Source organism: Narcine bancroftii, chromosome 14 (genome assembly GCF_036971445.1).
Source record: "Narcine bancroftii isolate sNarBan1 chromosome 14, sNarBan1.hap1, whole genome shotgun sequence".
NCBI classification, from domain to species: domain Eukaryota; kingdom Metazoa; phylum Chordata; class Chondrichthyes; order Torpediniformes; family Narcinidae; genus Narcine; species Narcine bancroftii.
In genome coordinates, this window is record NC_091482.1 from 34,280,263 (window position 1) to 34,400,773 (window position 120,511).

General features: G+C 46.1%; 2 protein-coding genes and 1 long non-coding RNA gene across 6 annotated transcripts; all 3 read right to left on the reverse strand.

The window, feature by feature from the left end:
• Positions 1 to 2,108: 2,108 nt before the first annotated feature.
• On the reverse strand, positions 2,109 to 89,535 carry dtx2 (deltex 2, E3 ubiquitin ligase). 3 transcript variants are annotated; one of them, XM_069910916.1, is made up of 9 exons: positions 87,439 to 89,535; positions 52,481 to 53,060; positions 43,819 to 43,877; positions 29,716 to 29,871; positions 17,563 to 17,630; positions 8,968 to 9,126; positions 7,124 to 7,285; positions 4,545 to 4,634; positions 2,109 to 3,204 (listed from the first exon to the last, which is right to left on the reverse strand). In XM_069910916.1, the coding sequence occupies exons 2-9, from the start codon at positions 53,053 to 53,055 to the stop codon at positions 2,980 to 2,982; spliced, it is 1,494 nt and encodes a 497-aa protein (XP_069767017.1). In that variant the 5' UTR covers positions 53,056 to 53,060; positions 87,439 to 89,535; the 3' UTR covers positions 2,109 to 2,979. The 3 variants fall into 3 exon arrangements, with proteins under 3 accessions (XP_069767017.1, XP_069767015.1, XP_069767016.1); XM_069910914.1 differs by lacking the exon at positions 87,439 to 89,535 and adding an exon at positions 76,590 to 77,034; XM_069910915.1 differs by lacking the exons at positions 29,716 to 29,871; positions 87,439 to 89,535 and adding an exon at positions 76,590 to 77,033.
• On the reverse strand, positions 71,460 to 74,732 carry LOC138749503 (uncharacterized). The gene is made up of 2 exons (XR_011348706.1): positions 74,360 to 74,732; positions 71,460 to 72,087 (listed from the first exon to the last, which is right to left on the reverse strand). It is a non-coding gene; the product is annotated as an uncharacterized lncRNA (long non-coding RNA).
• Positions 89,536 to 89,622: 87 nt separating the features above from the next.
• On the reverse strand, positions 89,623 to 104,544 carry alkbh4 (alkB homolog 4, lysine demthylase). 2 transcript variants are annotated; one of them, XM_069910918.1, is made up of 3 exons: positions 104,314 to 104,544; positions 92,455 to 92,652; positions 89,623 to 90,583 (listed from the first exon to the last, which is right to left on the reverse strand). In XM_069910918.1, exons 1-3 carry the CDS (start codon positions 104,407 to 104,409, stop codon positions 89,984 to 89,986), a joined length of 894 nt encoding a protein of 297 aa, XP_069767019.1. In that variant the 5' UTR covers positions 104,410 to 104,544; the 3' UTR covers positions 89,623 to 89,983. The 2 variants fall into 2 exon arrangements, with proteins under 2 accessions (XP_069767019.1, XP_069767018.1); XM_069910917.1 differs by having other exon boundaries at positions 104,232 to 104,403.
• Positions 104,545 to 120,511: the final 15,967 nt, after the last annotated feature.

Here is a 120,511-nt window from a genome sequence, read left to right on the forward strand (position 1 = left end):
TGTTTTTCCCAGAGAGAGGTGAATCTGTGGAATTCTCTGGTCAGGGAAGCGGTTGAGACTACTTCATTAAACATATTTAAGGTTGCGTTAGATAGATTTTTACACAAGAAAGGAATTTGTGGATATGGGGAAAAGGCAGGTAGGGGAGTCGAGTCAATGATCAGATCAGCCACGACCTTAATGAATGGTGGGGCAAGCTCGATGGGCCGGATGGCCGACTCCTGCTCCCATTTCTCATGTTCCTCTGGTTTCCTCCCACCGTTCAAACCATACTGGGGGTTGTAGGTCAATTGGATGTAATTGGGCGGCACGGACGTGCTGAATGTTCAAATTAAAATTAAATAAAACACAGGACTTACTTACTCTTAACAGAGGAAGAGACCAACTTGTTGACAAGTATTGTAATCATCTTTGTTAAATTTCAAGGAACACCTGCAGCTTATATGTTTGGATCCAAAGCAGATGGGGGAAATTATTTTTTATTCAAAGGATTAACTGTAAAACTAAAGAAATACAGGGATATCTTTCATGTCCATTATCTTCTGTTTTCCTTGGGGATATTTGATTAATGGCCAGGAGGAGGGCAAAGAAATTTGTATCCAAATGATCGATCAGGAAACTTGGGACTGCGGCTAACTTAAGGGTTGAGGTTATCTGAAATACCCAGTTACTGAAACAGTAACTAGCCTAAATATAAGATACAGGGAATCTTTGAAGATAATCTCTACCTCGAACTTAATTTTTCCAAATGCACAAGGGCTGATGATCACAATTTACCCTCATTACACCAAGAAAGCCCCATATTACAAACAGGGAGCTGGAACTAAACAAAAATGGTGGCGTTGCTGTGACAGCAGTGTTACCGCGGTCCTGGGAACTGAGACACGGCACTGCTCCACTGGACCAACTGCAGCGGACTGGTGAGGAGCTCAGCAGCTGATGGACTGACATAGGCTGTGGGAACCAGGTATTGAAACCAGGATTCAAGAGGGACTCTTGAAGCCCCTTGGGTGCCAAAGGCTTCCTGTTCATATGGGAGGTTTGGATCTGGAGCTTGAGTTTACCAATGGTGTGAGTCTGTGTGAAGGCAGAGGCTGCTGGAGCACTGGAGGCGAATCCACGGATTCTCAGCGTCTCCAAAGAGCTTTTCTTTTGCTTCCCTTTCTCCTATAGTTAGATACAATGAGCAATGCTCATGGCAACAGTTGAAATTTACATAACATTTTTAATGTAGTATTATGTGACAATAAAAGGAACTTATGAACATGGAACACTACAGCACAGAAGCCCTTCAGCCTTCAATGTGGTGCTGACCTATATATTCCTCCCAAAAAGAGCTACCTCATAACTCTATTTTCCTTTCATCCATGTGCCTGTCTCTGCCTCCATCACCACCTCTGGCAAGGCATTCCAGGCACCCACAACTTTGTGTAAAAAAAAACTTACCTCTGACGTCTCCCCTAAATTCTCCTCACTTCACTTTGCTACTCCTGGCCTGGGAAACAGGGACTGGCTGCCTACTCTATCAATGCCTCTCAGAGTCTCATAGACCTCTATGGTCACCTCTCACCCTTCTATGCTCCAAAGAGAAAAGTCCCAGCTCTGCTAACCTTGCCTCATAAGACTTATTTTCCAATCCAGGCAACATCCCGGTAAATCTCCTCTGCACCCTCTCCATAGCTTCCATATCCTTCCTACAATGAGGTGACCAGAACTGAACACAACATTCCAAGTGTGGTCTTTGTCGAGTTGCAACATGACCTCTCTACTGTTGGACTTAATCCCCCTATTAAATGAAGCTCAGCATCCCATAGGCCTTCTTCACTATCCTATTAACTTGCATGGCAACCTTGACAGATGTATGGATTTGGACGAGGTCCCTGTTCTTCCACACTGTTAAGTATTCAGCCAGTAGCCGTGTACTCTGCCTAAAGGTTTGACCTTCCAAAATGCATCACCTCGCACCTATCCAGATTGAATGTCACCTGCCCCTTTTCCACTAACTCTGCATCCCATCTATATCCTTTTGTAACCCACAATCTTCAACACTAACCACAATTCCTTTTTATGATACAAAATTTGTAAATAAGAGACAAATGGAATGCTAATTGATACTAATTATTTTATTAAAGATTTTATTACATGGAAATCATTGTTAATTTTAGACCTCCCTGAGCATAGTAGAAAAGTGATTATTATTAAGTCATAGTACCTTGCACAGGTATGAAACTGACTATAGAATTGGGCACAAAACTAAACAATTTATGCACACTAGGTCTTCACAGCTCCACGTAATGAAGATCAAAGAGAAATGCATGTTTAAGATTCTATTGTTTTAGCCTGCCAGGATCCAATACCAGTATATGAGCTATGAAGTCCATTGTCTCACCCTCCCAAGAATAAAATAACAGCCTACATGATGATGCTCCTCTATCAAGCCTGCAACCATTAACAATGGTAGTGCGCGAGCTACAAGATTTGACTGCCCACCTCTCTGTGAGCCACACACTATTATTTTTAAAAGGAGAATATATGCAAGAATTCCAAGATCTGTAGTTCTTAGCATTCCTGCTGCTGTTAAATATGACAACAGTGCCCATGAAACTATGTAATCAAACAAGATTAAATTATTTGAACTCCTTGCCAGTTAATGCTTTGCTGACGTAAACATAATACTGGAGGCGATCCCAAGTGCCAGGAAGGGGACAGGGGTGAAGGGACACATGCGAGTCCAGCTCAGCTAGTCCTGGGTTTGAATGGAACATCACCTCCTATTACCAGTGCTGCAATTACAAACATCCAGACTGGAAGATGCAGCCTGTGCACCCTCACTTCACTGTTCAAGCAGTGGTGGCTGATACTACGTTACAAAGTTGGATTAAGGAAAATAAAGCACAGCTAATACAAAAAGAGTGCAAAAGATGCGAGCATCTCAAGATGGAGCACTGAATCAAAAAGTTCTTTCCGACACACGTTCAGTTATTGCCGAAGACAGTCCTCTGTTACTCCCTGCGCAGCCAGCTCTCCCAGGACATTGTCCAGGTAGTTGGGGTCTGGGAACCCGTGGCCAGAGACGTTGGATCCCTTCTCCGTTTTATGATGAATTTCATTCCAAACTACTGTATCTGTTTCTCCAGTTGTGCTTGATGTTCCGACAGTAAATATCAACCTTCGGTTCCAAGCTACTTTCAGAAGCTCCAGAACCTAAAGTAAATTATTCAGATTAGTTTGCATTCATTCTTTGATGACAATGCATGCTAGACTATCACCTGAGAATACTATAAATGGAAGCCTTTGAACAGATTCATGTCTTAACGGGCTTCCACAACCAAGAATTAAGAAAATTCTGATCAGGCTTCCCACGAGGCCCAATACCCCAGGACCACCATTTCTGAAAGTCAAGTGACTGCTAGTCTATACAGTTTTTCTGCCTCATCACCACCTCAGTCATGGCGTAATGTCATATTCACTGATGAAAGCTTTATACTCTTAAACAGTGGTTCTCAACCTTTTTCTTTCCACCCACATACCACTGTAAGTATGCCATAAGCGCTCTGTGCATAGTAAGGGACTGCTTAAGGTGGAATGAGTGGGAAGGGAAGGTTGAGAACCACTGCTGTAGACCCAATTGTTACTGAAATATTTTGCTTGCGAAAAATTGTCGTTGACCCATTTCCTTTGGAGTTATGAAACCATGCACATAACGGGTCAATTAGGTTCGATTAAAATAGTGGTTTTCATACTTTTTATTACCCACCTTAAAGCAATCCCTGACTAATCACAGAGCACCAATGGCATAGGGAAAACTTAGTGGTACGTGAGTGGAAAGAAAAAGATCGAGAACCACTGCTCGAAAGGTTCAATGCCATCTGGGAGGATGGGTGTGGGGGAGGTGGAAGCAATTTAAAGGATAAAAAAAAGTGGAAGACTTTGCAAACATCATATATCTGAGCCTGACATTGATGCCCAGCCACATAGAACCACACTGCACCTAGCACTGGTAGAATGTCATTTCATGTGGCAATCAATTTACATTCTTTATTCACCTTACTGTGGGAAGTCTTTCATAATGGAGCAGTGAAGGGCTCTGCGTCTGAAGGACACACACAAGCAGAGAGCCGTTGGCGACGTGTGGTGCTTTTGACTCGAGGTCAAAGGACCCGCACAGACTGCAGGCGACTGGAGACTGGCTCCCGAGGACTCGAGAGGGTGCTGAGGGCAAGAGGGGCTCCCGAACAGCTTTGGAGCTGAAGGCTTCCTTGGTGTGGTGCAAGTTTGGACCTGGGCTTGGGCCACCAATTATTTGAACAGAACTGGACCCCTATGCAGCTGCAAAGACTGCAGGAGCGCTGGCATGGACACTTGGTGACTCTCTTGCTTCTCTCTCTCTGACTGAAAAGGGTGCCAGACAATGCTAATGGAGAATCTTTTGTCTGCCTTATGACAGACTAAAGGCAATTTTGTGTAATATTATGTTTGTTTTATTATGTGACAAATAGTTTCTGACTAATTCTTTAATTGTTAAAGCATTACAGATGTATTACCTGTCTTCCCTTTTCATTATAAGGCAGGTAGCAATGCCTGGGGAAGCCACGGGCAGTGTATGGTTTGCCTGGATTTGGATGCTCTGGACCCTGTGGAAAAAACATCAGAGACATCATTTTAACAAAGGGTATATTTTGGCTGTCGTTTCTTTGGCACCTCCACAGCTTATCACACTATTATTTCTTCCAAGGAGAACCATTCTGTAACAAAGGACGGTAGTGGGTTGTATAAAGGAAGGGGATGAGTTAGCACACAGGAGAATGGCTGGATGGTGCATCAACAACAACCTTGCACTCAATGTCATCAAAACTAAGGAGCTGATTGTTGACCAGGGAAGGAAAGCCAGAGATAATACAATGCAGTGATCATTGGGGGGAATCAGAGGTGGAGAGGGTGAGTAAATTTAAGTCCTTGCGAATCACTATCTCAGAGGATCTTTCCTGGGCCTAACACACCAATGGCATTGTGAAGAGTACCTCTACTTCCTCAGGAGTTTACGGAGGTTTGGTATGATATCAGAAATCCTGGCAAATTTCTACGGAGGCATGGTGAAAAGTGTGCTGAGCGGCTACATGACAGGAAACACCAATACCCCTGAGCGGAAAGCCCTCCAAAAGGTAGTGGTCACAGCCCAGGACATCACAGGTACAGCCCTCCCACTATTGACATCTACAAGGATCGCTGCCGTCAGAGAGCAGCAGCAATCATCAAGGATCTGTTCTCGCTGCTGCCATCAAGAGGTGTCAGTGCCACAAAACTTGCACCACCAGGTTCAGGAACAGCTGCTCCCCCTCCACCATCAGACTCCTCAACGACAAACTCAGAGATTCATTTAAGGACTCTTATTTGTCCACTTTATTGATTTTCTTTTTGTTCTCTTGTAGCAGCCTGCGCCTCGAGCTGACACAGAACACGGCGACCAGCGGTCTGAAAGCCTGTTTCCATAGGCTGCTGGCAGGGTGGTGAAACTGATCAATCACCGCTGGTGGATCGCAGGGGGCCCCAATGGAGGCCCAGGCATCCAAGGTAACCAATCAGCTCAAGCCACGCCCCGATGAGCTGACTATAAAAAGCAGAGCTTCCACTGAATAAACTCTGTTGAATACAGTGGGTGTGTCTTTCTTCTCCTGCGGATTCGGGCTATAACCTAGCTGTAGCTGTAGTGATCTCGCTACACTCTCAGTATTGAACAGTTTGTTTACATTTGTTATCAGTTTACAGTTCTTTATTTGTTTACATGTTTCACGCTGTGTACAGATTTATTTTTTGCACAACCAATTGGTGGTAATTCTGCTGTGCCTGCAGCATAAAGGAATCTCAAGGTTGTAATGTGATATCACGTATATACTCTTTCAAAAAATCTGAAATCTGGATAGCCTGAATTGTTCATCGTGTGTTGGTGAGTGGCAAGATTTGAGTTGATGGGAATATGGGGGAAAATAAAAAAAAATATTGGGACGAATGACTCCATTGTCAGCGTGGTCTTAGTTTCTTATTGCACTAGCTGCAACTGTGAAAATCTGTCTGTCTTATATTTACTAACTTTCAGTGTCTCATGATGTATTGTGATAATTTAATTTACACTATTGCTGTTCATGCATTTCACCTATCTGTGTGGCTCCAGGAAGTAGAATTTCCAGGCATCTGTACATAGCACTTATAGAATCTCTCATATTTAAAAAAAATGTTTAAATTAAATTTTTTTAAATTTAGACATACAGCATGGTAACAGGCTGTTTCAGTCCATGATCCTGTGCCACCCCATTTACACCCAATTAACCTACAACCCCAGGTATGTTTTGAACAGTAACTGGAGCCCCTGGGGAAAATCCACACAGACACAGGAGGACAATACAAACTCTTGGCCTGTTTCTTTGCTGCATTATTGTTATTATGTTTCTGAATTTCACGTCTCTACCTTCTTAAGGTAACCTTGCTTACGAACATTCGAATTTCTTCCCAAGAAATTCAAAAATCACTTTAGCTCAAAGCATCAAACAAATTTCCCTGGTCCTGATATTCTCATGAAAAATGTCAAAACCTTCCAGCCACATCCCAAAACTGGCGTTGGTACAATTTTTAAGCAAATTGTACCTGTCCTTGCTTGCTTTCACCCCACCCATTACAATGCCTTGCATAAAAGATGTGTGTGGAAGCAGAGGCAACAGAAAATGTGGACACGTCTTCACTGGAATAAAACTACTGCAGGGTAAACACTTTGATGATGAATCAGCTGATTATTTTGAAGATTGCATTTGAAATTTGACTGGAATTAGTTTCTGGTGATTAATGAAAATCCCTACTGCAGCCCTATTGCAGTAAAGTCAAAAAAGTATTCGAACTTCCCCAACACACAAACTGCAGATCCAGGAGATGATTTCTACTAATATAGATAACTAATTGTAATGTCCAATGTATGGACAAGTAGCATTTGATTGTTCTTGGATAAGTCTTGAGGAATTAATTTAAATAATTAATATATTACATCTTCTTGTAGTGCAAAAATATACAACCCACACCAGCTAAATCATCTTGAAGGTCATACATCTTCTACTTTAAGTGATTGAGGGATAGTTACCTGAATACCAGGAGGGATATTATACACGATTTGTATAGATCCAGTGTCTGGATATCCTGGGAGTGACTGTGGTAATAAATAAATATCCATCCTTCCTTTTGGCTGTGTTCCAGTTTTTTCACCATAGATTGTCTTGCATGATGGACACTGTAAACTGCCATCCTGAAAAATAAATTAATTCAGTTGTTCAGTAAGCATCTATTAGAAAGGATTACTATCTGTGAGATAACATAATTTTCCTTGTATTAGCTTCCGAGCCAGTGATTAGGTACTGAACACATCAGACAATCTTCATACAGCATTGTCAACTAAGCAAGGCAATTAATGTTTTGCAAGTCCATGGAGAACCACAAATCCTGGAATGTGGAGAAAGGACTTTGTGGGTGAAGTAGCAAATATGGAGGCAGAGATACAGTTAGTCTCTCAGATTGAGAACTTTCTCCTGTTGACGGCACTGAGTTAACAACTATTAGCTTAGTCACTGTTGAAAAACAATTTTTGACATAATTTTCTTTGGAATTTCTATTCAATAAAATAAGCACCGTAGGAAGGGAAAGCATGAAGGATACTTTAGAAAGCCGTCCTGAAGTTAGTCCCATTGCTCACAGCAGAACAAATGCTTATCATTTATCAAGTCCCTACCGGCACCACCTACGGCTCCTAGAACGCTTCCACCAGCGTTGTCTCCGCTCCATCCTCAACATCCATTGGAGCGCTCACACCCCTAACGTCGAGGTACTCGAGATGGCAGAGGTCGACAGCATCGAGTCCACGCTGCTGAAGATCCAGCTGCGCTGGATGGGTCACGTCTCCAGAATGGAGGACCATCGCCTTCCCAAGATCGTATTATATGGCGAGCTCTCCACTGGCCACCGTGACAGAGGTGCACCAAAGAAAAGGTACAAGGACTGCCTAAAGAAATCTCTTGGTGCCTGCCACATTGACCACCGCCAGTGGGCTGATAACGCCTCAAACCGTGCATCTTGGCGCCTCACAGTTTGGCGGGCAGCAGCCTCCTTTGAAGAAGACCGCAGAGCCCACCTCACTGACAAAAGGCAAAGGAGGAAAAATCCAACACCCAACCCCAACCAACCAATTTTCCCTTGCAACCGCTGCAATCGTGTCTGCCTGTCCCGCATCGGACTGGTCAGCCACAAACGAGCCTGCAGCTGACGTGGACTTTTTACCCCCTCCATAAATCTTCGTCCGCGAAGCCAAGCCAAAGAAAGAAAGAAGAATTCAAAAACATCCTTCTCCTTAGGGGAGTGGTTCTTAACTATTTTTCCCCACTCACATACCATTTCAAGTAATCCCTTAATCCAGAGGATGCCATAGGTCAGTGGTTCTCAACCTTTTTCTGTCCATTCACATCCCACTGTAAGAAATCCTTATGTCATTGATGCTCTGTGATTAGTAAGGGATTGCTTAAGGTGCTTAAGGGAAGGATGAGAAATATTTGTTACTGAAATATTTTCTTTGAGAAAAATTGCCATTGGCCCATTTCTTTTGGAGTTATGAAACCATGCATATAACAAGTCAATTAGGTTTGATTAAAGCAGTGGTTTTCAATTCTTTCCACCCACATACCATCTCAAGCAATCCCTTACTAACCACAGAACATCTAAGGCATAGGGAATATTTAAAGAGGTAGGTAAGTGGAAAGAAAAAGGTTGAGAATGACTGCCATAGGCACTCTGTGGTAAGTCAGCGATTACTTAAGGTGGTACATGAGTGGGGAAAAAAGGTTGCGAACAACTGCCTAAGGGGAAGGTTGCATGTTATTTAAAAAAACAGCAACATTATGTTTACTTTCAATCAATGAACAATTAGTCATTCCACTCTACCTTGTTCCCATTTTCATACATGGCCATCATACAGAGCAAGTGGAAGACATGGCCACACCTTGCGAGCTTCCCCACTGCATCTGACTGAATGATTCTGGTCCTGGACATCCCATCATATCCAGATAAGGCACTCAACTTCTCCATGCAAATTATACAGTCCTTAAGCAACACAAAACAAAAGCAACAGTTAGTTTTACTTTTGGAGCTGACATGCAATTTAGAGTCTTCACTGACTGAATTGCACCACCTCCCAGAAATCCATTTTGGCAAATCAGTGCTAAGAAATTGTAGTTTCTGCATTTAAACACCAACAACCTATTCCCTTTTGCTAATAATTTAATGACAGAAAACGTACTGAAGCAATTAACCTGCAATGACTATTTAGATAGGTACATATCATCATTTAATGAAATGACCATCAGCATTTCCTACTTGGACAAACTGGAAGAATTCTTACATCTTCAGGTCCAAGAACAAAATAAAGATTGATAATTCAGTAAATACACAACTAAGGGAGCATTATGTTGATATTCTTCTTGTGTTTTTGTCAACAAGTCACAGTCACACCATCAAATAATTCATGCACACGTTAATTTTCAGTTTGTGGATTTTTGCTGAGATAATAGGCAAGCACTTTGATCATATATAATAGAATACCATTGAAGAGTAGCTTGGCAGACTTCAGGAATAAGATATAAGGAGATTTTTTTCACAATAGCAAGATGCAACATGGCATTAGCCTGAAGTGTTGAAGAACATGGAAAGGCCATTAAAAGGCTTATTGATTTAAAGTGACATGCCAAACTTTATCCATTACAGACAATTTTTTCACTTTCATTTTCACAAAGGAAAAACATTACTATGCCAAAACAATTAAAAAAAAGCAATTGACAATTTATTACTAAGTCGAGTGAGAGGAGTTTAAATTTAATTGTATTTCATCTCTTATTTTATAGTTTTCGAATCACTAAGTAGGATCTAATAGATCCAACCTTTAGCACATCAGGATAGCAAAGACTTGTCTGAGACCCGGATCTTGTCTTATCCCCAAACCCACGTCTGGATACACAATCCCAATTTATCGGAACCATAGAGTTTGGATAATATGGTTATAATAAGGATGTTATGTATAACAGATGTATTAGAATAAATGTATTTCAAGAAAACAAGAGCAACCAAGTTTATTGTTACTTATTTACAACTGATCAAAATATTGATTTTAGCATTTCAATTAAAAAAATCTCACTGATGTTTCAGCTGTGGTCCATTGCAGACCATATTCATGAAGTACTTTGATCCCATTTTCTGGAATTTTTTGGACTTGAACAAGACATGGAATTCATTGTATTTTGCAGCAGCAATCATAGTGTAAATTCTTTCTTTGGCTTGGCTTCGCGGACGAAGATTTATGGAGGGGGTAAAAGTCCACGTCAGCTGCAGGCTCGTTTGTGGCTGACAAGTCCGATGCGGGACAGGCAGACACGGTTGCAGCGGCTGCAGGGGAAAATTGGTTGGTTGGGGTTGGGTGTTGGGTTCTTCCTCCTTTGCCTTTTGTCAGTGAGGTGGGCTCTGCGGTCTTCTTCAAAGGAGGCTGCTGCCCGCCAAACTGTGAGGTGCCAAGATGCACAGTTTGAGGCGTTATCAGCCCACTGGCGGTGGTCAATGTGGCAGGCACCAAGAGATTTCTTTAGGCAGTCCTTGTACCTTTTCTTTGGTGCACCTCCGTCACGGTGGCCAGTGGAGAGCTCGCCATATAACACGATCTTGGGAAGGCGATGGTCCTCCATTCTGGAGACGTGACCCACCCAGCGCAGCTGGATCTTCAACAGTGTGGACTCGATGCTGTCGACCTCTGCCATCTCGAGTACTTCGACGTTAGGGATGAAAGCGCTCCAATGGATGTTGAGGATGGAGCGGAGACAACGCTGGTGGAAGCGTTCTAGGAGCCGTAGGTGATGCCGGTAGAGGACCTATGATTCGGAGCCGAACAGGAGTGTGGGTATGACAACGGCTCTGTATACGCTTATCTTTGTGAGGTTTTTCAGTTGGTTGTTTTTCCAGACTCTTTTGTGTAGTCTTCCAAAGGCGCTATTTGCCTTGGCGAGTCTGTTGTCTATCTCATTGTCGATCCTTGCATCTGATGAAATGGTGCAGCCGAGATAGGTAAACTGGTTGCCCGATGGAGATGTGGGGGGGCTGGTAGTCATGGTGGGGAGCTGGCTGATGGAGGACCTCAGTTTTCTTCAGGCTGACTTCCAGGTCAAACATTTTGGCAGTTTCCGCAAAGCAGGACGTCAAGCGCTGAAGAGCTGGCTCTGAATGGGCAACTAAAGCGGCATCGTCTGCAAAGAGTAGTTCACGGACAAGTTTCACTTGTGTCTTGGTGTGAGCTTGCAGGCGCCTCAGATTGAAGAGACTGCCATCCGTGCGGTACCGGATGTAAACAGCGTCTTCATTGTTGAGGTCTTTCATGGCTTGGTTCAGCATCATGCTGAAGAAGATTGAAAAGAGGGTTGGTGCGAGAACACAGCCTTGCTTCACGCCATTGTTAATGGAGAAGGGTTCAGAGAGCTCATTGCTGTATCTGACCCGACCTTGTTGGTTTTCGTGCAGTTGGATAATCATGTTGAGGAACTTTGGGGGACATCCGATGCGCTCGAGTATTTGCCAAAGCCCTTTCCTGCTCACGGTGTCGAAGGCTTTGGTGAGGTCAACAAAGGTGATGTAGAGTCCTTTGTTTTGTTCTCTGCACTTTTCTTGGAGCTGTCTGAGGGCAAAGACCATGTCAGTAGTTCCTCTGTTTGCGCGAAAGCCGCACTGTGATTCTGGGAGAATATTCTCGGCGACACTAGGTATTATTCTATTTAGTAGAATCCTAGCGAAGATTTTGCCTGCAATGGAGAGCAGCGTGACTCCCCTGTAGCTTGAGCAGTCTGATTTCTCACCTTTGTTTTTGTACAGGGTGATGATGATGGCATCACGAAGATCCTGAGGCAGTTTTCCTTGGTCCAAACAAAGCTTGAAAAACTCATGCAGTTTGGCATGCAGAGTTTTGCCAGCCTTCCAGACCTCTGGGGGGATTCCATCCATACCTGCTGCTTTGCCACTTTTCAGTTGTTCGATTGCCTTATATGTCTCATCCAGGGTGAGGACCTCATCCAGCTCTAGCCTTAGGGGCTGTTGAGGGAGCTGGAGTAGGGCGGAATCTTGGACTGAGCGGTTGGCACTGAAAAGAGATTGGAAGTGTTCTGACCATCGATTGAGGATGGAGATCTTGTCGCTGAGGAGGACTTTGCCGTCTGAGCTGCGCAGCGGGCTTTGGACTTGGGGTGAGGGGCCGTACACAGCCTTTAGAGCCTCGTAGAAACCCCTGAAGTTGCCAATGTCCGCGCTGAGCTGGGTTCGTTTGGCGAGGCTAGTCCACCACTCATTTTGGATCTCCCGGAGTTTGCGCTGAAGATGGCTGCATGCGCGACGGAAGGCTTGTTTCTTCTCTGGACAGGACGGCTTTGTAAGGTGAGCCTGGTGGGCAGCTCGCTTCTTTGCCAGCAGCTCCTGGATTTCCTGGCTGTTTTCGTCAAACCAGTCCTTGTTTTTCCTGGAGGAGAAGCCCAGAACCTCTTCAGTGGATTGCAGTATGGTAGTCTTCAACTGATCCCAGAGGGTTTCAGGGGACGGGTCCGTGAGGCGGGTTGCATCGTCGAGCTTTGCTTTGAGGTTTGCCTGGAAGTTTCCTCTCGCTTCGTCTGACTGCAGGTTTCCAACATTGAACCTCTTTCTGGGGGCTTTACTGTTCCTGGGCTTTGGCTTGAAGTGAAGGTTGAGCTTGCAGCAAACCAGCCGGTGGTCAGTGTGGCATTCCGCGCTAGGCATGACCCTGGTGTGGAGCACATCTCGTTTGTCACTTTCTCGCACCAGGATGTAGTCCAGGAGGTGCCAGTGTTTGGATCGGGGATGCATCCAGTTGGTCTTTAGGCTGTCCCTCTGCTGAAAAAGGGTGTTTGTAATGACAAGCCGCTGTTCTGCGCAGAGCTCCAACAGGAGGCGCCCATTGTCGTTGCACTTGCCGACGCCATGCTTGCCCAGGAACCTGGCCAGGTTTATGAGTCTTTGCCGACACGAGCGTTGAAGTCGCCCAGGATGACAACCTTGTCGGCTGTAGGGGTGCGTTGGATGAGGTTGCGCAGGTCGGTGTAGAACTTGTCCTTTTCTGCTGGTTCCGCCTGGAGGGTTGGAGCATAGACACTGATGAGGGTGATGCGACGCTTGTTTTGAAGGGGGAGTCGCATGGACATGATTCGGTCCGAGAGGCCTGTCGGAAGGTTTTCGAGTTTGGAGGCAATGAAGCTCTTGACCATGAAGCCTACACCAGATAGGCGTCGTTCATCCGAAGGCTTGCCAGACCAGTAGAGTGTGTAGCCCGCGCCGCGTTCTTGGAGGCTGCCTACATCTGCCAGCCGGACTTCACTGAGAGCGGCTATGTCGATGTCAAGTCTGAGGAGTTGAAGGAGTCACGTGATGGAGTAGTGGCCGGACGGTGAACTCCAGCCCTCTCCAGAAAAGTCGGGAAAAACAAAGGAAAACACAAAGGCACAGAAATAAAAGTTACAGAAAAGTGAGTATAAAGGTGGAAAGAAGATGGCGACAAAAAAAGAAAAATCGAAAGCAACGGTAAGAAGAGAGGAAGAGAAGACAAAGGAGGAAAAAGGTGAAGGCCTTACCTGTCCGAAGAGACCCGCTGCGGAGAGAGAAACCCGCTCCCTCAGGTCGGTAAATAATGGACTACAAAAATGGCTCGCAGAGCCGAGTAAAAGTGCGCAACCGCGCATGAAAAAAAACACACCGACGGGAGGGGGGACCAGCTGGGGAGTCGATCTCCACAGCCGGCAACGACAGCTGCAGAACACCTGCAGCAAGAAGAGACCACAGAAGACAATAGAAACAAGAAAGAAGAGGAGGAAAGGGCACCAAAGAAACAACAGATGGTCAACCCAGAGGAAGAAGAAGAGGAAGAGGAAGAGTACAGTGAAATAGAAGAAGAAAAGAAAGGCAAGGTAAAGGATATACTTGCTCTTATTAAAGGATACATGGAGTCATTTAAAGAATGGCAAACACAGGAATTTAAGGATTTAAGAAAAAGAATAAACAACACAGAAGAGAAAATGAATAAAATAGATATGACCTTAACAGAAATGGGAAAGAAAATGGACAAGATGGAAGAGCGGGCAGTAGCAGCAGAAATGGAGGTAGAAGACTTAAAAAAGAAATTGGAGAAATCTAATAAAAAAACTAAAGATACACAAGAACTACTAGCTCAAAAAATAGATACAATGGAAAACCATAACAGAAGAAATAACATAAAGATAGTGGGCCTTAAGGAAGATGAAGAAGGCAAGAATATGAGGGAGTTTATAAAAGAGTGGATCCCTAAGACCCTAGGATGTCCAGAACTACAGCAAGAAATGGAAATAGAAAGGGCACATAGAGTATGGGCCTCTAAACCACAACCACAACAAAAACCAAGATCTATTGTAGTAAAATTCCTAAGATATACTACAAGAGAAAAGGTACTGGAGAAGACAATGGAAAAAGTAAGAGAGGGCAACAAACCACTGGAGTATAAAGGGCAAAAAATCTTCATTTATCCAGATATAAGTTTTGAACTCCTAAAGAAGAGAAAAGAGTTCAATACAGCAAAGGCGATTTTATGGAAGAAAGGGTATAAATTTATACTAAAGCATCCAGCGGTATTGAAAATATTTATTCCAGGACAACAAAACAGACTATTCTCGGATCCAGAAGAAGCACGAAAATTTGCAGAACAATTACAAAAATAGACTGAGGGAGGAAGACGGGTAATGAGAGTTAAAATGATCACGATTGATATGTATGTGGGTAAAGACAAAAATAGACTGAGGGATGAAGACGGGTAATGAGAGTAAAAATGATCACGATTGATATGTATGCGGGTAAAGAGGTATAAGAGTGAATAGAGACAATGAGCATACATGAATGTATCTGTACTTAGAGGAAAATATAGATAGTATAGACAAGAATTAATAAGGGAAGGTAATGGAATAGAGAGAATAAGGAGGGAATTAAAAGAGTGACCTTTGTGACATATGAAAAGTGAAATCTTTTCTGGGGGAGGCGGGGTGGGGGGAAATAGCGGTCACTGCAAAATCAGTTGACGCTTGCGAGTGGATTCGCAAATCCAAATGGAGAGGGGAGATGTGGTTGTCCGACAAGGGATAAAGGACAACTCAGGAGGTGAAGGGGAGATTGGGGATAAATAAGATAGAAATAGGAGAATAAGGAAAATGTTGGATGTTGTAGGAATGTTGTCTTATAAAGAGTTGAAAATAAGAAAACAGAAATGGAAAAGGAGGAAAGGTAATGATGGAAAAACGGAAAGAGAAGATAAACAAAATATAAAAGGGCTACGCTGAACTATATGTCTTTAAATATTAATGGAATACATAACCAAATTAAAAGGAAGAAACTACTAAATTTAAATGAATAAATGTATTCCATTAGAAAAAATAACAGATAGGTTAAGAAATAATATTGAAATATTCGAGCAAGTATAGGAGCCTTACATTAAATACAATAGCGAAAACCTACCGGGGACAAACATTACCTAAGTTTATGGAAGGAGAAGGAAAGAAAAGAATGGACTCAGTAGAATTTCTGGTGTAATTTTGTTGAATGACAACATTGTCTGACTGGCTTAATGCAACCTAGATTGTATACCTAAAATGGATGAGAGGGGGGGGTGGGGGGGTGGCTTGGGAGGAGGGGGGGGGGAGAAAAAGTCACTGTATATGTGTGAAAAAGAAATAGTGTATATCATGGCTAATGTGATTTATGGTGTGAAAAATAAAAAATTAAAATTAAAAAAAAAAGTCTGAGGAGTTCATGTGCAATGAGGGCAGACCGACGTTCAGGTCGGTGGCTGTCAGCCTTGTCTAGCATGGTTCTGATGTTCCAGCATGCTAGCTTGAGTTTGTGAGCATCTTTTGAGGGGGAGGACGTGGAGGGGGAGGATGTGGAGGGGGAGGACGTGGACCTGTCCTCGGGCCTGCGCAAAGGAGCTTTTAGGTGGAGTGCAGTGCGCGCAGTACTGGCCCCACCCTTTACACCCATGGTTCGTGTGCCGTGGCCGAGCAAGCTGGGACGTGGCAGCGAGGTCCTTGGGTCGTAGGTTTTATATCGGAGTGGCCTTCTCCTATGCAGGTTTCTTACCCAAAAAGTCAGGCAGTCTCTTTGGTTCATTGATCATTCAGGAATCTGATGGCAGTGGGGAAGAGGCTGTCCTTGTGCCGCTGAGTGCTCGTCTTTAAGCTCCTGAACCTTTTCCCCCGATGGTAGCACTGAAGGAGGCATGGCCTGGTGGTGGGGGTCTTTGAGGATAGAAGCTGCTTTTTTAAGACACCGCCTCATGTCGATGTCCTCGATGGAGTGAAGTCTGGTGCCTATGATGTCACAGGCTGAGTTAACAATCCTCTGGAATTTATTCTTGTCCTGAGAGCTAGCACCTCCATACCAGGCAATGATGCAACTCACCAGAATACTCCACAATGTACACCTGTAGAAGTTTACGAGAGTCTTTGGTGACATACAGAATCTCCTCAGACACCTCACAAAGTATAGTTGCTGGCGAGCCTTCTTCATGATTGCATCAACATGGAGGCTCAAGGGCAGATTGTTGGAGATGTTAACACCCATGAATTTTAAGTTCTTGACCCTCAATGAGGACTGGGTCACATTCCCCTGATGTCCTCCTGAAGTCCACAACCATCTCCTTGGTTTTCCTTTCGTTAAGTGCAAAGTTGTTTACGTACATCATACAAAGAGCTGATCTACGCTTCCTCATTGCTGTTTGTGATTCTGCCGACAACTGTGGTTTCATCGGCAAACTTATAGGCAGCATTGGAATTGTGCCTGGCCACACAGTCATGGGTGTGTAATGAGTAGAGCAATGGGCTAAGCACGCATCCTTGATATGCTCTGATTCCAGATCTCCAACTATTTTTTGCCAACTACCAACAGACACACGAATTGGGAGCATGAACAAGCCATTCATTTTGTAAGCCTGCTCCACCAGTTATCAAAATTAGACATGATTTTCCACAACAGCACCATCCTATTATACCTTTACTCCCTCAGTGTCTGGTATCCTATTGATCTCTAGCTTGGACAAAATGAAAAAATTGGGCCTCCAAAACCCACTTATTTTGAGAATTCCAAAGATTCACCACTGTCTATATGGAGAAATTTCACCTCATTTCAATAAATCCCCATCCACCAAAATCTTGACACAGCTGAAACTGGCGGACAGGATTTTTTAAAAAAAGTTTTACGAAAAATAATTGAACAAAAATATGGTTTCCATAGAAATGCACTCGATATATTGACCAGGACTAAGCTTATAGATAAAAAACCCAGAAAAATTGCAGGTGATAAAAAGAATGACTTTAGTAGTTGTCTTGCTGTGCCAGGCCATTAGGCCAAAGAGAAAAGGAAACAAGACTTTCTGCTTAAATGCCTTTGTTCAACAAAAATTAAGCTTCTCCAATAATTTTTTGATTTCACCTCATCCGGATGCTCCTCTATTCTTGCCATGTACTTCTTTACCACCTCCTCTGGATCTTTTATGATCTCTGTTATGGAAGAAAGGAAAAGATGATGATACAGCTATAGCCCAATCTGAGCAAAACCTTGTTCATACCCAACATTCATTCAAGACAAACTACCCCAATGGTAAGAGACGGGGAAAAACTGAAACCGAATAGTCAGCAAATGTTTTGCAGTCAGTAGGACAGGCAACATTTTAAAAGAAAGAGAAACTGATGGGAAAGGTTTCATAAAAACAAATAAACAGTACTTCACCAGCACCATTTTTCTTTCACCACGTTTATGGTTTTGTTATTCACCCCTCTTGCTCAATTTTATACAAAAAAAATTGATCTAATAATGTAACAAGAGATATGAGTATTTGAGTGCAACTATGAAATCACACAATATCAATCAAAGCTTAGGAATTTATAACCCAGATAGAGACAAATCAACCTACAGCACTGTTTTGTGAATGACCATTCCCTCTGATCTACATTAGGATACCAAGCAGAAAATGTCACCTTGATGCTGTCTACTTTGTGCCTTCACTGTTCCAGGCCACAAATATTATACTTGTATTATTCTCAGGATAAATTTATTTAGCATAACCACCCCCACCCCCCCCACCAAAGCCCTCAGTAAAGAATGTGAATATAGGGCTTTGGGAAACTGGCATAGAAAAGAAATTCAGGCCGAGGATAGATCAGCTATGACCACATTGAATGGTGGGTGGGGCATGCAATCCTTCCTCCTGTGTAATCTATTCAACTTGTATCCAAGACTCTTTGATAAAGAGCATAAAAAAATGATGTCAAGGGAAACATTTTTCCTGTTCAGCCTGATGTTCTTTCATTTTATACAATTTTAGTCTTTTATGTTTAACTCTAAATTAAATGAGCACAATTTTTCCTCTCTAACTACAATTCCCCATGTCAACATTCCAATAGATTTCTCTGCGTATTCTCTAATGCTTACAACACACAGTTTTCCTTTAATGTCACATACCAAGATGCAGTGATGGAGATTGTTTTGTAAGCAGACTGGTTAGACATCTCATACATGGTACAGTGCAAACGTGAAATTAGAGAGAGATCTCAGTTGGCAGAGGGCAGAGTACCCTTTTGGGGTTCCTTCAGGAGTCTGTCTGTAGCAGAAAAGAAACTGCCCATGAATCTGGTGATGTGTGATCTCATATTCGTGATTCTTCTTCCTAAATGAGGGAGGGGGGGTAGGTACAGGGCGTGGATGGGATGGGATGGGATATCTTTTAATACGTTGAATGCTCTTCCAAGGCAACAGGAGTTGTAGATGGGATCACGCTATACAGTACAACTCCAGTTATCCAAAATTGGATTCTTCAAAATCATAATTTATCTGAATTATTTTTAAAAATTTAATAAATGAGGATATTCGCAACAAATCAAAAATTGTAGCGGTGGCTACACTGCTCCTGCAATAACACACGCAACCAGACGGGTTGAGCTCAGTGAGCAGACTAGTTTATCGCAGGCTGCTGGGCTGCACTTAAAAGCCCGGCCCTGTCTGAGAACCACGCTGGAGGGCGCTGTCGTCACCCAGGCGTCACGTGGTCCCCAAGTGCGGATTTCTGAGCCCAGAACTGGAAGGAAGGGAAACCCCTGATGGCGCCATTTTGGCTGGCTGCCACACCATGTGGCTTACAAGCAGGTCCAGTTTGCCTGCCTTGTGGTGAGCCGCCACACAGCACCCCCCCCACCCAGAACCGGCGCCAATGTCCTTTTTGTCAGGCGGCCTTGCTTCCTGGGCTGGGCAACGACCACGGGCTCGGTGGGATCGAGGTGCGCTAGCTTCAGCCTGTTCATGGCAAAAAGCTCATGCCTGCCGCCCAAGTCCAGCGCGAACATCGAGCCGGAATGCTGTATAACCCTGTTGGCCCCTTGTATGGTCACTGCAGAGGTGCCACGATCGGGCCCTGCCGAATGAAAATGAATTCTGTGGAAAGCAGCTCGTCGGGAACGTGAGATGGGCGGGTGCCATGCCTGGGCGGCGGTGGGGGCTCAAAGGAGTCCAAGCGTGCCGAGGTGAGGAAGTAGCTTGTGCGGCGACCTCTGGGGATTGTGAGGTGTGTTGACGAGTTTATCAGGTAGTGCCAGCGGCGCACCGTAGACCAGCTCAGCTGATGACTCCTGAAGATCTTCCTTGGAAGTGGAGCGGACACCCAAGAGCACCCAAGGCAGTTTGTCCGTTCAGTTGGGACCAGTGAGGTGGGCCATGAGTGCCCACTTAAGATGGCGGTGCAGACGTTCAACAGTCCATTGGCCTGCGGGTGGTAGGCCATGGTGCAGTGTAGCTGTATCCCCAACCTGTTGGTGAGCTGTGCCCTGAGAACTGGGCACCCTGATCGCTGGTGAGATGAGCCGGGACGCCGAACCAGGTGACCCAGCCATGCAACAGGGCTCGGGAGCAGGAGTCGGTGGAGGCGCCTGGCATCAGGATTGCCTCAGGCCAGCAAGTGGTGCAGTCCACCACCATAAAGAGGTAACGGTTACCCCGGGAAACGGGTAAGGGCCCGACGATGTCCACTTTAATGTGGCTGAACCGCTCCCGGACTTGCTCGAACTCCTGTACGGGGGCTCTGGTGTGCCTGTGCACCTTGGACGTCTGGTAATGGGTGCATGTTCTGGCCCAGCCCATGCCATACGAACCGTTCTGCCACCATCCAGACCGTGAACCTGATGGACGGATGTGAAAGGTCGTGGATGTGATAAAAGACCTGCTTGCGCCACTGCTGTGGAACCACTGGCTGCCGAGTGCCCAAGGAGATATTGCACAGGATGGGCCTTTGCCGCTCGGAGTCGGGAGGTCTCGGAACCTCAGGTGGTCTTGAAGGCCCTCATCTCCTCATCAGCTTCCTGGTCCCGGACGATCTGGTCGAAGTCGAGGCCGGGGGTCAGTGCGCAGATGGTCGGTCGCGAGAGTGCATCGGCAACCACATTGTCCTTCCCCACCTTGTGCCAAATGTCGGTGGTAAACTCCGACACGAAGGAGAGGTGACGCTGCTGGCAGGCCGACCAGGGATCCTTTGCCATCACGAGCGCCTGGGTGAAGGGTTTGCCTGGGTGAAGGGTTTGTGGTCGGTGAAGATAGTAAAAGTCCTCCCCTCCAAAAAATAGCGGAAATAATGCACCGCCAGGTATATGCCCAGTAACTCATGGTTGAAGGCACTATATTGTGTTCTGGGGGCGGAGCAAGTGGCTGAAGAATGCCAGCAGCTTCCAATGCCCATTCATCTGCTGCTCCAGGATGGCACCGACGGCTGTGGCAGAGGCACCGACAGAGAGTGCCATATACAGGACAGTGTGCGGGTGGGTAAGCATGGAGGCCTTCGCGAGGGCGTCCTTGGTGGCTTCGAATGCAGTGCAGTCTTCTGGGTTTCAAGCAAGTGTCTTGTGCTTGGCTGCGATGAGGACGAACAGTGGTTGCATGATGCGCGCAGCTCCCAGGATGAAGTGGTTGTAAAAGTTGACCATACTTGAAAACTCCTGCAGCCCCTTGAGGCTGTTCGGGCGTGGGAACTCCCTGATGGTGGCAACCTTCACAGCGGCCGTGATGGTATGGCCCAGGAACTGCATGGACTATTTCCCGAACTGGCACTTGGCCAGGTTGATGGTAAGGCCAAAGTCAGCCAGCCAGGAGAAAAGGGCATGTAGGTAGCCCTTGTGTTGCACCCGATCCCTGCTGGCAACAAGGATGTCATCTAAGTAAATGAAGATGAAATCCAAGTCCCTGCCCACAGAGTCCGTTAGGTGCTGGAAGGTCTGAGTGGTGTTCTTAAGCCTGAAGGGCACGCACAGGAATTTGAACAAGCCAAAGGAGGTGATAATGGCCGTCTTGGGCATGTCCACAGGGTCCACCGGGAACTGGTGATATCCGCGCACCAGGTCAACCTTGGAGAAGACCCTCGTGCCGTGCAAGTTGGCTGTAGAGACCTGGATGTGAGGGATGGGGTAACAGTCAGGAACGGTTGCCTCGTTGAGCCATTGATAGTCTCCGCAGGGACGTCAGCAACCGGAGGCTTTCAGGACCAGGTGGAGCGGCGAGGCCCACGGGCTGTCGGACTGTCAAATGATCCCCAGCTTCAACGGGTGCGAAAACTCCTCATTCGCTACCTGGAGCTTGTCAGGCGGGAGCTGGAGTGCCTTGGCGTGAACCAGCGGGCCCTAGGTGGGGATGTGGTGAACACCCCAAGGCGTAGTCTCATGCCTATAGCGTTGATCCCAGGCTCGCTCATGATGGATTCAAAGACGTTTAAACCAGTCAGGGTCACCAATTGTAGCGGCGGCTACACTGCTCCTGCAATAACACATGAAACCAGATGGGTTGAGCTCAGTGAGCAGACTAGTTTATTGCAGGCTGCCACTTATAATCCCAGCCCGGACCTGGCTGAGAACCATGCTGCAGGATGCTGACGTCACACGGGCGTCATGTGGTCCTCAAGCACGGGTTTCTGAGCCCCAAGCTGAAACCCCTGACAGCGCCATTTTGGCTGGCTGCCCCGCCGCATGGCTTACAAGTGGGGCTGGTTCGCCTGCCTTGTGATGAGCCGCCACAAAATCATCATTTATCCAAAATTTTTCGGAGCGGAACTGACCTCACAGGTTGAAAAACAATTTACTCTACAGATTAGAATGATTGTCCTTGTTTCAAGTAACTACCCTCCCCCCAACCTTCCATTTCTTCTTTACCTTCCCCTATTTACTTTTCTCTCCAACTCTACCTCTCAAACTACATGCCACTGTCTCCCAGCTGCAAGCTTGGTCAGACGAATCCCTTGTCCTGGTGTGTTGTGAGTAAGGAAATGGGTTTGGGAGGTCTCAAAGGCAAGGACTCTGAACACAGATTTGATGTAGGGAAGGATTTTATTTTCAGAAAGCAACTGATGCAGAGCACACACACACACAACACACAATGAACTGGTACATAAAATGATCAGGGAAAAATCACTACGATGCCCCACCCCCCCTTGATTCAGGGCAGACATGGCTCCGTGCTACAAGGGACACTAATTAAACACTCCCAACCCTTTTAACAGTGCACATCTTACCAACAGTTTCTCCAGCACCCTTCCACATTTCTTGGCCTGGAGTGAAGTAGGGTGGTCCCAAGCTGGCAAAGGGAGAGAACAAAGAGCACATGGCACCTTTATAAATGCTGGAGGGACAAGCCCATATCACTTACTCAGTGGCAGGAGGGTTAATCTAATTACAACAGCCAATGGCCCAAGTACAGATAGGCCAAGTCCAAGTAATTTACATGTGGCCAACAGCAAGGTGTGCACTAATGGGTGGGGCAGAACCAAACCTTGATTGGCAACTGGTGTGTCCTCTGACTAAGTAGGGACCAGTGCTGTCTCATGACACCCACAACTCTTCCCAATACATGGCGTCATCAAGGAGAGTGGCTCCCTGGGCAGGAGAGGGACCTCGGGCTCAGTGGCTTTCTCTCCTTGGCACAGTGGGGCTCCCAACGCCAACACTGAACCCTCCCCTCGGCCTACTGTCACACATGCACACTGGACTCCCCTCGGCCGAGGGGAGAATTTGAAGTCGGGACTCAGGCGGCGCCATTGGGAGCTCTGGTGACTAGGGAGACAGGAGTGCATCAACTTGCCATTGAATGTTCCACCAGCCCGGGAAGCCTCCGTGGGGATCAGCGGCAGTGGTGGGGGTGTGTCAGGGATTGGCGGCCGGGAGGGGGGGGGAGGGGGGGGCGCACCGGGGAAGTGTCGGGGATCAGCAGCGGCGGTGGGGCCAGCATTTTTTTTTTAGTGAGAATTAAACATTATTTTAATGCTTAAAATGGCTTCCCTTATTGTTTGTTGTTGTATAAACACTGTTACAAGGTATTTGCTGTTGCTACTGGGCTGCTTTTAAAAAAAATGACCAATTCTCAAAAAAAAATTATTTGACATAGGCCCAGTCCCAACCATTCTGGATAATCAGAGTTGTAACTGCACTTGAGGGCCGTGTGAGATAGTGACATTCACAACTCTCTGCAGTTTCCTTTAGCTATGATTCCACAAGTATTTTATAGATTTTTACAATACATCCCCAACTCTTGCATTCCATACTTAGTGCACGAGGAAATATGTGGATACCCCCTTTTGATTGACCTGATGATAGCATTCCTCAACATCCATCTGATCTATCTATTTCCTATTTTTATCCTAACCCACCATAACAAATTACCTCAGACATCTTCCGAGTAAATTTGCCATTTTCTACTTGCAAGACCAATCCATTCATAGCTTTCTATAGTTTGTATCTTTCCTCCTCACAACAGATCATCATACCTCAAACACTTTTTAAATTTGGCTCTGACATCCAAGCTCAAATCAATGTTATATACCATGAAAATTGACCATGCAGGACCCAATGTTCAACAGCTTTCTGGTCACTAAACTACACAAATTCAGAGCTGAATGTAAAATTTGGAAATTGTAATCCTCATTAAATCAACCTTTTGTTTCCAGGTTCAAGGATTTCTCAGAACAAAGCCCATCATTGTTACATGTGTACGGTTTAACTGGATTAGAGCAGAGCAGTCAGTGTGGGATACATTTCTTCCCCATACGGTCCCATTCCAATCATTGCCTTGAATTCCTTTCAAAAAACACTCCAAACACAGCTTTTGTTGATGGGATAGTCTGGTGACAATGAAGATGACAGTGAAGCTTTGGTTGTGACAGTTATTTCTCCCAGATTGTGTTCTACTGTCAAGTTACATAAACTACCTCTTTCTTGTAATTCAGTTACTTAGTTAGATAGAATAATTCAAATTGAGATCATGTTAAAACACCTACCAAACCTTTATTATAATTTCAATTAATTCCATTGAATAAACCAACTTCACCTTGTGGCAAGAATACATTAGAATGAGCTGAGCTCATTCACGGGTAAGATACATCAATTCAGTGAAGGCTAATGTTCACTTTTAGCAACGTTCCCAAAAGTAAATCTTGTACAAAAAGGCAATTTACACATAATCAGCTAATATTTTGGCTATGTTATATGTCAGAGGAGAAAAAAAACCTAGAAAGGCAAATAAGGTCTGGGATTTCGGGGGTGGGGGGGCGGTGAAATTAAAAGTCAGAAGCCCTGAAGCAAATGTCTGTGATAAAAAGCAGTTCGCTGTTTTTGAGCAATATAGCAATATTAGTTATTTGGTTGATTTCTGGGCCATTCTGCGACAATTAATTTGGTTTAATTTGAAGTATCTTAACAACATTAATTCAATATTTAATCTTTCAGGGGACCGTTCATTGTCAATCCATATCCCTTCTTCCACTGGGTTTATCTAAGTTTGAAAAAAATAATCAAAAATTATTCATCTGCTTTTCGAATGTTCTGAATATTCATTTATACAACAGTCGCTGGCATTCCAGCCTCACTGCTAACGGCTGATAAATATTTTCACTTATTACACTTCATTTTCCTCATACCATTTCTCCACATTGAAATAACAAGCTGCACAAATATATGCCTTTGTCTCTAGTCTGTTCCCAAAATTCAACTCCTTTGCTCCATGCATTATAAAGAGATTCCTCTGGACAATACTCTTGGTTACATATTTTAACAGCTCGACACATAGTTACAAAACAACTTGGTTTTGAACAGTTTAATGCAGTAGTTATTTTAATAACTTTCAAAATCATGGTTCAAACTTGCCATCTGATCATAAAGAGATTCTGTGCAGTGTCATGTAGTTGTTATTGCAGTTGGTACAATTGTACCATTTGAAAGCTATTTAGAAATGTTCATGAATGTAACATTTTAAAGGGACAATTCTTAGGTGGACAATTATGTGAGCATGGATAAGTTTGGACAAGAGCCTGTTTTGATGCTGTAAGACTCCAGGACTCTGTCAACATCTACACAGGGCATCACTATGAACCAACAACCAGCTAAGCACAAGCCTCAGACTTTCCCAGCTGTTAAGCCTGTCAAGGAATTTTAATACTTTTCAATGCCCCCAACATTCAGAAATTTTCACAATTTAATTTACACCTTTACCTGGCCAAAATATTGAAACTACCCCAAGCGGTCATGTAAATCTTTGAAAAATTCAACATAGCAGCCAATCTCTGTTTTCCTGGAGCAACTCAGGATGGGTCATAAATGCCAGCCTGGGTCAACACCAACATCAATAGGTCTTCTCTTCTACAACTAAATAATCCAGTTATATATTCATGCAATGGGCCACAGAGATTATTCTGAAAGGAATTAAAATGTTAAAACGTGAATATATGAACAAACATCAATGCTAGCATACCACTGGGAGCTGGTACTTTGGGAAAGGAAGAAAACAACATCAGCCTCAAATTACAATGCCTCAGCTTATTTGCTGAGTAACTGAATTGTATCGTGGATCATTGCCCAAATCAGACAAACCAATCTCAGAGGTGCATTGTGTTCCTTAATGTCATGTGATAATCATGGTAGGAGACATGCTCATTGTTCACCATAACCTTAAGAGACAAAGCATTCCTGAAGTCAATCCCATAATTCTACAATGCAGCAGAAACTAATATTTGCTGTTGGTCTAAGCCTCAGAATCTAAACATTCAACAACAAATTTGCAATAGCCATTTCATGTGACACAAATGCAGAGATAGAAGCTGTATGCTTTTATGCCACAAGAATTGACAACAACTGAATGTACAAAGTTAATTTACCAATGAACTTCTATTAACGGAAAACCTTGCACAGATTATTATTGATCTTTCGAAGTTGGAACAGACACCAGAAGACTGTTTCCTTTCTCCCAAACACACTGCAGTCTATTTCAGAAACAATAATTATTAAGCTTTCTATTTTACACTCATCAAAACTGAAATTGTCTGCAACATTTAAAATTATAAAATCACACTTAAAATTCATCTTACTTAGTTTTCCACAACTTCCAACATGGAAGTCGCCACACATTTCACCTGAATGAGCTGCAAGTGTTTTTGTTTCATGTTTAAAATGAAGTGAGATGCATTGATTCATCTCTAATACTGACATGTCTGTATTCAATCCCATTGGATTTTTAAAATTTATTTTTAATCACATCAGCTGTGTGAGGACTACAGAACAAGCCAATTTTTTTATATACATCTTGCATAGCTCCCTGAAGCTGACCACACATGTTTAGAGTCGAGTTTCATATCCAAAACTCTCATCTGCCCAGTGATCAATTTGGTTTACACCACAAGGGAATGGCTCAGCAAGCAAGCTTTCCATTATTCATTTTGTGTCACTTCAGGGTCTCATGTCCAGGGTGCCAAAATCACATCAGGCGATAAAAGAGTTTGTGATTTTTAGTCTCACATTATCTGGTTAAGTATAGTTATGATATTTATGCATTTTATCTGACAGGCAATAATAATGCCATCGAATGACAATCTCTTGTTAGAGATGGATAGCACAAGCTTTAGTTGCCTCCACAAATGCAGTTTGGATTCTGCTTCATTGTCTGGAGATGTACAAATGGAATTGAATCATTTTCAGTCACTGTCAAATACCCTCATTCATTTATTATAGAAAGAAGGCCATGAATGAAGCAGCTGAAGATACTGTAGTTAGACCTAGGACACTGCCCTGAGCACCTGCAATGACCATCTCTGGGTTGGGATGATTTGTCCAACTATTATGGTGTGGTACATGAGCTAGGACTCTAATCACTGGAACATTTTCCCCTTGGTGTTTGCTGCCTTCAGTTTTGTCAGGGAATTTTGATGCCACACTGGGTCAAATATTACCTTGATGTCAAGGGCAATCACTCTCACTTAACTTCTAGAATTCAGCAATTGGAACAAGGTGTGATGAAGCTTGCAACTAAGCAGTTCTTGCCAAACCCAAATGAGGCACCAGTGAGCAGGTTGTTGAAGTAAAAACACATAGAAATGCTGGAGGAACTCAGCTTGCCTTTTCAGCATCTATAAAAAGCAAAGATATATTGCCGATGTTTCAGGCCTGAGCCATTTTTCAAGGAATAAGCAGAAAATCTCAGAAAGTCTCAGAATTAGATTGAGAGCAGCAGGGAGTAGCGAGAGAGACTCTCACAGAACCCCCTTCGAAGAGAAGAGAACTTCTTCAGGGTAGGCATCCCTTGAAGAGATTTTGCAGTGGATCAACTGAACTGAGTGAAAGAACAAAAGCTTCTTGATTGAACTGTCAATTACATTTTTCGTGATTGAAAGATCAGATAGCAATCAGCCAGATTTGATTTATCCTTTTGTTAACAGGGTATACATGGGCAATTTCCTTCATTGATAGGTAGTTGCTAGTGTTGTATCTCCACTGGAACAACTTGGCTGGAGGCACTGTCAGTTCTGCATCCCAGGTGTTCTATACTATCAGATTCCATTCAAAGAGATAAATAAACCACTCTAGCGGCCCGCTAACTGGAACGCGACCCAGTACCCAAGTGACTGCGCAGACCCCGTGGGGACCAATGACCTTCGTCCCAGGTGACCACCTGCGAGGCAGGAAATGAGCAACGGCAGGAACTCCGACCAATCCGAGACCGGCGTTGCTGTAACGTTACTCCTGTCATCAGAAGCGGGGAGAGAATATAAGCAGAGTTGCCAGTGCAATAAACCAGTCTTCAACTTTGACTTCTTGGGTGTGTGTCATTCTTTCCACTCTTCACCGCCACTTTTTGAGAAGGTGAAGTTGTGGTTGGGATGCAAAATATCTTCAAATATTGATAACATTGAACTAGCCAAAAAAAAAACTTTTCCTGGTAACACAATAAAAATACAACTATTAGTAGATTTCCAGGTTTTCCTTTCAGATGTTTCTATTTAGTTGGCTCATTTTGACCACAGTAACCTTTTCCTTCTAAATAATTTAGTCAATTTAAAAATTGTGCCAGCTTTTGCACTTCACATCATCAGTTATTATCTGCCTGTTGGTTTTTAAGAAGTTCCCATATTTTTAAATACTTGCCCAAAAAGTTCTTTGGATTTTCAAGCACAGATGGGACACTTTTGGATCAACCTCCTCTATAGTGGCTATTATTTATCGCACCATTAGTGATGCAGTAAATTCAGTGCATGAATACTCTAAAGAATAAATTCACTTTTTATTCTTCTGCATTTCTAGTGTTGCATGGAATTAAAATATAGTCTCTACAAGTGATACTTGAATTCAGTAGTTTGCGCGGTGTTTCAAATAATTACAGTAAAAGTCCAAAAATGCTAGAAATCAGGACCACCAGAAAATTGGGACTTCTCGAAAACTCTCAGCTGAAATCTGAACCACCCGAGTATCCTGAGTTCTCCATAACGCTCAGCTTTTGTGTGCATTGTGTAAGTGCCACAGGTGTACTGCCTAAGAATCAGGAAAATCCAGACCGATCTAATCTCCGAGCTGTCTGGATTTTAGGACTTTTACTGCATGTGATAAGAAAATCTGATACAAGTATGAAATCACAAACATACCCTGCAGGATAAAGAGTGGAAATACAATTTTTCTATAGGAACTTACTTTAAATATTCACCATTACAACATTTGCATATCTTTAAAAAAGTCAATTATCTAAACAGAGGGGGGGAAAATGTCCCCCAGCGAAGTTATATGTAGAATTCAATACGAATGAAAATAGATATTTAATGAGAACCCCTTCTGTGATATGGAAACACATTTAAACAAAAGTAGGTGTTATGATCTTCAAACATAATGTTAAGTGCAAACATTTGAGACAAAGATTAAATTTGGTACCTTGAGTGGAATACAGGAGAGTTGGAATGTCGAAACCACAGGAAATGTACTTGATCGGCACAGGTTAACGTTTGAGGCAGGGAGACATCTGATGCATTGAACTTTTCCATCCAACATTAATCAGTGTCATGCAAGGATTTATGGTTTCATTAAAGTAATAAAAAAAAAATCATCTCAACTGGTCCGATGCCTAAATTTGATATTTTGTTACAAAGCTGCACCAACCCATATGGTTATTAAAAGTTCAAATTATTTTTGCATAGTGTTTGAAGAAAAATGCAAAGAAAACACCGAGAAAAATATCATGCCATACCAAGCTTAAAACTGCTCCCCAATGGGCAACAGAAAACAGGAAGTAAATAGGAAATCTTTTATTAACTACCTTTTCTGGACATTTTCTTCGATCGCTTAAATGACTTATCTCGGGTATTGCTGTGTTTTTTATCCCTTTTCCTTGAGTCAGCATTGTCTACAGGTTTAGTTGCGCGGGTGAAGCACACAGGCAGTCCAGCAGCACACATCAGAATTGCGGTCATGCCTAAAGGTTCAGTGGTCATCAGCATGCAGAGGGGGAATGGTGTGTAAAAAACAAAATAGAGCACACAAAAGTAAATTAAAAAAGGAACCAGAGGAAATAAAAGAAAGTCAACAGAACTGAAAATCAAAATCACCAAGTGACAAAATTAACTCATGACACAAAAAGTGGAAGTAAAATTAGGCTGACATTATAAGCCCCTTCACCTCACCAATGATTTGAAAGAGACTACGTGAACAAAACCCCATAGAATTAGTACACAGGCCTGCATGGATACCACGGCAACAGCAGCAGAAACAATGGGATCCTATTTTAGTAGGGAAATCCTCATTCAGATAAGTGTTTTTAATGAAACACATGCAGTTCTAAACGAAATAACCATTTAAAATTTTCAGTAAAGCATAAAAGCATCAATGCCGAAGCAGGACTAATATTCAGAATTCTCACAAAAGCACCACAGCTTGTAACCTTTCGACATGGCATTCACTTTTGAAAAAAATCAATGTCTTCATCCTTTATAGCCAGCGTGGGAGCTCTCTGCAGGACTGTTCCCACAACCTTGCTTAATTAAATATGCAAGAGCATTGGTCATATCACGCACTTCAGGGGGAAATTTGGGAGAATTTCTCTCAACTTTCTTCCAGACTTTTCACACCTCCAGCAAAATTCTACAAAAATTTCTCAGTCAATAAGAGAGGAAAAAATGTCCCTTTTTTGTGTCTCCTGCTAATGAGATGCCATACATTGATGTTTAATTAGCCTGAGTGAAATGGATGACATAATGGACAAAGTCAGTGACCGTGGAAGCATAAAAGAGTGATCAGAATTTGTACAAACTCTACATCTAATCTTGATAAAGTTTAGGAGAGGAAATGCACACAAGGTTGATGGAATTTGGTTTAAACACAATAGATTTTCAAAATAAATGCTAAATCTTTGAAAGTTTGACAGGGTCCATCATCCTTTCCACTTGAACAGCACCTTTAACACACCAAACATACCAATGTTCTTCACAGCAATGTTATCAAATATTTGATACCTAGTGATGTTTATGTTTATCTGAGGTTGGCTTTAACAGGCATCTCCTCAGAGGGAAAAAGGAAAGAGGAGAAAGAGGAGAAATTTTCGGGAGGAAATTTCAAATCTTGTATCCATGGCAACTGAAGTCCCTGCCACCAGTGAAGTGATTTAAAAAAAATGAAAGAATTGAAAGAGACATAACAAAGAACTGAACATTATGTAGATTTGGAGGAGCTTGAAAACAAGGAAGAGAATTTTAAAGTGAAAATTTAAAAGAAAATAATTCATAGATACCAGAACTCCAAAACAAAAACAGAAAATACTGGAAATGATCAGCAGGCCAATCTGCATCTATGGTAAGTGAAACTGAGTTAATGTTTCAGGTGTCTCACGAAGGGAATGCAATCTTTTCCAACACATGTTGCCTGGCCTGATGAGGATTTCCAGCATTTTATATATGTGTATTGAAGGGAATTTTAAAATTGAGCCACGACTTAACTACAACAGAAGTGAAAGGGGAAAATGGGAATAGGAACAAGGTGAGACACAAGCAGAATTATAGACATCTTTATTTCCAGTCGGTCAAATGTGGGACATGAATTTTTAAAAATAAAAAAGAACATTAGACATAAAAGGCTAATTCGGCCCAACGAGTTCATGCTGCCGAATTTACACTCTTAACCTACACCCCAGTACTTTTTTATTTGAAGGGTGGGAGGAAGCCAGAGCCCCCAGAGAAAACCCACACAGGCGTGGGGAAAATGCACAAATTCCTTACAGACAGTGTGGGATTCGAACCCAGGTCCAGGCCCAATCACTGGCACTAAAAAGGCAATGTGCGAACTGCTATGCCAACCATGCCACTGAAGTGAAATGTCAGGTCTATTAATTTTTTATTTAAAGAAACAACCCAATTATGGATTATTATTCAAATAAGGAAAAGAAAAATATGCAAAAATCAGAAGCTGATCAAATTCTTCTTTGAAGATCAAAAAAAGGTTGGCCAAGAGAAACTGTGTACATAACTAGAAAAACAAAACCTTTTTAAGTTCACAGTTTTACATTAAAAAATCTAACTGCTCCAAAAGGTGCTAAGTCCACAAAATGTCATCTGGCTAAACTCCATGTTAAGGATCAGACTTTATTTAAAACAAGCAATTTGCTTTTGTAAGCAGAGGCTCACAAGGAATAGACTGAGACAGTGACCACAGTCTGACACCATCTTCAGACAGGAAATTGACAACAGAAGGGTTGAAAGAATATTGCTCTCCACTATCAGTTTAAGAAAGGTACACGACAATGTAGATGACAAATGATTGGCTTATTTATTATTTGCCTTAATTTATGATAAATCTCTAATCAATCCTCACTTTGTGTAGTTAAAATCACCAACAATTCCTGACCTGCAATCTATCTGATGAACCAATGAATTAGTGTGTCCAAATTAGAGTAGAATCCTAATATTGATTTAATCTACTGAATTTATAAAGGGATTTTATGGAACATTGATCTGATTAGAGCAGACTTCTCATGGGATCTTCATTTTTGGGAGAAGATACTGTGAACTATCAGTGTATTTTGAAAAAAATCAGATTAAGCCAACAAACTTCATGTGTAAAAAGAATGCATTTAAAGAAATAATTCTGGTATTTCTCCAGCTCCTTGAATCAGACTGCCAACCTCCCAGCTGTAATGACTAACCCGAGGACTGAAGGTCAGAGCCATTCCAACTATTTTTTTCGTGCATCTGTGTTGCACATCTTCTATCAAATATTGACTTTCATGTGCTGAAGTCGCCTTAATTGCACACAATTTTTTTAAGAATTAGATTTTCTGATCATTGGGGCTCCACATCTTAATCTTTCAAATTATGATTTTAACTATTAATTTCTGTAACATACAAATACTGAAACTGCAACTAGTAATACTGAACTGTACTATCTTTATCCAAAATCTTGCAAAACAATTATAATGGATCAAGAAATATCAATGAACCAAAAAATAAAGCAATGCTTACAAAAATCAATCTGCTACTTCAGTAAACACATTTGTGATGTGGATTTTTTGGTGGCTTCTGCACTGAAATGGGATTTATTCGGTATTTGGAAAATTGAATGATTAAAAATTATTATAACCTTCCAGTTTGACTGTAAACTCCTCCTTTACAGCCATACAAAATGAAAATATCACCCATGGTTTATTTGCATTGCACGCTCATTTGCCTGGGTTCATTATCACAAGCACTGAAATTGCATTTCATTAAATATTTAGTACTTTCCTTTTACTGATTGACAAATTGATCCATTTAAGAAAAAAGCTGAGAAAATCATGAACCACAACATTAGTTTTAGAAAATCACAGCTGTTAAGTTTACAACTTTTTGCAAGCATGCAACACAAGAAATAGCACACTGGTCAAGAGGTGCAGTAATGAAGAATAACTAATGAAAAATTTCAATTAATTTCAGGCACATGACAAATTCAAATGGAGTCTGCAGTAAGAGCACCACACTAAAAAAAAATATTTTTATCCTACCAAGCATCTGCTAAAATTTACAAAGGTCAAAAATTCTTAATATGCATGCATCCCCACCATTTTAGTTTTCTCACATCCTTCAGGCCTTAAGAAAGATGATGGATTGTTTTACTCTGTAGCCTCACTGGAAATTAGGCAGAAATACTCTGGTCTTCAGGAGCCCAGCTACAGTAAGGTGAATCACTCCCCATTTCTCCTCTTCACTTACTTTGTGTGAATGTGCAAATACATACTAAATTTAAATCGAAAGTCTTGGAGAATGAAGGCTGATTGAGTTTGGGATAGTTCTTTCATTTATTGAAACCCTATTAGGCATGTAATTCAGATGTGAATAAACATTGCCTTTCAGGGTCCTTCAATGGTTTCTTCTTTGGCTTGGCTTCGCGGATGAAGATTTATGGAGGGGTAATGTCCACGTCAACTGCAGGCTCGTTTGTGGCTGACAAGTCCGATGCGGGATAGGCAGACACGGTTGCAGCGGTTGCAAGGGAAAATTGATTGGTTGGGGTTGGGTGTTGGGTTTTTCCTCCTTTGACTTTTGTCAGTGAGGTGGGCTCTGCAGTCTTCTTCAAAGGAGGTTGCTGCCCACCGAACTGTGAGGCGCCAAGATGCACGGTTTGAGGCAATATCAGCCCACTGGCGGTGGTCAATGTGGCAGGCACCAAGAGATTTCTTTAGGCAGTCCTTGTACCTTTTCTTTGGTGCACCTCTGTCACGGTGGCCAGTGGAGAGCTCGCCATATAACACGATCTTGGGAAGGCGATGGTCCTCCATTCTGGAGACGTGACCTACCCAGCGCAGTTTGATCTTCAGCAGCGTGGATTAAATGTTGTCGGCCTCTGCCATCTCAAGTACTTCGATGTTGGAGATGAAGTCACTCCAATGAATGTGGAGGATGGAGCAGAGACAACGCTGGTGGAAGCGTTCTAGGAGCTGTAGATGATGCCGGTAGAGGACCCATGATTCGGAGCTGAACAGGAGTGTGGGTATGACAAAGGCTCTGTATACACTAATCTTTGTGAGGTTTTTCAGTTGGTTGTTTTTCCAGACTCTTTTGTGTAGTCTTCCAAAGGCGCTATTTGCCTTGGCGAGTCTGTTGTCTATCTCGTTGTCGATCCTTGCATCCGATGAAATGGTGCAGCCGAGATAGGTAAACTGGTTGACCGTTTTGAGTTGTGTGCCCGATGGAGATGTGGGGGAGAGGGGGGCGTGGCAAGACGGCGTAAGGAACAGACGTGCCTTCCAGTCCTCTCCTGACTCTTTGTTATTGTTTTGTCTATAAGTGCCCGTTGAAACTTTAAAAAAAAGTTTATAAGTAGTTAGAGGTGTTAAACTAGCTTCTAATGGTACAATTGCTGAAAACAGATTGCTAAGAAATTACATTTCCCGAAGTTATCTGAGCCTACCTGTTTACAAGAAGCCAGGACTCAGCGTGAAATGGATCCAAGAGGAGAAGTGCAGGATTCGGCAAAGGAGCTCCGCACTGTACCGGTAGGGCTCTTTAAAGATGGCGCCCGGCAGCCTTTGGAACAAAGGGCTAGCCAGGCGCGTGTATTTCAATCAACGCCCGCTATGAGCGCTCTGAACTTTTGACAGGTGAAACAGCTGGGACGCTGCCAGCTGAAGACCCGACTTTAAAGAGACGTTCACCGATTGATGTAGTGGTGGCGCTGCGAAATGCACCACCAGTTATGAAGACTTCAATAGACCTTGATGTAATGAAGGCTCTTGATGTAATATGGGTTAAGGATAACCCTGAATACCAGTCTTCTGATATTGCTGAGGAGGTTGTGGCAGGGGTTTCTACACGGAGTCAGACTGCAAGAAAAGCAGTTAAATTAAGGGAAGGATTAGAAGACCCTCTGGTTACTCAGATGCAGCAGGATCCTATTGTACCTGAATCTATTCCAGTTGATATGCTTATTAAGAATCTTGAATTTAAGTTATCTTCTTCAATCAAAGAGTTAGGCAAATCTTTGGTTCAAGTTAACACCAAGCTTAATACCTTGGTGGACATTACTACTCAACAGATGGTTGATTATGGAGCTTTTAAGCTTGAAACAAATGAAAGACTTGATGTTTGTGACCAAGGTATAGTTGAGGTACAAGATCAAATACAAGATGTAAATAAAACAATTGAAACTTTACAAATTCAAAATAAAAATTTAGCGAAAAAGGTTGATTATTTGGAGAATAAGTCTAGACGAAACAACATAAAAATTATTGGTTTGCCAGAAGATATAGAAGGACCAGATCCAAGAAAATTCTTTACTGATTGGATCCCTCAAGTTTTAGGACAAGATAGGTTCCCGGATGGTTTAATACTGGAACGTGCTCATCGAGCTTTGAGAAGAAAACCTTTTTCAGGACAGAACCCAAGACCTGTTCTGGTCCGTTGTCTAAACTATTATGATAGAGAGACAATTTTGCGTGTGGCTATTAGAAATGCTCAACAAAACAGATCTCCTTTGATGGTCCAGAACAATCGTGTTTTTTTTAAATCCGGATTTGTGTCAGGAAATTATGTCTCAACGACGTGAATTTAATCCTGTGAAAGAAGTGTTATGGAAAAAAGGATATAAAGCAACATTTAGATACCCTGCAGTATTGAAGATTTTTCAGGATGGATATCAACCAAAATTTTTTGACAATCCTAAGCTATGGACTTTGCTCAATTGTTACCAATTACACAATTCCAGGAACGACGTAGTCCTCCACGGTCTCCGAAGAGAGTGGAGACCCAAGATGGGAATCGAATTTCAAGAAGAAATGGAAGCAATGGTGGTCGAAGTGACAAAGCTGATTAAATTTTAAAAAAAAATTTTTTTCTCGAGAAGATTTAGATAATGATGATAGTTTTATGTGAAATGGGAGTTAGGAGAGGGAACTGGGTGGGCATTATTTTCTAGAAGTCGTCAGCTACGTGTGAGTTATCTCACACCCAATATTTTGTGGGAGTTACCGCATTGTGCAGTTTAGACAGGAGGAGGTAGTCGTAACCTCTTACCTGTTTTTTTTAATTAATTTTTGGATTAAGGAGTGAAGTTTCTTTTTATTTTTTTTTAATTATTTTTTTGTTGTACTTTTAAGAGGGGATAAGGGGAGGGGTTTTTTTTTCTTTCCTCTTTTTTTTCTTGTTCTGTTGTTGCAAGAAATGTCTAAATTAAAGTTTGATTCTCTTAATGTTCAGGGTTTAAACAATCTTATTAAGCGTAAGAAAGTACTTGCTTACTTAAAAAAACTAAAAGTTGATGTGGCCTTTTTGCAGAAAACTCATTTAACGGATAAGGAATATTTGAGACTTAAACATGAATGGGTTGGACAAGTTTTTTATTCTTCATTTAATTCAAAGGCAAAAGGAGTGGCAATTTTGGTGCACAAGAATCTACCATTTCAGTCACAGAATGAAGAGAAAAATGGTGGAAGATTATTAAAATTGAATTGTACAATCTTTAATGAGGTTTGGACTTTGCTTGATGTTTATGCTCCAAATGTTGAGGATACAGCTTTTGTTGTGGATATGTCTTTATTACTTGGACAAGCAAATTCTAATGTGATGATTGGGGGAGATTTAAATGTGGTATTGGAGCCTTTATTGGACAAGTATCCAAGAGCAATTAAGAAATCTAAGATGGCAGTGCAAATGACTAATATGATGACAGATTTGAATTTAGTTGATATTTGGCGAAGATTTAATCCTACAGAGAAAGATTTTTCTTTTTACTCTTCACGCCATAATTCTTTTTCAAGAATTGATTATTTTTTAATTTCAACGCATTTGCAAGATAGAGTTATATCTGTGGATTATAAGGCAAGGTTGGTTTCCGATCATTCATTACTATTATTAGAATATCAGAGTTCGCAAGATGTTCAGAGAACCCCAAGATGGAGATTTAATACTATGCTATTACAAAAACCAGAATTTATTAGTTATTTAAAAAAACAAATTGAGGTTTTTATTAGTAATAATATTAATTCTGTTTCTAGTTATTTTGTTTTATGGGATGCAATGAAAGCTTTTTTACGAGGTCAAATTATTAGTTATGCTTCTAAAGTAAAGAAAGAGAGAATTAGAGAGATTGAAGATTTAGAGAAAAAGATAACTGTTACTGAAAAAGAATTTCAAAAAAATCCTACTGAAATGAAAAAGAATCAGTTAACTAATTTAAAATTTAAATATAATGAATTACAAACATATCGGTTTGAATGTTTAATGAATCGAACTAAACATAAGTTTTATGAATGGGGTGAGAAAGCTCATAAAGTTCTTTCATGGCAGATGAAAAAAGAACAATTATCTAGGATTATACCAGCAATTAGAAAGAAATCGGGTATTACTTTTAGACAAAAAGAAATTAATGAGGAATTTTGTAATTTTTATAAAAAATTATATACTTCAGAATGTAAAGATGTAGCTGAAGATGCAATAGATTATTTTTTGAAAAATATTAAATTGCCACAATTGAATCAAGAAGATAGACAAGAGTTGGATAAATCTTTTACAGAAAATAAAATTGAAATGGCAATAAGAGATATGCCAAATGGAAAGGCACCTGGTGAAGATGGGTTTTCTATAGAGTTTTATAAAACTTTTTATGTTGATATATCTTCTATTTATAAGGATGTAATACAGCAAATTTATAAAACTTTTCAATTACCTGAATCTTGTTCTAATGCTATAATTACAGTTATACCAAAAAAAGATAAAGATCTTTTACAGGTTTCTTCTTATCGACCAATATCGTTGTTAAATGTAGATTATAAAATTGTAGCTAAAGTTATGGCTAATAGATTAGCTCAATATTTACCTAAAATAATACATAAAGACCAAACAGGATTTATAAAAAATAGATATGCGCCTGATAATATTTTGCGTTTAATAACTTTGATAAACAAATCTAAATCTCAAATGAATTACCCAATAGTGGTTTCGTTGGATGCAGAAAAGGCTTTTGATAGAGTGGAGTGGAAGTTTTTATTTAAAATATTTGAAAAATTTTGTTTTGGTTCCTCGTTTATTGGATTGATAAAGGCTTTATATAATAGTCTGAAGGCTAGAGTTGCTACCAATGGGCAGATTTCAGAATCCTTTGATTTAACAAGGTCTACTAGACAAGGATGTCCATTGTCACCTGCTTTATTCGCTATAGTTATTGAACCTTTGGCACAATTAATACGTCAAAATGATAATGTTAAGGGTATGAGAGTTTTGAATGAGGAATATAAGATTAATTTATTTGCAGATGATGTTTTATATTTGGTGGATCCTGATATTTCTTTACCAGCAATTCAAGAATCTTTAGAAAATTATGGTCAATTATCTGGTTATAAGGTAAACTGGGCTAAAAGTGAAATTTTGTCAATTTGTAAAGATGATTATTCAATATATAAAAATAATATAAATTTGAAGTGGACTAAACAAATTAAATATTTAAGAATTAATGTTAACACAGAATATCAAGATTTATATTCAATTAATTATCTTCCTTTAATAAAAAAGATTAAGTTAGATTTGATTAGGTGGAAGGATTTACCTTTAGGTTTATTGGGGAGGATTAACACTATAAAAATGAATATTTTTTCCTCGGATACAGTATTTGTTTCAATCAATTCCTTATTTTTAAAAAAAAAGTTTTTTTTAAGGATTTATATAAAGCAGTTAGAGATTTTTTATGGAAGGGAACATTTCTGAGGGTAGCAATGAGAAAGTTGATGTGGGATTTTCAATTTGGAGGTTTGAAGTTACCGAATTTTCAAAATTATTATGAGGCAGCTCAATTTAAATTTCTTAGTGCATTAATGAATATGGAGGACCCACCTAGTTGGGCAAAGATAGAAATGGCAGTTATTTCAGAAAAATTTCCACATGAGTTTTTGTTTCGATGGAATAAAAATTTATTACGAACTTATGATGTACCAATATTGAAACATTTATTGAATTTATGGACAAGTAAACTTAATAAATTGGGGCTTAAAAATAAATGGTCTGGGCGATTGCCATTATATAATAATCAACTTGTTCCTTTTACAGTCTCCAATATTACTTTGAAACAATGGGAAAGGAAAGGAATAAAAAATTTATCAGATTGTTTTTTTGAAGGATGTTTTTGTTCTTTTGAGGAATGACAAAGGAAATTTGGTATTAGTGGAAATTCTGTATTTGTATATTATCAGTTAAGATCATTTGTAAAACAGGTATGTGGCCGACATATGATTTTATTTCCTGAAACTAGTTTTGAGAAATATGTACTTTCTATACCAAAAAAGGTGTATATATCTGATTTGTATTGTATTTTACAAGAAAATGAAAATAAAACAGATTGGGATAAAGATAAGTTGAAATGGGAAAAAGATTTAGGTTCTATAATAGCTGAAGAAGCTTGGATGAAAATATGTCAGAATAGTATTCGGAAATTGATTAATGCAAGATGAGCGATGATTAACTATAATTTTATACATCAATTATATTTAACACCAGAGAAATTAAAAAAGTTTGGTCTTAGTAAGGTAGATTGTTGTCTTCGTTGTGATCAGACGGCTAATACTTTTTTTACATACAGTTTGGTTTTGTGATCGATTGCAACAGTTTTGGAAAGGTATTCAATCTATATTTAATAGTTTATATAATATCTATATTGTATTAGATCCTGATATATTTTTATTAGGGAATATGCAATCATTAATCAATTTAGGCTTAAATGATTATCAGATTTCTTTTATCTATTTAGCCTTAGCAGTGGCTAAGAAATGTATAGCGCTTACTTGGAAAGATAGAAATATACTAACCTTAGATAGGTGGTATTTAGAGATGAAGTTTAATTATGGAAAATATATCTTTTTCAATTCAAGATAAGATGTCTTTTTATAAGCTGAAGTGGACTCCATTTGTTGTACTTGCAATTAAGTCTGATTTAAATATGTTTTATGTGTGATATTTTAGATTTGATAACTTTTTTTATTAATATTTTTACTTGTTATTTTCTTTTGTTTGTGAGTTTTTTTAGAAATATAATATTACTAACTTTATTAATTCTTCACTCTTTATTTTGGGGGGAAGGGTGGGGTTTTTTTTAATATATAGTTTTTTTTTAGTGGTCGTATAAATGGGGGGGTTAGATTGATTTAAGTTAAGTTATTAATGTTGTGTTGCAATAATTACTTCATTTTTATTTTTTCTTTAAATGTAATTTCTTTGTTTTATTCATGTAATAAAATCTTTAAATAAAGTTTCAAAAAAAAAAGGACATGTGGGGGAGCTAATAGTCATGGTGGGGGAGCTAATAGTCATGGTGGGGAGCTGGCTGATGGAGGACCTCAGTTTTCTTCAGGCTGACTTCCAGGCCAAACATTTTGGCAGTTTCCGCAAAACAGGACGTCAAGCGCTGAACAGCTGGCTCTGAATGGGCAACTAAAGCGGCATCGTCTGCAAAGAGTAGTTCAAGGACAAGTTGCTCTTGTGTCTTGGTATGAGCTTGCAGGCGCCTCAGATTGAAGAGACTGCCATCCATGCGGTACTGGATGTAAACAGCGTCTTCATTGTTGAGGTCTTTCATGGCTTGTTTCAGCATCATGCTGAAGAAGATTGAAAAGAGGGTTGGTGCGAGAACGCAGCCTTGCTTCACGCCACTGTTAATAGAGAAGGGTTCAGATAGCTCATTGCTGTATCTGACCTGACCTTGTTGGTTTTCGTGCAGTTGGATAACCATGTTGAGGAACTTTGGGGGGCATCCGAGGCGCTCTAGTATTTGCCAAAGCCCTTTCCTGCTCACGATGTCGAAGGCTTTGGTGAGGTCAACAAAGGTGATGTAGAGTCCTTTGTTTTGTTCTCTGCACTTTTCTTGGAGTTGTCTGAGGGCAAAGACCATGTCAGTAGTTCCTCTGTTTGTGCGAAAGCCGCACTGTGATTCTGGGAGAACATTTTCGGTGACACTAGGTATTATTCTATTTAGGAGAATACTAGCAAAGATTTTGCCTGCAATGGAGAGCAGCGTGACTCCCCTGTAGTTTGAGCAGTCTGATTTCTCGTCTTTGTTTTTGTACAGGGTGATGATGATGGCATCACAAAGGTCCTGAGGCAGCTTTCCTTGGTCCCAGCAGAGCTTGAAAATCTCATGCAGTTTGGCATGCAGAGTTTTGCTGCCAGCCTTCCAGACCTCTGGGGGGGATTCCATCCCTACCTGCTGCTTTGCCACTTTTCAGTTGTTCAATTACCTTATATGTCTCTTCCCGGGTGAGGACCTAGCCTTCAGGGCTGTTGAGGGAGCTGGAGCAGGGCGGATTCTTGGACTGAGCGGTTGGCACTGAAAAGAGATTGGAAGTGTTCTGACCATCGGTTGAGGATGGAGATCTTGTCGCTGAGGACTTTGCCGTCTGAGCTGCGCAGCAGGCTTTGGACTTGGGGTGAGGGGCTGTACACAGCCTTTAGAGCCTCATAAAACCCCCTGAAGTCGCCAATGTCCGCGCTGAGCTGGGTTCGTTTGGCGAGGCTAGTCCACCACTCACTTTGGATCTCACGGAGTTTGCGCTGAAGATAGCTGCATGCATGACGGAAGGCTCGTTTCTTCTCTGGCCAGGACAGCTTTGCAAGGTGAGCCTGGTGGGCAGCTCGCTTCTTTGCCAGCAGCTCCTGGATTTCTTGGTTGTTTTCGTTGAACCAGTCCTTGTTTTTCCTGGAGGAGAAGCCCAGTACCTCTTCAGTGGATTGCAGTATGGCAGTCTTCACCTGATCCCAGAAGGTTTCAGGGGACGAATCCGTGAGGAGGATTGCATCCTCGAGCTTTGCTTTGAGGTTTGCCTGGAAGTTTCCTCTCATTTCATCTGACTGCAAGTTTTTTTTTTTTTTGTTTTTTTTTAAATTTTTTATTTTTCACACCATAAATCACAATAGCCATGATATACACTTTTTCTTTTCCACACATTTACAGTGACTTTTTCTCCCTCCCCCCTCCCTCCTCCCAAGCCACCCCCCCATCCCCCCCCCCCTCATCCATTTTAGTTATACAATCTAGGTTGCATTAATTCAGTTAGACAATGTTGTCATTCAACAAAAATACACCAGAAATTCTACTGAGTCCATTCTTTTCTTCTCTTCTCCTTCCATCAACTTAGGTAATGTTTGTTCCCGGTAGGTTTTCGCTATTGTATTTAATGTAAGGCTCCCATACTTGTTCGAATATTTCAATATTATTTCTTAAACTATATGTTATTTTTTCTAATGGAATACATTTATTCATTTCTATATACCATTGTTGTATTTTCAAATTATCTTCCAATTTCCAGGTTGACATAATACATTTTTTTGCTACAGCTAGGGCTATCTTAACAAATCTTTTTTGTGCATCCTCCAAGTCAATTCCAAATTCTTTATTTTTTATGTTACTTAGGAGAAAGATCTCTGGATTCTTTGGTATATTGTTTTCTGTTATTTTATTTAATATCTGATTGAGATCATCCCAAAATTTTTCTACTCTCTCACATGTCCAGATTGCATGAATTGTTGTTCCCCTTTCTTTTTTACATCGAAAACATCTATCAGATACTGTTGGGTCCCATTTATTTAACTTTTGCGGTGTAATGTATAGTCTGTGTAACCAATTATATTGTATCATACGCAGCCTCGTATTTATTGTATTTCTCATCGTTCCAGAGCATAACTTCTCCCATGTTTCCTTTTTTATCTTTATATTTAAATCTTGTTCCCATTTTTGTTTAGTTTTACCATTTGTTTCCTCATTTTCCTTTTCTTGCAGTTTAATATACATATTTTTTATAAATCTTTTGATTAACATTGTATCTGTAATCACATATTCAAGGTTACTTTGACTGCAAGTTTCCAACATTGAACCTCTTTCTGGGGGTTTTACTGTTCCTGGACTTTGGCTTGAAGTGAAGGTTGAGCTTGCAGCGAACCAGCCGGTGGTCAGTGTGGCATTCTGCGCTGGGCATGACCCTGGTGTGGACATTGCCTTTCAGGGTCCTTCAATGGTTTATTAGGCCAATAAAAGTCTTATACTGAACATAGCTTCAAAGTAGAAGCTCATATAAATCAATATTTATCAATTAAACATTAACAGTCTTGTGAAAGTGATGCAGTCTTTGAGTATACACATCTATGTGTATGCACATGAAATAATCAAAGATTGAAAGGAATCCCTGATCTTATTTCATTCCTCCCTCTCAATCTCCTGTTGCCTACTTCCCCATCCCCAACAGCTACCCTTGTTGAAATCAGCTAATATTACCATTTACACATTAGATTGTGCCATCAAATCTGATATCAAGCTGCACAATGTGAACTACTAGTTATTCCCATCTTTCAACAGGAGACTTTTGATCTGGGCTCTTTAGCTTTACTTAGTATCTATATTTTTTTTAAATAAAATGTTAAACAATTACCTGCGAAAGCTGGAAACACATTGTCTGGACCTTTCAGTTGTATTGGCAATGCTGGAATGCTGGCAAGTAAGCGGGGTGGGTGTGGGGAGGGAAAAAACACAACAAATTATTGGAATTGAACAAGATGAACAATAATTTCTCCCAGTAGCTACCACTTATACTTTCAGAATACCACAAGATAAATGCTCCAAGCAGTAATAGACAAAGTAAAATTCTATAAACCAAGATCAAAAACCTGCTCATTTGTTTTTGTCAAGGTATAAATTATTAGGAAAGCTTCCCTGTATTATTTGATCTTTTCCATTTTATGGAATTGATTAACTCTTAAATGGCAGTGTTTGGAAGGTTGGTGATGTGGGGGGGGGGGGGGGGGCGGGTAGGGGTGGGGGAGAAGAGATTGAGGAAAGAGGATGGAGGGCTTTGAGTAATGGTACACGGCACTGAAGCTAAACAGGATTGGATATTAGACTACACTGGGTAGTCCAGCAAAATATATCACTGCAGTTTATAAATTTGGAATGACTTCTATTTAAAGGGATTTTTAAAATGTCCCATGTGCTGCAAAAATAAAGAGATTTTCTTCTTATTATTATTCACACATTAATCTGCAAGAAATAAAAACCAAAACTGTACAGTACTTTTAACATATACATGCACTAAGTAAAAAACAGATTCATTAAATTTAAATTCCACGGCAGTCAAAGTGAGATTTGAACACCAGGCCTACCTGTCTAACCAGTGGCTACAGAAAAAGAACAACAGTATTTCTCTAACATGTGCAGAGGTTAAACTGAGGATCATTATTCATGTTAGTTGATGACTTAGTAAAACTAGGTAATAAAGACCATAACTAAAGTTATTCCATAAAGAAAGGAATGCTATCCAGGAAGACTTGTACATGTGCACTGTACCAAATTGATAACTAATGGAACGATTTAAACCCAACACCCACCCAAGCAATCTCATTAAATGTTCTGAATACAGAAAGATTACAACAGAGTATAGAGGTACAATAATTTCAAACAACGCTGAACAGATTTTGTCCATCTTCTCCCCATTCCAATAATTTGAATCCAAAAGGCAGAATTGTAGGAATTCTTAAGGGTTCATTAATCAATTCACAAAAGGTGGGCTTTTCACTATACTCGGAACAGGGACAGATACCACAACCCATTATTCCTTTCTTAACCCGCAAATAGAGAGGTTATGGCGATATTAAATGAATTGATTGCTTGTAATGCTTTCTCAATAAGCTCAGGGTTATAAACATTCATATAAACCACCTTACAATAAAAAAAAGTCAGGCAGTGTCTTTGGTTCATTGATTATTCAGGAATCTGATGGCAGTGGGGAAGAAGCTGTCTTGTGCCACCAATTGCTCGCCCTCAAACACCTGTAACTTTTTCCCGATGGTGGCAGAGTGATGAGGGAATGGCCTGGGTGATAAGGGAGGGGGGGGAGCGTCTTTGAGGATAGAGGCTGCTTTTTTAAGACACCGCCTCATGTAGATATCTTTGATGGAGTGAAATCTGGTGCCTATGATATCGCAGGCCAAGTTAACAACCCTCTGGAGTTTATTCTTGTCCTGAGAGTTGGTGCCTCCATACCAGGCAGACAGAATGCTCTCCATGGTACACCTGTAGAAGTTTACGAGAGTCTTCAGTGACTTACCAGATCTCTTCAGACACCACACAAAGTATAGCTGCTGGTGATCCTTCTTCATGATTGCATCAACATGGAGGCTCCAGGACATATCCTCGATGCTAATATCCAGGAATTTGAAGTTCTTGACCCTCTCCACTACTGAGCCCTCGGTGAGGACTGTGTATTATCCTCCTGACTTCCTCCTGAAGTCCACAATGATCTCCTTGGTTTTGTTAACATTGAGCACAAGGTTGCTGTCATTACACCATTCAACGAGTTGAAATATCTCCCTCCTGTACGCTTCCTCATTGCCGTTTGTGATTCTGCCGACAACCGTGGTACCATCAGCAAATTTGTAGATAGCAGTGGAATTGTGCTTGGCCGCCCAGTCATGTGTATATTCAGAATTTTGAATATACTTTCATGATGGTAGTTCTTTTTCTTAAGATCATGTTGACATTTATAGGAACAGTACAAGAGGACATGGGAATGGGAGAAAGAGATGTGAATCTTGGATCCTTGTCTGCAGAACGAACAGACACAATCCATTGAAAGATATGTTCTACAGAGCAACCACCCAATGTGCATTTGTTCTGTTCAATGGAGAGACAACCTGAACGGTATACTATATTGAGTACAATACAGCTTAATTTATTCTACAGGGAACAGGAGAAGGCCACAAGCTAGCTCCTCCATTTAATAAGATCATGACTGACCAGCATTTCTGTTTCCACACAGTCATTTTCCAAAGACTCTAAGTCCTGGAAGAAAATGTACTTTGCCTTACCTCTTCTAGATTAGGTAACACCCCCTTTTTAAACATAGTGGCCTCTACATTCTACTTCTCCAACAAGAGAAAATATCTTCTCCACATTCATCCTGTCCAGACTCCTCAAGATCATGCAAGTTTTATTTGTTTGAACTCCAAATCTCCAGTGGATATACACCCAGCCTAAGAATCCTTTCTTCCCAAGGAAGGCTGACCATTTCAGGCACTAGTCTAATAAATCTCCTCTAAACTGCTTCTGTCATATATACATCCTTGATGAAGGATTCTCTCATCTGCAAATAAGCCTATTAACAGGTTTTGGCAGGTTTATTTGACATCATTTCTGAAACAGCCCCCATCTCATTCATATAGTCATGCAAAAGGATTTGGCTTGGCTTGTAATATTAGAATTAGACTGGATGGGGATAATCAGCAGTGGAGGTAGGAAACATTGGTGGGTGTTGATTATAAGCCTTTGAATTGCAGTGATGTAGAGTGCAGAATAAATGAGGAAATTAGATGTGCATGGAGCAACAGTAATACAATAATCATAGGGGACTTTAATGAGCACTTGGAAAATGCAGGGCAAATGTCTGCAACATTGCACAAGATTCCTTGATTGGGATGTTAAGGAACCAATTAGAGAATACATTTGAGATTCAGCATTGAATAACAAAAGTTGACTAGTAATCATTGGAAAGAGTCCCCTGGAAAGAATGACTATAATGGAATTTTACATTATGTTCAAAAGTAAAATAGTTCAGTCTGAAACCAGATTTTAATTAAGGGTGGCTATGTAGGTATGTGGGATGTGATGGCAGGGATAGATTGGGTAACAACACTAACAGATTTGTCAGTGGATATGAAATGATTAGAATGTGAAGAAAAGCAACCATAATTTGAAACAAATACAGTAGATTCGATGATCTGAAATTGGATTCTCCAAAATTCTCATTTATCTAAAATTTTTTTGGAACCTCTAAAAAAATTTCAGATAAATGAGAATATCCAAAATTATCAGAAATCCTCACCCATCACAAACTGATCTCACAGGTTGAAAAAAAATCCACCCAACATGAAATTAGACCATTGTCCTCGTTTCAGTTAACTCCCTCCCCTCTCTCTTTCCATTTCTTCTTTACCTTCCCCTTTTTATTTTTCTCTCCAACTCTCCCTCCCAAACTGCGTACCATTGTCTTCCAGCCACAAATGATTGGAAGAATCCCTTGTCCTGGTGTATCGCCAAGGAGAGCAGCCTCCCGCCAGGAGCAGGACTTCAGACTCAGTGGTGTTCCCTTCCCTCTCTCCTCGGCACTCTGGAGTTCCCAGAGTCTGAACCCTCCCCTTGGCCTACTACCACACACCGGATTCCCCAGTGTGTGTGTGTGCGGTAGGCCTAAGGGAAGGTTTGGAGTCAGAACTTGGGCGTCGGGAGCTCCAGTTATCGGGGAGACAGGAGTCCGCCATCTCACCAGTGAGTGTTCCACTAGCTCAGGAAGCCTCCCCGGGGATCAGCGGCAGTGGCGGGGATGTATCTCGGATTGGCATCAATGGTTGGGATGTCTCAGTGATCAATGGTGGCATTGCGGTCAACATCTTTTGGAAAAAATTAAACTTTATTTTAATGCTTAAAAAGCCTTCCCTTGTTCTTGTTCAAACATTGATACAAGTGATTTGCTGTTGCTACTGGGCTGTTCTGAAAAAAATGACATAGGCCCAACTATTTTGGATAATCGGGAGTTGTACAGTATACAAAGACACAACAGGAAAATTGATTCATCAATGGACTGCAGGAGAAATGTAGTATTAATCTAAAATAGACTTGTAAGCCTGCGAGAAAAATCAGCAAGTCTGAAGATTGGGTGCACTCTCGACCAGCCATTCTCCACCATTTTTTTTTCAGCTGTGCCCTTTCCTCTCCTGGGACTCTGAAAGTTTATGAGATGCCTTCCCTGTGAAGCAGTCGAGTTTTGGTTTCTTCTGTACTTTGCTCTTACCGACTACATAATTATGTTACTTGAGGTGTTTAAAGGCATTTTCTTGAATATACTGTGGCCCCCTGCTCCAGATAATAAAGGATGAAAAAAATTGATAAAAGGAAGAAAGTAAGAGTAAATTCGAGGGGCATAAAAGTAGGTATTAAGACTTTCCGTGGGCACTTAAAAAAGAAAAAGCAAAGGGTAAATGTGAAACTCTTGCAGATGGGGAAATTTTAGAATGAGGAAATCAGGAAATAGAAGTGAAATTAAATAAATACTTTGAGTCTACTACCTTCACAAAGGTATCAAACAATTCCATAAATAATGCATAAAGCAATTGGGGAAGCTAAAAAAAAATAGTATTTGTAAACAAGTACTGTTAGAAATGTTTATGAGCCTGAAAAATGATAGTTCCAAGGACCTGATGATCGACATTGTAGAATTTTGAAACAAATAGCTGAAGCACTAGTGGATTCTTAAATCAGCATTTTCCAAAATTCTACAGATTCTGAAATGGTTTCTTCAGATTGAAGGGCAGTGAATCAGATCTTAGTTTTTCAGGTTAGTAGGCTATAACTCTGATTTAATTTTGAAAACTTCCTTGTTTTGTTTTTAACCCCATGATTCACTAGGATAGTTTTTGGGTTGGAGAGTTAGGAATATAAAATCCTGAGGAAAAGAGGGTTGAGTAATGTTTGACAGCTTAGGGCCTGTACTTACTGGAGTTTAGAAAAAAAGGAGTGGGGGGGAAGTTCTCTTGCCCAATTAACATTCTAAACATAGGTTAAAAAAATACTGCCTTTTCCCACTGTCAGTAATCTTCACAAGTAATCTTTAACTTGCAGCTGCAAGCCCAGATGAACAAACTCACTGAACTTAACAAAAAGGAAACAAACTACAGGACACGTTTGAGAGCATCTTCTTGCCTTTTGTGCTGTTGGTCAATGGCAGATCTTGTATGAATGATCAGGCAAAATGGAAATGTGACAGAAACAAAAATGGCTGATACATTCGGGCATGAGAAAGGAACAAACACCAGAAATGGGAACAGATGAGTTTCACCATTTGGTAAGATCCTAGTGGAATGAAATGGCTAGTGCATTAAGCAACACAAAATATCATGGAGCTTTAATGACTCCAAGACTAACTTAGCAAGGGACAAGAATCCTATCTCTCAACCATTATTCTTTGCTAAGATTCAGTCTACAGAAATTTCCTTCAAGCACCCCAGTAAATATGGCCTCAAACTGACAGCTCTTCGCTTCCACCTTGTATCTTCTAGCAGCTTGGTCTCTGCTCACATGTTACAGGGGAGCGTGCTTAATTAATGCACTTTAAAAAAAATACTTTTTATTTTTCACACTATGAACCATATTAATCAAAATACACACAAAGATTTCCCTCTTGAATATACACAGTGTCATTTACTCCTCTTTTCCCCCCTCCCTTCCCACCCTCCTCTAAACCCATTAAACGTTCAACATATACAAAACAATAAACCCATTAAACAATGTCATCACACAATGAGAATAAACAAGAACATTGTGTCATCTACTGTTACACTGGGTCAGTTCATTTAGTCTTCTTCTCATTCTATCATTTTAGGGGGTGGAGGTCGGCGGTAGGCTTTGAGAGCAACTGATGTATGCGAAGGCAGGTCAAAATTCCTTCAATGCCTGCTACATCATTCACAGTCACAATCTTCAGCTTCAAATCTATTCATTTGCCAAACTCCAGTAACCTTCAATTCACTTGCAGTTCAAAAGTAATCAAAGTCTTGAATATACTTAAATTCACATCTCTCCAATAAAGAGAATAATAACAATTCACAGACAAGGTCAAGAGAAGAAACTCCTTTTCATCTCAGTTTCAAGTGGTCAAAACCCTTATTCCCGGACTAATACTCCTAGCTCTAAATTCCAAAACGAAAAATAACCCTTCATTTCATCAACCTACAAAGTTCCAATGAGATCATATCCTATTCCTTAAAAATTCGAAGTACATAGGTCAGTCAATCTCCAAAAGGCAATCCCATCGTCTCAGCAATAATGAGTCATTGTTCGAGATACATATGCACCAAAATTCTATATGCAACAGTTCAACAGGTATTTCACATAAAATTCTAAAATAGGATGGATACATGAACACAAAGAAACAAGTGTAAAAACAGGAAATGATGGAAATACTCAGCAAGCCAGGCATCATTAATAGGGAGAAAAAATAGCGTTAACACTTTAAGCTAATGACTTTTTCTCAGAACTGATCAAAGTTTCAGTTCTAATGGAAGATTATTGATGAAAATGTTTACTGTTTCTCTCGACAAATGCTGTCCAAGCTGCTGAGCATTTCCAGTGAATTGCTCTTATTTCATATTTCCATAATCTGTAGCTTTATTTTGCTTTTAAATTCCTCTTGTGAACCTGTAACATTCCAAGTCTAACCTTTCTTAAATACAAAGACCAAAATGACATGCAGTTTTGGCAGCAGTTTGGTCCGATAAAGTCTTATAATAGAATCACCAGCTGGCTCACTTCTAAATAGGAACAATGGATCAGTTTTGATCACACTTCTTCAATTTAATCACAAAGCAACCACATATCATGAGTCAGGAGCAAGAAACCTAGACAACACGTAGCATCATTCTTGCCAAGAGCCTTGACTGTAACAAACTCATTTAAAAAGTAAAACTATACTCTTCTGGGTTTGCCCTGACGCATAGCAGCACAGATCCCAGATCCAGGGTTTGACTAGGCCAGAACAAGTCCTATACAAAAGCTCTGGCAGGTCCAGCATTACATTGTTAAATTGATATTGTTTCACATAAACTGTACTAACTGTGCTATCTGATTTGATTTGATTTTTTCGGTGACTTCTGCCATTGGCAGTGAATGGATTTTCCATCTGCCGTTTAACCACAGACCCAGTCTAATAAATTAGTCTCCAGCTGTAACCACCTGTACAAGATGATCAGCAGGTAAAAGCCTGAGGGAAATTAAAGATATCAGAGATGCCAATAAGTAGCAATAATGCCGTTGTATCAATTAGTATAAAAATATCACTACTAAAGTAATTGTGTTAAAGGAAAAATGTTATTGCTCGTCTCCAAAAAGCTCCATGTAATCTTTAATTCAAATATCCTCTGAGTAGAAAGCTCTGCAAAAGGTAGTTGATATAGCAAATCACAGACAAAGTTCTCCCATCCACAGAGAATATCTACATGGAACACTGACGTGGGAGAGCAGCAGCAATTATCAAGGATCCACACTGTTCTCACTGCTGCCATCAGGAAAGAGTTACAGGTGCCAGAAGACTCATACCAGCAGGTGTTCAGGAACAGTTACCATTAGACTTCTAATCAACAGACTTATTGAAAGCCTTGTACTTTCGACATACAGGAATTCATTACTGAATATTTATTTTTTTGTATACATCTCTCTTTTGTTTATGTATCTTTTTATCTTGATTACAATTTAGTTACTGACAAGTAGAAATTCTGTCTGGGCCGCAGGAAAAAGAATCTCAGGGTTGTATGTAGTCGGACAATAAATTTGAGCTTTGACTTTTTTTCTTGGATGCTGATAAAATATTTTCTACAGGACCATTGGAGTCTCTCCAAAAGATTCACCGTCAAGGTGAAAAGAGCACACTGCATTCACCCGACACCCCCTTGTGCAGCAGCCTGTACTGGCTCCAGATCTGATTTGACTGTAAAACAGCCATCCCTTTCTCTCCATTATATTCTTTACATTTCTCTAGTCAAGGCCTCTCGCAAGGCCAATTTTCTACCATTAGCAGTTCGGCTTTTAGCTGCCGAGAGCCTTAGCTCCAAATTCTCTAAATTTCTTTTCTTTCCTCTGATGTACTGCTAACTCATTTTAAAATATATATATATATAGATCTACTACACTGAAACAGCTTTAGACTTGGCCATTACAAGAATGCAAGTTGTTACATGCACGTTTAAGCCAGATGAGGCACAAAGGCAGGACTTTTACAATATTAATGCAATACATTCCCAGGGAAACTATCAGGCTTCTACAGGGCATAACCAAACTTTTTCTTACCAAATTTACAAATGGAAAACAATACTTGAGCAGACACAAGATGGAGTAAAAAAAAACTCATATGCATTGGCCTCATTGAGTGTATTCAGTACCAATGAAGTACTTATAATTTATCCTTCCCGTGAAACTGAGAGTAAGCTACACAGGAACAATATTCACTGTAGACTATTAAATTGCAAGTAAATGTACTGAATTTAATACTATACCTTGAACCATCGGCAACATGCGAATTAGATACGGTAGATAACCCTGTTGGAGCTAATGCTGAGCGTGGCCAATTTGGATTTCCTATGGGCATTGAACCCAGGGATGCTGGCCTCTTATTGTAAGGGAAGTATCCATGGGTGGGAGACATCATGAGAGATGACCTGCTAGACGTCTGTTGAGAAGGTCCTGCCAAGCTGTATGCAGCATGTCGACTACGGTTTAAAATAGGCCCCGAGCCTGTGTAAGCCAGACATTGATGACAAGAACAGTTTTGTCCTCGATGCAAAAGTCCAGAAATAGGTAGAGGATAGGGAGCATCAGAATATCTTTGAATTCGTCTCCGGAATCCAGTAATTTTATTTATCTGACATAGGCTGGTCAAATCGACCACATAATTGTAACCAAAGTTTCCTAAATCGGCTACCTGCTGTCTTCCAATAAAGCAATCTTCCAGGAAAATGGAAATGGTCGTTTCATAGGCTATCCATCCACCTTCATCGTTTTCCCACTGCCACGACAATCCTTGCCCCGGTGCAGATGACTGAGCATGTAGTTGCCTTCTGACTCTTCGCATTCTTCCTGTGAAAGTAAAATAAAATTCAGGATAACACACAGTGTGGAACATGAGATAACATAATCAACACCTTTCATTGGGGCACTTTGCTCAGTAACCTCATGCTAATACTTTTTTCTTGTGTGAACAGTTTCCCTGCAGGTTCTTGTAACTGAGGTACACAATTAAGATCTTACAATATTCCAGAAATGCATTGCTCATCAGTTAGTTTGTTCCAAGAAATACCAATCTGCAAAACCCCCCAACTTTAATTTAGCCTTCTGGTGATGAGTAAATTTCTGCCAAAAATAAAACATGGTTCTCTTCAAGATGAAAAATGGGCCGGTTTTCTTAGGCGAGTAACCTGACTATTGGCTCTTCTGGAATAGTGGATTCCAGAAATAGCAGAATCACTTGCTTATCCTCTTACATGATGAGGAATCATGGAAGTGATCGTATAAAAACACAAACGTGCTGGAGGAGCTCAGCAGGTCTCGCAGCGTCCATAGATATATAACTAACTTTTCGGGCATGAGCTCTTCTTCAAGGTATGAGTAAAAGGCAGGCAGGCAGGCACCCGAATTGAAAGGGCAGGAGAAAGAGAACAGACAAAAAGTGTTAATTGGATATGGACAGGAGATCAGGAGAAAGGACAGATGAGAATTGATTGGAGGATGAGGTGGGGGATGGGTTTGGCTCAGAATGCAGACCTGGGGTAAAGGAGAATGAGGGATGAGGGAGAGGTAGAGGAATGAGACAAAGGGAGAATTGAGGTGGGGGAGGCTAATGGAAACCAGAGGATAATGTTAATGCCATCCAGTTGGAGGGAGCCCAGATGGAATATGAGGTATCATTCCTTCAATTTGTAGGTGGTCTCAGTCTGGAAGTGTTTGACACCATGGACAGACATGTCGGAAAGGGAATGGATAGCCACTGGGGGGGGGGGGGGGGCGGGGGGAAGAACCTCTGCTCTGTCTACTGCAGTAGCAGCTATTTATTTTTTTTCTCAATGAAGCAATCTCTTTGTCTGCGTCTAGTCTCTATGATGTAGAGGAGACCTCAATGGAAGCAATGGATTTAGTAGACAACCCCTGCAAATTCACAAGTGAAGCATTGCTTCAGAGGGAAGGACTGTTTGAGGCCTCGAATGGTAGTGAGCGAGGAGGTGTAGTCACAAGGGCAGCACCTCCTATGATCACAGGGGTAGATACCAAGGGGGTGATGTGGGAAAAGGGAGGAGTGGTTGATGGAGTTATGTGCCAGGTGGTGGGATAACTTAGTAGATGGCAGAAATCGCAGAGGATGATATGTTGGATGCCAAGACTAGTGGGCTGGTAGGTGAAGTCAAGGGGATCCTGTCCTTGTGGTGCATGGGGGCTGGGGGAGCCAGGGCAGATGTGCGGGTAATGGAAGAAATGTGGGTGAAGGATGTGTTGATGGTGGTAGAGGGGAAGCCATGTTTTTTTGAAGAAGAATATCTCAAATGATCTGGCATAGAAGATCTAGTCATAGGAGAAAATGCAATGGAGTCAAAGGAATTGTGAAAAAGGAATCCTTACATGAGACAGTGTGAAGAGGTGCAGTCAAGGTAGCAGCACCAAAGTACCATTTTTTTTAATATAAACACATACATTATATGCTTTTTTACAAACAGGGTAACCCATCGCACGTTAAGTGCACTATACCAGAACTTTTTTTGCATGTGGAATATAAAATTGAAGTTATCTGAGCAGCAACCAGTTCTATATTAAAATTTATTTTTAATCCCTTGAATGGAATTATTGAAAAATTGCAGGTCAAAAACCATACAACATCTGAAATAACAAGTAAAATAATGATGTCGTTTATTCGTCTTCTTTCATATCATCTATAAACCCTTCGTATCGAGTCGGATGCTTGTTCACTGTCTTCATTAAAATATGTTGGGATAGCCTGCAACCTGTCCCAATACACACACATAGTGTGTGAGCTTTATGAGAACTTTTATTTTTACATAATTTCAGATTTTCCACGTATTATTGCGTGTGTGCGCTCTAGGAGTAAAAATACAGTCGTCATTGACATAGCGGAAGAGTTGACGAGCTTTACCAGTGTAGGCTTGTAGCACATATGGCTCCACGTAACCAACAAAAAAAGTAGGCATAGCTGGTGCCAATGTGGGTACCCAGAGCTACCCCTTTCTCCTCTGTACTGGGCTCCTCTTCTTCCAGTTTCTCCTTCCCTCTTCTTTCACAATGGTCCAAGTATTCACACCTTTGTCCCACTCAACTCAAATTGGATTTGGGTGAGGATAGCCTCTTAAAACCAAATTAAGATTTTAGCAATCAGCGTTCAATTTGTACATAATTATATTTATCAATCATGACACAAAGTTATTTACAAATAACTTAATTTTGAAGAATGGCAACTATTTTGCAAACACAGAAATGACCGTTCTTAAATAATCAGCCAACATAACAACAACCTGAGTTAGCTGACCACAGGACACTTACTCAAATACCAGAAGTATTTAATGCCCATTTTGGTTTTGTGTCTCATTAGTAGAACACCTCTAATGAGCACCCACCTTGGTTCGACTGTGAAGTGTGCCAGCTTCAATTTAATGTCTGGCCCCTGGTACACAGCTTCTATCAATTTACATTTAAGTGTTAACAGTGACACTTTTTGAGGATGCTAGATTGGATTCACATGAGACATTGTAATTTCATGACCAAATTACAAGAAGCACCACAATGAATTTAACTTAATTCAGCAAATGGATGGTTGGCCAGCTGTACAACATTAGCGCATTTGTATGATAGTTCACACAACAACGTAGAAATCATTTTAGATTTGGATACAAGGCATGGAAATAATGGGAGTAATTATTTTGTCCATGCTCTATTTGGCCAAACACAATGCTGACATGTAGCTGTTGGCAACCATTTCTATGTTGCCTCATAACACTACTTCAGGCCAGATATTTGAAATGAAATATTTGAATCCTTAAAGGGGCTATGTCTGTCACACAGAATTTATCATCATTTTCCTCACACCATCTGCTGTTTGTGGAATTCTTAGTATTTCAGATTTCCACCATATTGTTTGAATTATAGAAACACGATGCTCCAGGAAACACACGTGTAAAAGGTACATTTTAAAGAGAAAAAAATATCGAGGGGTTCAGTGAACAAAATAAAGATTGCATGCTTGGTATGAGGGGCTACTGGATGCATCATAAATAAATACATTTATTTGCTCATATTATACAAGGGAGGGAACGAATGGGAACCAAATAAGCCAATCATCCAAGGTAATTTTACTAATAAAGTAATGGATGCTGAGTCAGATTGAGGCAAAGGGTAAGAGACCTGATTACAATAATTGAGAACTATTTAAAGATGGGGAAGCAGAAAGATACGGAAGCAAATTCCAATGCGAACCAAAGCTGCTGTTATCATACCAATGAGAAAACAGAAGGGAAGATGAGGAATGCTTCTGTAATGGCAAAGATCTCAGGTGGAAGCCATGATGGATCACTTCAAACTTGTGTCTTCACAACTGCGAATGCTTCAGCACTTTGCCGCTGGGCCCAACCCTCACTGAGACCAAGGATGTTGTTGGAGCAGCCACTCCCCATTTCTTGCTTAAAAGTCCACTACCATTCTTGGTAGGAGTGACCAAACTACCAAGTTTTAGACTCATCTTTTTTGTTTTAGGAGGCATTAGCTGTGAATTTTGCAGTTTGGAATGTTATGAGCCCAGAGGACCCCAAAACCCAGCAGCAATAGATATTCACCAAGACAAATGGTTACTTCAACAAAAGTTGCTTTTAATTCTCTTTAAACATGAAAACAGGATGAAACTTAACTTATTACTATTAACTTCACCCACTTCTAATTCTAAGAGCACGTGTCTATAATGTGTGTATAAGTTCAGAAAAGTTCTTTGATTCACAGTCCAACCTCATGTCCCACTCCTCTAAGTTCACTGGTTGCAGGCAATTCTTACACTGTGCACAGAGTTTAACATTTATGAATTTCACCAGGTTTTGGTGCTTGGTGGTTACTGCTCAGGAAGGTTCTTGTCAATTTTCAGAGAGATTTGTTGTTTGCTGGACACAAACTGATTCCTCCGATCAGCCACGTCAGTGTCTTGCTGAAGAAACTTGTCCCATCAGGGTTTTCCAGATGATAACCTCTTTCTTTCAGGTCACCTTTTTGTTTCCTTATTTCAAGTGAATCATTAGGCCGCCAGTCCTCTACTCTTATATGGACCACAATGGCTTTGACCAGGCTGAACTAAGAATTTGCAACCTTTCAAAATGGGGTTTTTCCACAAGCTTGCCAACTTGTCATGTTCCAGTCCCAGCTGCTGCAGCTGAACTAAATTCTCTCTCTCACAGAGAAACAGCCTGGTTAACTCTCTCTGCTTGCAAAACCACATGACTCTCTTAGAATAGCAAACTGCACTCAGACAACCTGCGGCTCCAGACCTAATCCCCAGAGTTCTTTCATCCGTTGCTTTTCAAAACAACAATTTCCATTAGTGAAGTCTCTTGGGCACTCTTCAAAGTTTTTGCAAAGGCTCTCAGAGCTGGGCCTGTCTGGCTTGAGCAGAGCTCTAGTATTTTAAATGAGATCTGTTTTGAAGTGTTTGTACATGACCTACACTAAAAATCTTCCACAATTTATCTCCTCTAAAACATATTTATAAACAATGCATAATACAACATAATCTGTCACAGCAAGCTAATGTTGACATTTTATTTTCAGTTTTATTTGGTCCATCTGAACATGCCTTCTGCACACCATGAGCCAGGATTGATCTGCTGCTTGTTGCAATGGCAAGGTCTGGATATGTTAGGCTACCAGGTTACACATTGTGATGGTGTACATTACTGTGGCTGCAGAGGGGCTGATATTTTAATTGAGCTGCAAATTTATTGAGAGTCTATCCAACTTAGTATGCCTCACAACACAATGGCTGGAATCCTCTGTGATAACATGACGGTATTCCCTCAAGCTTTATGCAAATACCTGCCTTGTGTAGAATTTGTAAGGATGATGTCAAGTAGGCTTTTCCCTCATTGAGAGTCATCAGTGGCCTATTTGAGACCCAATCAGGACCTCTTTGGTTACAATCTCAAGAATAAGGGTAGACATTTAGTCCTGAACCAGAAATTTCTTCATTTCAGAGAGCGGGATTCTTTGCTACTCTCTATTTGGAAAGTTGTGGATGCTACCATTCATTAAAAACTTAGATCACTACAAATCAAACGAGAGGGCAGGAAAATGTTGTAGATTTGCCATAAACGTGTTGAATGGCGTAGCAGATTCAAGTCAGAATCAGAATTTAATGCCATGAAATTTGGTGTTTTGTGGCAGCATCATAGAGCAAACATTCATATTATGACCATCTTACAACATTTCTATAAAAAAAATAAAAATAGTCATTGATTATTCAGGAATCTGATGGAGGCCGGGAAAAAGCTGTCCTTGGGCCGTTGAGTGCTCGTCTTTAGGCTCCTGTACCTTTTCCCCCCAATGGTAGCAGAGTGAAGAGGACATAGTCTGGATGGTGGAGGTCTTTTTTTTAAAATTTTTTATTTTTCACACCATAAATCACGTTAGCCATGATATACACTTTTTCTTTTTCACACATATACAGTGTCTTTTTCTCCCCCCCCCTCCCTCCTCCCAAGCCACCCCCCCACCCCCCTCTCATCTATTTTAGGTATACAATCTAGGTTGCATTAAGCCAGTCAGACAATGTTGTCATTCAACAAAAATACACCAGAAATTCTACTGAGTCCATTCTTTTCTTTTCTTCTCCTTCCATCAACTTAGGTAATGTTTGTTCCCGGTAGGTTTTCGCTATTGTATTTAATGTAAGGCTCCCATACTTGTTCGAATTTTTCAATATTATTTCTTAAACTATATGTTATTTTTTCTAATGGAATACATTTATTCATTTCTATATACCATTGTTGTATTTTCAAATTATCTTCCAATTTCCAGGTTGACATAATACATTTTTTTGCTACGGCTAGGGCTATCTTAACAAATTTTTTTTGTGCATCCTCCAAGTCAATTCCAAATTCTTTATTTTTTATGTTACTTAGGAGAAAGATCTCTGGATTCTTTGGTATATTGTTTTCTGTTATTTTATTTAATATCTGATTGAGATCATCCCAAAATTTTTCTACTCTCTCACATGTCCAGATTGCATGAATTGTTGTTCCCATTTCTTTTTTACATCGAAAACATCTATCAGATACTGTTGGGTCCCATTTATTTAACTTTTGCGGTGTAATGTATAGTCTGTGTAACCAATTATATTGTATCATACGTAGCCTCGTATTTATTGTATTTCTCATCATTCCAGAACATAATTTCTCCCATGTTTCCTTTTTTATCTTTATATTTAAATCTTGTTCCCATTTTTGTTTAGTTTTACCATTTGTTTCCTCATTCTCCTTTTCTTGCAGTTTAATATACATATTTGTTATAAATCTTTTGATTAACATTGTATCTGTAATCACATATTCAAGGTTACTTCCTTCTGGTAAACTCAAATTGCTTCCTAATTTCTCTTTCAAGTAGGATCTCAGTTGGTAATATGCCAGCGCTGTATCTCCAGTTATATTGTACTTATCTCTCATTTGTTCAAAGGATAAGAATCTACTTCCTGAAAAACAATTTTCTATTCTTTTAATCCTTTTTTTTTCCCATTTTCTAAAGGAAAGGTTGTCTATTGTAAAAGGGAGTAGCTTATTTTGCGTCAATATTAGTTTTGGTAATTGATAATTTGTTTTATTTCTTTCTACATGAATCTTCTTCCAAATATTGAGGAGATGATGTAATACTGGAGAAGTTCTATGTTGTACCAATTTTTCGTCCCATTTATATAATATGTGTTCAGGTATCTTTTCCCCTATTTTATCTAATTCTAATCTCGTCCAGTCTGGTTTTTCCCTTGTTTGATAAAAATCTGATAGGTATCTTAATTGTGCGGCTCTATAATAATTTTTAAAGTTTGGCAGTTGTAGGCCTCCTTGTTTATACCATTCTGTTAATTTATCTAGTGCTATTCTCAGTTTCCCCCCCTCTCCATAAAAATTTCCTTATTATTTTCTTTAACTCTTTGAAGAATTTTTCTGTCAGTTGTATTGGCAATGCCTGAAATAAGTATAGTATCCTTGGAAAAATGTTCATTTTAATACAGTTTATCCTTCCTATCAGTGTTAGTGGTAGCTCTTTCCAATGCTCTAAATCGTCCTGTAATTTTTTCATTAGTGGATTGTAATTGAGTTTATATAATTGGCCTAGATTTTTGTTTATTTGTACACCTAGGTATCTTATTGCCTGCATTTGCCATCTGAATGGGGATTCCTTCTTAAATTTTGAGAAATCCGCGTTATTCATAAGCATTGCTTCACTTTTATTTACGTTTATCTTGTATCCCGACACTTCTCCATATTCCTTCAATTTCTTATATAATTCTTTTATTGATAGTTCTGGTTCTGTTAAGTACACTATCACATCATCCGCAAATAGACTGATTTTATATTCCCTGTCTTTTATTTTTATTCCTTTTATATTATTATCTATTCTTATCAATTCTGCTAGTGGTTCTATAGCAAGCGCAAACAATAACGGTGATAGTGGGCATCCCTGCCGCGTTGACCTGCTTAAGTTAAATTGCTTTGATACATGTCCATTTACTGTCACTTTCGCTAACGGTCCCTTATATAATGCTTTAATCCAATTAATATACTTCTCCGGTAAACTGAATTTTTGCAATACTTTGAACAAATAATTCCATTCTACTCTGTCGAAGGCCTTCTCTGCGTCTAAAGCAACTGCTACTGCAGGTGCTATATTTCCTTCTACTGCATGAATTAAGTTAATAAATTTACAAATATTGTCTGTTGTGCGTCTTTTTTTGATAAATCCAGTTTGGTCTAAATTTACCATTTTCGGTACCTGTTCTGCTAATCTGTTTGCTAATAGTTTAGCTATTATCTTATAATCTGTGTTTAGCAAAGATATTGGTCTATATGACGCTGGTGAGAGTGGATCTTTCCCTTGTTTTAGTATTACTGTAATTATTGCTGTTTTACATGAATCTGGTAAGTTTTGTGTCTCATCAATCTGGTTGATTACATCCAGGAGGGGCGGTATTAATAAGTCTTTAAATGTTTTGTAGAATTCTATTGGGAGTCCATCCTCTCCTGGTGTCTTATTATTTGGTAATTTTTTTATTATCTCTTGTATTTCTACTGTTCCAAATGGTTCTGTTAATTTATTTTGTTCCTCTATTTGTAGTTTTGGTAGTTCAATTTTAGTCAAAAATTCATCTATTTTCCCTTCTTTCCCTTCGTTTTCAGTTCGGTATAATTGTTCATAGAATTCTCTAAAGTTTTCCTTAATTTCTTTTGGATTATATGTAATTTGTTTGTCTTTTTTCCTTGTTGCCAATACCATTTTCTTAGTTTGCTCTGTCTTAAGCTGCCATGCTAAGATTTTGTGTGTTTTTTCACCTAGTTCATAATATTTGTTTTGTCTTCATTATATTCTTCTCTACCTTATATGTTTGTAATGTTTCATATTTTATTTTTTTATCCGCCAATTCTCTTCTTTTAGTTGTATCTTCCTTCATTGCTAATTTTTTTTCTATGTTTACTATTTCCCTTTCCAACTGCTCTGTTTCCTGATTATAGTCCTTCTTCATCTTGGTTACATAACTTATTATTTGCCCTCTAATGAATGCTTTCATTGCGTCCCATAGTATAAACTTATCTTCCACTGATTCCGTATTTACTTCAAAATACATTTTTAATTGTTTTTCAATAAATTCTCTAAAATCCTGTCTTTTAAGTAGCATGGGGTTTAATCTCCATCTATACATTCTTGGAGGGATGTCCTCTAGCTTTACTGTCAGTATTAAGGGTGAATGGTCCGATAGCATTCTCGCTTTATATTCTGTTTTTCTTACTCTATCCTGCATACTAGCTGGTAACAAAAATAGGTCTATTCTTGAGTATGTTTTATGTCTAGTCGAGTAGTATGAGTATTCCTTTTCTTTTGGGTTTTGTTTCCTCCATATATCCACAAGTTTCATTTCTTGCATTGATTTAATTATAAATTTGGTTACTTTGTTCTTCCTGTTAATTTTTTTCCCCGTTTTATCCATATTTGGATCCAAATTCAGATTGAAATCCCCTCCTATTAGTATGTTCCCTTGCGTATTAGCTCCCTTCAAAAAGATATCTTGCATAAACTTTTGATCTTCTTCGTTAGGTGAATATATATGAAGTAGATTCCAAAGCTCCGAATATATCTGACATTTTATCATAACATATCTCCCTGCTGGATCTATTATTTCCTCTTCTATTTTAAATGGCACATTTTTGCTAATTAATATAGCCACTCCTCTTGCTTTTGAATTATATGATGCTGCTGTTACATGTCCTCTCTTTAATTTCTTGTGCTCCAATTCAGTTAAGTGTGTTTCTTGGACAAATGCTATATCTATTTTTTCTTTTTTCAGTAAATTTAGTAGTTTCTTCCTTTTAATTTGGTTATGTATTCCATTAATATTTAAAGTCATATAGTTCAGCGTAGCCATTTTATATTTTGTTCATCTTCTCTTTCCGTTTTTCCATCATTACCTTTCCTCCTTTTCCATTTCTGTTTTCTTATTTTCAACTCTTTATAAGACAACATTCCTACAACATCCAACATTTTCCTTATTCTCCTATTTCTATCTTCTTTATCCCCAATCTCCCCTTCCCCTCCTGAGTTGTCCTTTATCCCTTGTCGGACAACCACATCTCCCCTCTCCATTTGGATTTGCGAATCCACTTGCAAGCGTCAACTGATTTTGCAGTGACCGCTATTTTCCCCCACCCAGCCCCCCCCAGAAAAGATTTCACTTTTCATATGTCACAAGGGTCACTCTTTTAATTCCCTCCTTATTCTCTCTATTCCATTACCTTCCCTTATTAATTCTTGTCTATACTATCTATATTTTCCTCTAATTACAGATACATTCACGTATGCACATTGTCTCTATTCACTCTTATACCTCTTTACCCGCATACATATCAATCGTGGTCATTTTTACTCTCATTACCCGTCTTCATCCCTCAGTCTATTTTTGTCTTTACCCACATACATATCAATCGTGATCATTTTTACTCTCATTACCCGTCTTCATCCCTCAGTCTATTTTTGTAATTGTTCTGCAAATTTTCGTGCTTCTTCTGGATCCGAGAATAGTCTGTTTTGTTGTCCTGGAATAAATATTTTCAATACCGCTGGATGCTTCAGTATAAATTTATACCCTTTCTTCCATAAAATCGCCTTTGCTGTATTGAACTCTTTTCTCTTCTTTAGGAGTTCAAAACTTATATCTGGATAAATGAAGATTTTTTGCCCTTTATACTCCAGTGGTTTGTTGCCCTCTCTTACTTTTTCCATTGTCTTCTCCAGAACCTTTTCTCTTGTAGTATATCTTAGGAATTTTACTACAATAGATCTTGGTTTTTGTTGTGGTTGTGGTTTAGAGGCCAATACTCTATGTGCCCTTTCTATTTCCATTTTTTGCTGTAGTTCTGGACATCCTAGGGTCTTAGGGATCCACTCTTTTATAAACTCCCTCATATTCTTGCCTTCTTCATCTTCCTTAAGGCCCACTATCTTTATGTTATTTCTTCTGTTATAATTTTCCATTATATCTATTTTTTGAGCTAGTAGTTCTTGTGTCTCTTTAGTTTTTTTATTAGATTCCTCCAATTTCTTTTTTAAGTCTTCTACCTCCATTTCTGCTGCTACTGCCCATTCTTCCATCTTGTCCATTTTTTTCCCCCATTTCTGTTAAGGTCATATCTATTTTATTCACTTTCTCTTCTGTGTTGTTTATTCTTCTTCTTAAATCATTGAATTCCTGTGTTTGCCATTCTTTAAATGACTCCATGTATCCTCTAACAAGAGAAAGTATATCATTTACCTTGCCTTTCCCTTCATCTATTTCACTGTATTCTTCCTCTTCTTCTTCCTCTGGGTTGGCCATCTGTTGTTTCTTTGTTGCCCTTTCCTTCTCTTCTTTCTTGTTTTCATTGTTTTCTGTGGTCTCTTCTTGCTGCAGCTGTCGTTGCCGGCTGTGGAGATCGACTCCCCAGCTGATCCCCCCTCCCGTCGGTGTGTTTTTTTTCATGCGGTTGCGCACTTTTACTCGGCTCTGCGAGCCATTGTTGTAGTTCTATTTCTACCGACCTGAGGAAGCTGGCTTCTCTCTCCACAGCGGGCCTCTCCGGACAGGTAAGGCCTTCTCTTTCTTCCTCCGTTGTCTTCTCTTCCTTTCTTCTTACCGTTGATTTTGATTTTTCTTTTTTTGTCGCCATCTTCTTTCCACCTTTATACTCACTTTTCTTTAACTTTTATTTCTGTGCCTTTGTATTTTCTCTTGTTTTTCCCGACTTTTCTGGAGAGGGCTCCCCCCCATGGTGGAGGTCTTTGAGGATAGAGGCTGCCTTTTTAAGACACCGGCTCATATAGAGGTCCTCCCTGGATTGATGTCTGGTGCCTGTGATGCCGCAGGCTGAGCTAACCACCCTATGTAGTTTATTCTTATCCTGAGAGTTAACACATCCATACCAGGTAGTGATGCCACCAGCCAGAATGCTCTCCATGGTACACCTGTAGAAGTTTACGAGTCTTCAGTGACATACCAAATCTCCTCAGATGCCTCACAAACTACGATTGCATCAGCGTGGAGGTTCCAGGACAGATCCTTGGAGATGTTGACACACAGGAATTTGCTTCTTGACCCTTTCTGTAACTGAGCCCTCGATGAGTACTGGGTTGTGTTCCCCTGACTTCCTCCTGAAGTCCACAATCACCTCCTTGGTTTTGCTGACATTAAGCACAAGGTTGTTATCATTACACCATTCAACAAACTGATCTCTCTCCCTCCTGTACGCTTCCTCATTGCCATTTGTGATTCTGCTGACAACTGTGGTGTCATTGGCAAACTCATAGATGGCATTGGAATTGTGCCTGGCCACACAGTTGTAGGTGTATAATGAGTAGAGCAGTGAGCTAAGCACGCATCCTCAGAGATGGCCTTCCTCAGGGTCATACCTGGATTTCTTGAAAAGATCCCAATCCCTAGCCTTGAACACCCTTGTTCTCACCCTCAGCAGGTTGCAAATTCTCTGATTCATCCAGGACTTCTGGTTGGGGAACATACTGTATGTGCACATGGGCACACAATCATCCACTCAGGTCTTGATGAATTTGGTAACGTCTGTTGACTAAATGACCACATGACTTGTTGCTCTTTCTTCAGTTTTAAATAGGATTGCGTGTGTAGGACTATCTTCAGGATGTTGAGTGACAAATTTATATGAAAGCTCTCTTCGTTTGACCTCAGTCACCAGAAATTTACACTGAGGAACTGGAAGTTCGGCTGAGCGCATTTGGTGTCAAGGTCAATGCTGGTGGCTCTTTATTTTTCTTTTAACACAGTGGTTCTCAACCTTTTTCCTTCCACTCACATCTTACTTTAAGTAATCCCTATGCCATTGGTGCTGTGTAATTAGTAAGGGATTGCTTAAGGTGGCATGTGAGTGGGAAGAGAAGGTTGAGAACCACTGCTCTAGACCCAATTGTTACTGAAATATTTTGCTTGAGAAAAATTGTCATTGGCCCATTGCCTTTGGAGTTATGAAACCATGCACATAACGAGTCAATTAGGCACAATTAAAACAGTGGTTTTCAAACTTTTTCTTTCCACTCACATCCCACCTTAAGTAATCCATTACTAATCACAGAGCACCTATGGCATAGGGAATACTTAAAGTGGTGTACGAGTGGAAAGAAAAAGGTTGAGAGCCACTGATTTAGCAGTTATAGCACCCTGAATAGCTCAATAGGCTATTTAAAAGAGCACTTAAGCATCATCAACAATGGCATGGATGTGAATTATTGGAGATAAGATGGGATTGAGATTCGGAAAACATATGGCCTATTTTTAAAGACTATCTTGTGCTTTTGTGACCTTAGTTAATAATCTGGAATTAAAAATACTAAATTTCCAAACATTTTGGGAGTTGAACCCTTATTATTCCAAGCAATTAGTAATTTAGCCTTCGACTGTTGTGAGGGCCTACCACTCTTGTAGCTAATCAACTTTGCCCTACATACTAGCTTACCCAATAGGATCAGCTTAATTAATATAAAATGCTTGAAACTTCAACAGGGTCAGGAGCATCTGTGTGGAGGGGTGTGGAGAGAAAGGTTTATAATTTCAGGTCAATCACCTTTCATTGGATAACAGTGGTGGTTGGACTCCTATTTGATGAAAGCATTCACTCCCTGGTATCACAGTGACAGAGCAGTTAGTCGTAGTTTCCAGAATCAGGATTTATTATCATAAACAAGTCATGAAATTCAGTGTTTTGTGGCAGCGTCATAGTGAAAACATTCATATTATAACCATCTTATTTAAAAAATAAAATAATTATTGATTATTCAGAAATCTGACGCTAGTAGGGAAGGAAGCTGTCCTTGTGTCGCTGAGTGGTCGTCTTTAGGCTCCTGAATCTTTTTTCCCCCGATGGTAGCAGAGTGAAGAGGACATGGCCTGGGTGATGGGGGTCTTTGAGGATAGAGGCTGCTTTTCTAAGACACCGCCTCATGTAGATGTCCTCCACGGAGTGAAGTGTGATGGCGCAGGCCAAGTCAACAGCCCTCTGGAGTTCCAGTGAAAGGAATTGAAAATTACCACTTCTGAATGCATCATGGAGCAAAAATTATTGCAAAGCAGCTGAAGATGGTCAGGCTTTCGAAAGTGCTCTAATAAACTGTGCTGAGGTCACTGCTAATGGTGAAGCCAATTTTTTTTTATATAAAAGATTTTGGCTTAACACCAGCTGGTAAAGCAGTGGTTTTCAAAGTTTTTCTTTCCACTTGCACACCACCTTAAGTATTCCCTATGCCATCAGTGCTCTGTGATTAGTAAGGGATTGCTTTAGGTGGTATGTGAGTGGAAAGAAAAAGTATGAAAACCACTGTTTTAATCATAGCTAATTGACTTGTTTATGTGCACGGTTTCATAACGCCAAAGGAAATAGGCCAATGACCATATTTTTCAAGCAAAATATATTAGTAACAATTGGGTCTAGAACAGTGATTCTCATCCATTTTTCCCCATTCACATCCCACCTTAAGCAATCCCTTACAAATCACAGAGCATTGATGGCATAGGGATTACTTAAAGTGGGATGTGGGTGGAAACAAAAACTTTGAAGACCACTAAGATAAAGGATTATTCCTGATATGCCGAATGCCTAAACTTAAGTTGTGCTCAGCCAAAAATGTTAAGGACACTCCTCTTCCTACTAGAACAGCTGTTTTGTTAATAATGAGTCCCGGAGTTAAGCAATCCTGGAAAGGCACAAACTCCAGATTTAAAAGATGAATCAATTAATTTGACTTTTGCATGATCCCAATACTAACCTGATGGTCATTACAGCATAGTACAGGCCCTTTGGCCCTCGATGTTGTGCTGACCTATATATTCCTACCAAAAATTACTGAACCCATCCTATCTCGTAACCCTCTAGTTTTCTTTCATCCACATGCTTGCCTAAATGCCCCTAATGCTTCAGTCTCCACTACCACTCCTGTCAATGCATTCCAGGCATCCACAACTTTTTAGCAGAGAACTTCAAATTTGCACAAAGACTATATTACCCAGGACAAATGTGCAGTTCCACTAGGAAAAGGAAAGATGGGACATTTTGTTTCGAGAGACTTGCACATAAAAACATGCTGTTGTACTGCATTCTCATGAAATTCTCCACTGGAGATAGAACCAATAGAAGATTGCAATACAGAAAACAGGCCCTCCTGCCCTTCTAGTTTGTGCCGAATTTTATTCTGCTTAGTCCCACGGATCTGCACTCAGTCCATAGTCCTCCAAACTCCTCCCATCCTTGTACCTGCCTAAACTTTTCAGAAATGTCAAAACTGAGCCTGCATTCACCACATCAGCTGGCAGCTCCCACTACTCTGTGTGAAGACGTTCCCCCTAAACTTTTTCACTTTCACAATGAACCATGTCCTCTGGCTTATATGTCATCCAACCTTATTGGAAAAAGCCTCCTTGAATTTACTCTTATCATAATTTTGGATACAGTATCTTTACCAAATCTTCCCTCATTCTTCTAAGCTCCAGGGAATAAAGTCCTCACCTATTTAACCTTTCCCTGTAACTCAGTTCCTGAAGTCCCAGCAACATCCCAGTAAATCTTTGCACTCTTTTCAATTTTATTGATATCTCTCCTGTCATTAGGTGACCAAAACTGCACACAATACTCCGAACTTGGCCCTCACAATGGTCAATATGATCTTGTTTAACTTTACCATAACATCCCAACTCCTATGCTCAATACTTTGATTTATGAAAGCCAATATGCCAAAAGCTTTCTCTACAAACCTATCCATCTGTGATGCCACTTTCAGGGAATTATGCATCTGTATTCCCAGATCCCTCTGTTCTATGATACTCCCGAGTGCCCGACCATTTACCATGTATGCCATTTCTTGGTTGGTCCTACCAAATTGCAACACTTCACACTCGTCTGAATTAAATTCCATCTGCCATTTTTCAGCCCATGTTCCCAGCTGGTCCAGATCCCTCTGCAAGATTTGAAAACCTTCTTCACTGTCTACAACACCTCCAAACTTAGTGTCATTTGCAAACTTTCTGATCCAATTTAACAATGAAAGCAATGACTTTTTTTTAAACTGATGCTGCTCAGCCTAATTGTTTCCAGCAAGTTTTGCTTGTTTCAGTTTCCTTGCACCTTAAAGGAAGGAGGCCTGTTGCTTTTCAGATCATATTAAACACATGCTATAAAATCGAGGCCACATCTTCCCTTGAGAAAATACAAACTCCACCAAGACAATCTATGAAAGAGAAAGGAAGGGAGTTAACTCCAAAGCATTGGCTAATTTTTAAACTCTGATCAACTTAACAGAAATTGTGACTGGCTTGGTGTTTAGAAATTGACTGCCTTGCTTGCTACCTTACAATAACAATTATACTTCAAAAGCACTTCATTGACTGCAGAACATTTACGATGAATTACCTCCATTCTGGTGAGGTCACAGGATTGCAAAACCACCATCGCTATTCAAGAATAGACAGAGCCAGAAACTGGAAAACAATTATCAGTCACACAGAATTGCTGGAGAAATTCAGCAGGTCACGCAGTATCCATAGGAAGTAAAGGATAATAAACCTTTTGGGCATGGTTCCTTTGTCAGGTACCTGACATATTGGTTTCCTGTTACTTCCTACAACTGCGTGACCTGCTAGGTTTATCCAGCATGTTTGTGTATTGCCCTCAATCCCAGCATCTGCAGACTTTCTTGTTTAACTAGGTTAACATCTTTGGCTTGGCTTCGCGGACGAAGATTTATGGAGGGGGTAAAAGTCCACGTCAGCTGCAGGCTCGTTTGTGGCTGACAAGTCCGATGCAGGACAGGCAGACACGGTTGCAGCGGCTGCAGGGGAAAATTGGTTGGTTGGGGTTGGGTGTTGGGTTTTTCCTCCTTTGCCTTTTGTCAGTGAGGTGGGCTCTGCGGTCTTCTTCAAAGGAGGTTGCTGCCTGCCAAACTGTGAGGTGCCAAGATGCACGGTTTTAGGCGATATCAACCCACTGGCGGTGGTCAATGTGGCAGGCACCAAGAGATTTCTTTCGGCAGTCCTTGTACCTTTTCTTTGGTGCACCTCTGTCACGGTGGCCAGTGGAGAGCTCGCCATATAACACGATCTTGGGAAGGCGATGGTCCTCCATTCTGGAGACGTGACCCACCCAGCGCAGCTGGATCTTCAGCAGCGTGGACTCGATGCTGTCGACCTCTGCCATCTCGAGTACTTCGACGTTAGGGATGAAAGCGCTCCAATGGATGTTGAGGATGGAGCGGAGACAACGCTGGTGGAAGCGTTCTAGGAGCCGTAGGTGATGCCGGTAGAGGACCCATGATTCGGAGCCGAACAGGAGTGTGGGTATGACAACGGCTCTGTATACGCTTATCTTTGTGAGGTTTTTCAGTTGGTTGTTTTTCCAGACTCTTTTGTGTAGTCTTCCAAAGGCGCTATTTGCCTTGGCGAGTCTGTTGTCTATCTCATTGTCGATCCTTGCATCTGATGAAATGGTGCAGCCGAGATAGGTAAACTGGTTGACCGTTTTGAGTTTTGGATAATCAACATGATTATCCAACTGCACGAAAACCAACAAGGTCGGGTCAGATACAGCAATGAGCTCTCTGAACCCTTCTCCATTAACAATGGCGTGAAGCAAGGCTGTGTTCTCGCACCAACCCTCTTTTCAATCTTCTTCAGCATGATGCTGAACCAAGCCATGAAAGACCCCAACAATGAAGACGCTGTTTACATCCGGTACCGCACGGATGGCAGTCTCTTCAATCTGAGGCGCCTACAAGCTCACACCAAGACACAAGAGAAACTTGTCCGTGAACTACTCTTTGCAGACGATGCCGCTTTAGTTGCCCATTCAGAGCCAGCTCTTCAGCGCTTGACGTCCTGCTTTGCGGAAACTGCCAAAATGTTTGGCCTGGAAGTCAGCCTGAAGAAAACTGAGGTCCTCCATCAGCCAGCTCCCCACCATGACTACCAGCCCCCCCACATCTCCATCGGGCACACAAAACTCAAAACGGTTAACATCTATCATTAGGAAAATGCCTGAATCGATTACCAAGAAAACTACAATTAAGCAGAATTGATATGGTTTTATGAAGGATAAATTTTGTTTAATCAATTTGCTAGAGCTTTCAGGATGTAACAAAAAGCAAATAAAAAAGGAATCAATAGGTGTAATATATTTAATATATTTAAAGTGCTACATTGAAGTTTACTGCACAAAATGAGACTATGGGGTTGTGGGACAATATGTTGGAATGGATAGGGTTTGGCTAACACGGGAGAGTGGGACTCAAAATAAATGGGTAATTTTCAGACGAACAAACAGTAACCAGAGATCAGTAGAACCTCAATTATTTGAATCTATGGTGGCTCACCACGAGGTAGGCGAACCGGCCCCGCTTGTAAGCCACGCGGCAGGGCAGCTGGCCAAAACGGGACCATCGGGGGGGGAGGTTTCCCTTCCTTCCAGCACGGGCTTCTGAGTCCCGTGCTGGAGGACCACGTGACGCCCTGGTGACTTCAGCGCCCTCCAGCACGGTTCTCAGCCAGGTCCAGGCTGGGACTATAAGTACAGTGCCGCAGCCTGCAATAAACCAGTCTGTTCACTGAGTTCAATCCGTCTGGTTGTGTGTGTGTATTCTTTAAGGAGCAGGTGTAGCTGCTGCTACAAATCAATATTAATGACTTGGATGAAACGATAGTTTATTGCAGCCATTTACTGATGGTACAAAGATAAGTAAATTGCACCTAAGATATGACGGGTCTGGAAAGGAATGAGAATAGATCAACCATATGACCAAGAAGTTGATAAGATGTACAATCATGAAAAATTGCGACAGAGAAAAAAATAATAATTTACTATTTAGGAATGAATCCACAATACAGAGATCTGCGAGTTCTTACACATGAAACAAAGTCTGAGCTTGTAGGCACAGCAAATAATTAGGAAAGTTAATGAAATTTTGCAATTTCTTCCAAGGAGTAGGAGTATAAAATCAGGAAGTTTTGACGCAACTTTAGAAGGTGTTGCGGAGGGATAGAGAGCAAGGCTCTCCATTTTAAGTCACGATATGCTCCAGTTGGAGGCATTCCACAGGAATTTCCCAAGCTTGATTCCTGGGATAACGACAGTTGAAGAAAAGTTTCAGCTAATATTTGAAGCATCGAAGAAAGGGTTTGGTCATCATGGTGAGGCAATAAACTGGTTTCGACATTGGCTTTATGGAAGAAGTTAGAGACTGGCGGTGGATGACTGGTTCTCAGACTGGGGAGGCCTGTGACAAATGGTGTGCTTCAGGGATCAGTTCTGGGTCCATTGTTGTTTGCCATCTATAACAATGATAATATGGGAAATTGAATCAGCAAGTTTGCAGATGACACAAAGATTGGATGTGTACTTGAACATAAAACATGACAGCACAATACATGCCCTTCTGCCCACGATGTTGTGCCATCCTACATATACCTACCAAAAAAACACTAAACCTTCCCTACCTCATAACCATTTATTTGCCTTTCATCCATGTGCCTATCTAAGAGTCTCTTAAATGCTCCTATTGTCCCAGACTCCATCACCCCAGGCTCCCACAACTCCGCGTAAAAGAAAACTCACCTCTGATGTCTCCCCTAAACTTTGCTCCCTTCACTTTGTACAGATGTCTTCTGGTGTTTGCTATTCCTGCCATGGGGAAAAAGGTGCTGGCTGTCCACCTTATCTAGGCCTCTCATAAACCTGTACACTTTTATTCAATGATCTCTCAAAAGAAAAGCCTCATAAGATTTGTTTTCTAATATAGACAACATCCTGGTAAATCTCCTCTGCACCCTCTCCATAGTTTCCACATCCTTCCTATAATGTGACCAAAAATGAACACAATATTCTAAGTGTGATCTCACCAGAGATTTAGGGTGGCAACATTACCTTACGACTCCTGAACTATATCCCCTGACGAATGAAACCCAGGCCTTCTTAAATGACCTATCAACTTGCCAAAGCCTTGAGAGATCTATGGATTTGGACCCCAAGGTCCTACTGTTATTCCACACTGTTAAGTATCCTACCATTAACCTACCATTATCCTACCTTCAAGTTTGGCATTCCAAAATGCATCACCTCACACTTTCTCGCCCAACTCTGCATCCTGTCTATATCCTGTTGTACCTACAACCTTAAACACTATCCACAATACCTCCAACCTTCGTATCATCCACATATTTATTGACCACTCTCTCTACTACTTCGTCCAGGTCATTTATAAAAATCAAGAAGAGCAGGGGTCCCAGAAGAGATCCCTGCGGAGCTCCACTAGTCATTGACAGGATACTGTCCACCCACTACCACTTCTACATGCCAATTTTTAATCTGCACAGCCAAGATCCTGTGCCTCAAGACTTTCTGAATGTCAAATAACTTGCTAAAATCCAAATAGACTACATCTACTGCCCACCTTCATCAATTTATTTTGTTATCTCTTAAAAAAAACTTGAGGCGTGACCTTCCCCTCACAAAGACATGCTGACTATCCCTGAGAAGACTGTTCACTAAATGATAATAAATCCTGTCCCTAAGAATCCTCTCCAATAGGGTGCCCACCACTGATGCAAGACTCACTGATCTATAATTCCCAGGATTCTCCCCATTACCTTTTTGAAACCATATAACCATCACAGTATGGAAACAGGACATATCGGCCCCTCTAGTCCACACCAATTTAAGTGAACTCCATTAGTTCCACCTATCCACACCCTGCCTATAATCCTCCAACCCATCTACTCATCTAGCCTTCTCTTAAATGACAGAATTGACCCTGCTGCAACCACCTCTTCCGGAAGGTCATTCCACTCAGCTGCCACTCTCTGAGTGAAGAAAGCTTCCTCTGAAATTACTTCTAAAGTTTTGCCCCCTAACCCTTAACTTATGATCCAATCTCACCTACCCTCAAGGGGAAAAGCCTATTCACATCTACTCTTTATTTATTCCCCTCATAATTTTAAATAATTCTATCAAATCCCCCCTCAACCTTCTATGCTCCAATGAATAAAGACCCAGTCTACTCAATCTTTCTCCGTATTCTAGATACTGCAATCCAGGCGACATTTTAGTAAATCTTCTCTGCACCCTTTCTACCTTATTGATATCCTCCTATAATTTGGGAAGCAGAACTGCACACAAAACTTGGCCTCACCAATGCCTTGAAGAGTCTCAACATCACCTCCCAGCTCCTATGTTCTATGCTATGATTTATAAAGGCCAGCATACCAAAAGCCTTGTTCACAATCTTTTCTCACTACACGAGAATCCACTTTCAAATTTTAAATTTAGTCATACAGCACTGTAACAGGCCATTTTGGCCCATGCTGCCCAATTTACACCCAATTAACCTTAAGAGCAGGAGTCACATGATGGAGTAGTGGCCAGAAGGATAAAACCAGCCCTCTCCAGAAAAAAGAAAAAAAGCTAAGAAAAGACAAAGTTCAAAAAAATACAAAATAAGAAATAAAAGATAAAGTTGTATAGAAGAGAAAGAAAATGGCACCCAAGAAGGAAAAGGTAAAAACAACAGGAAAAAAAGACACCGGAAAAGAAAGGAGAAGACCTTACCTGCATGAAAGAACAGGGAGCCGTGGTGGCGAAGAGCGCCCAATCTCCGAGGTTGGTGAAGGCCCCGCAGAGTCACGACCCCCTGATCAGTTTTTCCACAAAGGTTGTTGACCCCACCAGTATTTGTATGATTTATAGAACTTTATTTTTGTTGTATTGGGGCATGGGGGGGGGGGGTGGGGGGGCGTAAGGGGAGAAACAGACTGTCAGTTACACATAAGAGTTGAAAGAAAGTATACTGTTGTCTGATTATATGCCTCATCCCATTGTAACTAGCCCTTTCCTAATTAAGCACGTTAGTATTTTGTCTGTATTTATCCCTGTCCATAGCTATGCTAAAAGCTCAGGGAGCTGTGGCCGCCATCCCTGAAATGCTGCTCCCATACTGTGTCGGGAATCCTTGGACACACCTGACAAATTGCTCTTGCAATATAAGGAGGTGCCAGGACAGCAAGATAGGCTTTCAAAGCTTGAAGTGAGATCTGGACCAGCTGGAAGAATGGCCTGCAAAATGACATGCCTCATTTAATGCAGATAAGTGTGAGGTGTTCCATTTGGAAGGACAAATCAAGGTAGGACATATGCAGTAAAGGGTAGGGCATTGAGGAGTGCAGTAGAACAGAGGGATCAAGGAATGCAGATACACAATTCCCTGAAAGTGGCATCACAGGTACATAGGATTGTAAAGAGAGCTTTTGGTACATTGGCATTCATATATTGAAGTATTGAAAATTTACTAGGATGTTGCCAGGACTTGAGGAATTGAGTTACATGAAAAGGATGAACTATTCCCCAGAGGATAGAGGAATGAGGGGCGATTTGATCGAGATATGCAAAATTATAAGGGGTATAGATAGAGCAAATGCAAGTTGACTTTATCCACTGAGGTTGTGTAAGATACAAACTAGAGGACATTGGTTAAGGGTGAAAGGAGAAAAGTTTAAGGAGAACATTAGGCTGAACAACAGCTCAGAGAGTGGTGGGTGTGGAACAAACTGCGAGGTGAAGTGATGAATGTAGGCTCAATTTAAACATTTAAGAAGAATTTGGACAGGCACATGGATGGGAGGGATACAGAGGGATATGGACTGGGTACAAGTCAGTAGGACTGAGTAGAATAATAGTTCTGTACAGACTAGAAGGGCCAAATGGCCTGTGTCATGCTGTAATGGTCCTATGGGAAGCAATCATAGTAAATGTTTGATGCAATTGATAGGGTAGATGCTGAGAGAATATTTTCCCTCGAGGGGATTGGGGGGGGGGGGGAGGGGAAGAATATCCAGAATAGTTTCAAAATAAGGGATGAACCATCTCAAACAATGATGAGGAGTAATACATTTTCTTTTCTCAGGAGTTATAAATCTTTCAAATTCTCTATCCCAGAGAACTTTTGCAACATCACTGATTATTTCCAAACACAACTTTCAAGGAAGTCTGAGGAGATGGTGATCTGATCAGTCATAATAAATGGTACAGTTGCCCTTACTCCTGCTTATATTTTTAAACATGAACATATGAAATAGGAGCAAGAGTAGGCCATCTGGCCCATCAACCCTGCTCTGCCATTCAAGAAGATCATGGCCATGGACTCAGCTCCACTGAGCTGCATTTTCCCAATTAACCTACTATGCACAAATCTATCCGACTCGGTCTTCAAGACATTTAATGAGGCAGTCTCTACTACTTCCTTGGGCAGAGAATTTCAGATTCACACACTGAGAAAAGCCGCTACCTCTCATCTCAGTCCTAAATCCATTTCCTCCAATTTGGAGCCTGCGTCCGACATCTGGTATAATCCAAATGCAGTAACTGCCAATATCGTCTGATCTTGTCACAAGGAAATTTACACTTCTTGATGTTCTGTTTAAGACTCAAAAAGCTATTTTTAAAACAAAAAAATCTTATTGCCAATGAAAATACTCACTTATCAGGAAACTCGAACAAATATGCCCCCTGCCTGGAATCAATTATAACCAGGAAAATGAAGTAATTGGAATGAAATCCATGAACACATCTGTTCAGAGATGTCAACGAACTATGAAGTCTTTTAATCTCAAGGTTAAGAAATGGAATCTTTCACTGTTCAGGGGTGAACGTTCAACAAACAAGTCCTTGCTTTTCTCCCCCACGGTGGGGGCTGAAAAGGCCATTGGAAGGAGAATAACTTTGCTGGTCCACAGAGGCAATGGATTGGAGAGGGGCAATGATCAGCAGCAGTGAGTGGCCCTACCTGTGTCCTGACGGAACTGGGTGAGCGAGGGGATATCGATGATGTAGGAGGCCAGCCATGGGTCGGCCTGGCCCAGCGCGATGCTGTGGCCTCCTTTGCCGGCCGCTGCCGCTCCGTGCAGCTGCTGCATGCTGCGCTCGATGTGTTCGCTCACCCGGCTGCTGTAGGGCCTCCAGCGGCCCGCCTCGTCTTCCCATTCCCACACCACCACCACCACCTGCGGCCCGTGGCCCACTTGAGCCACCGCCCCAACTGCAGGGAAACTTGAGCCGCCGCCGCCGCCGCCACTCGCGGCCGCCCCTCCGCCTCCGTGCGCCGAGGCCGCCATGTCCTGCTCCCTTGCCGGCACTGAGTAAACGGCTGGAGAAACAAACGCGAACAACTTTCCGATCCCAGCTCCTCCTCGGCTGTCTCCAGTAGAGAGGTGCCCTCTGGGAAATGGAGTCTTCTGCTCAAGGGGCCGTCGGAGACTTGATATCCGGTTCTCCAGCGAGCGGACTACAGCTCCCGTGATGACCCCCGCCGACCACGCCCTCTGCCGACGGTGATGTGCAGGTGCGGGTGAAGCGGATGGGAGAAACGAAACTTGGCGTCGAACTTTTTTGTCGCTTTGTTGCTGTTTGAATCAACGCTGAGAATGGGACGTGTCGGGAATCCCAGCCAGCGAGACGAACTCGAGAGTTGCAGAAACTGGGGACTGAAGAAGAACGATACCCATGCTAGAAAATTTAAATAATTACCCAAAGGACCCAGGATCTGTGGAGGCAAAAATAAATGAACATTCCAGTTCAAAGATCTTTTCAGACCCACAATGTGCAATTTTGTGGGATTCAGTTCATCCCAAGTTTGACACCTGCTTTTACTCATGGTTAAACGGCTTCACACTGGTTCAAGATTGCGGAATTAAAAGCCAGGAAAGTGAACATCGCAATTCAAACGATTGAGAACAAATACTATAATGTCCATCTGGAAAAAAAATGAATCTACCACAGGACATTTATGAATGTAAATGAGGATAGTTCAGCGGTTTGTCACTTAGTGCTGTTGAATACATCTCAGGCAATCCGAACCTCGGACGCTATCTGGGTGAAGTTTGCATCCCAGTTCACTGGCAATTTAATCAAAGGGAAATCTTGGGGCATCCGCGACAGAATGCTGTTGGGGTACAGGAAATTAGAGCGATGGAACTGATAGGATTGCTCGGCACGAATCTGGTGTTGGACACAATGGGCTGAATTTCAGATTTATTGTCAGAGTTCCTGACATCGCATACAACCCTGAGATTCTTTTTTTTTTCCCCGCGGGCGCGGCAGAATTACCGCTTATCTTCTTTGGCTTGGCTTCGCGGACGAAGATTTATGGAGGGGGTAAAAAGTCCACGACAGCTGCAGGCTCGTTTGTGGCTGACAAGTCCGATGCGGGACAGGCAGACACGATTGCAGCGGTTGCAAGGGAAAATTGGTTGGTTGGGGTTGGGTGTTGGGTTTTTCCTCCTTTGCCTTTTGTTCGTGAGGTGGGCTCTGCGGTCTTCTTCAAAGGAGGTTGCTGCCCGCCAAACTGTGAGGCGCCAAGATGCACGGTTTGAGGCGTTATCAGCCCTCTGGCGGTGGTCAATGTGGCAGGCACCAAGAGATTTCTTTAGGCAGTCCTTGTACCTTTTCTTTGGTGCACCTCTGTCACGGTGGCCAGTGGAGAGCTCGCCATATAACAGGATCTTGGGAAGGCGATGGTCCTCCATTCTGGAGACGTGACCCATCCAGCGCAGCTGGATCTTCAGCAGCGTGGACTCAATGCTGTCGACCTCTGCCATCTCGAGTACTTCGACGTTAGGGGTGTAAGCGCTCCAATGGATGTTGAGGATGGAGCGGAGACAACGCTGGTGGAAGCGTTCTAGGAGCCGTAGGTGGTGCCGGTAGATGACCCATGATTCGGAGCCGAACAGGAGTGTGGGTATGACAACGGCTCTGTATACGCTTATCTTTGTGAGGTTTTTCAGTTGGTTGTTTTTCCAGACTCTTTTGTGTAGTCTTCCAAAGGCGCTATTTGCCTTAGCGAGTCTGTTGTCTATCTCATTGTCGATCCTTGCATCTGATGAAATGGTGCAGCCGAGATAGGTAAACTGGTTGACCGTTTTGAGTTTTGTGTGCCCGATGGAGATGTGGGGGGGCTGGTAGTCATGGTGGGGAGCTGGCTGATGGAGGACCTCAGTTTTCTTCAGGCTGACTTCCAGGCCAAACATTTTGGCAGTTTCCGCAAAGCAGGACGTCAAGCGCTGAAGAGCTGGCTCTGAATGGGCAACTAAAGCGGCATCATCTGCAAAGAGTAGTTCACGGACAAGTTTCTCTTGTGTCTTGATGTGAGCTTGCAGGCGCCTCAGATTGAAGAGACTGCCATCCGTGCGGTACCGGATGTAAACAGCGTCTTCATTGTTGGGGTCTTTCATGGCTTGGTTCAGCATCATGCCGAAGAAGATTGAAAAGAGGGTTGGTGCGAGAACACAGCCTTGCTTCACGCCATTGTTAATGGAGAAGGGTTCAGAGAGCTCATTGCTGTATGTTGGTTTTCGTGCAGTTGGATAATCATGTTGAGGAACTTTGGGGGACATCCGATGCGCTCTAGTATTTGCCAAAGCCCTTTCCTGCTCACGGTGTTGAAGGCTTTGGTGAGGTCAACAAAGGTGATGTAGAGTCCTTTGTTTTGTTCTCTGCACTTTTCTTGGAGCTGTCTGAGGGCAAAGACCATGTCAGTGGTTCCTCTGTTTGCGCGAAAGCCGCACTGTGATTCTGGGAGAATATTCTCGGCGACACTAGGTATTATTCTATTTAGTAGAATCCTAGTGAAGATTTTGCCTGCAATGGAGAGCAACGTGATTCCCCTGTAGTTTGAGCAGTCTGATTTCTCGCCTTTGTTTTTGTACAGGGTGATGATGGTGGCATCACGAAGATCCTGAGGCAGTTTACCTTGGTCCCAACAAAGCTTGAAAAACTCATGCAGTTTGGCATGCAGAGTTTTGCCGCCAGCCTTCCAGACTTCTGGACGGATTACCACTTATAGGTAATGCGAAAAAGCACTGTACACAACATACACATGTACATTTCCTTCTTCTGTCTCAGAATGAGAAAAAAGGGACCCGGTGGTGGTCGTTAACGTTGTCAACTTTAATTCATGGACATGATTATTTTTTTTCTTTCATTTGTACTTGTGGCTTGCATTTGAATGTGCGTTGAATTTCTTCATTTAACAGACTTTCCGTTAGGAATAAAGGTGAATACACAATTTCCTTCTTAATTCACTTCGACTGAAATAGATAATTTGCCAATTTTTACATTATACTCTGGCAGGGAAGTGGGAGAACAGAAATTGCAGCATAGGATTCTTCATATCAGCTATTCTCAACCTTTCTTTGGCTATTGCTCCCTTCGGACTCTGCTCAAAGTTTATGCCACTCCACCCCCCCCCCCCACCCCCCACAGTCAAATTTTGTTATTTTCCACACTTCTTTCCTACTGACTGCATAAAAAAATGTTATAAGGTGAAATAAAACAAAGCTTTGATTTAAATATGCTGTTGAGAATGGCTGCATTAGAACACCCTTGGGTCTTATCCCAAGATCACTACCGACAAAGGTGATGAAATAGCCAAGATTATGCATCATTTCATGTTCTCATCGGGATATGGGCACAAATCATTCTGATATTGAGGTAAAATTGCTACTTCTAAGCACATATCAAAGTCATGTCATTCTTATTAAGTATATTAACATATTCCTTTCCCATTACTAAAAGAGCAAAAAATCTCCCACGACATCCTTCACCGACACCCTCTAAAACAGGGTGGGATATTCATTTTGTGTTATAATTTCATTTTTTGAAACACACTCCGCATGCAGTTTCACTGCCACAACTACTGATGTCTTCTTTCTTTGGCTTGGCTTCGCGGATGAAGATTTATGGAGGGGTATGTCCACGTCTGCTGCAGGCTCGTTGGTGATGGACAAGTCCGATGCGGGATAGGCAGGCATGGTTGCAAGGGAAAATTGGTTGGTTGGGGTTGAGTGTTGGGTTTTTCCTCCTTTGTCTTTTGTCAGTGAGGTGGGCTCTGCGGTCTTCTTCAAAGGAGGTTGCTGCCCGCCGAACTGTGAGGCATCAAGATGCACCGTTGGAGGCGATATCAGCCCACTGGCGGTGGTCAATGTGGCAGGCACCAAGAGATTTCTTTAAGCAGTCCTTGTACCTCTTCTTTGGTGCACCTCTGTCTCAGTGGCCAGTGGAGAGCTCACCATAGAACACGATCTTGGGAAGGGGATGGTCCTCCATTCTGGAGACATGACCCACCCAACGCAGTTGGGTCTTCAGCAGCATGGATTCGATGCTTGCGGACTCTGCCAGCTCGAGTACTTTGATGTTGGTGATGAAGTCATTCTAATGAATGTTGAGGATGGAGCAGAGACAGCACTGATGGAAGCGTTCTAGGAGCTGTAGGTGATGCCGGTAGAGGACCCATGATTCGGAGCCGAACAGGAGCATGGGTATGACAACGGCTCTGTACATGCTGATCTTTGTGTGTTTCTTCAGGTGGTTGTTTTTCCAGACTCTTTTGTGTAGTCTTCCAAAGGCGCTATTTGCCTTGGCGAGTCTGTTGTCTATCTCTTTGTCGATCCTTGCATCAAATGAAATGGTGCAGCCGAGGTAGGTAAACTGGTTGACCGTTTTGAGTTCAGTGTGCCCAATGGAGATGTGGGGAGCTGGCTGATGGAGGACCTCAGTTTTCTTCAGGCTGACTTCCAGGCCAAACATTTTGGCAGTTTCCGCAAAACAGGACGTCATGCGCTGGAGAGCTGGCTCTGAATGGGCACTGATGTCTACAAAAATATGAAATGTACATAATGTGACTTGAGCTATCTTATTTCTGAAAATAAATATAAATAGATGTAAAACTTTGTAAAAACATTAAGGTTGGGAGAATCATTTTTAATGAGATACGTTCATTTTCTAACAATCTATTTTATGTACCATTATTGAAACTCATTTTTCCCATCCCGTTTGACAAATAATGTTGTTGTAGCAGCTCGCATATGAAGACGAGACTGGCCTGACCAACGCAGCAAACGCTTGGACCTGGGGGGGGTGACATTGGCCATCGTCCCAGGTGATCTCCGCACGGTGGGAAGTTGGAGAACTCTGGCCGGTGTTCTGATGACGCGGTGTCCTGATGTCTGCACCTGGGGCCCACATAAATGCAATGGCCAGAGCAATAAACCAGTCTAGCTTTCCAAGGCTTTGGTGCGTGGGTAGTTCTTCTCCATGCTCACATATCGTGAACACTACATTGGTGACCCCAACAGGTTCAACCAGCAGATGGACCTGAAGATGACAAATCAAGCAGAGCCAATGACCATTTATGTGGTTGCAGGTTGCAGCCAAACATATGGTTCGAGCAGGCCGAGGCTCAGTTCTAGCTTCAGCAAATCACCGGTGCCGACACCTGCTACTTCTACGTCATGAGCACTCTTGATCAAGACACAGCAGCAAGGGTTGTAGATTTCCTATGCCAGCCTCTGGAACAAGGCAAATACGTGGCTCTCAAAGAGCTGTTAAGCTGGATTTTTGAGATCTCCTGGCGTAAACGTACCGCCCATTGCTGCATATAGATGGATTGAGAACAGGGCCCCGTCCGCCCTAATGAGCAAGATGCTCGCTCTAACCGAGGGCCACAAGCCTTGGCTGCTCTTCGAGCAGATCTTTCTGGAGCAGCAGCCCGAGGATATCTGACCCATGCTCATGGATGAAGACTTCAGTGACCCTCAGAGGGTCACGGTCTAGGCAGTCATGATTGAAGAGGGACATCAGAGCCATTGTAGACCACATCAGCAAGTCCAACGAACAGCTGTCTGCAACATCAAGACCAACGGAGAGGCAAGTTACTACCCTGGGACAGCTATACTATGATTATCAGCAGAGGCTCGTCGATCCTAAGGATTTCTGGGAAATGCCCAGGCCAACTGTCGTTGATGACTGCAGTGGTTGGCCCATGTGATAGCCTCCACTACGTCTGAGACTCCTTGTTGGGGAGGCGTGTCTTGCTTAACGTTGGTGCCAAGATAAGCATCCTACCCCCACCCCCCCAACTCCCACCGCAGGCCTCAACACCTGCAACAGTAAGCAGGACTCAGCACTGAGGGCAGCCAACAGCTCCTCCATTTGGACTTTTGGGATCTGCACCATTCCCCTTCATTTCAGCAATAGCCGCTTTACATAAACCTTTATCCTCGCGGCAGTGGCACAACCACTCTTGGGGGTGGACTTACTTTGGGCCCACTGCTTGCTTGTCAACTTCAAGGGATAGCACTTGGTGCATGTCAGAACTTTCAGACTCTGTATCTGGGGGAAGCCAAACTACCCACCCCCCACCTGGACTCTATAACACTTTTGGACAATGAATTCACCTGTATTCTGATGGAGTTCCCCTCAATAGTAGTGCCACAGTTCTCCATGGCCGAGCCAAAGCATGGACTAAGGCACCACATTTTGACAAAGGGACCACAGCTGCACGCCAAGGCATGCCGACTCCCTCCCAAAAAGCTCAGCTGAGTGAAAATGGAGGAGCTGGGGATTGTATGGTGCTCTGAGTCCCTGGGCCTCTCCCCTCCACACAGATATCCCGTGCCTCTCATTCACCACCAACCTGAATGGGGCACGGGTGTTCTCCAAGGTGGACCTCATCCGGGGGTACTACCAAATCTCAGTTCACCTCCGGGACATCCTCAAGACTGCAATCATAACCCCCTTTGGCTTTTTTGAATTTTTTCCACATGTTCTTCAGTTTAAAGAATGTGGCACAAAAATTTCAGTGGCTGATGGATGCAGTAGTCCGGGACCTCCATTTGCATTCATCTATTTGGACGATATCCTCATCACTCGCCATAGCCGCAAAGACCACGGTGCCACCTGAGATAACTGTACATCTGCTTGAGTGAGATCAGGCTGACAATCAACCCCAAAAGTGCCAATTCGCTCTGGACACCATTGACTTCCTGGGGCACAGGATAAACATACAAGGGGCTACACCCCTCCCTGAGAAGGTCGAGGTGGTCTGGCACTTCGCTAAGCCATGCACTGTAAAAGGGCTACAGGAATTCACCAGTAAAATAAACTTTTACCACAGATTGATACTGACAGTGGCACGCATCATACACCCACTCTTTGCACTGATGGAAGGCAAGTCAAGACATTACTTGGGATGATGAGTCTTCCAGGGTGTTTAAAAATACCAAAGATGCATTGGCCAATGCCACACTCCTGGTCCACTCCAGACCAGAGGCATCTACCCCCCTGACAGACAACGCCTCCAGCACAGTGGTAGGGGCCAGGCTGGAACAGCTCATTGAGGGGCAGTGGCAACCCTTTTTCAGCAGGCATCTCCACTGCCCAGAGCTTAAATACAGCACTTTTGACCGAGAACTATTGGTGCTGTACCTGGCAGTAAGACACTTCCACTACTTTTTGGAAGGCCAGAAATTCAAGGTCTTACTTGATCGCAAGCCACTGATGTTTGCCTTCCATAAAGTATCAGATCTGTGGTTGGCCCAACAACAGAGAGACTCGTCCTACATGCCAGAATTTACCACAGACATACAGCATATCATGGGGAAAAGCAACAAGGTACCAATGCTGTCTTGCCCCATTATCGAATAGGTACACACCCAGTCCCAAGGGGTCGACTACATGGCCCTCACCAAAGCACAGTAGCAGGACCCCGAGATCCCTGCTTACAGGACAGCTGTCTCCAGCCTCAAGGTGGAGGACGTCCCCATTGGCCCAGGTAACCTGACACTGCTGTGTGACATCTCTACTGGCAGCCTCCAACCCATTGTTTTGGCTACATGAAGGCACCAGACTTTCGATGCCATCCACAACCTGGCACATCTGGCAATCCGCGACACAGTCAAAATGGTGGCTAGCAGGTTTGTTTAGCATGCCTCCGTAAACAGGTCAGTCAGTGGGCCAAGACTTGCACGAACTGTCAGTCCTTCAAAGTGCAGGTTCACATGAGAGCACCCAGAGACTTTTGAACCAGTGCGGCGGCATACATTGACATAGTGGGGTCGCTATCAGTTTCCCATGGAGTGCGATACCTCATGATCATCGTTGACTGCTCCATGAGGTGGCTGGAGGTGGTCCTGCTGGCTGATACCACCACAGAAACCTGAACCAGGGCACTCATCAACACATGGGTGTCCAGATTTGAAGTTCCAGATCACCCAACTTCACACATGGGGGCACAATTTACTTCTGGGCTCTGGGCAGCACTGGCAAACTTACTGGGGACACAGCTCCACCATGCCTCAGCATATCACCCTCAGGCCAATGGGTTGGTGCAGCACTTTCACAGGCACCTGAAGGCAGCCTTAATGGCCTGACTCAAAGGTCCCAACGGGGTGAATGAACTAACTGCCTTTAGTCCTATTAGGGATGTACTGCACCAAAGGAGGACTACAATGCTTAGGCAGCAGAGATGGTCTATGATGCACCTTTGATTATACCCACATCCGATTAAAAAATGGAAGACCCCACAGCAACCCTCGAGAACTTGCAGCGAAACTGGGGTCCCTGGTCCCACAGCAACCCCCACACTTGGCCAGCCCAAACATAACATCTCCAGGGACTTGTCAGCACGCATTCATGAGAAGGGGAACATAGCAGCTGCCCTCACAAATACCCTACAAGGGGCCCTACAGGGTTGTCATGGATAACAGTTCCATCTTTGTCCTTGACGTTGGCCGTAAAGTGGAGACTTTTACTGTCAACCGCCTGAAACCAGCATATCTGGACTGTAATGATCCTGTCTCCGCTCCTCCCTGCGACGCAGGGGCAAACTGCCCCTGGCTATGGTCAATGGCCCAGTCACCAGTTCTGGGGGGGGGGGGGGGGGGTTGTGTAGTGACCTGCGCATGGTGATGCGGACCGGCCCACAAAATGGCTGACAAATGTGGCAACCGTGCGGACCTAGGGGTGACATCAGCTGGTCCCAGGTGACCTCTACACAGCGGAAAGATGGGGAACTCTGAAGGGAACCCCAGCCAATCCCAATCCCAGATGTCAGCGCCTGAGGTCCATATAACCGTGATGGCCAGAGCAATAAACCATCTCGTTTTCCAAGACTTTGGTGTGCATTTTGTTTTTCTCCACGCTTGTGTAGCACGAGCGCTACATTGTAATCTTATTTTTTCCGCTTTTAAAAGTAAACAAATAACATGCCACAAGTTACTTTAATGAATGCAATGAAAGCGCCTCAACTTGAGTCAGCAGAATACTCAACTAAAAAGTGCCCAGTTTAAATATCATGACCAATAAATTACTTGAAAAGCACAGGTGCTTGAAAATGTGAGATTTGCAAGCATGCAGTCAGTAAACTGGGGAGTTCAAAATCTTCAGTACTAAGTCAAATATAAATGAGAGTATAGCCCAAAGATAAAAATAGACTCAGGAAAATGAAAATAACATTCAACAAACCAAATGTGAAAATGTTTTTAAAAATCCATAATCTTACATAAAAACAATTTGCTAAGAATAGAGATTTAAAAAAAACCTCTGCACAATCCCCCTGGCATCTAGAGCTCCCAACTACATAGGTGTGTCTATTTTTGCCACCACAGGAATTATAAAAGATGAGCATTAAGGTTGCATGTGTGTTACGATAAAGGGCCTCGCAGGATCACCTATAGGCTGCTCACTTCTCAACACTTCATGAATTGAGATGAATCATGCTTTCGATGTTCGCAGAAGGACAGAAGATCAAGTATTGAAGCTCAATAAAAAAAGTACTCAATATTTTAATATATACAAGCAGGCAGATTTCAGGAAGGAATGCGGTACAAAATTCAATTCATATTCAAGTCAAATATTAAGAAAAGGCAGTTAGTGACAAATCTGTAAATAGGTTGGATATCACATGATTTCCTTTTTTTAAAAAAAAATGTCAATGACCTTTATCAAACCAGGATATAATGGTTAAAGCCATTGTGCAGGTGCAAAGCCGGACACAGCAGGAAAGTAATGGTGCATATATAGAAGGAAGAAAAGGGTAATATTGGTGCATTAGATAGTGGCAATGAGATTAATGAAGCAAGTTGCATACATTGAGCTGCAATTGTTATAGCAGCTCGAATCTGGCCCGAATAGCACAAATGTGTCAGCCCAAAATTTCTTGGCTGAGAACTGTGCTATGGGCTATGAATTGGTGGGGGATCTCTCATCCCATCTTCCTGATTTACCAGTTGTCCTTTTAAATTTGTTGTGCTTAGATGGAAAAGATGGTTATATCTAAGGTTTATCAAAGTTAGTGAGATACTGTTTTATGCCTGCACAAACTTGTTATTGAAGGCCTCAGAATTGAGGTACATTGCTCTACAGCAAAGTAATGGAGGTTAAGGGCAGAAATACAAGTAGGAGAGGGATGAGTAACTAAAGTGGCAAGTGATTGGAAGCACAGAGTCACATTTGCAGAGAATGGAAGTGATTAGCAAAATGATCACATCTAGAGGAAACTACAACATATCTCGGCTAAATTGCTTAGTGGACTGAACAGTTGAAAGGAAAGAAGTGAACTGGAAGTCATTGAACATGCTCTCAAGTGCATATGAATATGATGAATATGTCCAAAGAACTGAAGAAGTAATAGAGTGGGCCAAGATATCAGACGTAGTGAATAATGGAGTATTGCTGAGAAGTTCGACCTTTTTTTGGTCGGCCAAATAAGTGTGTGTAACACTATGTCTAATTCTACAAAAATAAAACAAAATCATGAAATTCAAGTTGTTTCTCCGCTGAATTATTTGCAAAAATCTTACCTGTATGTTTTTTTCCCCAACAGCAACTGCTTGTTACATTGCCAGCTTCTGTGTCATTGCCTTAGACAGACCTTTCCAATAATAGCCACAGTACAGCAATCTAAAAGGCTGTCTTGGAGGTGAAGGAAAACAGTGTCATCCTTTGGGTTTCAGCACATTGTGGACAAATCAAATCAATACCATGCCTCATATGTCCCAAATCAGTGTGAGATTAGGACTCCAGAAGGGGTCAATCGTTGCAGAATCTTGTACAAGAGTTGCAGTGACTTTTATGGACAAAAACTGGATCATGAATGTCAGTTAGGGATGCTGGTAAATCATTTACGTACAAGTGGGGACTTGACAACTTAAATATCTTTGCCATCATACTGTGGGGTTTGCTCTGTTTTACTCAGTGAATACTCAGTCATGGGCGGACTTATCTTCTTTTTCCAGGCAATGTAACTTTTAAATTTTTTTAAAAATAAAATCATTAATATTTCATCAATTTTCTTTAGTCTAACCTACTGAAATATTCCTAGCATTTCTAATTTTAGTTTAGACTTTTAGTATCAGCACACTCCCCCTCCCCAACAATTAAAGCCATAAGTACATTAGTTAGGAATTTAAGTTATTTAGTTGTGAAAAAGTGTCGAGAAATGTGTATTTGACTATTTCTGAGCCTCTCTCCCATGAGCATCAATCATCCTGTGTCAGGGTCAGGGACAGCCCAATCATCCTGGGTCAGGGTCAGGGACTGCCCAATCATCCTGGGTCAGGGTCAGGGACTGCCCAATCATCCTGGGTCAGGGTCAGGGACTGCCCAATCATCCTGGGTCAGAGTCAGGGACTGCCCAATCATCCTGGGTCAGAGTCAGGGACAGCCCAATCATCCTGGGTCAGGGTCAGGGACTGCCCAATCATCCTGGGTCAGAGTCAGGGACTGCCCAATCATCCTGGGTCAGAGTCAGGGACTGCCCAATCATCCTGGGTCAGAGTCAGGGACTGCCCAATCATCCTGGGTCAGGGTCAGGGACTGCCCAATCATCCTGGGTCAGAGTCAGGGACTGCCCAATCATCCTGGGTCAGAGTCAGGGACTGCCCAATCATCCTGGGTCAGGGTCAGGGACTGCCCAATCATCCTGGGTCAGAGTCAGGGACTGCCCAATCATCCTGGGTCAGAGTCAGGGACAGCCCTCAACAGTACAGTGGTGCTCTTAATCGCATGTGAAGAAATTTTCAACCAAAATCCCAAGATCCTTTGGTTTGGTTTCTAATATACGAGCTCTGAGATATGATAGTAATGATTATAACCATTTGGAATTAGCCCTGCTGGGACAGATCATAATCCAGTCAATACATTTCCCACATGCAAACTGTTTAAGCACATCTCATCTCATCTCCAATTTTGTACCTTATCTCAGTTGTACAAATCATCAGACTTGGCTAAAACTATTTCCAATGTAATTTTGAACTAATTTCAGTAAAATATCTGATTTGTTATCCTGATAAAAAGTTCATTGGTCAAATGATAAGGAATTGTTGGGTCCAAAAAGGTTTGGAGACAAGAATATCTACTAATTTTTTTTCAACCTTCATGAAAATGGACCTGATATTTTATTTTTAAAATCTGTTCATTTATTTTGGATAAGAAATCAGTCTTTCAAGAAACAAAAAAGTCCCATCCAAAATAGAATGATGAAATTACCTGGGAGTTCCGGTAATTAAAACCAGATTCACATCTGATACAAGTTACTTTCAGTGTTAAGATTCTAAATTGGCATGCGTGATACAGAGCTAAAATATTGAGTAAAAAGGGATTGAAATCAATTTAAACCAAAGGTTATTTGGCAAAACAGAATTTCTAAAAATTCCATTGTTGAACAAATCTACCCTAGCATTGAGGCACAAATTTCCCTCAAATTGGCTACACTGGGCAGGCTACAGCAATCACAAGACCAACAATGGCCTTTTAAACAGATACTCAGCAGGAAGCTGTCATGCATGAAATTCCCACGTGAGAAGAAAAGATTCAAGGGTATTGTCAAAGCCCCAATTTAAAAAAATCCCCATTGACTGAGAATTTCTGGCCATGACCATTATAACCAAGAAGGTGCCTTTACAGCACATTGAGAGCCTTAAAGCACAGAGAAGACCTAAGATAAAAGACAAAAACCTCATCAGGCACAACAGAACCAACCAAACTAGAACAGAAACAAGTCATCTTTATTCTCAAAGGACTGTCTAAAAGCATATACCATTGCATGGCTTTGATATAGTAATATCCTCCAATGGCGAGATCTCAATTTTAATGTGATTGAGGGTACAAGATTTAGACTGACAACAGCTGTTTTCCCAATGAAGTACAGGAAAACAAAAAAAAAGAAATAGAAATGAGACCCTTGTATTTCCAAGTCTTTTAAAATATAAAAGCCTGGAGACAGTTATTTAAGTCCAGGTCAAACAGTAGGAATGGAGTAAAATTAAGCTAATTTTTTTAATGTACATCCCTCTGAGCTCAGTTTATAATTAAGATCATATCTTTTTTAATGTTTCAGCAGTAATACTATCCAGGAACACCTTTAAAACTTAATGCCATATCTAAGAGCTCTTTCCCCAGTGCCTCTTGTTTCCCTCCCTTGCCAAACTCTTCTGACAGCTCTCTAAAAGTACTGCATATTCGTCTTGACTTGATGTCATGTCTGTAAATTCCATGTTTCCATTTATATCTTGCATTTCCATACAAAACAATTAAAGATCTCCTTGGCACATGAATTGCTACTTCTACATCATTGTAGGGTACACTCATTTGACTTTTGCAATGACTTGGACCATTTATGGAATCAGAGTGCTGTCCACTCTGCCCTTCAGTTAAGTGTAGTTGCAGGAAATCCTCTGAATCACAAGTCATTGATAATATAGTTTCAGAGAGCAGGTTAATGCTGACCAAACGCTTGCCCCACAGCCACCAGTCATCGAAGTGTGGATCAATGGCGGATCCTTCTTCTGGTCTATAATCTAGGTTACATTGTTCCACAGGAAGGAAGTCTTCCAAAACACTGTATTGTGTCATTCGGCGCACTAACACGAAGCTGAAGTATGGTAGACCACTGAAACATCCCACTTTCAACTTGTGCTTTTTAAAGTTCACCTTTGGTCCATAGTCCTACAAGTTGATAAGGAAACAATGGATTAAAACAAGAATACTAATTTAACTATTCACTTCACTTCAGATCATTGGCAAGGCCTGAATTTATTGTCTATTGCTAATTCCTCTTGGATGACAAGCTGATGGCTTATTAAATAATTTCAAAGAACTGTTGAAGGTTAATAACATTTCTGCTGGCCTGAAGCCACCTTTTGCTAGGCAAGGCAAACATGTTTCCTAAATGTTTTAGAGAACCAGACAAATGATCCTTATAACCATTTGTATATTAATTATCACTGATATCAACAAGTTTTTTTATTAAATTCTGCATTTACGGAATACAAATTCTCCAGCTGCTGGATTAGGAGAATGAGCACTTTCCCAAATCAATCCCTAGATTCAGTCACATTGTTCCCTTTTTACAATATTTTTCTGAACATTTAAGCATTGTAACTTGAATTAGCTGAAGATGTGACAATGGGGTCTCAAGAAAAAAGATTAGATTAATCATCCACTCAAGTGCATATGACTAAACTTGTATGCTTCAGGCTTGACTATGGCACTAAAATGCTTGGCTTTTAATATTCTTGGGTATTGCCTCTCTATCCTTGGTAAGCTGTTTTAGTGTTCTGTGCTATTGAGGACTGCGTGGGATGGATCTGCGGTTTTGATTTAATTCTTTGGCTGTGAAATCGCTCAACTCTTTGTCCAGGTATGACCATTCTGAATTGTACTGAGGATCTAATCTGTACTGTATAAATAGAAGCTTTTTCTTTTAGGTTAAAGCCATCACAATTTAGTAACACTGACCCACCTACCAAAAATCCACAATCTGGTCGGTCTCATTTTTAAAAGAAATACAACTTATGGTTCAGTAATTTCTTACTAAAAAAAACTCCATGAAAATCTACATTACACTCACAGTTTACATTATTCTTTCCTACAAACTGGTAGAAAAATTAAATTATATTGACACTAATATGATTTCCAACAACAGCAGAATGCTTTTTAAACTAGCATTCAAAATAAATGGATTGTCAGAACTTCTTTGGTTATGAAAAAGGGGAAAACACACACACTAAAATTAAAAAAAACTAAACTGCAGATCATATGCGAACATCCTGTAACATTTATGTGCAAAAAAAAATTCAGGTTTCAGTTCAGCTGGCATTTCTTAAGAATTAGAAACGGACTTTTCCTTGTTCTGATCAAATGTTTAACTCTTGTTTTTCACTCGCAATAGATACTGCCAGGCCTGCTGTGTATTTACAGTGTTTTCCACTTGGTCAACGATGGTACTCCACAGCAATGTTTGTTTACTGGTAATATTATACAGTTCACTCATGTGAACAAAAAACATTCAGCAAAAAGAAAGAATTCAATGAAGTGCCTCCAGTTGACTGCGCGATGATGCCATCATCACGTTCCAATGGTATCCTCAGAATCCCAAGAGGTACAATCAACTTCCAAAACAGGAAATTTGTTTCAGTTGCAGTAGGTTTTAATATAAAAGGGTTGATTTACTTTAAAATCAAAATATATTATTTTGGACACATTTTTAAAAAAAATCAGCACATTGTTTATCATAGATTTTCTAAATTCTTAAGATATTTGGAATATGCAATGCATTTGCATCTAAATAATTAGTGCTTGTTATGGAAAGTTGATTTGGGCATGTTATCAAGACAAACTCTGTTAGACACAAAAGGAAGAAAATAAAAAATGGCTATCACATGTCACTCAAAAGAGAAGTATTAAAAATATTCTATTACTTTGTAAAGATGTGCAGTGCAAAACTGGCATAATTAGTATACTGATATAGAACTGGTTTATGTGACCTAACAAGTAATCCATAAATAGCATGTTCTTGAGCAGTAGAGAAAACTAACCTGTTTCCTTCGTCCAGATTGGGAAGATTTCCACTCATTGTTATCCATCATGGTCACCAACTCTGTTTCTTCCTCTACATCAACAAAATCTTCTGCTAAAAATACCCCAGGAAATGGAAAAGCCCAGCCGCTCAGTAAGGTGGAGTCATCCCCAACTGCTAAGTCTGACTCAGGATGATAAGTGAAGTGATATGTTCTCTGGAGAAAAAGGTTAACAAAGTTTTAAGTTCTCATGCAACTCCCGGGATCCAGGAGTAGTTTGACATATTTAATTAAAGTAAGTGGGAGGGGGATTGGATTATTCACATGCATCCAATAAATAGATACAAATCTACTCTTCGCTGAACAATTTGTTCAAATAAACCAAATAACAAATCTCAATGACTGTATTAAAAAACATACTTAATATATTTGACTGCTTTTGGAATGTTGAGAAGACCTCACCTTCTCACAATTTTCTTAATAATTCCGAACACTTACACTTAAGTTATTAAACCATGAAAATCCCTCACCAGCTCCCACAGCCCCCGGAGACTCTCTGCTTCCAGTTTCTTAGGCTGATAACGGACAGAATCTTCAGGAGAGTGAATCCTTGAAAAGCCCAGATATGTTCCAGGCCAGGCCCATTAACCTGTTGAAAAGCCCAGATATGTTCCAGGCCAGGCCCATTAACCTGTTGAAAAGCCCAGATATGTTCCAGGCCAGGCCCATTAACCTGTTGAAAAGCCCAGATATGTTCCAGGCCAGGCCCATTAACCTGTTTAAAAGCCCAGATATGTTCCAGGCCAGGCCCATTAACCTGTTGAAAAGCCCAGATATGTTCCAGGCCAGGCCCATTAACCTGTTGAAAAACCCAGATATGTTCCAGGCCAGGTCCATTAACCTGTTGAAAAGCTCAGATATGTTCCAGGCCAGGCCCATTAACTTGTTGAAAAGCCCAGATATGTTCTAGGCCAGGCCCATTAACCTGTTGAAAAGCCCAGATATGTTCCAGGCCAGGCCCATTAACCTGTTGTGAGCCAAATGGCTGAAATTTTTGCAGACATTTACAACCTCTCGCTAAAACTGTCAAAAGTCCACACCTGCTTCAAAAGACTTCCATTATTCTTGTGCCCATGGAGAGCAAGGTGATTTGCCTCAATGACTATTCGTTGTGACTAAGTGCTTTGAGGTTTGCTATGGAGCAGATCAACTTCTGTCTCAAGCATGACCTGGATCCACTTCAATTCATCTTATGTCACAACAGGTCAAGGGCAAACACCATCTTGCTGGCCCTCCATTCTGCATTAGAATACCTAGACCATAAATACAATGACATCAGGCTACTGTTCACTGACTCACTGTATAACACCATCATACCAGCACAACCCATGACCAAACTAAGGTATCTAGGGGTCTGTTTATCCCTCTGCAATTGGATTCTCAACTTCTTTGTTGTTAGTACGAATTGGCAACATCACCCCTCCTGAATGACCATCAAATCAGGGGCACCTCACTGCTGTGTGCTTAGTCCCTTGATCTATTCCCTGTACACTCAGGCCTGTGTAGCCAAGTTTGGCTCCAAAGCAATCTATAAAGTTGCTGATACCGTCGTTGTTAGCCCTGGATATGATGAGCAAGAATACAGGATGGATAGTGCGAATCTGGTTGGGTGGTATCAGAACAATAAAGTTGCACTCAATGTCACCAAGACACTCAATGTCACAAATAGAGAAAGTGTGTGAGGAAGGATAGTCAGGTGATAGAGAAAGGACATGCTGAGACGGTCGGTTTGAGATTGTGTCTATTTTAACACAAGGAGTATTGTGAACAAAGCAGATGAGCTTAGAGTGTGGATTAATACTTGGAGTTATAATGGCCATTACAGAGACTTGGATGGCTCAGGGACAAGATTGGTTACTTCAAGAACCAGGTTTTAAATGTTTCAGAAAGGACAGGGAGGGATGCAAAAGAGGTGAGGCATGGCACTGTTGATCAGAGATAGTGTCACAGCTGCAGAACACAGAAATAAAGATTATCTACAGCAGTGGTTCTCAACTTTTTTCTTTCCACTCTCATACCACTTTAAGTAATCCCCATGCCATCGGTGCTCTGTGATTAGTAAGGGATTGCTTAAGGTAGTATGTGATTGGGTAGGTTGAGAATCACTGCTCTAGACCCAATTGTTACTGAAATATTTTGCTTGAGAAAAATTGTCATTGGCCCATTTCTTTAGAGTTATGAAACCATGCACATATCGAGTCAATTAGGTACAATTAAAAGAGTGGTTTTCAAACTTTTTCTTTCCACTCCCATACCACCTTAAGCAATCCCTGACTAATCAGAGCACCTATGGCAAAGGGAATACCTAAAGTGGCATGGGAGTGAGAAAAAAAAGGTTGAGAACCACTGGTCTACAAAGTTTCTGTGGGTGGAGATTGAACAGGAAGGGGTCAATAGCCTTATTGGCTGTTTTTTATATGCCGCCCAATATTAACAGGGATATCGAGGAGCAGATAGGGAGACAGATCCTGGAAGGAGGTAGTAATAACAGAGTATCATGATGGGAGATTTTAATTCCCCAAACATCGATTGGCATCTACCTAGAGCAAGGGGTTGAGATGGGGTGGAATTTGTTAGGTATCTTCAGGAAGGTTTCTTGACACACAATATGCTGATAAGCCTACAAGAGGAGAGTCTGTACTTAATTTGGTATTGGGTAATGAACCTGGTCAGGTGTCAGACCTCTCAGTGAGAGAGCTTTTTGGACATAGTGATCATAATTCTATCTCCTTCACAATAGCATTGGAGAGAGATGGGATGAAACAAAATGGAAAAACGTTTAATTGGAGTAAGGGGAATTATGAGTCTATCAGACAGGAAATTGGAAGCTTTAATTGGAAACAGATGTTCTCAGGGAAAAATACAGAAGAAATGTGGCAAATGTTCAGGAGATATTTGTGTGAAATTCTTTATTATGTTCCAATGAGACAGGAAGTTAAGGTAGGGTACAGTAACTGTAGAGTACGGTTGTAAAAAAAATCTAGTCAAGAAAAGCTTACAACAGATTCAAAGAGCTAGGTAATGTTAGAGATCTAGAGGATTATAAGGCTAATAGAAAAGAGATTTAAAAAGGAAATTAGGAGAGGCAGAAGGGGCCACAAGAAGGCATTGGCAGGCAGGATTAAGGAAAACCTCAAGGCATTCTACAAGTATATGAAGAGCAAGAGGCTAAAACATGAAAGAATAGGACCCATCAAGAGTGAAAGTGGGCAAGTGTGCAGGGAACCAGAGGGAATAGCAGAGGGACTTAATGAATACTTTACCTCAGTATTCACTGTGGAAAAGGTTCTTGGTGATTGTAGTGATGCATTAAGAGAAAAGATGTGCTGGAGCTTTTGGAAAGCATCAAGTTGGATAAGTTGACTGGACTGAGTGAGATGTACCCAAGGCTACTGTGGGAGGTGAGGGAAGAGATCATCTGGCAATGATCTTTGAATCAATGGGGATGGGAGAGGTTCCGGAGAATTGGATGTTTGCAGATGTTGTTGCTTTATTAAAGAAAGGGAGTAGAGATAGCCCATGAAATTATAGACCAGTGAGTCTTACTTCAGTGGTTGGTAAGTTGATGGAGAAGATCCTGAGAGGCAGAAATTATGAACATTTGGAGAGGTATAATAGGTTTAGGAATAGTCAACATGGCTTTGTTAAGGGCAGGTCGTGGCTTATGAATCTGATTTAATTTTTTGAGATTGTTACTAAACATAGTGATGAAGGAAGAACAGTGAATATAGTGTATATGGATTTCAGAAAGGCATTTAATAAGGTACCCGATGCAAGTCTTATTGAGAAAGTAAGGAGGCATGGGATCCAAGGGAACATTGCTTTGTGGATCCGGAACTGGCTTGCCTACAGAAGTGATTGTAGACAGGTCATATATTGCACGGAGGCCGGTGACCAGTGGTGTTCCTCAGGGATCTTTCTGATACTGCGTCATCTTTATAAATGAACTGAATGAAGAAGTGGAGGGATAGGTTAGTAGGTTTGCTGATGACTTAAAGGTTGGGGGTGTTGTGGATAGTGTGGAGGGCTGTAAGAGGTCACAGCGGGACATTGATAGGGTGCAAAACTGGACTGAGAAGTGGCAGATGGAGATCAGCCCAGATAAGTATGAAGTGGTTCATTTTGCTAGGTCAAATATGATGGCAGAATATAGTACTAATGGTAAGACTATTGGCAGTGTGGAGGATCAGAGGGATCGAGATCTGAGTCCATTGGATGCTCAAAGCAGTTAATATATAACCATTTAACAATTACAGCACAGAAACAGGCCAGTTTGGCCCTTCTAGTCCATGCAGAACACCTTCTCCCATTAACCCACACCCAACCCATAATCTGCCAAATTTTCCTTAAATATTAAAATCAAGCCCACATCTATCACTTTGACTGGAAGCTCATTCTACCACAACCCTTTGAGTGAAGAACTTCCCCTCATGTTTCTCTATACTTTCCCCCTTCAATCTCTATCCATGCCCTCTTGTTTGAATTTCCCTCACTCTCAATGGAAAAAAGCCTATCCACATTTACTCTCATAACTTTAAATACCTCTATCAAATCATCCCTCAATCATCTACGCTCCAGGGAATAAAGTCTTAGCTTAACCTTTCCCTCTAACTCAAACCCATGCAACATTATAATAAACGTTCTCTGCACTTGCTCTATTTTGTTGATATCCTTCCTATAATTCGGTGACCAAAACTGCATACAATATTTCAAATTTGGCCTCATCAATGCCTTATACAACTTCAACAATGACATCCTAACTCCTGTATGAAGGCCAACATACCAAAAGCTTTCTTCACCATCCTATCTATGTGACTCCACTTTCAGGGAACTATGTACCAGAATTCCTAAATCCCTTTGATCTACTGCACTCCCCAATTACCCACCATTTAACATGCATCACCTTTGCTGATTATTCCTAACAAAATGTAGCACCTCACACTTACAGTATTAAACTCCATCTGCCATCTTTCTGCCCACTCTTCTAACTGGCCTAGATCCCAATGAAAGCTTTGAAAACCTTACTCAGTGTCCACAACACCACCAATCTTAGCATCACCTGCATACTTACTAATCCAATTTATCTCCCTATCATCCAGATCATTAATATATACGAAAACAATAATGGACCCAGTACCAATCCCTGTGGCACTCCACTAGTCACTGGCCTCCAACTTGACACAATTTTCCACCATTACTCTCTGGCATCTCTCATCCAACCATTATTGAATCCATTTCACTACTTCAACATTAATACCTAATGATTGAACCTTCCTAACTAATCTCTTATACTGCGCAGGTTGATTCTGTGGTTAAGAAGGCATACTGCGTATTGGCCTTCATTAATTGTGGGAATTTAGGAGCCAAGAAGTAATGGTGCAGCTCTATAGGACCCTGGTCAGACCCCACTTTGAATACTGTCCACACTTTTTGTCACTTCACTGCCTGAAGGATGTAGAAGCCATAGAAAGGGTGCAGCGAAGATTTACAAGGTGAGCATGCTTTATGAAAACAGGTTGAGTGAACTCATTCTTTTCTCCTTGGAGCTGCAGAGGGTGAGAGGTTACCTGATAGAGGTGTTTAAGATGATGAGAAGCATTGATCGTGCAGATAGTCAGAGGCTTTTTTCCAAGGGCTGAAATGGTTACCATAAAAGGTTATGGGTTAAAGATGCTGGGGTGTAGGTACAGAGATGTCAGGGGTAATCTTTTTTTATAAATGCAGAGAATGGTGGGTGCGTGGAATGGGCTGCCGGCAACAGTCGTGGAGGTGGATACATTATGGCCCTTTAATAGACTTTTGGATAGGTACATGGAGGTTAGAAAAATAAAGGGCTTTGGGAAGGCCTAGTAATTTCTAAGGTAGGGACATGTTCGTTACAACTTTGTGGGCCAAAGGGCCTTTATTGTACTCTAAGTTTTCTTTGGTTCTATATCTGATGTTTCAGGCCTGAGCTCTTTTTCCAATGACTAGATAGCACTCTAGCAACCAAATCTTTAAACATTTCATTAATATATACTAGGAGCATGAAAAGACCATTCAATCCTTCATGTTCACTTCATCATTTAACAAAAATATAGCTGACGTGGTCAAGTCAAGTTTATTGTCATCCAATTACACAAGTACAATCCGACAAAACAGCGATATCCAGTCCACAATGCAAAACATACAGACACACAACCAGTCTTAGGACACATACAGACAAACAATACGTATGCAGGAGAAGTATTCATATATACAATTAATAAAAATAAAGATACAAGAGTCCCAGATGGTTGGTGTGAGCAGTTCCTTTGGTCGTTCAGCATTCCCATTGCCTGTGGGAAGCTGTTCCTCAGCCTGGTGGTGCTGGCTCTGATCCTCCTGGATCTCTTCCTCAACAGGAGCAACTGGAAGATGCTGTGGGTGGAAGGCATTCTCTTCAGGTAACAATCCCAGTAGATCACATCAATAAAGAGGAGAGAAGACTCCAGTGATCCTCTCTGCTGCTCTTATGGTCTTGTGGATTGACCTCCATTTCTTCATTTCTCTGCAGCAATCATACCACATTGTTATGTGGCCGGCCAGGCTCTCAACAGAGCTCCTGTAGAAGGTTGACATAATGGTGGCTGGTAGCCTTGCCCTCTTTAGTCTTCTCAATAAGTGCAGTCACTGTTGCACCCTCCTGACAAGTAAGGAAATATTGTGTGTCCACAATAGGTCACTAGTTAAGTGAATTCCAAGGAACTTGGTGCTTTCCACTTTCTCCAATACAGTGTAGTGAAAGATGGTCATTCCTGGTCCTCCTGAAGTCTATGATCATCTTCTTCATCTTGTCCATAGAACACTACAGAACAGAAACAGGCCCCTTCGGCCCTTCTAGTCTGTGCCAAACTATTTTTTTTGCCTTGTCCCACTGTCCATGTTGAGACTCGGCCTGATACTCTCTCACCATATCGTGCAATTTTCCACCTGTTCACTGTAGTGCAACTCATCATTGTTGCTGATGAGGCCAAGTCCTGTTGTGTCATCTGCAAATTTAATGACTCTATTGAAACTGTTGTGGATCAGTAATGTGAACAGGAATGGGCTGAGCACACAGCCCTGAGGTCCTCCAGTGCTCAGCGTAATGGTGTTTAAAGTTCTGCTACCAACTTGGACAGACTGTGATCTTTCTGTTAGGAAGTCCAGAATCCAGTCTGGGGAATGATTGTTATTAAACACCAAGTTAAATTCGATAAACAGCAACCTGACATATTTGGTGTCATTCTCCAGGTGGGCCAGAACAGAGCATAGGGACAAGGTTAAAGCATTGGCAGTGGAACGGTTTCTTCTATAGGCAAATTGAAATGGATCAAGCGCCTCTGTGTGGTTTGCTTTTATGCGTTCCATCACTAGATGCTTGAACCATTTCATGATGGTAGAGGTCAGTGCTACAGGGCAATAGTCATTGAAGCCTCTCATTAACACCCTCTTTGGTACCGGGTTGATGGTGGCTGTCTTGAAACCTGCAGTGATGATGGACAGCTGCAGTGAGGTGTCTGTAAAGACCTCCATCAATTGGTCTGTGCAGTTCTTCAGAACCCAACCAGGTATGTTGTCTGGTTCCACAACCTTGTGTGGATTCACCTTAGATAGGATCCTCCTCACCTCAGCCCCGACTATGTAGGGGGCCCGTTCATTGGGGTGGACACAAAGCTTTCCTCAGTGTCATCCTTTTCTTCACATCAAACTGTGCATAGGTGTTCATTCAGTCTGTTCTGAAGGGAAGCGTCATTGTCCTTAACTCACAAGGTTGACTTGTCGTTATCCCTTGCACCTCACGTTGCTAGTGTCACACAGCTGTCAGTGGATCCTCCGTGCACACTCTCGCTTTGCCTTCTGGACTGCATGGGAGATTTCAGCCCTGGCTGTTCTTAATGCCATCTTGTCCCCTGTCCTGAGCATCACGATCTGAGAAACACATCCAACCATGACTTCTGGTTAGCCCTGGACATGAGCAAAACCGTTAACAGTTGGAAACCTGATATATGAAGTCAGAAACTACTGGAAACACCAGAAAGGTTTTTTTTTTAAACTTTATTTATTCGTTCAAAATACAGATAATAAGTAACATATATAACAATAAACAAAGCATGAATGTTATATTTTATATATATTTAAAGGAAAGAAACCCCCCCCTCCCCCTCTTTCAGCCAACTCTTCTTAGGAGAGCCATAAAGTGAAAAGAAAAAAATAAAGAAAAGTAAAGCATACATATTAAAATCTAGTCAATATAAATCAAAATGTAAATATTCTGAATATAACAACCACCTATTAATAAAAAAAACTATAGTTATCCACGAAACATATGTAATTTTTTCCATTATTAAACAATATTTCATCTCATTATGCCAAAAGTCTCAAATTTAATAATTTCAGGTAAAATCATATCTCTACCGAACACATGTTTTACGAAAGATCAAACTTGATAAAAATACGCTTAATCGGACTGTTTAAACCCCGAACATTAAAATTAGCTAACTTCAACTTTGACATATCCACTAATATTACTAAAAATGAATAATATCAACATATAAAGACTTAGATCAACGTAAATAGGCCCTCCAATAAGAGAAAAAGAAATCACAAATTAGTCTAAATAAAATGAAAATTAAAAAAAAATAAAAAGAATAACCCCACCCCCCCAAAAAAAAACTACCAAAAGGTAGTAATCCCTAAACAAAAGTTGGGTGTGGATCACCCACCAGTGGCTGATGACTAGTAGAACATAGAGCAAATTTCTCCCTCCCCAGCCAAACAAAGAATAACAAGATATTAAAAAAAAATAAAATAAAAAAGTTCTTCTATTCATCCAAGAGATTCCAGACTCGGCGACCCCATTTCAAGGGAACTTGGACTCTTTCCATTCCCATTTCTCCCATTTCTGCCTTTTCTTCCATTTCCAGAACAACCAGATTTTTCTTTAGGAGATAATGGTGGGCTACGTCTTTGTCCTCTTACATCTGGCAACAAGTCAGCAAAACTCATTGCTTCACACTCATTCTCAAAAAACCGAGATTGAAAGTCTCCACAAAACACCTTCAACACTGCCGGATTGTGAAAAGTAGACTTATAACCTTTATGCCACAAAACTTCTTTAACTGGATTAAATCGACGCCGACGCTGAATAACCTCTTGACTCAAATTAGGATAGAAAATAAACTCTACTATTCTGAATCATTAACGGGGCTTGTCGTTGTCTCGTGTTTTGCACTGCTAAACGAAATATCGTTTCTCTGTCCAAATAATTCAGACATCGAATTATCACGGGTCTCGGTGATTTACCAGTCTTCTTCTTAAGGCTCTATGAGCTCTTTCCAATACCAGAGAAAAACTCCTGCCCCAGTATTTGTGGAATCCATTCTGTAAAAAAACGAAGAGGATCTCGTTCTTCCATACCTTCTGGCAAACCAACAATCTTCACATTATTCCTTCTACTTTGATTCTCCAAATAATCTATTTTCCTCTCTAACTCCCTCTCACGTTCTCGCAATTCTTTAACGGATTCTTCCACCTCCAACACTTTTTCTGTATTGGAAGCCACTTGTTGTTGACATTTCAAAAAAGCAGCCTGAAATTGTTTAAAATCCTCACAAGATGCTTCCACACGTATTTTAACTGTATCCAGTTCCAAACTGAGTCTGAGACATTTCATTCAGCATAGGGTGAATGATAAGGCTTAGCTCAGCCCTGCTTTCTCTTGCTTAGTGGCAGAACCAGGTAACTGCAGCTCCTGCTGCATCTCAACAACAGGCAGTTTAACAGTTTTACTGCGGGTCTGGACTCCCAGCAACTGCACCCCGACTTCCTCAGGGGGTCGGCAGTGTTCCCCCCCCCCACCCCGCAACCCGTTGTTGCTTAAAAAACTCACAGAAAAGACCAAAATATTCAAATTGGAGTATATCCTGGGGTATTTCAAGCAATGGAGTCGTCTTCTTGTGTGCCCCCTCCGTTAAAGTCGGCAGGCTGCCAGGATCGGGATCCACATCGGGGGCACACGCACCTTCCTCCTCAGAACAGGCAATTCCAGCGATGTCCTTCTCCTGGTGAGTAGGAGTCATTTTTTCCAGCTCCCACAGGCAATCTCTGTGATTTAGGCTTGAAATAAAGCCAACCTGAAGTAGTAGCAGACTGTTTAGGATCTAAATCTTCAACACTCCAAAAATGTAGTTTCTTCTGTACTTGAGGTTTAATATTTTTACCATTAATAGCCATAACAATTCCTTGATACTTTAAACTAAGTTTTAAAAAATTTAAACCTGAAAACAAAGAGTTAAAAATGGGTTCTTAAAAAGTCTGGCCAGAGGTTGAGATTACACGTCTAGACTCTACGCCATCTTGCCACAACCCCTCCAACACCAGAAAGGTTGATGAACAGCAGAAAATTATCATCCACTTTCACCCATACTAGTAAACCATTCCAAGTCTAACCTTGACAAAGGATTCAGGCCCGAAACATTGGCTATATATTGTAACAGAATATATAGAAATATTTTTAGGAGTTAAATTGGGAAAAGTTAGAGTAGGTTACATACACACACTTTAAAACAGATCTTATTTGAAATAACTGGAGAATTCATATCCACAGTGACTTTGCAGAAATTGTGAAGAGTGCCTATGGAGACTTCACAAGTAAGTGATAATTGAATGAATGTCTTTAAAGCAACAGCAAGAGACATACTGTCGCTTGATACTTTTTTTGCAAGGCTTTTGACAAGAGTGCTCAGAGGTCACTGATGGGTTCTTGTTTACCTAAAAACAACAGATAAACCAGAAGACTGACTTCTATGGTTTGATGGAGAAAGTCAGGTGGTTTTTTGCAAGCAGTCTGGGTGAGCCAGAGAAAGTGAAACAAGTTGTCTCAGCCAGTGTGGGTGAGACAGAGAAGCATGCTGAAACTGGAGCAGGAAGCTTGTTGGAACTGAAACAGAAGCTCCAGAGTGAAGGATGGCTGAAAGTACTGGCTGTCTGGTGTTTTGCAGAAAGGAACTGTGTTGACCTGAAAGAGGTTATGATCTGAAGAACCCTGATGGGGCTAGTTTCATCAGCAAGACACTGAAATGACTCAGTTGTGAAAGACCTGGAACACATCTCTCTCTCTCTACAAAACCTACGAGAACTTTCCTGAGCGGTAACTATTGACCTTTCGAGCACCAAAGCCTGGTGAACTTCTTACATTCTGTGCATAGTGCAAGAATTGCCTGCAACCAGTGAACTTGGAAGAGTGAGATTGGACTGTGAACCAAAGAACTTTTCTGAACCCGTGAAGTTCAAAAATAGTTTGATTCTGTTTTCATGTTTTGTTAATTAAAAGCAACTTTTATTTCAGTAACCATTTAGCCATTGCTGCTGGGTTTTTGGCTCCTAACAATATCTTTACCTCCAATGGACACTGGAAGACTTTCTGATTTCCTCCAGTTTTTCATTTTGTGTGTGAGATTTTAACGACAATCACACCGTCTGCAGACTTGTACGAATGAGGAACATTTGGGACGGCGACGATTGAATCCAGAAGAGTGAGAAGGGACTTGATTGAAACACGAGATGAGGGAGCTTTAGCAGGAGGGATGTGGAGAGTCACCAGTTTAACAGGTTTCTCAGCAGAGGTCATGAGTTTTTTAAACTCTTCCGCAAAGGATAGCAGAAGAAAGGCGAAGTGGAGATAGGTTCAGCCCAGGGGATTGAATGAGCAGGGGGTGGGAGGTAGTTCTCACCAGCTTTGTTGGTGGCTTCCTCGACCGAACCCTGAAACCATGCATTCAGGGGGCTGGGCCGCCAGAGGCTGCAGGCACCTACCCGCTGGAGGCCGGGGCGCCGATCCACTGGGCCCTTGGGCTGCTCACAGGCCAGACACGAACGGATCCCTCTGCAGCCGCAGCCCTCCGCGGCCATCGTCACGCCTCCCCGAGGGTCGAGAGCCTCCCTTCTGCACCGACCCCGACCACTTCCCAGCGGCTGACGGCCGGGCCTTTCTGGAGCGCGCCGACCAGGGGGAGGGGGAGGGGCGAGTCTCCCGCCGCGCCGACGCGCTGAGCAGGGACGAGCGGCGCGCGTGGCTTCTCATCGGTGAGCGTTGAGGACGGGCCGGGCGGGGCCGGGCCGAACGGTGTTGGCGCTGCCAAGGTGAGTGAGAGTGTATCGGGTCCCGTTCCCGGGCCACCGCGCCGCTGGCGACGATGAACTTTGGGCCCGAAACTCAACAGGTGAGTGGCGGCCGGCGTTTCCCGGCCCCACACACATGGCTGTTCCAATACGAGGGTGCATCCCTTCCACCCCCCCCCCACTTCGCCCCTTCCCTGGGGCGGCCCTGATTCCCCCCTTCCCCGGGGCGGCCCTGATCCCCCCCTTCCCCGGGGCAGCCCTGATTCCCACCCCCACCTTCCCCGGTGCGGCCCTGATTCCCACCCCCCCCTTCCCCGGGGCGGCCCTGATCTCCCCCCTCTTCCCCGGGGCGGCCCTGATCTCCCCCCTCTTCCCCGGGGCGGCCCTGATCCCCCCTCCTTCCCCGGGGCGGCCCTGATTCCCCCCAACTTCCCCGGGGCGGCCCTGATTCCCCCCTCCCCGGGGCGGCCCTGATTCCCCCCTTCCCCGGGGCGGCCCTGATCCCCCGTTTCCCCGGGGCAGCCCTGATTCCCACCCCCACCTTCCCGGGGGCGGCCCTGATTCCCACCCCCCCCCCTTCCCCGGGGCGGCCCTGATTCCCACCCCCCCCCCTTCCCCGGGGCGGCCCTGATTCCCACCCCCCCCCCTTCCCCGGGGCGGCCCTGATCCCCCCCCTCTTCCCCGGGGCGGCCCTGATCCCCCCCACTTCCCCGGGGCAGCCCTGATTCCCCCTTCCCCGGGGCGGCCCTGATTCCCCCCTTCCCCGGGGCGGCCCTGATTCCCCCCTTCCCCGGGGCGGCCCTGATTCCCCCCTTCCCCGGGGCGGCCCTGATTCCCCCCTTCCCCGGGGCGGCCCTGATCCCCCCCTTCCCCGGGGCAGCCCTGATTCCCACCCCCACCTTCCCCGGGGCGGCCCTGATTCCCACCCCCCCCCTTCCCCGGGGCGGCCCTGATCCTCCCCCTCTTCCCCGGGGCGGCCCTGATCCCCCCTCCTTCCCCGGGGCGGCCCTGATTCCCCCCAACTTCCCCGGGGCGGCCCTGATTCCCCCCAACTTCCCCGGGGCGGCCCTGATTCCCCCCTCCCCGGGGCGGCCCTGATTCCCCCCTCCCCGGGGCGGCCCTGATTCCCCCCTTCCCCGGGGCGGCCCTGATCCCCCCTTTCCCCGGGGCAGCCCTGATTCCCACCCCCACCTTCCCGGGGGCGGCCCTGATTCCCACCCCCCCCCTTCCCCGGGGCGGCCCTGATTCCCCCCCCTCTTCCCCGGGGCGGCCCTGATCCCCCCCACTTCCCCGGGGCAGCCCTGAATCCCACCCCCCATTCCACGGGGCGGCCCTGATTCCCCCCCCCTTCCCCGGGGCGGCCCTGATCCCCCCCCTCTTCCCCGGGGCGGCCCTGATCCCCCCTCCTTCCCCGGGGCGGCCCTGATTCCCCCCAACTTCCCCGGGGCGGCCCTGATTCCCCCCTCCCCGGGGCGGCCCTGATTCCCCCCTTCCCCGGGGCGGCCCTGATTCCCCCCTTCCCCGGGGCGGCCCTGATCCCCCCTTTCCCTGGGGCAGCCCTGATTCCCACCCCCACCTTCCCGGGGGCGGCCCTGATTCCCACCCCCCCCCCTTCCCCGGGGCGGCCCTGATCCCCCCCCTCTTCCCCGGGGCGGCCCTGATCCCCCCCACTTCCCCGGGGCAGCCCTGATTCCCACCCCCCATTCCACGGGGCGGCCCTGATTCCCCCCCCCCTTCCCCGGGGCGGCCCTGATTCCCCCCCCTTCCCCGGAGGGGCCTTATTTCCCACCCCCCCCTTCACCGGGGCGGCCCTAATTTCCACCCCACCTTCCCCGGGGCGGCCCTAATTTCCACCCTCCCTTCCCCGAGGCGGCCCTGATTCCCACCCCCCCCGGGACGGCCCTGATTCCCACCCCCCCCTTCCCCGGGGCGGCCCTGATTCCAACCCCCCCCTTCCCCGGGGCGGCCCTGATTCCCACCCACCCCCTTCCGCGGGGCGGCCCTGATTCCCACCCCCCCCCTTCCCCGGGGCGGCCCTGATCTCCCCCCTCTTCCCCGGGGCGGCCCTGATCTCCCCCCTCTTCCCCGGGGCGGCCCTGATCCCCCCTCCTTCCCCGGGGCGGCCCTGATTCCCCCCAACTTCCCCGGGGCGGCCCTGATCCCCCCCTTCCCCGGGGCAGCCCTGATTCCCACCCCCACCTTCCCCGGTGCGGCCCTGATTCCCACCCCCCCCCTTCCCCGGGGCGGCCCTGATCTCCCCCCTCTTCCCCGGGGCGGCCCTGATCTCCCCCCTCTTCCCCGGGGCGGCCCTGATCCCCCCTCCTTCCCCGGGGCGGCCCTGATTCCCCCCAACTTCCCCGGAGCGGCCCTGATTCCCCCCTCCCCGGGGCGGCCCTGATTCCCCCCTTCCCCGGGGCGGCCCTGATCCCCCGTTTCCCCGGGGCAGCCCTGATTCCCACCCCCACCTTCCCGGGGGCGGCCCTGATTCCCACCCCCCCCCCCTTCCCCGGGGCGGCCCTGATTCCCACCCCCCCCCCTTCCCCGGGGCGGCCCTGATCCCCCCCCTCTTCCCCGGGGCGGCCCTGATCCCCCCCACTTCCCCGGGGCAGCCCTGATTCCCCCTTCCCCGGGGCGGCCCTGATTCCCCCCTTCCCCGGGGCGGCCCTGATTCCCCCCTTCCCCGGGGCGGCCCTGATTCCCCCCTTCCCCGGGGCGGCCCTGATTCCCCCCTTCCCCGGGGCGGCCCTGATTCCCCCCTTCCCCGGGGCGGCCCTGATCCCCCCCTTCCCCGGGGCAGCCCTGATTCCCACCCCCACCTTCCCCGGGGCGGCCCTGATTCCCACCCCCCCCCTTCCCCGGGGCGGCCCTGATCCTCCCCCTCTTCCCCGGGGCGGCCCTGATCCCCCCTCCTTCCCCGGGGCGGCCCTGATTCCCCCCAACTTCCCCGGGGCGGCCCTGATTCCCCCCAACTTCCCCGGGGCGGCCCTGATTCCCCCCAACTTCCCCGGGGCGGCCCTGATTCCCCCCTCCCCGGGGCGGCCCTGATTCCCCCCTCCCCGGGGCGGCCCTGATTCCCCCCTTCCCCGGGGCGGCCCTGATTCCCCCCTTTCCCCGGGGCAGCCCTGATTCCCACCCCCACCTTCCGGGGGCGGCCCTGATTCCCACCCCCCCCCCTTCCCCGGGGCGGCCCTGATCCCCCCCCTCTTCCCCGGGGCGGCCCTGATCCCCCCCACTTCCCCGGGGCAGCCCTGAATCCCACCCCCCATTCCACGGGGCGGCCCTGATTCCCCCCCCCTTCCCCGGGGCGGCCCTGATCCCCCCCCTCTTCCCCGGGGCGGCCCTGATCCCCCCTCCTTCCCCGGGGCGGCCCTGATTCCCCCCAACTTCCCCGGGGCGGCCCTGATTCCCCCCTTCCCCGGGGCGGCCCTGATTCCCCCCTTCCCCGGGGCGGCCCTGATTCCCCCCTTCCCCGGGGCGGCCCTGATCCCCCCTTTCCCTGGGGAAGCCCTGATTCCCACCCCCACCTTCCCGGGGGCGGCCCTGATTCCCACCCCCCCCCCTTCCCCGGGGCGGCCCTGATCCCCCCCCTCTTCCCCGGGGCGGCCCTGATCCCCCCCACTTCCCCGGGGCAGCCCTGATTCCCACCCCCACCTTCCCCGGGGCGGCCCTGATTCCCACCCCCCCCCCTTCCCCGGGGCGGCCCTGATCCCCCCCCTCTTCCCCGGGGCGGCCCTGATCCCCCCCTTCCCCGGGGCAGCCCTGATTCCCACCCCCACCTTCCCCGGGGCGGCCCTGATTCCCACCCCCCCCCTTCCCCGGGGCGGCCCTGATCCTCCCCCTCTTCCCCGGGGCGGCCCTGATCCCCCCTCCTTCCCCGGGGCGGCCCTGATTCCCCCCAACTTCCCCGGGGCGGCCCTGATTCCCCCCAACTTCCCCGGGGCGGCCCTGATTCCCCCCTCCCCGGGGCGGCCCTGATTCCCCCCTCCCCGGGGCGGCCCTGATTCCCCCCTTCCCCGGGGCGGCCCTGATCCCCCCTTTCCCCGGGGCAGCCCTGATTCCCACCCCCACCTTCCCGGGGGCGGCCCTGATTCCCACCCCCCCCCTTCCCCGGGGCGGCCCTGATTCCCCCCCCTCTTCCCCGGGGCGGCCCTGATCCCCCCCACTTCCCCGGGGCAGCCCTGAATCCCACCCCCCATTCCACGGGGCGGCCCTGATTCCCCCCCCCTTCCCCGGGGCGGCCCTGATCCCCCCCCTCTTCCCCGGGGCGGCCCTGATCCCCCCTCCTTCCCCGGGGCGGCCCTGATTCCCCCCAACTTCCCGGGGCGGCCCTGATTCCCCCTCCCCGGGGCGGCCCTGATTCCCCCCTTCCCCGGGGCGGCCCTGATTCCCCCCTTCCCCGGGGCGGCCCTGATCCCCCCTTTCCCTGGGGCAGCCCTGATTCCCACCCCCACCTTCCCGGGGGCGGCCCTGATTCCCACCCCCCCCCCTTCCCCGGGGCGGCCCTGATCCCCCCCCTCTTCCCCGGGGCGGCCCTGATCCCCCCCACTTCCCCGGGGCAGCCCTTATTCCCACCCCCCATTCCACGGGGCGGCCCTGATTCCCCCCACCCCTTCCCCGGGGCGGCCCTGATTCCCCCCCCTTCCCGGAGGGGCCTTATTTCCACCCCCCCCTTCACCGGGGCGGCCCTAATTTCCACCCCACCTTCCCCGGGGCGGCCCTAATTTCCACCCTCCCTTCCCCGAGGCGGCCTGATTCCCACCCCCCCCGGGACGGCCCTGATTCCCACCCCCCCCTTCCCCGGGGCGGCCCTGATTCCAACCCCCCCCTTCCCCGGGGCGGCCCTGATTCCCACCCACCCCCTTCCGCGGGGCGGCCCTGATTCCACCCCCCCCTTCCCGGGGCGGCCCTGATCTCCCCCCTCTCCCCGGGGCGGCCCTGATCTCCCCCCTCTTCCCGGGGCGGCCCTGATCCCCCCTCCTTCCCCGGGGCGGCCCTGATTCCCCCCAACTTCCCCGGGGCGGCCCTGATCCCCCCCTTCCCCGGGGCAGCCCTGATTCCCACCCCCACCTTCCCCGGTGCGGCCCTGATTCCCACCCCCCCCCTTCCCCGGGGCGGCCCTGATCTCCCCCCTCTTTCCCCGGGGCGGCCCTGATCTCCCCCCTCTTCCCCGGGGCGGCCCTGATCCCCCACTCCTTCCCCGGGGCGCCCTGATTCCCCCCAACTTCCCCGGAGCGGCCCTGATTCCCCCCTCCCCGGGCGGCCCTGATTCCCCCCTTCCCCGGGGCGGCCCTGATCCCCCGTTTCCCCGGGGCAGCCCTGATTCCCACCCCCACCTTCCGGGGGCGGCCCCTGATTCCCACCCCCCCCCCCTTCCCCGGGCGGCCCTGATTCCCACCCCCCCCCCTTCCCCGGGGCGGCCCTGATCCCCCCCCTCTTCCCCGGGGCGGCCCTGATCCCCCCCACTTCCCCGGGCAGCCCTGATTCCCCCTTCCCCGGGGCGGGCCCTGATTCCCCCCTTCCCCGGGGCGGCCCTGATTCCCCCCTTCCCCGGGGCGGCCCTGATTCCCCCCTTCCCCGGGGCGGCCCTGATTCCCCCCTTCCCCGGGGCGGCCCTGATTCCCCCCTTCCCCGGGGCGGCCCTGATCCCCCCCTTCCCCGGGGCAGCCCTGATTCCCACCCCCACCTTCCCCGGGGCGGCCCTGATTCCCACCCCCCCCCTTCCCCGGGGCGGCCCTGATCCTCCCCCTCTTCCCCGGGGCGGCCCTGATCCCCCCTCCTTCCCCGGGGCGGCCCTGATTCCCCCCAACTTCCCCGGGGCGGCCCTGATTCCCCCCAACTTCCCCGGGCGGCCCTGATTCCCCCCAACTTCCCCGGGGCGGCCCTGATTCCCCCCCTCCCCGGGGCGGCCCTGATTCCCCCCTCCCCGGGGCGGCCCTGATTCCCCCCCTTCCCCGGGGCGGCCCTGATTCCCCCCTTTCCCCGGGGCAGCCCTGATTCCCACCCCCACCTTCCCGGGGGCGGCCCTGATTCCCACCCCCCCCCTTCCCCGGGGCGGCCCTGATCCCCCCCCTCTTCCCCGGGGCGGCCCTGATCCCCCCCACTTCCCCGGGGCAGCCCTGAATCCCACCCCCCATTCCACGGGGCGGCCCTGATTCCCCCCCCCTTCCCCGGGGCGGCCCTGATCCCCCCCCTCTTCCCCGGGGCGGCCCTGATCCCCCCTCCTTCCCCGGGGCGGCCCTGATTCCCCCCAACTTCCCCGGGGGCGGCCCTGATTTCCCCCCTTCCCCGGGGCGGCCCTGATTCCCCCCCTTCCCCGGGGCGGCCTGATTCCCCCCTTCCCCGGGGCGGCCCTGATCCCCCCTTTCCCTGGGGAAGCCCTGATTCCCACCCCCACCTTCCCGGGGGCGGCCTGATTCCCACCCCCCCCCCTTCCCCGGGGCGGCCCTGATCCCCCCCTCTTCCCCGGGGCGGCCCTGATCCCCCCCACTTCCCCGGGGCAGCCCTGATTCCCACCCCCCATTCCACGGGGCGGCCCTGATTTCCCCCCCCCTTCCCGGGGCGGCCCTGATTCCCCCCCCCTTCCCCGGAGGGACCTTATTTCCCACCCCCCCCTTCACCGGGCGGCCCTAATTTCCACCCCACCTTCCCCGGGGCGGCCCTAATTTCCACCCTCCCTTCCCCGAGGCGGCCCTGATTCCCACCCCCCCCGGGACGGCCCTGATTCCCACCCCCCCCCTTCCCCGGGGCGGCCCTGATTCCAACCCCCCCCTTCCCCGGGGCGGCCCTGATTCCCACCCACCCCCTTCCGCGGGGCGGCCCTGATTCCCACCCCCCCCCCTTCCCGGGGCGGCCCTGATTCCCACCCCCCATTCCCCGGGGCGGCCCTGATTCCCACCCCCCCTTACCCGGGGCGGCCCTGATTCCCACACTCCCTTCCCCGGGGCGGGCCTGATCCACCCCCCTTCCCCGGGGCGGCCCTGATTCCCACCCCCCCTTCCCCGGGGCGGCCCTGATTCCCACCCCCCCTTCCCCGGGGCGGCCCTGATTCCCACCCCCCCTTCCCGGGGCGGCCCTGATTCCCACCCCCCCCTTCCCCAGGGCGACCCTGATCCCCCCCCCTCTTCCCCAGGGAGGGCCCTGATCCCCCCCCCTTCCCCGGGGCGGCCCTGATTCCCACCCCCCCCTTCCCCGGGGCGGCCCTGATCCATCCCCCCCCTTCCCCGGGGCGGCCCTGATCCCCCCCCTCTTCCCTGGGGCGGCCCTGATCCCCACCCCTTCCCCGCGGCGGCCCTGATCCCCCCCCTCTTGCCCGGGGCGGCCCTGATTCCCACCCCCCCCTTCCCCGGGGCGGCCCCTGATTCCCACCCCCCCTTCCCCGGGGCGGCCCTGATTCCCACCCCCCCTTCCCCGGGGCGGCCCTGATTCCCCACCCCCCCTTCCCCGGGGCGGCCCTGATTCCCACCACCCCCCTTCCCCGGGGCGGCCCTGATCCATCCCCCCCCTTCCCCGGGGCGGCCCTGATCCCCCCCCTCTTCCCCGGGGCGGCCCTGATCCCCCCCCCTCTTCCCCGGGGCGGCCCTGATCCCCACCCCTTCCCCGGGGCGGCCCTGATCCCCACCCCTTCCCCGGGGCGGCCCTGATCCCCCACCCTCTTCCCCGGGGCGGCCCTGATTCCCCCCCCCTTCCCCGGGGCGGCCCTGAGCCGCCCCCCCTCTTCCCCGGGGCGGCCCTGATCCCCACCCCTTCCCTGGGGCGGCCCTGATCCCTCCCCTCTTCCCCGGGGCGGCCCTGATCCCCCCCCTTCCCGGGACGGCCCTGATTCCCCCCCCCTTCCCCGGTGCGGCCCTGATTCCCCCCCTTCCCCGGGGCGGCCCTGATTCCCCCTCCCCGGGACGGCCCTGATTCCCCCCTTCCCCGGGGGCGGCCCTGATTCCCCCCCTTCCCAGGGCGGCCCCTGATCCCCCCCTTCCCGGGGCAGCCCTGATTCCCATCCGCCACCTTCCCCGGGCGGCCCTGATTCCACCCCCCCCCCCCTTCCCCGGGGCGCCCTGATTCCCACCCCCCCCCCTTCCCCGGGGCGGCCCTGATCCCCCCCCTCTTCCCCGGGGCGGCCCTGATCCCCCCCACTTCCCCGGGGCAGCCCTGATTCCCACCCCCCATTCCACGGGGCGGCCCTGATTCCCCCCCCTTCCCCGGGGCGGCCCTGATTCCCCCCCCCTTCCCCGGAGGGGCCTTATTTCCCACCCCCCCCTTCACCGGGGCGGCCCTAATTTCCACCCCACCTTCCCCGGGGCGGCCCTAATTTCCACCCTCCCTTCCCGAGGCGGCCCTGATTCCCACCCCCCCCCCTTCCCGGGACGGCCCTGATCCCACCACCCCCTTCCCCGGGGCGGCCCTGATTCCAACCCCCCCCCTTCCCCGGGGCGGCCCTGATTCCCACCCACCCCTTTCCGCGGGGCGGCCCTGATTCCCACCCCCCCCTTCCCCGGGGCGGCCCTGATTCCCACCCCCCATTCCCCGGGGCGGCCCTAATTCCCACCCCCCTTACCCGGGGCGGCCCTGATTCCCACACTCCCTTCCCCGGGGCGGCCCTGATCCACCCCCCCTTCCCCGGGGCGGCCCTGATTCCCACCCCCCCCTTCCCCGGGGCGGCCCTGATTCCCACCCCCCCTTCCCCGGGGCGGCCCTGATTCCCACCCCCCCTTCCCCGGGGCGACCCTGATTTCCACCCCCCCCTTCCCCGGGGCGGCCCTGATTCCCACTCCCCCCTTCCCCGGGGCGGCCCTGATTCCCACCCCCCCCCTTCCCCGGGGCGGCCCTGATTCCCACCCCCCCCTTCCCCGGGGCGGCCCTGATTCCCACCCCCCCCTTCCCCGGGCGGCCCTGATTCCCACCCCCCCATCCCGGGGCGGCCCTGATCCCCCCCCTCTTCCCCAGGGAGGCCCTGATCCCCCCCCCTTCCCCGGGGCGGCCCTGATTCCCACCCCCCCTTCCCGGGGCGCCCCTGATCCATCCCCCCCCTTTCCCCGGGGCGGCCCTGATCCCCCCCCTCTTCCCCGGGGCGGCCCTGATCCCCACCCCTTCCCCAGGGCGGCCCTGATCCCCCCCCCTCTTGCCCGGGGCGGCCCTGATTCCCACCCCTCCCCTTCCCGGGGCGGCCCTGATTCCCACCCACCCCCTTCCCCGGGGCGGCCCTGATTCCCACCCCCCCCCCCCTTCTCCGGGGCGGCCCTGATTCCCACCCCCCCTTCCCCGGGGCGGCCCTGATTCCCACCCCCCCTTCCCCGGGGCGCCCTGATTCCCACCCCCCCCTTCCCCGGGGCGGCCCTGATTCCCACCCCTCCCCCCCTTCCCCGGGGCGACCCTGATCCCCCCCTCTTCCCCGGGGCGACCCTGATCCCCCCCCTCTTCCCCGGGGCGGCCCTGATCCCCCCCCCCTTCCCCGGGCGGCCCTGATTCACCCCTCCCCCGGGGCGGCCCTGATCCCCCCCCTTCCCCGGAGCAGCCCTGATGCCCCACCCCCCCTTCCCCGGGGCGGCCCTGATTCCCACCCCCCCCCTTTCCCCGGGGCGGCCCTGATCCTCCCCCTCTTCCCCCGGGCGGACCTGATCCCCCCATTCCCCGGGCGGCCCTGATTCCCCCCCTTCCCCGGAGGGGCCTTACTTCCCACCCCCCCTTCCCGGGGCGGCCCTGATTTCCACCCCCCCTTCCCGGGGCGGCCCTGATCTCCCCCCTCTTCCCCGGGGCGGCCTGATCCCCCCTCCTTCCCCGGGGCGGCCCTGATCCCCCCCTTCCCCGGGGCGGCCCTGATTCCCCCCTTCCCCGGGGCGGCCCTGATTCCCCCCTTCCCCGGGGCGGCCCTGATTCCCCCCTTCCCCGGGGCGGCCCTGATTCCCCCCTTCCCCGGGGCGGCCCTGATCCCCCCTTCCCCGGGGCAGCCCTGATTCCCACCCCACCTTCCCCGGGCGGCCCTGATTCCCACCCCCCCCCTTCCCCGGGGCGGCCCTGATCCTCCCCCTCTTCCCCGGGGCGGCCCTGATCCCCCCTCCTTCCCCGGGGCGGCCCTGATTCCCCCCAACTTACCCGGGGCGGCCCTGATTCCCCCCAACTTCCCCGGGGCGGCCCTGATTCCCCCCTCCCCGGGGCGGCCCCTGATTCCCCCCTCCCCGGGGCGGGCCCTGATTCCCCCCTTCCCCGGGGCGGCCCTGATCCCCCCTTTCCCCGGGGCAGCCCTGATTCCCACCCCCACCTTCCCGGGGGCGGCCCTGATTCCCACCCCCCCCCTTCCCGGGGCGGCCCTGATTCCCCCCCCTCTTCCCCGGGGCGGCCCTGATCCCCCCCACTTCCCCGGGGCAGCCCTGAATCCCACCCCCCATTCCACGGGGCGGCCCTGATTCCCCCCCCCTTCCCCGGGGCGGCCCTGATCCCCCCCCTCTTCCCCGGGGGCGGCCCTAATCCCCCCTCCTTCCCCGGGGCGGCCCTGATTCCCCCCAACTTCCCCGGGGCGGCCCTGATTCCCCCCTCCCCGGGGCGGCCCTGATTCCCCCCTTCCCCGGGGCGGCCCTGATTCCCCCCTTCCCCGGGGCGGCCCTGATCCCCCCTTTCCCTGGGGCAGCCCTGATTCCCACCCCCACCTTCCCGGGGGCGGCCCTGATTCCCACCCCCCCCCCTTCCCCGGGGCGGCCCTGATCCCCCCCCTCTTCCCGGGGCGGCCCTGATCCCCCCCACTTCCCCGGGGCAGCCCTGATTCCACCCCCCATTCCACGGGGCGGCCCTGATTCCCCCCCCCCTTCCCCGGGGCGGCCCTGATTCCCCCCCCCTTCCCCGGAGGGGCCTTATTTCCCACCCCCCCCTTCACCGGGGCGGCCCTAATTTCCACCCCACCTTCCCCGGGGCGGCCCTAATTTCCACCCTCCCTTCCCGAGGCGGCCCTGATTCCCACCCCCCCCGGGACGGCCCTGATTCCCACCCCCCCCTTCCCCGGGGCGGCCCTGATTCCAACCCCCCCCTTCCCGGGGCGGCCCTGATTCCCACCCACCCCCTTCCGCGGGGCGGCCCTGATTCCCACCCCCCCCCTTCCCGGGGCGGCCCTGATCTCCCCCCTCTTCCCCGGGGCGGCCCTGATCTCCCCCCTCTTCCCCGGGGCGGCCCTGATCCCCCCTCCTTCCCCGGGGCGGCCCTGATTCCCCCCAACTTCCCCGGGGCGGCCCTGATCCCCCCCTTCCCCGGGGCAGCCCTGATTCCCACCCCCCACCTTCCCCCGGTGCGGCCCTGATTCCCACCCCCCCCCTTCCCCGGGGCGGCCCTGATCTCCCCCCTCTTCCTCGGGGCGGCCCTGATCTCCCCCCTCTTCCCCGGGGCGGCCCTGATCCCCCCTCCTTCCCCGGGGCGGCCCTGATTCCCCCCAACTTCCCCGGAGCGGCCCTGATTCCCCCTCCCCGGGGCGGCCCTGATTCCCCCCTTCCCCGGGGCGGCCCTGATCCCCCGTTTCCCCGGGGCAGCCCTGATTCCCACCCCCACCTTCCCGGGGGCGGCCCTGATTCCCACCCCCCCCCCCCTTCCCCGGGGCGGCCCTGATTCCCACCCCCCCCCCCCTTCCCCGGGGCGGCCCTGATCCCCCCCCCTCTTCCCCGGGGCGGCCCTGATCCCCCCCACTATCCCAGGGGCAGCCCTGATTCCCACCCCCCATTCCACGGGGCGGCCCTGATTCCCCCCCCCTTCCCGGGGCGGCCCTGATCCCCCCCCCTCTTCCCCGGGGCGGCCCTGATCCCCCCTCCTTCCCCGGGGCGGCCCTGATTCCCCCCAACTTCCCCGGGGCGGCCCTGATTCCCCCCTCCCCGGGGCGGCCCTGATTCCCCCCTTCCCCGGGGCGGCCCTGATTCCCCCCCTTCCCCGGGGCGGCCCCTGATTCCCCCCTTCCCCGGGGCGGCCCTGATCCCCCCTTTCCCTGGGGCAGCCCTGATTCCCACCCCCACCTTCCCGGGGGCGGCCCTGATTCCCACCCCCCCCCCTTCCCCGGGGCGGCCCTGATCCCCCCCCTCTTCCCCGGGGCGGCCCTGATCCCCCCCACTTCCCCGGGGCAGCCCTGATTCCCACCCCCATTCCACGGGGCGGCCCTGATTCCCCCCCCCTTCCCCGGGGCGGCCCTGATTCCCCCCCCCTTCCCCGGAGGGACCTTATTTCCCACCCCCCCCTTCACCGGGGCGGCCCTAATTTCCACCCCACCTTCCCCGGGGCGGCCCTAATTTCCACCCTCCCTTCCCCGAGGCGGCTGATTCCCACCCCCCCCGGGACGGCCCTGATTCCCCACCCCCCCCCTTCCCCGGGGCGGCCCTGATTCCAACCCCCCCCTTCCCCGGGGCGGCCCTGATTCCCACCACCCCCTTTCCGCGGGGCGGCCCTGATTCCCACCCCCCCCCCTTCCCCGGGGCGGCCCTGATTCCCACCCCCCATTCCCCGGGGCGGCCCTGATTCCCACCCCCCCTTACCCGGGGCGGCCCTGATTCCCACACTCCCTTCCCCCGGGGCGGGCCCTGATCCACCCCCCTTCCCCGGGGCGGCCCTGATTCCCACCCCCCTTCCCCGGGGCGGCCCTGATTCCCCACCCCCCCTTCCCCGGGGCGGCCCTGATTCCCACCCCCCCTTCCCCGGGGCGGCCCTGATTCCCACCCCCCCTTCCCCGGGGCGACCCTGATCCCCCCCCTCTTCCCCAGGGAGGCCCTGATCCCCCCCCTTCCCCGGGGCGGCCCTGATTCCCACCCCCCCTTCCCCGGGGCGGCCCTGATCCATCCCCCCCCTTCCCGGGGCGGCCCTGATCCCCCCCCTCTTCCCTGGGGCGGCCCTGATCCCCCACCCCTTCCCCGCGGCGGCCCTGATCCCCCCCCTCTTGCCCGGGGCGGCCCTGATTCCCACCCCCCCCTTCCCCGGGGCGGCCCTGATTCCCACCCCCCCTTCCCCGGGCGGCCCTGATTCCCACCCCCCCTTCCCCGGGGCGGGCCCTGATTCCCACCCCCCCTTCCCCGGGGCGGCCCTGATTCCCACCCCCCCTTCCCCGGGGCGGCCCTGATCCATCCCCCCCCTTCCCGGGGCGGCCCTGATCCCCCCCCTCTTCCCCGGGGCGGCCTGATCCCCCCCCTCTTCCCCGGGGCGGCCCTGATCCCCACCCCTTCCCCGGGGCGGCCCTGATCCCCACCCCTTCCCCGGGGCGGCCCTGATCCCCCACCCTTCTTCCCCGGGGCGGCCCTGATTCCCCCCCCCTTCCCCGGGGCGGCCCTGAGCCGCCCCCCCTCTTCCCCGGGGCGGCCCTGATCCCCACCCCTTCCCTGGGGCGGCCCTGATCCCTCCCCTCTTCCCCCGGGGCGGCCCTGATCCCCCCCCTTCCCCGGGACGGCCCTGATTCCCCCCCCTTCCCCGGTGCGGCCCTGATTCCCCCCCCTTCCCCGGGGCGGCCCTGATTCCCCCCTCCCCGGACCGGCCCTGATTCCCCCCTTCCCCGGGGCGGCCCTGATTCCCCCCTTCCCCAGGGCGGCCCTGATCCCCCCCTTCCCCGGGGCAGCCCTGATTCCCATCCCACCTTCCCCGGGGCGGCCCTGATTCCCACCCCCCCCCCCTTCCCCGGGGCGGCCCTGATTCCCACCCCCCCCCCCCCTTCCCCGGGCGGGCCCTGATCCCCCCCCTCTTCCCCGGGGCGGCCCTGATCCCCCCACTTCCCCGGGGCAGCCCTGATTCCCACCCCCCATTCCACGGGGCGGCCCTGATTCCCCCCCCTTCCCCGGGGCGGCCCTGATTCCCCCCCCCTTCCCCGGAGGGGGCCTTATTTCCCACCCCCCCCTTCACCGGGGCGGCCCTAATTCCACCCCACCTTCCCCGGGGCGGCCCTAATTTCCACCCTCCCTTCCCGAGGCGGCCCTGATTCCCACCCCCCCCCTTCCCCGGGACGGCCCTGATTCCCACCACCCCCTTCCCCGGGGCGGCCCTGATTCCAACCCCCCCCCTTCCCCGGGCGGCCCTGATTCCCACCCACCCACTTTCCGCGGGGCGGCCTGATTCCCACCCCCCCCTTCCCCGGGGCGGCCCTGATTCCACCCCCCATTCCCCGGGGCGGCCCTAATTCCCACCCCCCCTTACCCGGGGCGGCCCTGATTCCCACACTCCCTTCCCCGGGGCGGCCCTGATCCACCCCCCTTCCCCGGGGCGGCCCTGATTCCCACCCCCCCTTCCCCGGGGCGGCCCTGATTCCCACCCCCCCTTCCCCGGGGCGGCCCTGATTCCCACCCCCCCTTCCCGGGGCGACCCTGATTTCCACCCCCCCCTTCCCCGGGGCGGCCCTGATTCCCACTCCCCCCTTCCCGGGGCGGCCCTGATTCCCACCCCCCCCCTCCCCGGGGCGGCCCTGATTCCCACCCCCCCCTTCCCCGGGGCGGCCCCTGATTCCCACCCCCCCCTTCCCCGGGCGGCCCTGATTCCCACCCCCCCATCCCCGGGGCGGCCCTGATCCCCCCCCTCTTCCCCAGGGAGGCCCTGATCCCCCCCCTTCCCCGGGGCGGCCCTGATTCCCACCCCCCCTTCCCCGGGGCGCCCCTGATCCATCCCCCCCCTTCCCCGGGGCGGCCCTGATCCCCCCCTCTTCCCCCCGGGGCGGCCCTGATCCCCACCCCTTCCCCAGGCGGCCCTGATCCCCCCCCCTCTTGCCCGGGGCGGCCCTGATTCCCACCCCTCCCTTCCCCGGGGCGGCCCTGATTCCCACCCACCCCCTTCCCCGGGGCGGCCCTGATTCCCACCCCCCCCCCTTCTCCGGGGCGGCCCTGATTCCCACCCCCCCTTCCCCGGGGCGGCCCTGATTCCCACCCCCCCTTCCCCGGGGCGGCCCTGATTCCCACCCCCCCTTCCCCGGGGCGGCCCTGATTCCCACCCCTCCCCCCCTTCCCCGGGGCGACCCTGATCCCCCCCCCTCTTCCCCGGGGCGACCCTGATCCCCCCCCTCTTCCCGGGGCGGCCCTGATCCCCCCCCCCTTCCCCGGGCGGCCCTGATTCACCCCTCCCCGGGGCGGCCCTGATCCCCCCCCTTCCCCGGAGCAGCCCTGATGCCCACCCCCCCTTCCCCGGGGCGGCCCTGATCCCACCCCCCCCCCTTTCCCCGGGGCGGCCCTGATCCTCCCCCTCTTCCCCCGGGCGGACCTGATCCCCCCCATTCCCCGGGGCGGCCCTGATTCCCCCCCCTTCCCCGGAGGGGCCTTACTTCCCACCCCCCCTTCCCCGGGGCGGCCCTGATTTCCACCCCCCCTTCCCCGGGGCGGCCCTGATTTCCACCCCCCCTTCCCCGGGGCGGCCCTGATTTCCACCCCCCCTTCCCCGGGGCGGCCCTGATTTCCACCCCCCCTTCCCCGGGGCGGCCCTGATTCCCACCCCCCCCCCCTTCCCCGGGGCGGCCCTGATCCCCCCTTTCCCTGGGGCAGCCCTGATTCCCACCCCCACCTTCCCGGGGGCGGCCCTGATTCCCCACCCCCCCCCTTCCCCGGGGCGGCCCTGATCTCCCCCCTCTTCCCCGGGGCGGCCCTGATCTCCCCCCTCTTCCCCGGGGCGGCCCTGATCCCCCCTCCTTCCCCGGGGCGGCCCTGATTCCCCCCAACTTCCCCGGGGCGGCCCTGATCCCCCCCTTCCCCCGGGGCAGCCCTGATTCCCACCCCCACCTTCCCCGGTGCGGCCCTGATTCCCACCCCCCCCCTTCCCCGGGGCGGCCCTGATCTCCCCCCTCTTCCTCGGGGCGGCCCTGATCTCCCCCCTCTTCCCCGGGGCGGCCCTGATCCCCCCTCCTTCCCCGGGGCGGCCCTGATTCCCCCCAACTTCCCCGGAGCGGCCCTGATTCCCCCCTCCCGGGGCGGCCCTGATTCCA

Coding starts and splice junctions, on each gene's coding strand:
- dtx2 (XM_069910914.1), bottom strand. CDS start 76,917: ATGGCGGCCTCGGCGCACGGAGGCGGAGGGGCGGCCGCGAGTGGCGGC. Junction 53,061..76,589: donor CCAGTTCCGTCAGGACACAG/GTAGGGCCACTC, acceptor TTACTTTCACAG/GAAGAATGCGAAGAGTCAGA. Junction 17,631..29,715: donor GAAGAAAATGTCCAGAAAAG/GTAGTTAATAAA, acceptor CTTCCATAACAG/AGATCATAAAAGATCCAGAG.
- alkbh4 (XM_069910918.1), bottom strand. CDS start 104,409: ATGGCCGCGGAGGGCTGCGGCTGCAGAGGGATCCGTTCGTGTCTGGCC. Junction 92,653..104,313: donor GGCGCCCCGGCCTCCAGCGG/GTAGGTGCCTGC, acceptor CTTTTTCTCCAG/AGAACATATCACTTCACTTA. Junction 90,584..92,454: donor AATCTGGACGAAGGAAACAG/GTTAGTTTTCTC, acceptor ATCAACTTGTAG/GACTATGGACCAAAGGTGAA.